At 38.8% G+C, this 104,527-nt stretch overlaps 2 protein-coding genes across 2 annotated transcripts; both read left to right on the forward strand.

The window, feature by feature from the left end:
- Positions 1 to 37,444: 37,444 nt before the first annotated feature.
- Positions 37,445 to 62,979, forward strand: LOC128742224 (alpha-tocopherol transfer protein-like). Its single transcript, XM_053838511.1, has 3 exons — positions 37,445 to 37,501; positions 61,988 to 62,292; positions 62,358 to 62,979. Exons 1-3 carry the CDS (start codon positions 37,445 to 37,447, stop codon positions 62,977 to 62,979), a joined length of 984 nt encoding a protein of 327 aa, XP_053694486.1.
- A 16,561-nt stretch (positions 62,980 to 79,540) lies between these two features.
- On the forward strand, positions 79,541 to 103,438 carry LOC128739787 (uncharacterized). The gene is made up of 4 exons (XM_053835289.1): positions 79,541 to 79,797; positions 80,934 to 81,004; positions 101,927 to 102,380; positions 103,294 to 103,438. The coding sequence occupies exons 1-4, from the start codon at positions 79,541 to 79,543 to the stop codon at positions 103,436 to 103,438; spliced, it is 927 nt and encodes a 308-aa protein (XP_053691264.1).
- The last annotated feature ends 1,089 nt before the right edge of the window (positions 103,439 to 104,527 follow it).

The following is a 104,527-nucleotide window of genomic DNA, read 5'->3' on the forward strand; positions in this document are numbered from 1 at the left end:
GGAAATTTTGATAGAACTAATTCGATTCTCTAATTATCTGGCTGTGCTTTGATAATTTCCATGAATAAAATTATGCGATAGAAATTGTTTGATTTGATCTTTTACGAAATAAAACGATTGATAACATCATGAACTGAGGCAACATAGATTTCTAGATCGCTATGGGTGCGAAATGGAGCTGCCACCTGCGAAAGTTTATTCTTTCTGTAAAGCAGAATGGAGATTTATAAAAGGGTGCAAAAGACAGACAATACTTTGCACAAATTTTACAAACGCTCCATATGGCAGTTGCATGAGAGTGCAAGAGATCGGTTTGTGCTTACATAGCGAAATGCAACTACACATTCAAAGAGACAGTCAAGCTCCCGTATATGAGGAGAATTAAATTATTTGTTTCACTAGATTGGTGAAGATTCTATGCGAAAATCGTACATTTACACATATATACAGCAATGTTTAAACAAAAACAAACGATTACGATGCTAAAATTGGCTTAATATCTTTTCTATCGTTCATATTTATTTAGCAGATGCATCAACCATGCTAATGTAGAGCTGACTGTTTGATTTTTGTGCTAGTTGCTGTACGCGACATTGTTGCCTACATACAGGCAATATCTCGATTACGCCAGATTTTATACTGCACGATAGGTTATTGCTGTCAGAGCGTATGGTTTAATAGCAATATCGTCTTGATTTCTACGTGATCAATTTCACCCGTTATTTGTAAATTTTCAATTTCACGATTACATTAAGTTTTATCTAAAATAAAACTATTTATATAAGATATAGATGATACTGTCGTGTAGCCAGCACTACAGTACTTATTTTAAAATTGAATCATCTTCCTAAATATGTTTCTATTCAAAGATATTTAAAAAATATTCGAAAAAGTGATCAATTTCACCCGAATTCACGGTATTGCGAACTATAAAATTGATATACATGCGACTTCATGTGCTTTTTTACGATCTTGTATTATCTGGGCAGCCTTCTAGCTACTGAGCCCCATATCTATTTTACAAGTGATCAATTCAGTGGTTTATTTATCAAACGCATCCAAGGAGCCGATGGCAATTATCAATAGACCGAACTACAAAACTTCAAATCTTCAGCGATGTATAGGAATGAATATCAGACGGCTAAACAACCCGCAATCCACCGGAAACTATGCACCAATACACGGTGAGGCACTAGCGTCTTCTAAAGAGTTAGTTCTATCGGCGGAGTGAAGAAGAAGTGCCGCGGAGTACAAGAAATGACTTGTTTAATGGAAAATGCTAAGAAAGGATGGAGAGAAAAACTAAAGTTTGGAATTTTTACTAAGTATTGTCTCTAGAGCACGGTGTTCAAAAGACCGTTATTAAAAAAGAATAGGCCATTCAAACTAAAAATGCCTGTTGGTTTGTTTTGCTATTCTACACCTCTGAGCAATATTTTAAAAAAATCGATCGACACATTTTTGAGTTGTGCCCTTTTAAAGTTGTAAGCGCAGATTGCACCTATATATTAAATGAAAATCTTCAATAACACTTCCAAAACGAACGAAAGCGTTGCAGGTATTGATATTTTGTAACAAATGGCCATTGACGAACATTTTGGGCTCTTTGGAGCTGTATGGGGCCAGCCAGAAATGCACCGCATTAAGTAACCCTGGAGGAAATGCCTAGTTTTCGACTCGATTCAAAACACATTATGCAACACCTCAAACCACACTAGAATTCAAAAGCTAGATCAAGAGCAACTAAATCAATTACCTTGGGCTATGTTGGTCAAATCTGGGCATGTTGCGGGACCAGAATCACAGAAATTCTAAAAACAGATCAATGGATGCCAAACCAAAGAATGTGACTTTATCCTAAAAAAAACTATACAATCCAATCTGCCAACACCGGTTAATTTGTCGAAGAATTAAAAAAAATGAATAAGGAGTAGCTCCACTACTTTAGTTAACTAAACACATTTCAATCATATTTCAAGTTCAAGTTTTATTTATTCCTACAAATGACCACTGTTGTAGTCGACAACTGCGCGCAACAGCTGTGATTTATAAGCTTTAGAAGTATATACAGTCTTATACCGATCCCAGGTCGATGCAAAATCGCTGTGTACCAATTCTGAAGCTTGCTTGTTGAGCCTGTTTTGTCACAGAACTCTTTTACGTGAAATTTCACTATATGGAATTTCGACGACTTTGGAAGGTTGAGTTCTTCCCAACATTGCACGAACTTGTACAAATCGTCTTCAAAACCAGAAGCAAGATCAAACGAAAAACATTTGGTATAAACACTCTGAAAGTGCTTCAGAACCTTCAAAGTTTAAATTGTATGTTAGTTATAAGGCAATATGCATAAAACATTTACTTACAATAAAGTAGTTCACCAAGTCTTCATTATCTGCTAGTAAATTGGCAGTGCCGATTAGACTATGGCAATGTCGGATAAAACCATAAGTTCGTTGTTGGTGACGAAAAAATGCATTAACAATGCCAAGCGTTAGAGTAGGGCGGGGCATAAGCGCGATGTTTGAAGTTGTCATCAATTTTCGCGAGATATAAAGAAGGACAACAACAAAATATATGTTATAGTGATGCAGCTACTCAATGTCTTTACATTCAACTATAAATCATCTGGAACAATAGTGTTATTGAAAATAAATTCTTCATTCTTCTGATCAAGTGCCGATTCGCATTTTTACCCCACTAGTGGGGCAGAAATGCGAATACCGCGGGGCAAAAGTGCAAAGCTCGAATCCATGAAATTAGCAGAGCAGTACCTAACAAAACCATATTATCTTCAATCTGCGGTATGTTTCGGTAAGGAATATTCTCAATTTACATCTTTCCTATTTTGCGCTGGTGTATTGCAGCCTCCGACAGATCGAAACTTTCTCAAAAGTTTGTTTTTTGTTTCATCAGCGGAAAACATTGTTTTCCTTCGACCAACATCCGTAGAGCACACCGTTTTCTGCAGATCTTCCATTTCTAGTATCTGTAATATTTTGCCAAAAGCTGTATATAATTAGCTATATATTTTGCCTCGTCCATGAATCGCACTTTTATCCCGTTAGGCGCTTGACGGGGTTTAAATTAAATTAAATTATGGAAAAGCGAAATATATTTTGTAAACTCTTTTCACCGTATTTTCAAAACTGATATGCGAGTAATGTAAAACACTGCTACAAATTTTCAACAAGTTCCTAATATCCTCCTGTTGATATCGTATTACCCGTATAACAAAACATTACATCAAAACCGCCCTAATATAACATTTGCACGTTGCTTCGTAAGCAACCAAAGTTTACGTTAGATTCAAGCTGTCAAAGTAGTCAATTTACCCGGAATCTGCACCGATAAATCATTAAATCGCGCTTTTACCCGTCCTTGCTCTATAACAAAAGTAAAAATGGAGTTTCAACCACATTTATGGTTGTTTTACGCACAAACAGAAATTTCATTTTGTTTCAAACTGATATGTATGATTGAAATGAAAATATTTATTGCTATATCGAAAACTTAATTTAACAATACTTTACTTTTAATTCAAAACTGTAATTTTCTTGATTCAAATAGAATTTCGTTTTGAAACAAAAATATTTTTAGGTTGTTATAAAAATTTCGCTTGAAACAAATTGGAATTTTTTCGCTTCGTGATAGAAACGAAACCTTTCCTCGAACAACTCCGTTGAGAATTGCGGCTATAACGCTGACAAACGAACAGCATCGCACGCAGTATCTTTCAAGTCGCAAGGACTTGCATAGTGTCGTCGTCCCGTCAGTAAATCGAACTTTTGCCCCTCTAGGCGCTTGACGGGGTTTGATTAGGTAAATTATGGAAAAGCGAAATATATTTTGTAAATTCTTCTCACCGCAATTTCAAGAGATATCTGAGTAGTGCAAAACGCTGCTACAATTTGTCAACAAGTAATATCCTTCTGTTGATATCGTATTTGCCGTACAACGAAATATTACATCAAAACCGTTCTAAAATAACATTTACCCATAACTCAGCAACTATGCTTCGTTAACAACAAATGTTTATGATAGATTTAAGCTATCAAAGTACTCATCCATCCATGCCAATGTAGTCAATTGACTCGGAATCCGCACTGATAAATCATTGAATCGCACTTTTACCCTCATCGCACTTTCACCCCTCCTTACTCTATATGTAGCGGAGGCGGTGGGAAAATATCCAAAATATAATCATCGTCACTTCCATAAATCAAAGGAGAATAGATACAGCTTGCGCATTCTCTGCGGTTCTTAGAATTTCCCCCCTTAATACAATAATCGTTAATACTACCAATTGTTCTTGGTATTCCACATTTCAAGGCAAGCTCCATGTTAGTTGTTTCACAGTACGGACACGGATGAGACGAAGAATGAGCCATTATACCCACAATTATGTTAATAATTTTTAAATCGCCAGCAACAGTGGATTTCAACTTATCAAGGTTTAGCAAATTGGTCCAGATTAACGAAATAAATTCGTATTTTTCCGGAAGGCAATTAAGCAAGAAAATCAATTGATTCAATTCAACAATGACATAAGACACCACTTACCCAATGTTTTTCGCACGCCTAAAGAATTATCCGTTTTAATTTTGAATAGATCTTTCGAGCGTATAATTGCTTGATTGTTTAAATCCGAATTAGGAGAAATTTTTTTGTAAAGCGATGGTTTTCCACGACGATTTGAAAGACGGATCTCTGTTCCACCTAAGAGTACGAAGTTCAATTTTACTAGTTAGGTTACCTATAAAATTGCCAATTCTACAATTTACCAGAGCTTTTCGTTTTTTCCGCAAGAAAACTAGAAACTTTGGGTAGCGAATTTTCCGCTTTTAAGATATTCGACAAGTTTTCTGTTCGCTGAGAAATGTTACATACATGTTTTTCCCTCGCTTGATATTCGTCAGGCAAATATTACACATACGAATTACATTATCCACTACTGCTATTTTTTCATGGGACGACCGCACACTGACTGGTCCAAACGGCGAAATATGTGATCGTGTGATATTGTGATGTGATGTGATGTGTTGTGATGCGCCAAAACGTGAAGTTTGTCGTATATAGCGTCTTTAGAAATATTTCTTGGTATAACAAGCCCGTTCTTGTGAGGGAAATCTGGGTGGTTAATTCCCTTAAAAGTGAGATACGAATTTTATTTTCTCGTACATTCGAGATACAGGTTTGGTACTTTTGGCAAAGTTGTAGTAAATATCATTGCAAACAACTTTATCAAAGACACCATACTTGTATCTCTTTATGGAAATTATCTATGAAGCGTAATTCGTGGACAAACCCTTCAAAACAGTTTTCAAACACTGGCTTATTCTGGTCAGCTTTTACGTGTTCATAGTGTTCTGGTAAGTTGTTCATCTTGTTGAAATCAACGTTTTTGTAGAACATTATTTTACGTGATTTTCTAAAGTTTCGGAGATTTTGAGCTTTTTTGATGAAAAATCATCATCATGATGATGATGATGATGATGATGATGATGATGATGATGATGATGATGATGATGATGATGATGATGATGATGATGATGATGATGATGATGATGATGATGATGATGATGATGATGATGATGATGATGATGATGATGATGATGATGATGATGATGATGATGATGATGATGATGATGATGATGATGATGATGATGATGATGATGATGATGATGATGATGATGATGATGATGATGATGATGATGATGATGATGATGATGATGATGATGATGATGATGATGATGATGATGATGATGATGATGATGATGATGATGATGATGATGATGATGATGATGATGATGATGATGATGATGATGATGATGATGATGATGATGATGATGATGATGATGATGATGATGATGATGATGATGATGATGATGATGATGATGATGATGATGATGATGATGATGATGATGATGATGATGATGATGATGATGATGATGATGATGATGATGATGATGATGATGATGATGATGATGATGATCATGATGATGATGATGATCATGATGATAATGATGATCATCATGATGATGATGATGATGATGATGATGATGATGATGATGATGATGATGATGATGACCCAGCTAGCACCAACTCGTATATCAATGTACGAAAACTATCGTAAATATCTCCTAACAAACTCAAAATCGTAACTAAAGCTGGATAAAGTGGGATCAAGTTGATTTTCTGTCGTATATATTGATAATGACTGACATACATACGATTTTCAGCACAAAGTCGTAGAGTAGTACGGAGCGACTCGCGCTTAATTGGATATTATCGTATATAAATACTTATATAGTCGTAACGCTCAAAAATATTCGTAATCACGTATATCGCCTCCAAAATAGTACGGATATGCCCATTTTGCGCATGAAATACAATTTATTTAGCATGTATATCTGTGCGTAATGCTGATTTTTACCTCTTTTATACATATGAAAATGCTAGCTGGGGAATGCAAAAAACAACTCATACCTACAAACCATTATTGTTTTCTAAAACGTCTAAAATATGTATTATGCACGCAATATTCTGTCGTGAATTGCTATCCATATTTAAAAATACTGGTTCACGGTGTTTATTGGCAATCTCATTGCCAGCATCGGACGAAGCAGTGACGATGAGTACAGCGCAGATCAATAACTTTGACACATTGGCAAGACCTGTCAAAGTTAAGCCCAATTTTTACGCTAATAATGGTGTAAGAAGATAAGGAAGAAGTTAAGAATAATGTGTAAGCAAAGAAACAGGTACTTTCCGAGATAAAGCACCTGTCCATTTTACCCCAGGGGTCCAAATCACCCCAAACGACCCTACGAATCGAGTAAGCGTTGCTTCAATGACCCCTCCAGCCTCCATGCTCCATGGCTGACATATAAGACAAAAGCCAAGTCATTATCGTCATTTATTCGCTGCTCGACTTTCGAGCTGTTCAGTTCAACTTTCTTCTTCGATTTAAGCTTGGACCCCACCTGTGGCAATCCAACTTAGATATCGTCGTTTGAAAATGTGTCGTACAAGCTTCACTTTAGGTTGTGTTTTACGCTTGCTATGTGCCGCTGCAAACAGGCGACATATGCACTCATGTGCACTGGCTAATGTGAATGAATTCTCGCGTAACTTTTCAAAAGGACCTAAGTAACAATGAGAGATTCTCTTCGTGCCTCTTCTCTTTCACCTCCCACGGTAATGCAAATGCACTTTAAAACACCAGCTTTGCATGAATCGGTTGCTAGCGTTATTATCTAGCTAAACGTGAGGAATTTTTTTGTTGGAATGCATTCATGTCATTGTAATAATCAGAAGAGAGGGACGCCAAAGAGAGTCTCTCAATGTTACTTAGGTCCTTTTGAAAAGTTACGCGAGAATTCTTGCGTCTTGACAGTTGCAGCCGCAGCTCAGGCACATGAAAGCAGACAAGAGAGAAAAGGTTTGAATGGCATGGAACAATTATAATTATCAGTGAGGACAAACGTCGCTTAATTTTTTTTTGTTTAGGTTATAGTCACTTAATCAGTTTTGAGTCATTCGTGACTTCTGCGGGGTTGGGATTTGAACCCGAGTCCTCGGCGTGAGAGGCGTGAATGCTAACCACTGACTGACTGGGACTGACCCCTGCAAAACGTCGCTTAATGTTTGTAAGCAACGGCTCATATTATTGCTAATAAGATATTATTTTGAAGATATGATTTTTCATCTTAAATTTATTTAATTGAATTGGATGCGTGTAAGAGATTTCTATTTTGGTACTGGTGATGATAGGCTAAAACGATTAAACACATTTAATACGCATTCTAAACATACACAAACTTATGATTTCATGAAAATAAACAAAAGATATTAATTTCGCTGATTTGGAAAGACAATAGGTACTAGGATTATTATGCTATTTATTTTGTTCTCAAATTACGCTGTTTTGGTTCATAGGTCAATCAAAAGTTTTTTTTAATTTATTCAACTACACGGTCGTGTCGGGAACATAACCCTTTTAAATTTTATTTACCGCATAAAAACAACGGCAGATTAGCCCCCGAGAAACACAGGCGTAGTTGAAACCTTCTTTTTTTTCTCTGCTGTTAAGTTTGCTTCACTACGACCAAATAATAGCTCAAATAGTGATTCCGCCAATTAAGACATCTTCAATTCAACCGGAAAGAAAACTCTCGAATGGATCGATATAAATAAACCTAGATAAACTAGCGTGATTATCGAGCCATGAAGGACGAGCACATGAAACGCAGTTTTAGATAGTTTGTATTGGCATCCGAAGGCAGACCGGTAAAATAAAAATCGGATAATGCATGAAGAAAGCTCTACAAACTGCATGTACATTTCGATGAAGGAAGGACTGAATGTTGGCCAGTACATGTACCATGTGCCGACTTGCTTATCATTGTTTCGTTGGCAATTATGAATGTAAGACAGACGTCTTCCACTAGTCTTTCGGGGAATGGAAAACTAATAAAACAAGACTCACATAAAAATTTCCCGATCATACAGCTTAAACTGCTGTCATTAGCACATCACTTATTATGGACAGCACACGAACAACGGGTTTGATTCGTTTTCAAAGTTATAGAAACAACGTACAGTAAGGTGACTGCCGAATCTTAACAAACGTTCAACCGTCATAAATTGCAAGAGCACTGCCTACTGATGAACTATGATGAGTAAAAATGGGCTCACCGCACCGGTGAAATTGCAGTAATTGGGCTTTCGTGCTTCTACCACTCGAACCGATGTTGAATGGTAAAATTGTATTTTGAGAAAGCTAAAATCTATAGAAGAAATCCTCATTAGTGTACAAAGTATCAATTGTCCTTAAAAAAACAGCTTACTGTATGATTTTATGTACCTAGTAATGTTGATGATCTATTGCATACTTAGCATATTTGTATAATGAGAGCATAAGGAATACATAACATTAAAAAGAGGTTCCAAATATACAACAAGCTATATAAATTTTATTCCTCTTACAAATTTCACACGGAATGGATATTTAAATTGTTACAGTATTTATACATGTTTCAAATACGATGTAGTTTACCGGTTTTACTAACTTTGCATTGATTCGCTTTATCGACTGGTAAATTCAGTATTTTGTTTTTATTATTTTATATAATTAGGTAATACCTACTATAAAACTATTATTTTATTGATTTTTAAAATTAGTTACGGCTTTTATCTCATTGCCGTTTGTAACAACCATTACCTTGAATAAATAGTTGTGCAAGGAGATGCAAGCATGATAAACATTTTCGGACTCAGCTGTGGTTATTTAGAAGCAATTTCCATGAAGGCCAGTCAATGCGACCTTGTACAACGCGAAAATTTCCGAAGCATAAAGAAAACAAGGTACCTAGTTAACAGTCAACAGTTTAAAAGCAGCAACAAACCGTAAAATGTCAAGGTGAATCTCTTTTCCGCTGATTTGTATATAACTGTTAGATGAACGATCGAGATTAATCGTTTTACAAGGTGATGAGTGAATTAAGCATTGAAGTACAAAAACTTTTCGGTTTGGAGGAAAAAATGCAGAATATTCTACCATGCTAATAATAAGTAATAATGATAAAACAAACTAAGTATTTTTGAATCATCGCTGGTATGGTCGTGATGGCATGGTTGAATCCGAAACAATTGATTAGCATCCTGCAATTAAATAAATTATCGAATACGATTTTGCAAAAAGAAAAAATCATCGTCTGCAAAAAAAATTGCACCAAATCACACATAAGATACTTTTATCATTACATAAGAAACTTACAATTTGCAGATGCACTTTCCACTCTGCCTGACGGGTCAGGCTGTTGATGGCAAACGTTGCATCATCTGCCAACAGCCCAAAAAGAGTTAGCAGCGCCGCCGCATCAGCAGTCGTTCCGCTTTCGGAACTGCTTGTCCGTCTTGCGTGAACTGGAGCGCTCGGTCAGCCGCGATGACTCAGACTGCACCGGCTACCAAACCGCGCACGCCGCTACCAACCCAACACAATCGAGATTGATTCGATTGATATAATTACCCGCCCAGGCAGGCAGGCAGGCCGAGGTGGAGCGGTGATCCGTGCTGTGCCGTTACGGTACAACGCGGTCCATGGCTCTTTGCTTTCCTACGGCGTCATAAGGATTACGCCAAGCTCACCGATTCCGTGACCTCTAAGCAGCTTTCGCTGTTGATTAACAGTATGCTTGTAAACGTTGCGAAATGTTTTCATTCAGACGGTGATTGCCTATGCTACGAAGGTTCTTATATTGGCCCCTTGCTGGTAGTAGATATTTGCTGTTGCGATAATTTGGATGATTCATCAAAACGCTTTAGAAATCTTCATTTGTATTTACATGAAAGAAACCTATCATTTCCTATACTTGTAATGGTATCAACAATGTGGGACCGACCTTGCAGGAAAATGGTAGGAAAAGTGGATGACGATGGATGAAACAGATTCACGAAATGATCAAACAGATATCTACGGTGTTACATGCATCCATACCCATCATATCATACAAATGTCTTGTTGCTATAATAATAATTTTCAAATTTCCGATTAAAGGGTTTTACGGTTGAAATTTGGTCGACTTATGTTGACGCATTTTTAATGGTGCATTTAAAAAACTGAACATTTCCCACTTTAAGATGTGGGCATGCAAAATACTGCCTCTCTTTCGAGTTTGGTATTTGCTCTTCAATTATAATTAGTGAATTCGTCGTCAGCGCCAAGAAGCTGGACGGACTTCCTGAGTATTGTGCCACTCGTGTCTATCCCCGGTCTTCTTATCACACCCTCCAAAGCGTTGTTGAACAGCAAACATGAAAGCCCATCACCCTGCCGTAACCCTCTTCGAGATTCAAAGAGACTCGAAACTGCCCCTGATACTCGAACAACACACATTACTCGATCCATCGTCGCCTTGACCAATCGTGTTAGTTTATTCGGAAATCCGTAGTAGTGCATAATCTGCCATAGCTGATCTCGATCGATCGTGTCATACGCCGATTTGAAGTCGATGAATAAATGATGCGTGGGCACGTTGTATTCGCGACATTTCTGCAACACCTGCTGAAGCGCGAAAATTTGATCTATGGTGGTTCGGGCACCCATGAATCCCGCTTGATATTGCCCCAAGAACTCCTTTGTAAATAATAACTGCCATGATAGAATAGATTGTTTATTGTTCATTTATTTATTTTTTTCTTTATCGGATCTATAGTCTAAATGAAGATTTCAAATATGAATGGGAAAAGCCGATTTGAGTTGAGATTTTACCCATTCTCAAATCGGCATAAAAACCCATTATCTTTTAGGTTAAAATAGTAACATACATAAGCACAAACTTAAATAAACATAAAACATAAATTTCACATTAAAATGCATTAGCCCTTATCCTATTCTTAAATGTACTCGTCGATATAGAAAAGTCAAATTGTTCATATGCGTCATTAGGATGGTAAATGGCTGAATAATGCGCTCCAGAACCACCGAGAGGTTCCACAGCCTCTTATTCAGCAACTCCTATCTCGACCTCCTCGTGGTATCATCCGGGATACGTTCCTTAGTGGAAATCGGACAACCGGTGGAAACTAGGGTCGTATGCGGACAAAGAAGGGGGCACTAATGCGAAAGCTGAAGTGTAAACTCTCCGCCTGCAGGACGGTTCTCTTGACTCCCAAGAACCAAAGCAGAAGGTCCAAAGCCCCTAAAGGAGATGGTTGTAATAGCTGTTATCTATGGCTATTACGTAAAAATTTGAATGGATAAACCCCTAATCCAAGGTGTGACGCGACCCGTGCCGAGGGATGAATGGTGGAGGGGGTTCTATAAATTCTCTCGCCGCAACGGAGCCTGTGGAGTACCAGGGCGCCCTCCACAGCAATTTGCCCTTGCTGCATCAAGCCGGTCACTGATGCAGTGGACGATTTCTTACCGTGCAAGCTCTCTCTGCCGAAAAACAAAGAAACGAATGAGGCGGAGAGGAGAGTAGTGGAGGAGCAGGACTTGAACGATGCGCTAGCAGAGGTTCAGTCCTGATCCTCGTCTATCCTCAACACGTCGACTCGTTGTGAGTCGACAAACGAATATGTGGCTCCAACTCTCTACTCACGGGTCGAGATTCACTCTGCCTGATCTTAGACTGTGTGCTGGAGGGTGGGCTGAAACAAAAGGAGAGCCGAACAGTTATGGCCAGTAGGATGGCTGTACAATCGCTCAAACAATCTATAAAAGAATATATAACGTCTAGTATCCACCCCTAGGTTACTCAAAAGTTGCTGAGTCTCAATAAGAGAGATCTCAGCAAGCTTACCGGTCTTGTGACAGGACATTTTCCGAGTAAATATCATTTTCGGAATCTCAGTTTCATACAAGATGATATTTAACTTCGGAACACTTGCTCTGCTATCGTGGAGCACAAATAGTACGCAGACTGCAGTATCTCAAAACGGGGAGATCTGATTGGCGTCGGCGATCAGGATACTAGGTTCATAAACCTAGTCATCCCTGATTGGCACATGTCTCGCTCCAGCTACCAGCCTGTCACTTCCTCAATAAGTGATAGGTAAGCTTGAAGCGTATAGTATAATAATATAACGGGGCATACCACAATAGTTCAAAATAATGGACGCAGTGGTAAGAGTACCCAACAGAGGAGAGAAAAGATGCGTCATTAAATAAACAGCACTTTGCAGATATAGGAAAATTGAAGTTTAACTTTGAAATTGCCATATAAAACCTTTGTGTACATATTTTATTTATAAAACAACTCGCAAATAAAAATCTAGCGATTAATAAAAAAAATGGTGATAATCGACGACATAAAAGTTGGGAGAGTACCTTGTAGGCGGCGTTCAACAGTGTGATTGCGCGGTAATTATAACAATCCAACTTGTCGCCCTTTTTGTAGATCGGACACACGATGGGCTAGCGGCATACTAGGGTATATGGATACATATTTTGCATTTTTTTTCTTTTTTGTTAACCTTACGCCCTCACTTACACACGCGTATAAGACTGCGAGCCCTCACGAGTGATCGGTGTCAGCTACTCGGATTGCAATTACGAGCGAAGGCGGCGACCGTGGCCGATAGTTGAATACACATTCGCAAAAACTTATCGCTCTGTGTGTGTGTGATACAATCCATCGCCCGCTAACCGGCAGCGCTTTTATGTAAAAAAATTACTTGCATCTTTTAGTTAGAAAGTTTGTCTACCTCAATGCAAATAATTTTAGACCTGGAGATAGAAGGTGATAGCTCTATTGTTCATCCAACGACCCATTTCTAGAATGCCTGGATATACACGCACATTCCGATGTCGCCTTCATAAACAATAAGCCCCGCATGGATACTTTTACATATCCACACTTCCAGAATAATTTTCATTATTCTGGCGCGTATTTAATTTGACAAAATCATAGTTATAATTTGAAACAAGCAGCATGCGAAGCTGATTTGAAATAGTTCTCTTCCATATATATACATATATATATATACCGTTTAAGTTCTATTTTGGAGATATTGCATTAAACACGAAATTTCATTCATTCAAATTATCCGCTTTTATAATTTTAATCAAAATACAGCCGAAGAGAACATTTCAGTTGCTCAGCTACACATTTCAAAACTCTGCTTAACAATTTTAATTTTGATGCATAACAGCATCATCTGTACCGTAGCGCCAACTACATGACAAACGAAACCCATATTCGTCAATAAACATCGAAAACAATTGGCATCTCGAATTATTTTTTATGGGGTTTCTATGACATGTCATCGGAAACTACTTTAAGTTTGAAAATATACTTATCCGTGCTTATCCTTTGTAAATCAGTGGGATTAGGAAGCCATCCCAAGTAACAATTCTAAAACCACTTTTTTTTTTTTTTTTTTTTCCATGTTGGGTATTTTTATCACTGCGACCATTTGTTTGATCTATTGTGATATATTCCCCGTTTTATTATAGCTATGTTGTCAAGATGACGCACCACTAGCAGAAGTGATTGTCATTGTTTGACTAATAGCATTTGTCCAGCCCGGTGATGCACTTCGGATGAAGTGCACTACTGCGCTGGGAGTTGTTCTCCAAATATCAGAGGGTTCTAACAGCCCTCTTTCGAAGAACCTTAATCTTTTATTGAGAATTGCCGGACATCGGCATAACAGGTGTTCCGAGTCTTCTTTTTCTATGCCGCAGAAGCGACATATATCATCATGAAGTTTTCCCATTAGCTTCAGATGATAGCGGCTCGGACAATGTCCTGTTATAAGACCAGTATAAATGCTTAGATCTTTCTTCGAAAGCTCCAGTATTTTGCGAGTAATTGAAACATTTGGAGAGATGAAACGTTTCGACTGCCTAGCATTGAAAGTGTTATTCCAATTTGATTCCACTTTCGTATATTCCCATGCTTTTAGCTCCATTTTTAAAGCAGAAGCAGATAAGCAACAGAAGGGCTCAGGTCCTACAAATTGATGAGATGATCCGAGTCTTGCTAGTGCATCAGCTCTCTCATTTCCATCAATTCCACAGTGACCTGGGACCCAGTACAAGTTGACTTGGTTACGACGAGACAATTTTTGGAGTGATTGAATACATTCCCAGACAAGTTTTGATGTGCATGTCGCCGACTTTAGAGCGTTTAGAGCTGCTTGGCTGTCGGACATGATGCATATATTTGAATGTTTATAGTTCCTGCGCAAGCACACAGTCGTACATTCTAGAATTGCTTGTATTTCAGCTTGGAATACAGTTGGCCATCTGCCCATAGAAATTGACATGTCTATTCCTGGGCCAGTGACTCCTGCTCCCACTTGATTGTCCATTTTTGAACCATCTGTATAGAAAACTGTCGAGCCTGGACGAATATCGGGACCACCATCTTCCCAGGAATCACGTCTAGGCTCAAATACACGAAATATTCGGTTGAAGTTGTATTTTTTCTCCATCCAATCTTCATTACTGGTTACAAGAGGATTTATACTAATAGTTTTTAGAATACTGAGATGACCTGTTAAGTCCCCTTCAAAAAGGTTCTTTGATCTTTTGATCCTCAGAGCACTTTTTTCAGCTTCTAATTGTATAAACTGATGCAATGGAAGTATATAGAGTAAAGCATCCAATGCCTTCGAAGGTGTACTTCTCATTGCACCTGTTATTGAGAGAGTTGCTAGCCTTTGAAGTTTTTCCAGCTTTGTTTGGGTAGTTTTCTCTTTCGTTTTTGGCCACCAGACCAACGAAGCATAGGTAATCCTGGGTCTGACAATGGCCGAATAGATCCAATAAATCATCTTCGGTTTTAGTCCCCATTGCTTACCAAACGTTCTTTTACATATCCATAGAGCATTTGTTGCTTTGTTTACTGCTTGCTCTAGATGTGTGTTCCAATTGAGTTTTCTGTCAAGAAATACTCCAAGATATTTAACAGTGTCTGAAAGTTTTAAAAGTGTTCCTTTCAATCTGATGTTATTTAATGTAAATTTTTTCCTTCTCGTAAATGGTATGATAGTAGTTTTATTGGCATTTATGCTGAGACCCTGCCTATCACACCATGATGAAATCAAATTTAATTTAATTTAACCACTTGGTTTTACTTGAATTTTATAAAGGTTTTATTGCGGTATTAAGCATTACCTCTGGGTTTATTGTGGTATTGTGCAATACCAAGAGGATACGAGTCCAAACACACTTATAGCTAGCTAATAAAGCAAATTTATTGTGGTTGCTTATATTACTACGTCAAAACTTGTTGGCTGCACCACATCTCTTATAAACTTACCATAAGTGTGGCGCAGCAACACAAAATGGCGCACCAATCAAAATTGATCTTATCGCGGTTACTTGTCAAACCGCAATAAATCTGTTAGTTTTATAGAGCTATCAAAATGGTAACACCCTAACCAAACAGTTTTTTTGCTGCTATTATGAAGAATACCAAAGTTCAACACCAAAATCATTTTTTATGCGAAGCCATATTGCCATATTCTAGTATTTTGTTTTAGCTCGCAAACAACAGTTCATCAAAGCAAAGTATTTTGCAGAAAGAAGGTCATAATCAATCGGTTTTACTGTCAGAGGAAGCAACTAAAATGATTTTGCTAGAAATTGAGATTGACTAACTGAATATTTTCAATTTGTTAAAACAACTAGTTTTCGAAAATTGCAAAATTTCAGTGGCGTGCATTAATTCAAATAATGTGCTTATGCACTTTCCAACTACTGGGATGAGATAGTCACAAACTTCCTTCTCAGAATGTGTATGAAGTACTTGAATCCTTTCTGCAGTAGAATAGAGTATATTCCATCTGTTCCAGGAGATTTGTATGGAGTGAAGCAGTTCACGGCCCACTCAATCGCTTCAGTTGTGACAAGTCTCCATGCAAAAGCCCATGAGTTCAAGCTACCTAAAACGATTTCTGGATCGTTTCGAACTTCAGCTTCCACACAGCCCGGAAAGTGACTATGAAAGAGACATTCCAGTATATCATTGTCATTCGAACAGTATTCGCCGTTCGAACTTCGAATGTTATTAACCTGATAGTCTTGCGATTTTGACAGTATTCTATTAAGTCGACTTGCCTCGCCGAAACTGGAAACGTTGCTACAGAACCTATGCCAGCTCGTGCGTGCTGAAGATCGTAGAGCCTTTGCATAGGCTTTCCGGGCCTGCTTGAAAGGCCACTCCACGCCATCACTACAACGTCTATTCCAGGCTCTCCTGCATCGTTTCTTTAGTTCCGCGAGATGAGAGTTACACCATGGTGTTCCTCTAGTCGTTTTAATAGTTTTTAGCGGGCAGGCTACTTCAAAAGCTTCCGCAATAAAAGATGTTGTGACATCTACAGCCACATCCAATTCGATCGATGACTCAATCGTCGGTTCGAATCCTTGAAATTTCGTCGCCAGTTCCTCCTCAAAGAGTTCCCAGTCGGAAAATCTCGGATTGCGAAATGTTGCAGCGTTCAAGGAACCCAAATGATCAAAATATATAAAGCAATGATCAGATATTGGTGTCTCATTTGAAACATGCCATTGTGACAACTCATAACTGATCCTGTTAGAGCAGAGTGTTATATCTAACACTTCCTCTCTACCAGCTCGTATGAAAGTTGGACAATTGCCAGTGTTGAGTATTCCAAGGTTGGTACTACTCAAATATTCCATCAAATCAGAGCCTCTCAGATTGATATCCGAGCTGCCCCAAATGATGTGATGGGCATTGGCATCACTGCCTACAATGAGCGGAAGCCCATTAGATTAGCAGTATCTCACCACATTTCTGAAATCGTCGCTGGGAGACGGTTCATCGTGTGGTAAGTATGCAGAACAGTAGGCATAGCGCCTATGGACATCATCTACGACGAGTTCTACTGTAACTGCACAAATATCTCGAGTAGTCAACTCGGGAAATTGGGCAGGACTCCTATGTTGTTCCCATAGGTAAGTAGGTAAGGCAGTAAGGACAAGATGCCCAAAGCACTCCGTTCGCGACTGGCATGTTTTCACCCCTCCAGCCATTCAGTCATTGGCACGGAGTTAGACCTTGACTTAGGGGCTCCTGATTTGCCGACTCTCACGGCAGGATCAGGTCCCGTGGCTCAATTTTTGCCCAAACGTACAATTCGGCACCAACGTCAAAGGGCATAACTGCAGATTGTGTAAACAGACCGATTGAGAGTCTCTCCCTTTGTGTGTTAAGCCAGCAGAGAAAATAACTCTCTCTCGGTGTGCCCAGACCCCGCAGCCACGCCCTCCGAAAAACCGGCGCCGAACTGCATGATTAGGTAGCTGGAAACCACACGACGAGTGTTCCACCTTCTATGTCTGCGTACGACTACCAGCCGTACCCCAGCCAGCACCTCGTGGGGGTAGAGATAGGAGTTAGAAAACAGAGGTGATATATTTGCACATATTTACTCATATGCCAGGCTGTCATACAAATCATTTTCAAATTTCCTCATAACTCGAGAATTAATTAAGCAAAAGGAACCAGATTTAGCATGTGGTGGTTTTAGAAGGCAGGAATTTTTTCTGTGGTATACTGAGACCCATCCCTCTTTTAACAAGGGGGGCTCCCATACAAATGAAACACAAATTTCCTCAGAACCCGAGAACTATTTAAGCAAATAGAACCAAATTTGGCATGTGGGAGTCTTTGGAGGCATGAATTTATTTTATGATGGTTTGAGACCCCTCTCTCCTGTGGTAGGAAGATAAGGACCCGCATACAAATAAAACAGAAATTTTTGCGCATGCAAATAAAGCAGAAATATTTTCTGCTATGTAATGTATGTAACGAAAGGATTCGTAGGGCAGCATCTGGTGAGCTCTATGGTCGCCTGTGCTCACATCACATCTTCACATCACATCACATTCACATTTTCGCTCTCCGAAAATCCTCCAGAGATGTTGAAAGTACAACATGCCCAAAAATTATATTTTCGAAGATTTCGAACGCGAATCAGCGCGAATAGCTATGACAGATAATGCACGACTACAGTTTACCGGACAAACTAACGCGGCTGATCAAAACTACCCTGGAGCGTGTGATGATCCGAGGAACGGGTATCGAAACGAGGGGAACTATCTTCAGCAAGGATAGCCTACTCCCAGCCTTCGCAAACGACCTCGAGCCTTGGGACAGCGGAGACAATCATCTTCGGAATAAAAATGGAACTGCTTACGTAAGACGTACGCGTACGTGCCGTATTTGAACGAAAGGTGTTGCGGATTATTTTTGGCGGAGTACAAACGCATCATCCACGAGTTGCAGACTCATCGTACATCTGGCAAAAGTTGGGAGACTACGGGGGGCCGGTCACGTCACAAGGATGCCGCACGACTGTGCAGTGAAATCCCACCCCACCAACCCCACCGGCACCAGGAATAGGATGCCTCAACGTGCCAGATGCCTCGACCAGGTTGAAGCCGACTTGTGTGTATCGAGACGCGTAACGAATTGGCAACGAGTAGCCCAGAACCGAGCACACTGGAGAAGAATTCTTAATACGCCAAGAAAGAATTGTAATTTCGGACGTAAAAAAATCACTTACAATGAAACGACGTAGGAAGATTCTAGTATATGAAATTCAAACGATCATAACTTCTACAAAATAGAACCTTTTTAGATGAAACCAATTGCATTCGACGGAGAATTTTTTCTAGTTTTTCTTAAATATTTTGAAATTTGCTGTAGCCAGTGGACACTGGAGATATTCCGGGTTGTCCGTGGGTATGTCAAAAACTGATTTTTTTTCATCACTTGTATCTTTTTCTGTCATAGAAATTTATTATTATTCATACTTTATCACGAAACTAGATTTAATTTCCAATCGATTGGGGAAAAGAGGATCCAACCAAGTTACGGCAATTTTCGTGAAATCAGTACTAGTAACATTTATTGCTCTGGCCATTTTAGGACAAAACGCAAATCATTTCAACATTAGCATCAAACATTAAAGTTTTATAAGCCATTTACACTGGAAGCATTTCCAGTTCCTCGGCGTGCCATGGCAACCCTGTAGCAGGTTCTAGGTACCCCGCCGGAAGTGGTCGTTTTAGGATATTTCCGAAAACATGTCAATATAGGTGTCAAACTTCAGGATTTTTAACCTTCGTTAATTTTTGAAGCTTGATATCCATATTGATATGGTTCCGCTCATGTTTTAAAATGGCCATAAAGGTAGAACATTACTGGCAACATTTCCAGAACTGATTTCATTGAAATGAAAATATCTCGGTTGTTTGACTATTGCGTGTACAGCAATCGGGGCCTGCCACAAAATACGATCATTAAGACTGTCGCAGTGGCCTTTTAACCCAATGCCTTTCTGGCATACAAAAAAAAACTGCGAATTTTGAAATATTTTAGAAAAATTAGAAAAAATTCTCCGTAGAATGCAACTAGTTTCATCTAAAAATGTCTTATTTTCTAGAAGTTAAGGCCGTTAGAAATTCGTCAAAATTGTGCCTGTCCCAATCATTTTGTCTAACCCCTGTAAGTCAGCAAGTTTGTTTTTAAGGAGACATGAACGACTAAAAATTTTGAAAAAATCATTATTGCTTATATGCATGATCGTTTTTCCGCCACTTCCCGTGATCGGATCATTACAAATTTATTATCAAAATAACCCGAGTAACAATTTGGGTTTTATTACAGTTTTATGTTGGCATTTAAGACCAAAATTGATCTTGAAGACCAGCATTAGAGTACAATAAAACCCACATTGTTGCTTGGGAAGCGAAAAAGACTGCAGAATCAAAATCTGAAATAAAAAAAATAATATCTTTTTCAAAATTTTTGGTCGTTCATGTCCCCTTAAACCTTTTGATTATTGCGATACTCGTCTTGTATATCTAGGCCAAATCGTTAATAGAGTTAGATCTGTTATTTTTATTGTAATTCACGAATTTCTGATCCAATTCAGGGTTGCTAGGACTGGGGTAAAATACCCACACATTTTTGCATTTTTTTCCAGTGAATGTGAAATGAAGATTTCGATAATCGAAGCTTAAAAATGTAGTAACTTAGCTAAACATATTCATACACCCTTCTAGAAATTAAAAAGCCTATTATTAATTTTTTAATTAAAACCATAGGATACACCGTTAGGTGGAGTAATTAAGATTTTTTATTTAATAACTATCCACTAACGAGGCAAATCGTTAATTGAATCGAATTATAATTTCCTATTTAATACCAGCGGTAATGACAAGTTTATTGTCGAATACAGTTGGGTTGCTCATTTTAAGCTATTAATTTATGACCAGACGTTCACATATGCACAGCTAGCTTCAAGTGATTCCATGTTATCTCTCATATTTGAAGCTACTGACAGTTTGTCGTTGCAATCCATTGCATGTTTCGATAAATCACTTTTCGCTTGATGAATTAATCAACGAGCTCAAACAATTTCCGGTAATGAGATAATTGGAAATGTCGAAACTCATCAGCTGCATTCGATATCCGTCCATGCACTGCAGTACAGTAAACAAGTGCCGAAAGCTGTTGTGCATTGTATTGCAGCAAATGGAACAAACTCCCAAATCAGCTTAATTAAATTTTCATGTCCCCTTCACAGTTCACTGGCTTCGGAATAAATTTCGGTTGAACAGTATAATTTGAGGGTTTACATCTACGAAATTTAGAAGATAGTCAGTCTGCGTGACCCATCGCATAAATATGATTACAGGGTTGTTAGGAAACGCGTTAGATAAAGTAGAAAATTAAATTTTGGTTCATCACATTTTCACTTTCCAACCGAAGTTTCACTGTGTTGCTAAAAATAGTGTATTCAATTATTTTTCTTTCTCAAGTATAAACTGTGCGGTTTGGTCGTTGCGAGTCTATGAATTTTAATGTCATTTGGAAAAACCAAATTGATAAATCGAATTATTTGGAAAAAACTTTTGCCAAAAACGGTAATCAAAAATGTAACGAAATTCATTTGATTTGCTGTGGTCAACAATTTTTTTCTGCTAATATTTATAATTATAGTACTGACGTTAAAGATCATTTTAGATTGTCTAATATTGAAGTTTTCAAGCGTGAAATGAAAGGATTCGACTTTTTTGCTGATATTTTTATTATTCGAAGTGCAATAGTATGGTAAAAACTTGTTGATTCCGATTTGACCACTAGACTGGAATCATTCGGTTTTGTTATTTCCCTCACAGAGCGTGGATGACTCGTATTGATGTTTCCCGAATAAAACATAATAACAAATTTATAATAGAATGGATCTTAAAAAACAAATATTTTGAAAGTCTACTAGGGCACGGGAGGGTATTTTCGGCCCATTAAGTGATTGCTTCTATTTTTCCGGCCTATGGCCTAGTTCTAGTGGTAGAACAGGTGGTTTTGACGTTCTTTACTTACAAAATAGTAGATTACTTACAGTCTTGAGAAAACAATTATAACATATTAAAATTGTATGTCGGCAAAGTATTTTTACTGGCGAAAGAAAAAGCAAATAGGCTGAATTTAGAAACCTGCTGAAAATACCCTCCCGAACCCTATCTAGGAGAAATGCGACTACAAATTTCTTGGCGACAAACTGGCTTCGCTTAGAAGTTCGAGCATTGATTTTCTGTGAGGAATAAAAAATGATTTAGCATCAAAATTACAGGCCAAATGCTGGATTGGGACTAATCAACTATCGCATCAAGTCTCAATCTCATTCGAATAATTGAGTTGTATGTTTTTAATCAGGCTCGTACCGCCGGTACTCCAATCTGCCGAATCATCTACGATTGCATCGATGCCCCAGAGTCTAGCAGTGACGCAAAACTTGCATCACGGCGAAATAGATTCCTCTTTTTCAATGCGATTCGCTCGGCATCGCGCCACCAGAGGAGGCTGCTCGCCGTGCCATAACGAACGATTCGGAATATGTACCTACTTTTGACGGCGTTATGCGAGTGCCGCGTACAGCTAACGGCGAGACGAGTCATAACACTGCCGCTGTAGGTTGATATGCTCATACGTAAACAAATCCAAGCAAAACAAGACAAAAATGGTGGAAAACGTGTTAATCATCAGATGCACAAACGCGTGGCAAAAAAACGGAGAAATTAGCAGCTGTCGAATAAGACCATAGCAATGGCATCAATCTGGCAGACCGTGGCCAATGCTCTGGCATCGTCGTAATTATCCCATTAACAGGTTGAACATCGCGAGCGGCAGTGCAGTTTCCTTTTGCAATGGAGGAAAGCCAAGAACTCACGTTATCGCTAAGTGATGCTTCAAAATTGGTTTGGCAAACGATTGGCTTAAGCCAATCGGCCGCTGGAAACACGCACGGCGAGCATTGGTTCAGACTAAACAAGCCTGCGTATCATGTTGAAGGTGTACCATGTAACGCAAGAAAATACATTCTTGGCTTGACCGCTGATCAAGCACCCAGGAAAAGGTAAAATGGTGTAAAATGGGTAATGTGAGGAATGTTTGTATCGAGTAAAAGTCATAAGTCAAGAAATACCTCAAAATTCAACGTATGAAGCATGACTTTTTTCTGTAGAGCACATTTTGCCCCTCATATCTTCGGATAGTCTTCGGCTAATTGTTTAATTTTCTATTAAACTAAATATTCTAGCGTGCCAACAATTTCCAAATACAACTCGGCAGAAGTTGTCGGCAAACGTACGATTGATTGCACGTTTTCGTTTTTACATCGCCAAGCATTGTGTCAGACTAAGACAAAAACATGCCAAATAATTTACGCTGGTTGTGTAAAAAATAAAAAGATATGTTTCAAGGATATGTCAAGGAAACGCTTCAAATTACAATCATTACGAGCTTAATCCTTCTTTTCTTTCCATGCTTGGTCAAGACTTAAATACCGTAATACCTATAACAGAATTATTTTTACAGCTGGAACTAATTAAAACAGCGCGCGTAGTTCTTTACCATATGTAATAGAGTTATGCTAATTCAACGATTAATTATTGAATTTGTTTTAAATTCACTCGATGCGATAATTTATGCAAAGAGTAAACATATGCAAATCTACCGCCTCCGTTCATTAACCTCTCTTCCAAGCCCTGTCTCACGCCTGCGGTAACCTTTATAGGGACAGGCAAGACGCCATTATGCAAAACCTTGCACGAGAACGCCTCGTACTCAGCTTCGATGGGATGGACTAGCTTATGTGGAACTCCTCTACGCCAGATGCTTTCGTGGTTCAGTCGGTCAAACGCTTTTTCGAAGTTAACGAACACCATCAGAAGAGAGTCCTGGAATTCGTTGATCTGCTCCAATGTAATGCGAAGCATCATGATATGGTCTATGCATGATAGGCTAGCACGGAATCCAGCTTGCTGTCGCCGAAGAGTAGCGTCGATCTTCTCCTGGATCCGGTTGAGGATTACCTTACAGGGTACTTTGAGAGTAATGCAACGTGATGCCACGCCAATTACCGCATTCAGTTAGGTCTCCTTTTCAGGGACTTCAGGGACTTTGTCCAATATGCCCTGCTATCAGTTTACCGGAAGAGTTGCGGTTTCCCATATATTGCTGAAAAATTGTTGCATTATCTGGGCTGGCAAAGATGGGTCAGCTTTGAGCATTTCGGCTGAAATACAGTCTATCTCTGGCACTCTATTGGATTTCATACTCTTGATGGCTGCTTCAATTTCATCCAGCGTTGGTGCCTCCGAGTTGACGCGATTTGTTCGGCGAACTGTCATCCTGGCAACACTAAGGCGGCGAAAAATGTCGTACAATAAACGGATGACACCATTGGCGGCGGCGGTTTCCCCTTGTTCGGCTATGGAGTAAGTACAGGCTCTCTTGTCCCGCACACAAGCTCGTTTAACAGCCCTCTCTAGTTGTCTAGTTGTAGATCGTTGACGGGTGGTAGCTATCTTAGCCGATCTGGTTCACGCTCGTTTATTGCCGGCTTGTGCTTCTCTCTGTTCATCGATGTTCCGTCAAGTTTGTTGAGGGTTTCGTCACTGGTTGTGATGAAGGCGTTCTTGATGCTGATCCATTACTCTTCGACGGCTCCGCCAGGTGGCAATTCCGAGATGCGGAATTGAAGTTGTTCGACAAAGGCCTTTTTCACCTCAGGATTCTCCAATCGGCGGAAGCACTAACTGTTCCAAATTATATTTTCTCATCGTTGGACACGTACGACGCGCAGACGTATCTCAGCGATAACAACATCATGATCGGATGCAGCGCTGCGTTTGTTGCGTACATCAGGAAGGCTGGTTTGTCCCATCTACAAAAAGAGCGATTGGCTTGCTTGCAGTACTTAACGCGTCATTACGCTGGTCGCTGCCTAAAGGGTGCTCTCCCAAATTTTGGTGCGTCATCTATTTCCAGTAACAAGAGAATTCGCACGGCAGTACTAGGCGTGCTTAATAGGGGTCCGTGCTATTGCGGGCATAAATTTTTACTCTCCGATAATTTCTTCAGAAATTTCAGGAGACCACGTGCCCACGTATCATATTTTTGTGAATTTTAGGACAGCATACGATGCAGTCGAGCGCGAACAGCTATGGCAGGTAACACACGAGAACAGTTTTCCGGACAAACTGACGCGGCTGATCAATGCTACCACAGTTACAGTGACTATCGATGGCAATGAACTGGAAGTGGTTGATGAGTTCGTAATTTGGGATCTCGGGTACCTCAATTCTAATCGGGTAATCGGGTGCCTCAATTCTACATGAGTAATAAAATCAATGACCTTTAGGATTTGGGTTCTATACTCGATATCGAGTAAGAGCGAAACTTTCGAAGAAGTTATGCCTAGATAAAGTAAGAGCCCCGTAATTACAGAGCAGATGCGCTAAGAATTTAAGTTCAGAATAAAAAAAGTGACACGTGTCTGTATCATCCGATATTCTTTAAATGATGAAGAGCGGGGCTATGTCCAGTTAGGTTAGGTGCCCCCTTGCGCAGCTCACTGTTTAACTGTGTAGTCTACAGCCCTGTATTTTCAATGAGATGCTTTGTTGACAGCATAATCTAGGTGGGCAGCCAAGTTAAGGTTTTTATGCATAATTATTCCGAGGAATTTGATACCATTCCTGAAGCTCTGTCTGACACCAATCAGTATAGGGGGAGTAACAGTATGTGTCCTTCGTCTAGTGAATGGTCGACTGTTTTTGTGGGGTTTATTTCAAGCCCCTCTTGTAACAACACAACACGGTGTACGTAATAATCTCGTAACCAAGCTGTGACAGCTTGTGAAGAAATGCGTCGCCCACCAGTGACCAAAGCAAGGGCGAGAGAAAACCTTGTCGACTTGCGTTTATCACCGAAATCGTGTCCGATGTATCTCCCAACGATAGCTGTGATTTCTCTGCTTGAAAGCATGACTAGAATCTAGCTCGTAATCAATTGAAAGAGTCGTGTTTTGAAAGAGAGCCGTAGAAATTGGAACGAAGGAAGTGTTATCGAAAGCGCCTTCAATATCAAGGAAAACACAAAGTGTCATCTCTTGAATGACGATTTTTCAATTAACTTCACAACGCAACGCAGTGCAGTTACCGAAGATTTAGATTTGAAAGCTTTATGCATTGTTTTATCTTTTTTATTTGCCTGAGGTACGCCTCTAGGAATCAACCTACTTTCCGCCAATTCTCCGGGATTTGTCCTAAAGTGAAACTGGCTCGAAAAATGTTGATAAGCTCGGGCATTATAACGCTGTCCATTTTCTATAAGAAAATTGGTAAAATACCATCCGGATCTGAAGATTTCATTTGTTCAAAAGAGCTAAGTGCCCATTTGATCAACAATCGGCGTGCTAACAAAACCGAGTCATTTGGCACATTATGTAACGACACATTTCAAAGTATCGAGGCCTAATTTCATAAATGTTTTCTTAACATTTTACACTCTACATTTAAATAAAAGAGGAAAGGAAACAATCAGGGCCGGCGCTAGCCAATTTATCGCTCCACGCAAATTCTCAAAATGGCGTCCCCAGAACAAACGAAAAACAACCGGCGTTGCTGTGTGCAGACATTTTTCTACCTACACACTCGAAAACGCACAGTCGCATAGCGTCTTCCTGCATAAGCACTCACGAGGCACACAACTCGTGAGCAGCAAGCTGCTCGTGAGGGCTAACGTCACACTGGGATACAGATTTTGCATTACCTTTTGTTTTCTTTTTCATTTTACGCCCTCGATTCTACACGCGGTTGGGAGTGCGAGTCATCGCGAGTGATCGGTATCAGTTGCTTAGGCTGTAATAGCGTGCGATAGCGACGACCGTGACTGTTAGCTAAATACACACTCGCAAAAGTCGTTCCAGTGCATGAATAAACAAGAGCGGGAGTCCGAAATGGAATGCTTATGCCGGCTAAGAAGAAAGAACGTGTACGCTTCGCAACACTGGTCAAAGTCAACCGCCATTTATTTTGAATAATTGTCGGGTTTCAACATTATTAGAACGATAAACCTTCAAAAACGAAAAAATCGGTTCATATTTGCTGTTACTTCAGAAAGTTCGTCCTCATACCTTACTACTTCATCGAAGATGAATCTGCTGATTGCGGATTCTGAAGAGATTCGAAAACCCCTCTCGAAAAATTTCTAAATAATTAAATATCATAAAAAAAACACCAGATATGTCAATAACTAGTTGATTTAAATCTCAAAATTTGTAAATCCCGCAAAAATAACCTTTTGCAAAGTTTTTAAAAATATTTTTTTGATATCGAAGAAGTAAGAAGCTCTGCATTTGGATACACATTGAAGTCGTTTCTACAAGGTTTTTTTTTATGCGTTTTTTCGTGAAAAATATTTACGCAGTTTTTTACGGGAATTTAGGAATACATATGATTTTGATTTCCTTTGTGTAAAAAGTAAAAAAAATTCGGTTGACCATTCTGAATTTAGTTTACTCAAGACAATTTTTTCTAAGAAGTCGCCATGCCATCCTGTCGTTCTCGAAGTCGGTTAATTCTGCAAATGATCGATTATATAAAAAGCCAAATTCGCTTACTTGTGATAAGCGCGAAAATAATACCGTGTGAGGAAACTAAATCAACTGAACTCATAATCCAGAAATGTGCAGGTAGGTTTGTTTAAAATTGACAAAAATTGCATTGAAATCTCAACAGAGCTTGAAGCAGAGGACGGACTGCATAAGATAGTTGAATGAGCAAAACAATAATTTCACAATCATCGTGGTTGTGAAATAAAAGCATAAGGCGAAAACAGACTATCGTGATAGCTACAAATTACTATAATCCTATGTTCCTCTAGAGTCCATCCTCACAACAATGAAACAAATGTCTTCAGCGAATCTGCTGCATGCCTAGATGCGCTGAACTACATAGTGCAGCGCATTGCTCGCGAGGAAGCGGTTCCACTTTCGTTCCGTAACCCACATTAGCTTACCGCATCACGAACGGCCCACACCAATTTCCAACACTTCTGTTTCCAGTCGTTTTACTATTTTTCTTTAGCATACTCCATTATTTGCGCCACACCTCTACCCAGCATCCAACGGATTTTCATCATCATTTCAATGCGGCAACCAATTTTTTCACGAACCAATAATCAATCAATGCACCGACTGAGTGGTACGAATGGAAATTAGTTTTTCAACAAAATGCAGTCTGTTGCAGGAAGGAAGTCGGAACTAGGAAGCAGAAAGAGACAGATGGCCTTCGGCGACAATTACTCTTAAGAGATTGGATGAAATGGATGACACTTTCCGTTGCACTCATGGAGAGTTGATTATCGAGTTCAGTAAAATCCATTCTTAAATTACTGATGGACGCACAAATTCTTACTGTGGTCATTCAGTGCAACCCAATGCTGACCGGGAAAATTCTCGATGCTTCGGAGAACGCGTCAGTATCTGTCTGCAAATAATTATCCATCGAAAGCCGAAAGCATGATTCGAGAGTTATTATTTTTATATATTTCGATATCTTGTCGTATGATATTAATCCATCCAGCAGACCGACGACTTTCATCGTCCCGAAACCATTTTGTGCGGTTTAAACCTGTTGTTCTCCATTAAAGTCGGGTGCAATTTGTGGTCGAAGTGCATCACGAAACAGCGCGAAGCGGAAAAATCGTTCAATCAGAGCGAACCATTTATTGCCTGTCTGTGAAAAGTAGACTGACTGTGCTGACGCGGAAAGTGGGAAGCAAAGAAGACGGTTTCCGGTCGCTGCCGCTCTGCTGGTGAAATTGAATCCGCAACCGAGGAGTGATTTTTCCATTTTTGCACTGAAGCTCAATCTGTTTGCTTGAAGTGGATTTATGGTACATTTCACTTTTTACGCCACCACTAATATGTGATTGGAATTATAATCTTCAGAGAGATTATTCTCTATTCATTTTTGCAGTTGGTTGCTGCTGGCAATCATGCAACCTGCGAAATCCGGAATAGTTCATGAGAGTTCACAAAATACTTACTCGAACACTCTGATTCCCTGGTTGAATGATTTAAGTTCAAAAACTGACCAACCAAATTAGAGCTTGGTATTTTGAACTGAACTTCTCATCCTTTGTACACGTTCATTTTTCATAGTTGGCATAGAAAGCACCAAGCACTATCAAATCTGATTGCTAAAATAATTACTCATTTATCTTTTTTACGCCATTGTTCTACCTAAAGAGCACTACAAAATCTTAAATGCTTCAACAATAAAACTTTCTCATTGATTTGTGTGTTGCAAATTATAGATACATTTTTTGAAAAAGTCCATTACAGCTATTGTAATTTGTTTAACAAAGAAAACTGCTCCATGTTTCCATAATTTATTTCAAACGTAAATTACCTGATTGCACCCGTCCGTAGTTTTAATAAAAGAACGTATTCATAAAACTTGTCCACATAACAATGTTCCATCGTAAAATCTGCCAACAATAGTAGGTAATAAACCGAAAGCCCAAAAGTCATTCATTTCATAATAACACGCTCGGCATTGTACGTTGTCAATGATACCACACCGTTATCCTACCAGCAGCAGTGAGTGCAGTGCGGTGCAGTGGCAGTGTGCACGGCTTAGCCTGTGCCAGCGGGAAAAGCGCAAACTGCAGCAAGATGTATATTTTTCTTCGCATGGCCAGCGAACAAAGAATTTCCATCACACCAGTGCCCCAACAAAGGCTGCACATAGCACACAGTACATACGTGGCTGGTAGCTCTGGTTTTGTGCGCCATGCAATTGCAATTTGTGCGTTGTTTACGTTACCGGCAAACACTCTCCAATGTGTGAAACTTCGGAAAATCAGAAGAATGTTCCGAGTATCGTTGTTTCGATTTCGGTATTGATTCAAAAAAAATCACCAGTTTCATTATGGTTTCATTCACTGGTAGAACTTTTTCCCCGCAAAATGCGAATTTTTTGAATTTTAATGTTTGTGATTTTGTGCATTTCTTTCAGGAGATTTGTCTAAACATTGGATATTCTAGGTAAAAAACAATCGTATGTTCCCTTTTTCTTTGGAATCGATGGAGACGTCATTTTCTGACAAATCAATGTAAATGCACCACGGTAACTGCAATCTAGCGAAAAACTTTTCGAATATAGCAGCTTGTGCGATAAGTTTAAGCAAAGCAAAGCCTTGCTCTCAAACGTCCTTTCTAAGACAACCCTTCTTTATCGACAGACTTCGCAGCCGGCTATTAGAAGAGTACAACACAGTTACAGGGCTAGTGCAACAGCCCTACTGACTCTATCTAGCAGCCGCTTAGCCGAGAGTCGAACATACCACGGCTGCTCTGTTCGACCTTCATCGTACCTTCATCGGGTGGTTTTGCGATAAATGTTACAGTGTCCGAATATTATCCATACAACAAAATGTAAATTAATACACATTATTAATTGCAGTGCTATCTGTATAAGAACTTAATTTTATTTGTATGTTTGGGTTTGGTTGATTTTTTTCGGTGAGGAATTCCGAATTCGGAATCATTCCTCACCGAAAAAAATCAACCAAACCCAAACATATAATGAAACGGTGATCCAAACATTCGAAATTAATTTTATTTGTTCGTTTCAAAATGGGTTAATTCAAAACATATTTCATCCCAAAGCTTCAAATGTGATCCTGACTTTCTCATTGATTTGTGTGTTGCAAATTATAGATACATTTTTTGAAAAAGTCCATTACAGCTATTGTAATTTGTTTAACAAAGAAAACTGCTCCATGTTTCCGTAATTTATTTCAAATGTAAATTACCTGATTGCACCTGTCCGTAGTTTTAATAAAAGAACGCATTCATAAAACTTGTACAATTTTATTATTTTATTTTATTATTTTTTTCAATTAATATTTTAATTTTATTTGTTCGTTTCAAAATGGGTTCATTCAAAACATATTTCCTCCCAAAGCTTCAAATGTGGTCGACTAAGTGTCAAGAAATTTCTCTCTCAAATTATCCATACAACAATGCCTCAATATAAAGCTGCTTTATTTTTATTTTCTTACGTTATGTCGAAGCTGCATTATATCAAAGTAAAAAGGAAATTTATTTGAACGAAGTTGATTGCATGTGAGACGGGACTGTTAACTTTCAAATTTTATGATGATTAAACTTGTGGTTTGAGAGATACATTAAGAAATGCAAAGCGACGAAAAGTGTGTAAAGATTTAGTTATTTGAAATTAGAGAGTCTAAATAATAGATTTAAAAAATTTAAAATTATTAATTAAAAATTTAAAATCATTTCAAAAATTATAAAACAGTAATTGTTTTTTGAAAGGCGAAGTAATACCGTAAGGGGGATTACATCATTTTCTTCCAAACGTTACGAAAACGCAACACACTTTTTTCTCGATTGTAGGACAGGCTACTGTGTTACCTGATTCATAACGAATATACGTTATATACGGGGGAGGGCCTCGTAACTCACAAACTTTGTGGTTTTTCGTTTAATTGATCATAAATTCGAATAGAGCATACAAATATCAACTATATAACAACTATATAACAACAAGAAATTACATGTTTACTCCAAAAATAAAAGCATGAGAGATTTTAGAATTTCGGAAATCGGGGTGCGTTATGAGTCAGGTAACACAGTAGGTTTAAACTATCTACTTGGATCCTAAAAAATAAAGCAAGATTGAGAAAAGGCCTAATTGACCTATATTTGCGCAAAATTTAGATGTTACATACCTACATATAACAAAATTACAGCCGTGCAAACATAACAGGTTCGGGAAGCTTCTTTCAATTCCTGAATCCAATAAAGTTTCAATGCTAATAGCACCTTACAATTTTTGAAGAGTTCTGCCAGGAGTCGATTTATTCTTGCAGCTCTATTAGTCCTCAATTATTCGATTTCTCGCTGGATCTATTCAAGATCGGAAGCCAAGACGCTTATACGTTTGTAGTCTACACCCACGTTAACTTTCGTTCTGCCTCCTTCTATTATACCGCCATCGTTTTCATCTGTCAAAGATTTGCATCCGTGTGTCGATCACCTCGCGCTCGTTTGTAGTCAGGTTTCCCTCCAATAGATTGTCATTGGGTATTTGGACGCCAGGTCGACAGAGAAGCAATGTATAGAATGGTAATCGGGCCCCATAACCTGCATACCAACACGAACGATTACTTTCGGAAATATACCCAAAAGGTCACCTGCCAACGAACATTGAACCAAATTGATGGCCGGTACTTCTCAGACATCACCATATATATAGTTCCTACGATGAGCGGATATCGACTAGTAGCATGCGCTCAAAACTATCGGCGGTAGTCTGTTTGCGACAAAGCTGTCCTTCTCGACTGAACGTTCGGCAGTTACACACCCCAATAGCTGCTGAGAACTACGCACAAATGCTGTACGAAGCTCTATCTTCATCCGAGCTCTAGACGACAGAGCGACAAGATCTGTTCTCTTCATCGCTCCCATAAAAAAAAAACATTGGGTACTCTCTTCGAAAATCCAAATGCTTCTCATCAATGCACATAGGAGTATTTGACCTAAAAAGCTGACCAAAATTCTAAATTGCTTCTTTCCAGTCGATATTCATAAAACATGATCAGAAATTTAATATCTTACAATTCTGCATACAAAGTTAAAGAATTTGTCAACTAATCCTCTGTAAAGCGCAATTCGTGTCTATCGCTTATATACATAAAAAACCGGCCATATTTGGGATTCCGTGTGGCGCCGGTGCCTTGCTCACCTCTAGGGAGCGATCTCAATGAGTTCCTCGTTCGTAACCGTCACTTCCTCCCCGACCTCTAAACCGCCGTCGCCCACGTGACTTTGGATGTTCGGTTGGGAGGCTGACCATCCTACGCTATGGTCTGAGATACTGGAACGTCGGCCGTGGGACGACTCAGCGGCCTGGGGCCAGGGCCTTGGCTCGTGGCGCGGAAAGAAGTCCTCGATGATCCGTTCCAGCATCTCTGGCGATTGCTCTGCGGGCGCCATCACGCCCTTGATCTTTGCCATTACGACCCTGTAGGTATCACCCCACGGGTTCGCATCGGCACTAGCACATAACCTTTCAAAGCAGGCTCGTTTACTAGCTTTAAGCCCACTCTTAAGCGCTGAGCGTGCAGCAACGAGTGCTACTCGACGTTCAGCCCTGCCTTCGTCCGAACGAGCTCTTTGCATAGTTCTCCTCGCACGAAAGCACGCTCCGCGGAGTTCTGCAATTTCATCTGTCCACCAGTAAGCCTCCCATACCTAGGTCGACTTTCCTAAGCATGGTGGCATCACACGCTCGTGACAGTGCCTCAACCAAATGATCAGCGTTCGGATCGGCCATACCGCGATCACCGCACTCATTTCGAATCGCTTCCACAAATACTTCGGGATTGAAGTATGATGCCTTCCATCCACGGGTGGTTGGAGTGTCGGCTCTACTCGCCGCCTGCCGCCTCGTTATCTGACGCTACCATATCGGACCGCCTGATGGTCACTGTGAGTGTAGCCATTGTCTACCCTTCAGTCTCCTATCAGACCAGGACTGTCGAATGTCACGTCGATTATAGACTCCGGTTTTACTGAAGGTACTTGTGTTGCCGACGTTGGCCAAATCTACGTTGAGCTTTGCCTCAAGCAGAATCCGACCACTATAGTTCGTGCGACGACTTCCCCACTCTATCGCCCAAGCGTTAAAGTCGCCCGCCACAACCTCCGACCTTAGACCAGTCAGCACAACTGGTACTCGGTCTACCATCCGCATAAACTGCTCGATAGACCATATCGGCGGAGCATAACAGCTGCAGTAGAACACTCCACCCACTTTGGCAACCGCAAATTCCTCGTCTGCGGTTGACTCAACCTCTTGAACCGGGAACCTACTTGTCCATATTTTTCATAAAGGCTACTTAACTATTATTTTCTTTGTTATTTGTTATTTTTTTGGATACTTCAACTGACTTAAATTGTCTGCTTGAATAAAATTTGATTTCAGACTACAGTAAATTACATCTTCTTGTCTTCTGCGCGAATAAGTGCGAAGGCACACCGAAGTCAAACAGTTTTTCGAGTTTTGAGAACATCCTGATGCATTCCTTGATCGGTTCTTTAACTCCAAACACGGTCCGATGGAACGGTATCTGCAGTAAACCAGTTGAACGTATTGCCCGCAATACCCATAAGTTAGCAGGAGAATCTATTTCGCCGTTGAAAAGTTTAACCGCGAATATGGCCTAATGCATTTCGCGCCTGTATCCGAATGTGTCAAGGTTACGTAGACGATATCTATTCGGGTAAGGTGGCAGGTTATCAGGATGTCGTCATGGGAGATGTCGTAAAGCCAGTTTAATAGATCATCGTTGCACACGTTCAAACCGTAGATTTCAAGTACGTAGATGACTGGGGAACCAAACTAAATTACAGTTTTCCAGTAGCGGACGAACTAAAGCGCAATACAACGATTTAAGGCAGTGAACATATCTAAAGTAACGTTCAATTTTAGCAATAAATCCAAGTTGCCGAGAATCCTTATAAATAATTGATTCCCGGTGTTAATATAACGTCAATTTAATGTCTAGAAAGATACCAAGGTCTTCATACTTCATCCACATTACATAGTTCATTGCCATCGATAGCGGATGGTTAGCAGTCGATAGCCGTCGAGTTGAAGCAGATTAGGCTTTCAATCCGGTGAAAGCTCATAACTTCTATAATAAGTCAATTCAGCAAACAGATTGAACAAATCTTGCAAACGGTGACAGTTGGTTTCATTACCTATCGTCGCAAACAGTTTCACGTCATCGGCGTAAACCAACTTGCAGCCGAGTTTCGGCAGAATCGCAGCATCATTAAAGAACAATGAGAGTAAAGCAAAGCAAAGACCCTAAGTTGCTACCTTGAGGACCTCCAGATTTGTTGCTAAACAGTGACGATGTACTGGATCCGAGTTTCACGCGAGTATTCCGCGAGTTTCCGGGCATCAGACAATAAATCATTTTCTGGAGTTTGTTTTCAATAGATGTAGAGATAGATGTGCGTCTACTGGAAAAACTGCCATTTTAAAAATTACTCGAAAAAGTCAAGGCGAAAATAACAAGTCTGAGTCACCATCTATTATCGAAAACAAATATCAAAAATTATCAAAAGTGAATAACATTGCTACCCGAACAATAACTAAAGCTACCCTACGTAATATTTTACAGTTAAAATTAAATACTGTTATTGCTACCAAATTGAAATGAAATTTGATATTCAACCATCCATTATAACCCTCTCAAAAGGTTTGTAATTATTTCACTGTTGTATAACTGTTACAATGAATACGAATACCAAGATGGTAAATTATGTAACAGTGAAGCTTGGATAGATTTGAAATTTGAAGTCCATATATTATTTTGCCATACTGAATTCTAAATTCAAACGTGCAAACCTTAAAAGTAACAGTAAATTTTCATATCTGGCGGTCACGCATCGACGCACCGTGCCCTGCTGAGGTGCGACCGGGTGACGGTCAACAACGCACCGCAGAAGTAGGTTTTCTAAGGCGTAGGTAAAGGTAGGTGTATGCAATATTGCAGACGCTCATGGGTTTCGCATTCTGTCATGCTACTTTGCTGTTAACTCGGGTCAGCCCATTCAGCACTACCATCCGGTGGTGGTGTATCATGCAAGAGCACTATGAGCACGGCTTACGCGTTTGCGTGCGCATACCGATTGTTGCACCCCGGTGATCAAGCCACCCAAGGAAGTTTTTCTTCATCCAAAATGCGTGCAGATTTTGTAGTGTGCAATCCAAGGAGAAAACGCAGCCTTATTTGTTATTTAGTTGTGGTTTAGTTCCACGTGTAACGACGGAAAAGCTGCCGCGCAATCGGGGAGGAAAATTATGATCGTTCGCTTTGGCATCTTATGTATTGGAGGTGCCTCACGAGATGTGCTTATGTGCTCGATGTGGTGCCTTTCCACGTCTTGAGTAGCAGGCGCTCTCGCTCTCACACGATCGGGGCCGGGCGCGATCGCGTATATAGTGGTGTGTTCTTTAAATATTACCACCAGTTCCACCATCGGCATCGTTCAGTTCAGTTTAAGTGGTCTACCAGTGCGGCGAACTATCTTCGACGATCAAATCTCAATCTCAATATCCTAAACGACAACTGCCAAGCGAACCAGTTTGGATCTTCTCCAGCATCACCCATCAGTTCTGTGATAAAGCCAAAGTCAGCCGAAAACTCGGAGCAGTTCCAAAGGGGCACAGCCTTTGTTGTAGGAAGAAGAAAAACCAAAACCAAAAAAAGTGATATTTCTGTTCCAGTTTTTTTAGAACAACCAAAAACCAAATCAAGGTACGGATTAATTTTTTGGAGTGTTTGTGTTTGAAAAATAAAAAAATGTTAGGACTGAAAGGACTTTATAGGGAAAAGTTAAATTAGTGAACAACGAAATCCATTGGATGGTGAAATCACTGATTGCAATCCCATGCAAGTGGTTATTGCACAACGACAGTACAGTGAATTACGTTGAATACTCGCAGAAGAACTATTTACCCTTTGCACGGCACGGCGGCAATCCTACGACGCTCCGCGGAACCGGTTGCCTGTGTGCTACCATAGCCAGCAGCAGCAATAAGCAGCAGCAGCAACAGCAACCAATATACCGTGTGTTACGAAAGTCACGATTTCGCAGTTTGCAGCTGCTATAACGATCAAACCTCTCTGCTAGTGCGATTCCGTGAAAGCCGTTGCCGTTAGTTTTCCATAAAGTTTCCGTTGTCGAGTCGTTGAAAAAGTTACCAAATCTAGCAAGCCCAGTTTGACGGGGCCATTCTGTTTGCAAAAGCGTGCAGTGGGAAGTGGTGATTCACAAGAATAGGGTCGTACAGTGCCATACAGTAGTGATCAGAGAGATTTTGTGGGTTCGTTGCTTTAGAGGACAGTTCTTTGAGTTGGAACCGAATCAGTTCAGTTTTCGTCTGTTTTTCTGACGATTAGTTAAATACTAAAAACGAGCATTCGATTTTGCAAGCAAGAATTTTAACGTTTTAATGATGAACTTTTTTAATTTTCGAAGTTGGTTTTTTATCACTCAGTATGTTTTAATCATACATTGAGTAAACAGTTTAAAAATTGACTGACTTCGTAAATTAGCAATTAAAGTGAAATTCTTGAATTACTTTAATTCAACTTAGTTTAATTGGCACTTCAAACAATAGAAACAGTTATTCTTTTCAACTTTTCACTAGTTACCAATAGCAGAAAACAAGCTCTACCAAAATCTCGGACTAGATAATCAAATATCGTTAACCAGTATGGAGGGAAACTTTCCGAAATGTTTTTTTCATCATTAGCAGTCAGCCACAAGAAAAGCTCACAAGCGAAGGAAAACTGTTCTGAACGTAAACACGAAGAAAAACCAAACTCAGCACGCTAAAATCAACATTACGCCCTCGCTTCATGATTTTCTCTACTTCTTTTCCTTCCCATCATCAGTGCGGTTTCTGCCGGTGGTCGCTCTGACTTCCGGGTGTTTGCTTCCTTGTTCGATCCGACGTTCGAAAAACAAAAATATAAGGTGCAGCATGGCTCCCACCATCCACAAGGAGGAGAATTTCTCCACCACAAATCTCAAGTGGAAGGTACGTGAGTTTGCGATTTTTTCGCTACTAAGCCTAGCAATTTGATGTAGCCATCTAAAATGGGGCTCTATTAACCTACTGACACATTCCAATCCCAGTTCCCTTCTCCCCCCAAGTTGCTTCCACTAAAAGGGTAATTATTGTTGTCATTAACTGCTTCATCGCATCTTGTAACGTACAGCTAACAGAACGTTCGATGTTAACCCTGCAATTCTCCTACGAATCAAACAAAAATAAGTATAACTAATTAAGTTTCTAACCTATCCCGCTTATCAAGACCGAAGCGCTCGAAAATAGTTACAACAATCGAACGCAACACTAATTTAATTCAACGTTGCGCAAATGTTTAAATAAGATAACAATCAACGTGTAACGGTGCCATTTCGAAGTCGGCAGTGGAGACTGCAACAATCGGTTGCCTCATGTGGAAAAACTTGGGTCGAATGAGTTCAGCTTATAATAAATCAGTGCAAGGCGATTCACTCAGCGACTGGTAGAGCAGCACTACATAGAGCGGAGGCAGGCAAGCGGCAATAGAAGAAAATCATTATTTTTGCAATTTCTTTCCAATTAGCAGTTTTCAGCATCGGCATCGGCAAGAGACAGCGACGAGAGACGAGAGAAAATTACAGCTAAATAGGTCGATTGAAAGTCCGTAGGGTGAGAGGTTGATTGAAATTCAATCTCAGATAATGATAGGAAAAGCGCTGCATTTGAAAACTGCAGTTTGGGTGTTCAACGGGAAAAGGAAAATTGTTTACTTGTTGCGAATTCGAATTCCAAATTGGGCTCATGTTGACTTGAACCCGAGAAAAATTAGCGGATATAACCGTAAATTTTAATGCTAGATGGTTTATAACTTGATGGCGCAGATCTATTAGTGACGTTTTAGAGAAATCCCATTTAGAGTTTGTCGAACGACGTCGGACAGACGCAAGTTAAAAGTTCGCTTGTGTCCGACGACGTCTAACCGACATTTATTACCGGGAATGAGTATGGGCATTGGGTTCTTTCCGTTTACTATTCTTTTTATTTGGCTTTCCGTCCTAAGGTGATGAAGTCGGGGGTTTCCGGCCTGATGAACAAAATTTCTCCAATTAATTCGGTTATGGGCTGCCGCTCTCCAATACCTCGGACACCGTATACTCGCCGCAAGATCTCGCTCCACCTGATTTAACCATCTTGCCCGCTTCGTTCCTGGTCGTATTGTTCCTAGCGGATCAGGCTGTACGAATATTCATAATTTAGCTCAAGTTTGTAGGAATTCTTACTACCACAAAAAATGTATTCAACCGTTCTGCAATCACTCTTCAGAACGTCAGAATTGGTAATTGAATAAAACTACAATTTTGTGAGACCGACTGAACAATGCCTAGAGAAACTATCATAAAACTTACTTATCCTGGTACGATGTGCGTTAGGATTTCACCTGTATCACAATGTTTTATCAACGTACTTGGTCCATGGCAGCCTGTCTTCAGTTTCTGGAACGCTTCCTATTCTCCAGGTATTGCTCCACGTGGTTTGCTGCGCACCATTACGCCTGGCTTTTTCCAGTTTTAACTAGCTTGTAGATACTAGGTTCGACGTAAAGTTGCAACAGTTTCAGCAAATTCATCCTCTTTCTCCAAGGCCGTTATCATACACTCCTTTAAAAATGGGTCTGTGCAGTGCCTGTAAATCCTCTTCGAGTATTACTCACGTCTCATTCCAACAGAGAATACCGATCTTATTGATATTTTGTACGTGACGCTGTAGGAGGCATGACTCTCGGTAAGAATACGTTTGTAGATATTTATGCAGCCTGTAGTTGTTATCCGACGTCACCAACTCGCCGAGATATACAAATTCATCTACCACCTCAAGCTCGTCTTCATAACCTACAATACTATTGCCTATTGCTCTTTCGTACTCGGTTACTCCTGCTTACTTGGTTAGTTACGTGGTCTTTGACACTTACTTGGTCATTGACGTATTCCCCATCAATCTAGCTTAACATGCTTCATGTTTGAGCTTAGTGCACTGCCCAGCAACCGACTGGAAATCCCTTCCGATAATGTCTACATCGTCAAAGAAATAGATTTTTGACTGAATTTGCAGAAGATTGTGACCCCCATGTAGAAGCCTACACGTTTCATAATAACTTTAGGGACTATTTTGAACAGGAGACAGGAAATACTATTTTACACCCGCCAATGGTTGTTGTTTACCAGATCCTATGCAGACAGGAACCATCTTGATAAACTCCACTGCGATGTCATGTTTACCAACTACCTAGTTGTTCTTGGGAAGCTCAATGGGAGCGCTCTATTGTTGCATCTTCGTTATCTACCCCACTGATGTAACCAATCCTCCTGATTTATTGCTAATCTGCCTCTGCGCCAATCAAGTGTTATTTATAGAGCTTCTCTTGTTTTTCGATCATTTCGCATTCATTCGATAGGATTTCTCCATCTTTACCAAGATAAGCTTCGACTCGCAGCCCAAACTCTTTGCAGTATGAGTTTCATGAGTTTCTAGTAGAATTTACCAGAAAACGTGAACTTGCTGTTTTCGTTTCTGTTTGTACTGTTCCACATTTTTGGCTCCACGTTCAGCATTCCTCGTCGAGCCAGTCATCACATCCCAATGGGGCCTTCCTCAACTGCTTCCTTGACTGCTATTTCAGCAGCCCCCAACAGGAGCTTCGGTTAACTCTACCTTAGCAAGCAGTACTACCAGAGGACAATGCAATGCAATGCAGTGATGGCTCCCGGTACCGAATATGTGTTACAAAGGAAAGTCTTTGGCCTCTTCAACTATCGAAAGGTAGTGGTCAGAGTCAACGTTCAAATAATTCTTGTCGATGGTATTTGAGAAGTGCCTTCCACATCAATTGTGGTGACTTCAGGAAAAATGGTGTACCGATAAGAGAAACTATTCTGGAAAAAAGTATTTCATATGACCATGGTTTTGTAAGTGGTCAGAGAGTCGAATGCCGTTTCCATTAGCAAGCACTGCACTTTCCAATTACCACTCTTAATTCTTCCTCCTGGTCAACCAAAGTGTTTAACTCTCCGATAACAGTTTCGACGTCATGGCTTTGGAAGTTGCCATGTTCACACTTGGCTCTAGCTGTGCGTTAAGAGCATCCCTATCGTCTTCATCATTTCTTAGTTGTGAGCTGTGCACGTTGAAACTGCTGAAGTCGAAGAAAGAGTCCTCTGGTTCTAGACTTATACATACGGCTCCCATCAGGAAACGACCAAAATTCCACCGGGAGTTAGTTACCTACCACTAAGGACCACTAAGTAGCGTTGTCAACAGGTTTTTTCGAAAATTTAGCAAACAATAATAAAAATATCTGGTAGAAAGCTACCAGTCAATTGGACATTCAGCGGCAGCTTTTGGGAAACACCTTTGGCGTTTTGCTCACGGCAGATGTAAAATTTAGCGTGAAATGCGAGTTGGTGACCTCCCCAAACCTAAAAATCGTGTGGAATTGGACCGTTGTCGGTTGGTTTATGCATCAAAGAGTTTGGAAGATCAAGCTCCTTTTCGTTGCTACAAAATTTCGTATGTTTTTGTGAGTGACCCCTCATAATGTTCTGTACTCCGTTAGAACGAACTTTTATCTATATGTATAATCACGTTTCTTCGTTTCATAATTGGTCTTGACTCTTTTAGAATATTTACGTACCTCTTATTTTATGATGATCCAGTATTTTGCTATCAGTCGCAGTTTTCGTGTATTTGTAGGATTGAAATCTTTCTGCGTGAAGCTAAATCCGACCAGAAACGTGCTATATTCTCAGAAACGAAAAAATAGTTGTCACGAAACGGGTAATCCATTTTTCCGCACAATCAAATCGCTTGCCAAACCATTAATTTCTTGGCAAACTGCTAATTTTAGCTTCCTGAAATGTTCTGGTAAATAAAAGTTATTTCTTCCGGTAACTGTCCGGTTAGCCTGGTAATCCGGAAGCCGCTGGAAGTCTGCTTTTACTTATGTATCGTCATCCATGATACAAGAGTGTGTTTCTGACAACATTCCTGTGTACAGTTTCAAACACGCGTCATTGCTCTAGCTCAATCTGCCAATTATTGCCTTTAGGTACTTTTTCAACACTGAACATAGTCCTGCTTTCCTCCATTCCAGCACGAAACTTTAGAACAGATGCCATTTTTTCGCCATTTCTCTATCGGAAAAGTTTGGCGCTTGCAATTGAAAGCACTAATCGCTTGTGATTTTTGTCATACCCAGCAGCACGGAACACTTTTTTAGTCACTTTTCTTTCGAAACTTTCTTCTATGATACGGAAAACCATCGGTTGTAACCTTTTTCCGATAGCCGGATGAGGAAAATTCGTATTACCAAGGTGCGTGTGTACACAAACTAATTCACAACTGCCAACGAAACGCACAGCGTAAACAATACACGCTAGGATTATTCCACTCAAGTTTAGAAAAAATTGAACCCAAATGACGAAGCGACAGATTCAGGCGATGCCATTTTATCGTGGATACAATTAATTAGCAGAAACTGTGATAGCAATCATGTCCGTAGAAAAACTTACAATTGAAAAATGCAATAATACAATGTATAGAAGAAAATCTTGACAGGAAGTTTTTTTTTCGAACTGTAAAGTGACACCTGAAGCAAAACGTGAGTTCAGCTCTTCTTGCACTGGCATAAAGTTAGTTTGCTTCAAAAAGTGAAATCATTTAAAAGTTTTCCAGAAAAAAATAAAAAGTTATTCAAGATTTTATTGATCTCATCAAAAGAGACTCAGTTCATTACAAGTCTAGTGACTGTAAATTAACAAAGTGAATAGTTTCGGAAATTAATTTCATTCTAAAAGTTTTTTTTCGTAGAATTTCATTGAAGTGAGATATTTTCTTTCATTTCACTACTCTTCTTTCTCATAATTGTATTAGAACAATACAGGATACAAATTCCCTGAAAACAACTTGAAACATGTTTCATTCTTCACCCAAAAAGACTGACAGGCTTTCTGTTGAATCAAATGATTCGACCTCCACGTTATATGACGTTCGTTCTATGGACCATACCCAAGGCCTCGTCTTCCACGGTTTACAGTCCCAAGCAGCAACCAGCAAAACTTTTGCCTTCTGATGCAGATCCCACCAAAGGATCAAACCGAAAACCACCAGCAGAAACACTGCAATTCCCTGCCGTCGACGACGACGACTACAACAACGGCCTCGAAGGCAGCGGCAAAGTTATGCAACTCCGTACACAGCTCAGCGAATATATTTTTCCAGTTTGCGGCGAAAATGCGATTATGTTGGCTGGCTGGCTGGCTAGTTGGATGGTTGGCGTCGAAGGCGATTGCAGCATGTCCCGCGTTGCCTGGCGTTGTTGTCATCGTGTAACAATCTTCCTTTCCAACTGCTTTCCAGCCAGTCAGTGCAGCGTAAGCGCTCGTTGCGAGCAACAGAGGAAAATGCTATGCTGCCGCCTGCCTTATGGGTACGGCGGCAAAACGACCCACGACGACACGAGCATTACGAAATTAAATCCATTTCATGGCGGTTCACAAAAAGAGTGGGTGAGAGACGGAGGCAAGGCAAGGGGTTGAAGCTAAAAAACAAAGTTTTTAATTGGAACATGTGTTTACCACAGTAGTAATAGCGAAGATAATTAAGGCTTCGTTAGGGATCGACGATTTTAATTTTCCGAATGTAAAATTTTCAAATGGCTCCAAGTTTGAAGGATTCTGCCGTACTTAAAAAAGCATTAAGTTGTAAAGTTGTGGCCTTGGGTGAGCTATTAAAATATATAGTTGTTGGGATGTTACATGCCATTACACTTCTTTGGAAAATTCATGAAAAAAGTTTAAAACAAACCGAGAGTTACTTGAATCAAACTTGTACTGGGATTATGTTACTGAATATTTATATTATTCAGAACTAAACGACACACGATCCGCTTAAAACTAACTGCGAAACATGTAGAATCAGTTTGGTCTAGATCCAAGTATAATCCTAAAGCTAAATGTTTAAGCCTCTATCTTTGCTTCCCTAAATGCTGGACTACCCTCATTCAAAGCTTCAACTCGGTTGCGGAACATAGCGTAACCATATAGCTAGTTCCGGCAAGAATATGAGCCATTGGTTGCACACCATGCCTTGTGATACCAATCTCAGTAAGGATTAAAGAGTACAGGAATAATGCGACTGTGAGAAGAAACACATTCAAACTATTTTCCTACAGCTAGACCGAAAGATAAATCAGTCAGCCGGAACTGCTGTCGGTTAGACAGCAAGACGCCAACCGGTCTTCCGATTTGTGACCACCACCGCGCACCGGTAGGCTTCCTTCGCTTCGGATTGTGTTAGCAGCCTTTTTTTATACATTCCGAGAATCGAGCTTCATTCGGCAGCTTATGATCTTTAACAGAAACCGTTTCCCTCGGTTTGGTTTGAAGGTTAGGTACCGCACATTCCGATTAGTCGTTGTGAGTTCGAGTCCATATTGAGAAGCATTCCTAATGTTTGTTGGTTCATAATTGTCCTGTAATTGGTCATTTTTGGAACAAGAAAAAGGTTGAATTACTGAGGGCGTACAGTAGCTGCCAGCTTTGCCATGTGAAAACCGAATGTGCTCGTCCATCTGAAAGAGACATGTGGGTGAAATCCTTAATAGCAAACAAGCGGTACCGAAAACGATGTTAGGTTGTTTTCATTATCCTGACGGTCCGACCAACATTCGCAGCTGCTGGCAGATTAAATTTCCTCACTCTGCCTAATATTGGGTGGTTTTATTTGTTTTTCAGCCAAGCAATCTCTCCTAACCTTAAGCAAATCTTTTTGTTGAAATTTTTAATCTTTGAGGTTCCTGGAAAGAATTAAATCATTTGATTCCATTCACAGAATCCGCCAAACAAATATGCCAAAGTAAGAATTTACTAGACATGGACTAAAATTAATTCTTATTATGTGGTAACAGTTAGCTTCAATTTATCGTTTATTGTCCGTCTTCGTACCACATTACCTCGATGAGTCATCATGAAAGCTTTCTCCAGTTGAAACTCGGTGTTCAACTTTTCCTCATTTCGCATCACTAGTGACACACTGCCATAGACAGCCGCCGCGCGAACAGCGGCGGACGTGACCAGCACGTGCCGAATTTATTTTTGGCAACTTTACCGCCGGACGGACCGACGGACAGAGTACCGCCGAAAGGCATCGCCACGTCGGTCGTCGTCGGCACAAAGAACATTAGCTTGGCCGGTCACGGATTCCACTTCAGAATACGCTTCATTAATATCCCCGACTGGCTGACAGTTAAAGTCCTAAGAAAAATCGTCATCAACTGGTGTGCTTGTTGCCTTTGGAGGCGCCGTTCCTTATCACGGTTGATGGGGCGGTGTCGAATGTTAATTTACGGGGATCAATTAATAGTAAAAGGAAACGTTACCAATAGGAGGTTTCTGCAAATATGGATGCGGTAACCGAAAAGAATGCTGCATTTTCTAGTCGTGTGTTTCGAAACACAATTCCTAAAATGGCTGCTTGTGAGTTGTCAAACCTTGAAACATTATTTCTTTTAAAAGACCAGTTCTAAAAACATCGTTGTTGAATATTCAGCCATCGGAAACTCGTTTTACGAACTGCAAATGATTCAGGTGTCTGTGCACGATGCCAAACGTCTGCAAAATGGGACGCGAAGGGTAAACACGGCACGGGATGCAGCAGCAAAATCGATGGAATCGATTCCATTAGTGGCGAAACCGAGCATTGAACGCTCGGTTGCAAATTGTTTCCCCCCGGTGCGGTGGTTCTGTGGTTTCTCCTGTGCTGGAAATTTGATTTGCTGCATGACAATTTTCACGCTGCAACTGTTCTTTGTGCATGCATGCATGCATGCATGCAGCGAGCGGCGCAAAGTTTAATGCAATGCGGTACTTGTGGCATGCACTGCAACTACGACCGTAAAGTGCAAACAAAAAGTTACATTACTGTAAAGACTTTCTTTTAGACACAGTTAGTGAGAGATTTAAATGTTTCCAATAAGTTATCATAAAAGGCCAAATCCATTCGACTGAAAACTAATTACTGGAAAATGTCAAATATTCTATTGAAGAATGGCCATTAACTACTTTTAGATTTGGACAAGCCGCACAAAAGCCATCGGGCTATCAAGTTTGAAATAGATAGTTTCTCCAACAAAACCTATGAAAATGGAAATGGATACCCAGCGAATAAGATTCCTGCAATTTCAGCTAACGGCAGTGAACATCAGCACCTGCGTAACCTTTGTCTATCATGAAATCATCAATATAGCGAACTACACAGTCGTAAATTTTTTTTTCTATGTAGCCTGATTACATAATGAGAAAAGATACTTAAGAAAGTTTGTTATGGAAAAGTACACTACGTCGTTAGGGACAATACGGAACTTCTCCACTGTCACTGTTTCCGACTGCCGTCAAATGTGAGCTGCGGAGCTACCACAGAACTTCAATGGCCAATCAAAAGTATTCGACAAGCTCATAACGGTACCTGTTGTGTTGAATAGAAACATAGAGGTTTCATAATTACAAATGGCTTTTCGAGCGGCTAGTTATGGCTGCAATAAATGCTCCGGATATTAGTTTGAGCTGCAGCTCCTTTCTAACTACACAAGACAGAAATATGCCGTTATTAGTCTGACAATAGGCAGTATGGATAAAAGGGTTTGCTTTACTTTTCCCATAAAGTTTGCACGGTGAAAGCAAAGCGAATTGTTTTGTTCGTAGGGCCTAATAACCGGGTACTGCCAGTGATGTTATTGGGTTTAAATACCCTAAAGTTACTAATTGCTTATCTACACTGCTTGAAGTCTATTTGTAAACCAACCATGCTTGGAATTGCAACGGAATTCCATCTCCATACTAAATGATTAAATTGAAAAAGCACAAAACACTGGCTTCGTTGAAGTTTCTAAGCCTTGTGAATGAAGCGATTCATGTTTCATGCAAGTTTATAGAAAGGCCAGCTTCTCGCACAATGCTTTTAGTACATTCAGGCCATTCGTGAAAAAGGTTTCATAGAAGGGCCAAGAGATCGCCATTACGGTAGCTGAAAACCGAAATTCTCACAGTTCAGGAACTACTGACTGACCAATCCACCGCCGAACGAGTTGTCTTCCTTAATAGTGTGCGACTGGAGGTCTACTCTGCGTTGATAACCTATTGTGTGTTTTTCGCTGATAATAGTGTTGGTTGCTTTTCTATCTGGCGCACCGGCCACGTATCCAATCTACTGCTCCAGCATATTTCAACATTTCGGGAGGATCAAACGATCTACACTGCGCTAATTTGTGCTGGTTCACAACTACGGAACTTAAACCGGTTACATCCATACAGTCCATAGAAAGTCCTATTCATCGCTGCAACTCGTCCTTTGACTTCTTGGCCAACATCGTTGTAACATGTAACATCCACCTCCACATCAACAACACCGCGACTTCTACATTTCCTGCAAGCTACTGTGCATATCGATAATATTGATATCATCCCCCAGACAAGTGGTCTTCGCATTGCACCCTCGATAGTAATGTTGAACAGTTTCCCCTTGCTTCGGCCCATCAGCAGTTGCGAAAACGTCGAATGTATCACTCCTAGACTACTCAAGCGTCATTCGTCCTAGTTTCTCTTTCTTAAACTGAATCATACGCCGTCTTGAAATCCATTCACAGATGATGGGCCTACAGTTTGAACTCCCGAACACACATCTAGGATCGGACGCAGAGTAAACATTTCCTCACGAAAACCTGCTCCTTTCAGAACTCGTCAACAAAGAATTCGGTGCAAATAAATTCTAGCTTTTCTAGTAAAATATAACTTTATTGTGAAACAAATGACACATTGTAATAATCACTATTTCAATGCTACTAGCTACAACTTTCTCTTACCTTCCTGGCAGAGCTCCAATAGTGGTAAAAACAGAACAAGTAATAATCGGAAGGTGCAATATCTAGGTAATAGTACAAGGGGGAACTTACCATTTGAGTATTTCCAAGCTGGTTTCAACAAGATGGGCAACGTAATGTCGAGCATTGTCATGTTGCAAAATAAAATTTTTCGTGTCTTTGCATGTTTTGTGGTCATTTTTCGCTCTGTATTCGCCTCGATCGCGTCAACACACTTCAATACTTCATGCCCTATATCGTTGTACCGTGCTCCATCTCAACATCAACACCACAGGGACTTTTATGTTTCCAGGTACCATGTACTGCGTTTTGACACAGTTGATGAGAAACCTTGCAGCTTCCCTCTTTAAAAGCCCAAACGTGTCTTCCACATCCATACTATGTGTATCGATGCTGTCTATATCATCCATCCACATGACCAACTGTTCTCCGCATGGTGCCCTCGAAAGTAATGTTGAACAGTAAGATTCAGAGAGCGTTCTCTTCTTGTTTCGAACCATCAGCATTTTCGAAAGCGTCTCGTTCTTGAACTGAATCGTACGCCGTCTTGAAATTTACTAATAAACGACTATTTTGAGTTTGTTACTGCAAAACTCATCCAGAATCGGACGCGGAGTAAACATCTCTTCTTGAAAACCTGCTCACTTTGGTATTCGCCGACAAAAGACTCCGTCTTCGGCTAGAAATGTGAATAGTAATGTCTCAATAACTGCTAAACAAAATCGTCGTAATAGTCCTTTTTGTCCTCTGGCACGGCCCAGCCAGCACCAACTCGTATATCAATGTACGAAAATTATCGTAAATATCTCTTAACAAACTCGGATTCGTAAATAAAGCCTAATAAAGTGCGCACAAGTTGATATTCTATCGTTTATAATGCTAGTAGCTGACAAACATACGATTTTCAGCACAAAGTCATATAGCTGTGTGAAGTTTGTCGCGCTTAATCGGAACTTATCGTATTGAAATGCCTATAAAAGTGTATCGCTCAAGATTATTCCTCAGTGCGTATATCGCCTCCAATATGGTACGGATAAGCGGCTTTTGCACGTCGAATACGATTTTGTTGGATACATATCAGTACGTAACTCTTATCTGCAATCTAATTATACATATGAAAATGCTGACTGGGGGTGCAATACCTGAGCAGTATATCGGATGGGAACTATCCGATTGAGTATTTCGAAATAGGTTTCAACAGAACGGCAACGTTATGCCGAGCATTGTCATGCTGTAGAATCACTTTTTTGTGCCTCTGCATGTATGGTAGTTATTTTACTCACTCGTTACTTTGCGATTCGTTACTTGGATTCGATAGCATTCCCTAGTGATGGTTTCAGCAGCTCACAATATTTATGTAACTTCGATCTAGTCCCACCAAATACCTACACAGCATAACCTTCGTAGTGTGAATAATAGGTCGAATACTTCAGAGTCTCTTCTGTTGGGTTCTGGTATGCCCCGTTTACCATTGTGGTATGCCTGCTTTATTTTTTTGGGCACGTCACTTATTACGGAAGTCATACACTGGAAGCTAGAGTGGATCACACTCGCTGCGTATCAGAGATAAATTGATTCTTAAACCAAGTTACTCTGATCGATGAAACAAACAGGATTTCTCTGGGCTCCTAAAGGAATTTTTTGAGATTCTGCAATCTGCGTCCTATTGATGCTCCGTAATTGCAGAGCAACGGTTCCCAGGGTCCGCTCTCGACATTATAAAAGCGACCAGTCATGAGCAGGGATGCCACATATAATTTTGTGTTTTTGATGAAAAATTCTGGCCATCTGTAAAGCGAGAAAAAATGTCTGTGCAAAAATCTGTCCAATGTAAAACAATGAGAGTGAAAGAGACGGAGAGTCATTTAGCTGACTATTTCCGTCTCTTTCACTCTCATGTAAAAGTTCAAAAATCTGTTTAATCTGAGTTATTGGCAAAAATCTGTATTCTATGCATACAGATTCTGTACAGGCGATTTCTTTCAAATATCTGTTAAACACAGAAAAATCTGTACATGTGGCCCTGGTCCCCTGGTCCCCTGGTCCCCTGGTCATGAGACCGATAAACGTGCTGTCTCTCTTATTGAGGCCCACGTAACCAATAAGCATCAACAAGCTCAAGACTTTGCCTCTTTGTCAGTAATCAGCAGCAAATAGCATTGTTAGCATTATAAGAAGGTTAGCCGTATATTTTGCCAAATAGTTTTTAAGTAGCATTTAAGGTTACTTAAATGCTTATTTGCTTGCATTTAAAGAGCATTGATAAAGCAGTTACCTGGGGACTTTTATTGAGACACAGGTACAATTTTTTTATTGGTTCACTGGCCAAGACTTTTTGGCTGTCCCATTGTTTCAGTCGGAGATTCCGCAAAATGACTCCAGATCATAAAGCGGTCTGCAGATGAAACAACAAGCGACAAGCGACGAGCCGTTGTTGTCACTTAAACACAGAAATTTCGAAGACTATGCATATAAATGTTAGTTAACGCAACCATCTGAAAGAATGTATTGATGATGATGTCAGTTTCCATCCAATGATGTCAATGTAGTAGTGACGTTAAAGTGATGGCACATTACAAATTAACAATTATCACCGTCGTCCGTGGAGGGCGTACTAACCCTGTCCGTAGAGATTTGTCTGTCGTAGAGTTCTGTCGCCTCAGGATTTATTTTTGAGACGACACGGCGTAAAATGCCTATTTCCTATAAAGGGCGTGTAACCTGTCGTTTGTCGCTCCATCTGTAGAGCTTAAGGAGCTTTTGAATCATTCCCAATGCATGCAATTATTTTAAAATGGCTTAGCGGGTAACACCTGATACTGAAACAAGCTATTGAGCATGGATTCAATACTGAAGCAAGCATTTGACATAATCCTTTGGGCATGCTTGGAATAGTGGCACGAAGCTAGATCCAGCCTGAAGATCGTAGGGACCTCGAGTTGCTTCAACAACCAAGAAAGCAGACGCTTCTGTAGAAACTCCTAGAGGTAGATCCACTCGTTTACAGTCCCGGTAGTCACGAACGGCGCACTTCGTTTCCCACATGAGCAGATTGCTTGCCAAATCAAGTATTTCTTGGCAAACTTTGAATATTTTTGCTTCCTTACTTCCTCCGGAACATCAAACTTGTGTTGGGCGGTGAAGAATAGGAGCCCCGGAAGCCGCCGTAAGTCCGCCTTGACCTAAGTCTCATCATCCATGGTAAGACAATGAGTTTTCGTGAGCATCTGGGTGTACAGTTACCGGGTCCATGACTTTCCCACTGTATTTTGCCGGTCGTCACGATTTGGAGGCTTCTGTGCTTTGTACGTATGCAATCCCTCCAGGTTCTTGGCTCTCTGAACGAAAGACTTGGACAGATTGAACTTTTTGGCCACATCTCAGACCATTCCTCCCATACGGATTCCGCTTAAATGCTTTCACGACACGCTTGTGATCCTAATCACTAAAAGAATATCCATTCTGACCGTCCATTCAATGCTTGGAGTTTCATAGTAACGTTTCATCACACGACTCACCGTTAACTGCACGATTCCGAATTGCTTTCCGATGTCTCGATGAGAGAGTTGAGGATTTTCCAGGTGCTTGCGCAAAATCAATTTGCGATGTTGCTTTTCGGTTGATAATATTTTTTCCAATTTTCGAAAAACTGACAGCGTTAAAAATACAGTGTAAACAATACACTCTAAACTACTTCTACCCAAATTTTCAAGAGAAAATACCTAATGAGTAATGGGACATCCTTCTCTCTGACAGGTTAGTGAACCCTCTTACCGTCAGGAGGCACTTTTTTGCCGATTAGATCTGCGCAGAGTGGCGTATCTAGAATGTATATATTCTTTAATAATCCAACCTTTTATGGTTGTGTGCGTGTAAAAGCACGCTTTATACGGTAGTTCCGCAGTGGCAAACGTAATTTTCGTATCGTAACGTATCGAAATATTTTACCTGCACATTGTTGAGCACAAAAACTGCTAAATTGTTCAGTTTTACGTACAATTTACGAGCGCTTTATTGGGTGTTAGTAAAGCATTTGAAGCATCATAAATGTGATCGAGATAAATAGCAGTTGAGACTTTCTCAAAATGACCTAACTAACAGAATGAAAAGCAGTAAAAGTTTTATTGCAACCTCTGGCTGCTCTATTTTCTGACAGTGAGCCAAATTCAACGACGTTTCTGGTAACGATGCCTTGCTTGGAATCGGAAGTGTTTTGCCATCAAATTGCTCACATACGCTTCTAGCAATAACGAGCCACCAAGAAGACTAGGAGCCATTTTCCATGGCAAGTATCACTAGCACCAGCACTTCCGAAAAATTGGAAGCTCTATGTAAATGTAGCGGTGGATAAAACTGTGTTCAAGTGTAATGTTTTTTGCACAAGTTTACAGACGTCAGTTCCACTTTCGCTCGGCAGATTGCGTTGTTTTCAATGTTTCACACAATTCAGCAGAGTACAGAATCCTCTTGATTGAATGTTTTCAATTCTAATCAGACATACAGAACCAAAGTGTATTAATTTTCAATTCGGCCAATCCTGACTATGTACCACACGCTAGTTCTAGAATCTAGATTATAGCTTCTACGTTATAGTTTTATATAGTCGTACTTCCCAGACAAACAGTTAAGTTTATTCATGCACAATATATAAACTAGAGTTTCGCACACTCGGTTGAGAAAACTACTCACAGCCATGCAACCGAAACTTCCGCCATTCTAATATAAGTCTACGTCATAGAAACTTTTGCACCTAAAATGGCATCACACTGCACACTGTTGGCACTGATATGGCAGATCATGCTCACGACATAAAAAAATAGTTTCTGGCTTGAGAATCAAGCAAAAAAATAATTGGAATAACAACGTTTTAACAGACTGTTGTTCGCCTAAGCACTAAACTGATCTGCAACAGTTTTTCACTTCTTTAATGTAGATTAAATTTCTCAACAGTAGTCTGTTGTCTATCCACGTGGATGACTAAAATTTCATTTAAAATGCTTTCAAGCTTCGTCACTGAACGATTGCTCCACTGGGTTTAATGGCAAAAAATAATCATAGAAGCATGCTAAATCTCCAAAAGCTCCAACCATACGCTGCCATCATCAACCCTAAGGCTATCAAGCATCGAAGGTCACAAACATACGGCAGTCGCTGGTTTCCGAGGAAAAACCATTTCGCAACATATGCCCACCGTTTAGAGTCGGGTTTCAAGACCAAAAAAAATCATATTCCCTGCTGGCCTTTCATCACTTGTCACCCGGGTTCGCTCCGAATAAAAAGTTTATCAAATATTCATGAAATGCTCGCCCACAAAAGCAGAAGATCCTTTTTATTTGGCTCATTTTTTCCCGGTTTGTCTTATCAGAGTCTAGCCCCGAAGGAAGTGGCTGTTGTACCTTCCCTTCTGCCGTTATTAGAAGGAAAGCACTGCAAAACGATGTGAACCGAGTTTCTTATTCATCCGTCCGGTCGGTACCTATAGGTACCTACGTTCTGGGAATTGTTGAGATATTTTCGGGACCAGCCAACAACGCAACGGTTCAAACACCACTTAACTTAATGACTGCGTGACATCGTCATAAAGAGCAGGGTGGCAGTGGGCCCGTCCCGTCTCCCAAGGCGGCGACCTTCGTCAGCTGAAGTGTAAGTGCCACAGCAAGCGCTCCAAAATTAAGTTAAACTGTCAACTGAATTTTTGGTTTAGTCACCCTGGAGGTGGCTGGTAAATTGGCGCAATTTTTGTGAAACCCACCGACGACCGGGGAAGGGGGGGTATGGGGACTGAAAATATGTAAGTCAATTTGTGCCAGTGTTATAATAAAGACGAGAAATCTTCTGATTTAGAAATGATTATGAATGTTTATAAATGCGGTTCGGGTTTTTTTTTTTGTATGAATAGATAATGATATAACTTGCATTTTGTATAACGTAATGAGAATAGTCTTCTTTTGTAATTTACTTTAATGAACGCAGTTCGCTGAATTTTTGATGCCTTTCCAAGTTGATGGTTGCTTTCTAGTAGTAAAGCTGGTAAAGCACTCGAATCTTCGTACAGCTAATAGTTTTTTTTACCCGGATGAAAATAAAATTAGATGCAGCTTTAAAAGATTTTCGTCTTGCTGAGCAGTTTCTGACATCGAGTGGCACGATTCGGTAATAATCGTAAAAAGCATCGTAAAAAGCTTACGACTTGACGCTGTTTTGCTGCAAGAAATGATGATTGCTGATTGAGCGTACGCTTGTATCCGATGTACTTAAACTAGCTTTTGAAATATATGTACACGATGTTGTTGGCTGTAATAACATTTGTGAAAGTTGCTGCTCAAAGAATCACTTACAAAACTTCTATTGTAGCTAATAAACCAAGCTCAGTTCGAGGCTTTGCCTGCATATAAAAGTAGCTTGGCAGTAGATTCATCTGATTATCATACGAATTTCAAGCTTTTATAGTTACGGACGACCTTAAAAGGATTGGGATGAGCCAATATAGCCACTTGTGCATATTCTGGGATTATGAATATCTTTTCCTTCAGTCTCGATTCCATCTGGTGGTCCAAAGGACGCATTGAAAGTCTGCTAGATCTTCTTTTGGTCTTCTGCTGGCGAATGACTGATGGATTGCTCCTTCGATGTATAACAACTAAAATGATTTTATCGGATTAATTCTTTCCACTATGTTTTAAATTGAAGATGGGAATGGACTCCCAGGTGAGCAATAAGCATTATTATCAACCTTTTATAGGAATTTTAACTGTACGTTCCAGTATATTAGCATTTTAACTGCATAGCTGTTGTCGAATTGTTCTTTTGAGTATCTTTTTTAGAGAGTTAGCAATAAAGTGGGTACGTATCTTGCCAAAGGTGTTTATATGTAGCATTTTAGTTGTCTTAAAAGCCTGTCAGGTTGCATTTAAACCGCATTAGTAATGCTTATTTGTTACCTAAGTTTTCTACTAAATAATATTTAAAGATTTCTATTCACTGTAAGAAACTGAGATAATATGACCTCTAAAATGACTTGACAAAACATCGATCGAATTCCACCATTCAAAGTTAGCGAAAACAACCACCACGTTATGCAATTTCGAACGAAACGAACTATTGTCGAAGAGAAAGCACGCCAGGTTTGGCCTACTGGCCTTCACCTGTTCGTCAATAATTGACGCTCAAGCTTACCCTACACCTCGCTGCCTTACTGCACCTTACTTCACGCTTCGCCGGTCGCTTCATCGAACACTTGCCTCAGTGATCTATAATGACTTCCAAGCAATCACGGCAGCACTCCCCATCATTAAAAAGCATCAACCACAATCGGGCCCGGTACCGGGAATGCACCGCCGCCAAACTGGCAAAAGCGCACGGCACTCACTCGGTCGGGGCTGATCCCTGGATGCTACTTTTACCGCCGCGATTTTGACGAGCCAAGCCAGCGAAGCATGATAGCCCAAATAATTGGACCATGATTGCTTTCGACGTTCGGTATCTATTTCCACGGGGTAAAAGCAGGTATTTTCGGCCCATTAAGCAGCGAGCAGACACGATCGGAGAAAATTTCCTGTAACGATTGGTTACCAACATTTCCAAGTATAAATTAACGCTACAATCAGTTTTTAAGCTCGAAAGCACCTAACTGGAGCAGAAATGCATTGTGCACGTGCACCCTAGTTTCTCTACTACTCTCGAGCTGTAATAAGCCTTTCCATTCCAACAAGTTGCCCATGCTGCCGCCAGCTTGACACCTTCTGCTTCTTTCTCCACATATCTTCTGGTGCCTACAAGTGCATGATTTCACTGCGCTCTCTGTGAAGCGCCGAGCACATGCCCGTTTGATTACCTTGCCGGTTTATGGTGGCTCGCGAGTAGCACCGATGAGGGGCAGCTAGAGATTTATTCATTATGAGAGCATCAGAATGAGTATTCTGGACATGGAACTAAAATCAACAAACGATAGCACTAGCATGACAGACGAGTGTAGTGGTAGTTATTAACTGAGTGCAGACCGTTGCGAGTAAATTAAATGTAGGGATAGTTGTAGTAGTTGCCAGTCCATATAAAAGTTTGTAATCTATGCTTTTGCTAAAAGAAAAAAAAAACAGTTTTAAATATTTTAAACTTTTTAAGCCAAAATGGGTATGGTCAATACTCATTCTTTTACTTCATTACTAGCTTTTTTAAGCCAAAATGGATGCTTCTATAATGTTGCTAACCTGAAATGAAAACGAGCTGTGGTTAATATTGTTTGAAAAATAAAGTATTTTGCAGTAATTTATTTTGATATCGTGGTGAATGACCCGTCGGTTAAAACATTTTATAATAAACTCAAAACTATTTTTATATTGGTTTGTTACGAAATAAAATTAGAACCGCTTCAAAAATACAAAATACTTTCGAATTCCTGCGTCAATCGACAAGTTGTGTCGTACAAATGGCTCTACAAGTCTTTTTAATTTCTTTTCACTGTTGCTTTTTATTCACAACAATTTGTAGAGAATGTCCATAATTTTGAGCGCGGGTATTTTGGATTACATTATATACTATATCAGTGGATTCCAACCATTTTTGGATCGTGAACCCACTGGCGGAATTCCGTATACTATTTTTCTGTGAGCTAAATATTTGACGAACTCCTAGTTTCTCCAACACCCATTTGGGAAATATTATTCTGGATGGTACGACATCGGCGAAACAAACTAACGAGTCTGGTTCTTTGTTGAAAATAGTTTTGGCTACTCTTTCATCGGGAATTCAGGCCACATGCTCAGTCCACCGCAACCTGTCACTTTGTGCACCGCACGAATCAGCTCAATTAGTTTCGTCGGGAAGCCATACTCTATCATTATCTGCCATAACTAAGTTCGTTTGACTGAACGGTACGCCGCCTTAAAGTCCACAAACAGTGCAAATGATGAGAGCGCTAATTTTACTTTCGGAACTTGTCTAGTATCTAATTCAGGATTAACAACCGATTCGTAGTGGAGCGACTCTCATAAAAGGTATTCTCCGTTGAAGTATATCGCCAACGGACTCAATGTACAGAACAAGATACGGGTGAGCATCTTCTAGGCATAACTGAGCAATGTAATGCCTCGACAGTTGAAATGAGGCAGATGAGGCTATTCAACCACTCCTTCGATATTTATTCGCTCGCTCCCCGCTTTTCGAAGTTCAACCGAGATATCATCCGTCCCAACCGCCTTACAGCGTTGTTCAGCTTGCTATTTGCCTTCTGAACCTTCTCCTGTGATGGTAGCTGCACAACTTAGCCGTCACTCACAATTCTTATCGTGTTCCTACTGATCTCCGTGTTAACCCCTCCATTCAACAGCAACTAGCAGTGCTCCTTAGCGAGAATCGCTCACAAATCCCGGATGAGGTTGAGAGCCAAGTTTTATAGAGGCAATTTCAGCGGTTTGATTTGCTAAACCCGGAAGAAAGACGTGGTCTTCTTGGGTGTATACTTCGGGTCGTTGTCCTGCTAAAATGCAAACTTCAAAGCCCGTTAGGATCAGTGAAATCTCGAAATTTTTCCACAAGATGTTAATGTAGAAATCTGCCGTCATTTTTACGTGGCTTAACGCTCTACCACAAGAAAAATGTCCCGAAACCAGCATATGCCCTCCACCATGCTTCACTGTTCCTTGGATGTCGCATCCCTGAAGACTGATCTATGCCATATACGAATGCGCTGGCTACGATTAAACAGACAACCGTTTTCCAGAACCTTAGCGCTTATCAGCATGCTCCTTAGCAAATTTAAGCCGTTTAGTCTTGTTTGCATTGCTGATAAATGGGCGCTTCCGGGTGACTTTGCTATTCAACTCCAGTGCTACGAGACTGTGACAAACAGTTCGACTGGAAACTGATGGCTAAAGGGTTTCCTGGATCACACGGACAGTTACCCTCGGGTACTTCTTAACTTTACACATGATCTTGATGTCCGTTCTCGCATCCGTTTTGCACTTTTGCACCAGGGTGATTCGATTCACACATCTGAACTGTATTTTCTGGTGATGGTAGATATGAACACAAAAAATAAGTATTTTTCGAATGCCATTATCTATAATTATTCCATTTCAAATAGAACTCAGCTTCAACTTAAGTATGATAATTTCAAATATATTAGTTTGAAAAACTGTGGGTACCTTATTCTTGTAACTCATTTAAAGCTTAAGTTCGAGTTTACATCGAGTTACATATTTGACAAAAGAATGTCTCTTCAAAAACTCTAAAAGCGTTCTTAAGACAATTTTTAAGAAAAGCTGAATCGCTAGCTTATGCTTAAGGGCGAGACCTAGTGTGTTATGCATTTCCTTTTGGAATTTCCAATTTAGCAAATTTCACAGCGGCTTCCCAGAACCCACCGTGGTGAGGAGCACGTGACGCAACAAATTTCCACCTTATTCCAATAGTTGCACTTCAGCCGAAAATTTTATTACCTTCGAATTCTTCTAGTTCCAGCACTCGGTGAACCATTTTTTATTAAAAGTGGAGGAGCGTTTGGTGAAGAAGAATAGTAGACTGGATGATATTACGAAACTTCGATGTGAGGTCAAAAATATATTGCGTAGTTCAATTACTGAGTGATTCTCTTCCCCACACTCTCTCGGTTTGCGCGCAAGTGTTTTGACAATTAAACTATTAGTACTTGACACCCTATATTCGGTAAACTTTATTCAGTGCTTAGAAGAGCATATTGTATTGGAGTGTAGTTCACAAAGACACAAAGTTTCTTAACAAAATAAGTGGAACCAACCTAACCAGATTTCACTGCAGTTTCCCGGAGCCCTCTGTAGTGAGAAGCTGTTTCCACTAGATAAACTACATAACTGGATCACTGGATAACTGGATTATGCTAGTGTGCCTGTAAAAGAATGTTTCGAAATTTTTGATGCACCACCATAATCTGTTTCTTGTCCGAAAGGTGACGTCTTCTGTTGGTCGAATGTAATTTATTATTATCAATTAACAATAAACGAATTGAGATTCGTAAAAAAGTCTTCACTTCTTTAAAATATGATAGATACAGAGTCGGTCCAGGGGGTTGGTGTGATCACAGCTACGGGCTAGTGACTTTCTAAAAATGGCAGCCAATAGTCGATTCCAGAAGCGGAAAATAGACGACCAGGAGTGACGTGTAAAGCTGGCAAATGGAGTCAAATTAGTTATTACTACGATCGAAATAAATGAAACCCTTCGCTATAAGCGTTTACCCCATTCCTTGGACTCAAATGCGGTCAGTAATATGGGAATGACATCAGCTGGAGCTCGTTTCTGAGCTGAGCTGAGTTTGCGGCTAAGAGGGGAGCAAAGAGCCCAGAAGAAGATGATGGCGTTTGATATTGTTGAAATTATTCCAATTGGGGTGCGGGTCCCTGACTAAGTCAAAGTTTTGTGGATTAATCCTTGTCAGCAAATAACCGAGTCTACTACTAAGGGTTGATGCAGCTGTCAAACTCCATACATTACCTATGTCTCACTCATTGGTTTCGATACCTATTTACTGGTACCTATTTACTGGTTGGTTCACCCTAGAAAAATCGAAGCTAAATAGAAAGCAGTTAAACACAGCCTTTTAGCTGTGATTTAAGCTGTTATTTTCGTTATCTAGTCGAGTCAGTCGCCATCTTACATTTAAACACAAATCCTACACAAAATTTTGATATTTTCACCCCCCTGGTCATCTGCCATCGCACAGTGGTCGAAAAAGGCGAAAAGTGGAACTTTTTTTCTAGTTTCTTTTACTTTCATTTTTCATTTATGGGCTTCAGCATTTTTGTTCGTATGAATATCCCTCTGAATCGAAAACTGTCAAAAGTTAGTCATCGCTTACTATAATGAAAATAAAAAAATTACTTTTTTGTCTTAGGAAATATAGACATAGTTTCTTCGGCAAAGTTGTAAATAATGTAAAAACAAGCAGCTTTGCAGAAGAAATAAAATTTCTATCTTTATCGAGTGTTGAACTTTAGGTTGAATTTTGATTAAAACTTATTTAAAGCTTGGTTTTTCGTACTTAGCTTTTCTTAGTTGTATTTTACAAGAATACAATGTTCTAGGCAAGCACTCAAAATACACGTTTTTGCAGAAGACCGCAAATCTCTTGGACCGTTTATTGCTAAGTAATCACATACTCAAGCTTAAATTTCCGTAGCTTCACGAGCCTATGGGGTAAAATGGGGCAAGAGGATTTATGAAATCAGCACTACATCTTAAAGCTTAAGTCGAGTACTATAAACTTGTATGGGTTCCGCTTGTTCCCAACCACCCAAATGAGAGTATGGCAAGCATACGTTTTATGTGTTTCGCGTTCGCTATAGGCTCGATACACGTCCATTCTTTTGTGTTAGTAGCTAAACACAAGCTTTCTTCGACAAAGTTATAGAAAATATAAAGAGAATCACCTTTTCCAAAGAAATAATATTTCTATCTCTATTGAGTGCAGAGATAAAGAGCATTTTCTTTAGAAATTCTTTAAAGATTAGTTTTTCATACTTAGCTTATGTTGGTTGCATTTTACAAGAATATACGGTTCTACGCAATTATTGAAGGACTCAAAATACACGTTTTTTCAGAACATTGCAAATCTCTAGGACCTTTCCTTACAAAGTTATCGCTTTTGGCTCGTGAAGTGAAGGAAAAATAAAGCTTAAATAAACGATAACTCCTAGACCGGTTCTAAAGATTTGCAGCCTACTGCAAAAACATGCGTTTAGAGTCCTTCAATAATCACCTAGAACCATATATTCTTGTAAAATGCAACCAACATAAGCTACGCATAAAAAACTAATTTTAAAAGAATTTCTAAAGAAAATGCTCTATAGCTCTGCACTCGATAGAGATAAAAATGTCATTTATTTAACAAAGTTGTTTGCTTTTTTATTTTCTATAACTTTGCCAAAGAAACCATGTGTCACCAATACATTTGATCACTAGTGCTGTTACAATTATGCAATAAACAGCAATTATGCAAAGTGGGTAACAGCGGTATTATGAGAGCAATGGTTGTTTATTGGTAGATTTAAAGTGTTCAATTTATAAAGGAAAACCAAGAATAACATTTAAACAAAGAGTATTCAAGCTTTGAAGCTTTGAGTTCTTTAAATCTGTTTTCCACAAAGTTGATGCCCAAGCTCTACAAAAAGTGCTGCTAAAGAATGTTTAAGGGCGTCTTTACGAGCACATTCAATTCATTCAAAACATTCAATGGGCTTCCAGCATATTTACGATACCGAATATATCAGATAGCATTCAGAAATAGCTCAGCTCTATCATTTAATTCATGATTTAGGGTCGACTAAAATAGTACAGATCGTTCAATCAGGTTTAGAGTTTTAATAGTGTAAGCAATTAAGATTCCAAATTATGCTTAATTAATATAACGTTAAAACTGTTAAATAGTCACGACTTGTGATTGAAATTTACTTTATCTACTTTTGCACGGAAAATTACTTTAAATATTTTAAGTACACAAATTATCCCCCCGTTAAAAAAACAATTGTGGACTATAATTTCAGTTTTATTTCATCTCTGAAAATGGCAATGCAAATTTCAAATAAGATTGTCATTCACTCTTACTTCTCTTTTATTTTCCACGTTTTGTACGAACGAATTAGTAAATATTGGAACAAGCAGACATTATATACACAAGCGTCAACAAAAAACAAGAAAGATGATTAGTTTGATGATTGCAAATAAAACCAGATTATCTTTTGAGTTGATGATTTGTTTGAGGTAACTACATGAGGTTTGTCAAGTTTTTTTTATTATCACACGATTATTATGATTTGCGAAATATCTGCCTGTTTTCAACCGTGCTCAATTGGGCAGCAATAATCATTTGACTTGCAGTTTTGATTTCTCTCAGTAGAAAACCTTGAATAAAATATTTCAAACTTCTCCTAATCATTGCATTTAACTAACAAAACTTAAAATAGAAGTAGATAGTACTCTGCTTAAGTCAAGATATAAAAACAATAAACAACTCTAATACAAACCAAACAAATTCAAAATCACTGTCTTGCCATTCAGTCAAGGATAGGCACTTCTTGGTGGTGAAGATCGTTACTTTTTTGTCGGCGGCATCTCTTCTCTATAACGGTTGAAATTACCCCTCTGTCCCAGACAGGGTAGAAATCACTGACGAGGACAACGTTCATTCGGTACGGTCGCAATTGGTGGTGGAAACACACTCACACCAGACAGGCTGATTTCGACACACCGCGCCGTACTCCTCCGTGTGGTGATGCCACCACAAAAGCGAGAAGTGCTGTTTCGAAATGTTTCATTGAATCAAGTAACACTGAACCCCGCGACTAGTGCTCCTAGGCTTTCAATTCGCGCCAGCCAGCAAAGTGGAAATTTGCTCACGCTGGCGGTTCGAACCGTTAAGTTAAACCACGCCGCCGTAGCATTCGAACGGTTTACGATTTCAACGGAGTGCGTCCAGTAGATCATTAGTAGCATTTGTGCGGTGATGGTATTATTAATTACTCACATCAACCTCATAACCTTGCTGTAGAATTGCAAACTTATCGTCACGCAATTGTGGTTTTCCCCATTTTTCGCAGATGACTCTCGTCCAGCCATCCGGAGAGCTGAGCGCCAAGATCAAGGAGGAGTTGCGCGAACCAGCAAACCCCGCCGACATTGAACGGGACATCGGAATCATCCGCCAATGGCTTGACATGCAGCCCCATCTGCCAAAGGACATGGATGATGCCCGTCTCCGCACCTTCCTGCGTGGCTGCAAGTTCAGCATCGAACGCGTCAAGCAGAAGTTGGACATGTACTACACCATGCGCAATGCCGTCCCGGAATTCTTCACCAATCGTGACGTCAACCGGCCAGAAATGGCGGAGATTTTGAACGTTATGTAAGTAGTTCACGAATCGTGACTAGTTTCAATAGAACTAAACACAGTTTTCCTTTCTATTACAGCCACATGCCCCCACTACCAGGACTAACCCCAGCCGGATGTCGTGTGGTCATGCTGCGCGGAACTGATAAGGACATCAGCACGCCGAACGTCATCGAATCAATGAAGCTCACGTTGATGATTGGTGATGTTCGATTGGCCGAAGAATCTGTTGGTGTTGCCGGAGACGTTTACATCATGGACGCCAGCGTGGCCTCTCCGACTCACTTTGCCAAATTTACTCCCACACTGGTCAAGAAGTTCCTTATCTGTGTTCAGGAGGCCTATCCAGTTAAACTGAAGGAAGTTCACGTGATTAATGTTTCCCCGATCGTCGACACCATCGTCAACTTTGTTAAACCATTCCTGAAGGAAAAGATTCGTGAACGTATCCACATCCACAGCAGCATGGACGATTTGTACAAGTTCGTCCCGAAGGCAATGCTGCCAACCGAATACGGCGGTGATGCCGGATCGATCAAAGACCTGAACGAACAGTGGCGCTCTAAGTTGGGAGAATACACCGGCTGGTTCAAGGAACAGGAGGCTAGCAAGGCCAACGAATCACTGCGCCCGGGTGCCCCGAAGACCGCCGATGAGTTGTTCGGCATGGACGGTACCTTCAAGCAACTGACCATCGACTAAATGCAGTCATGCTGTCCATTATGTTCATCCACCGAACACCGCATGTTCCCATTCCCAAAAATCCCATTCAATCCCCCAAAAAAATCAGTCAAATAACCATTATTAGCAAATATCCAAATAATCAATCTCATCTATCAACGTTCTTCCATTCTTCATTTTCACAAATAGCCGAATTACTCAACATATAAAAGAACACTAGAAATTTCCGATAGTTAGAATCAAAATTCTCGTCATTTATTGTTAGGGACCTGTCATTCAGAGTAGTTAGTTCAGAATAGTGAGCATCATTTCCTTCCATTTAGTCTGGACGCGATATCTTACGGTAGATTTCAGAACTCTAGATTTCAATTTCACCCCGGGAGCGTATAGCATATATATCCCATTGTGGTCGCGGATAACAACTGAATATAGCTCATAGTGCTTATTTTGACCTGTTTATTTGTTGTGTAGTGTGCCCAGTTCAGCTGCTTTTTATCGATCAACATCGCAAGCATCCCGTATCATCATCCGACGGCATCCAGGACATTTGGCAAATTATCACCAAAACTTCTAGTTCGTTATTCAGAATTGAGATTTTTAGGAACTAATTCATTGTATGCAGTGAAGGAAAAATCACTAAGAGCAGTCAGGTTTTGTTGTAATATTTTTTGTTCGTTTTATATTTTGAACGTATTTGCTATTAAAGACTTTCTTGTTTAAAAGGAACTGAAAATCTAATGCTATTATTTGTCGAGAGTTCACGAAAGAAATTGCCCTTATAAAAATAAACCGTATTTCACTCCCAATGAACTGCAAAGGAAATAGGGTAAAGAACTAGTTTTAAGCAGTCTAAGCGGGTCACTGATTGCTTTACCTTATTACAAGCGATGGGTTGACTAAGTGGGGGATATCAGCATACCAATCTTCTTGCTATCTTTAGTTCTTCAAGCTGTTACCATTGGAAGACACTATTGTTGAGTTAAACTTTTGATTTTTCGCTTTAAAAGTTGGAGCGAGCGGTGGAACTAATTTTGAACACACCGAACCCATTTTCACCCGCAAGGTGCTATTTTAAGCAATCCTGAAATCTGAATTTTTTTACGTCCCGTTAAAAAATCCCTCGAACTTTTCCCCCTATTCAGTAAGTTCGCGTTCCTATCCGCGACCTACTAATCGGCATCTGATGCGTAATCGGCATAGCGTATCGGCATAGATGCGTAAAATGCCATCTGTCTAAATTGTTTATCGGGGCATACACTCATCGCACCGTTCGGCAAACGGTATTCGTCGTCTTTTTTATTCTCTGGTGTTCTTATGGGAAACTGCGAGTTTGACGTCTCACTCGCTGTTCATAAGGATGGTGGGAGAACAAAAGACGTAAACTTATAGCAGTACAAACGATCCGAGTACTAACGATCAGAAGAGTGTTGTCAAAGCAAATAACATTGAAACACATCGTTGCTTTATTAAATCACTGAGAAAATCTTCGAAAATTATTGAAAAAGCTGTCTTTTGTGTTGTTTTTAATAAAGAAAAATTAATTATGAACATACATTTCTCTTGAAAGTATTGAACCACGTTTTCACCATAGGAAGTTTCAGTTAATTTCAAACTTAAAATTCTTATTTCCAGAACCGAAACAGTGTCTTGGCAACACGATAGTTCATCAGTTGTGCTGCAGCTGCTGCTAGTGGTGAACAGGTTCCGTCAATTCAGAATTTGTTTTCAGTTTTGTTAGAAAATAATAAAACTTTTGGCTAGTGACAAAGCCTTAGATAATAGAAAAAAAGAGACTGAATAATATGGTATGTGACAATTGAGTGCTTGACTTTCAGAGTGGTTGTAATCAGTGCTGAAAATTTGATGAATTCGTTAGTAGCGAGGTGGCGATTGCTGAAGAGCAGCTGAAAAATGTACGTTTTTGGACAACAATTTTTAATTCATCATATTTCTTGTCGGAAACCCAGTAAATTGTGTTTGTGTGAATCAAATGTATGGTTAAGTGATTTGTGAAGATGATCCTATCAAAAGATTTTGAAAGTATGAATAAAAAAGTGCATTTTCGGATCATTTATATTCAACTGATTAAAATAGGTAACACTGCTTAACTCGTTCCTTACCCTATATTTAAAAATCCAAGATCATCTGAGGTAACTAGCAACTCGTTTAAATTTTAACTTGGTATAAGTTTCGAAATGTATAGGCAATTCAAGTCCATGTGCAATTAGCAAAACTTGCAAATAACACGGAAATGCTTTACGCGTGCAGCGTCCCACTCTGAGCATAACTAGTTAATGCCTAAATCTAGTCTACCCGTGTGTTCATTCTTGCCAAACCGTAACGGTTCATAACAGGTAGGGTGCCTCGTTATATTGTGTGCCACTCGTAATAAACATTGACAACTCGAATAGATGATATTTTCCAAATTTTACGTTTTCTATTTAGAAATTAAATTTGCCTTTTTGCACCATTTTATCTCTACATAGAATTTACACACTACCTTTGTCAGATATGGGCCCAATTGGGCTTAAAAATCACTTTTATAAAGCACGTATTCATTTTTATCATTGCACTTAACTTTACTTATTGCGACATTTGCCCCTATTTAGACTACCCCGATTTACACGATTATCACAGTCGAATCACGCACACGATTTCGCTAAAAAAAAATGAAGTGAAAAGAAGAGGAAGAAGGAAAAAGAAGTCAAACTCATCAGTAGATCAAACTCAAAGCCACTCTAGTGTCATATTAACAATGCAAAATGCGGTACGTTGCATTAAATGATTATCACAGTAGTCTAAACAGTCATAAAAGGGGCAATATCTAGGTATAAAATTTTCGGTAAATACATTCAACTTAGGGTTGTCAAGTGGCCGGTTTTTGGCCGGCCCGACCGGTTTTTCACTTGCAAAGCCGGTGGCCGGTCAATGCGGCAAAAAGGCCGGTTTTCCGACGCATGAAGCCGGATTTGTACTTTTTGCCTAGTCTGTTAAATTTTCTGATAAATTTATTAGCAATCCTGAACACTGGATCATTGAAGATAGCTAGTTTTGCAGTGATAATACGTTGCTTCGGGCGGTAATATACATTAAATTGTCCACTAGCGCCAGAAGCAAATAGTTGTCACTCAAAAACTAGCTATTTTCAATAATTAAGAGTTAATCGACTCTCGCTTTTTTTTACACATTACAGGCAAATTCTCTAATATGCTGCCATCAACCCCCCGCAGTTTTTGAAGGCAGGACCGAGCGGCCGGTTTTTGTAATTTTCAGACTTGGGAACCCTAATTAAACTTGTCCTTCCATTTTGTCCGAATGCACCTTCTTTATTCAACCATCTGCTGATTTTCGAGAAGATGGAGCAGTGTACATCTATTTCATGTTCAAATATCAATTTTATACAACTCATCTTTACAGTCCATTTTGGAGCAAACCATAGTTTACAAGATTCGATTTTTCGAAATAAATACCGTTAATTTGGACGAAATTGATCAGTCGGATGAAATTGATCACCGCGAACCAACGAGCAAAAAACTCATTCTACATTTACACTGTTTCATAAAGCTGAATATGCACCCATTCATATAAAGATTAAGTTAAAGATCAAAGTCACTTGGATTTCAACAAGATTGATCTTGTACATGGCTTGGTTTGTTAAAATTTACTATTTTGACCGAATCGCAATTTTCAACATGTCTGATAAAACTCCTTTCCGTTAGCACAAATTTCTGTGTTCTTTCTGTGAAGCAGAATAGAGATTTATAAAAGAGTGCAAGAGACAGATGATACTTCGCACAAATTTTACAAACGCTCCATATGGCAGCTGCATGGGAGTGCAAGAAATCGGTTTGTGCTTACATAGCCAAATGCAACTACAGTATCCCCCCGCTAATCCGACACCCAATAATCCGACGACTCGATAGTCCGGATCTCACTAATCCGGAAAATTCCGAATTAAAACGTATTGTACTTGACTTCTTTCAATCGAACACTACCTTCGTTTGGCGTCTCCGTTAAAGTCAGAATGGCACTCTTTCTAACTAAATGGAAATGGTACATGGTGCTGCTTCTAACTAGGTTCACTTTTGCCATGGCTATAAGGGGCCATCCAGATACCACGTGGACAGAAAAATACCAATTTTCAACCCCCCCGTCCCCCTCCGTGGACAAGCGTGGACATTGGCTCAACCCCCACCCCCCTCCCCTGTGTGTCCACGTGGACATTTTTTTTGCTTATGTCAAATTTAACAAAACTGAAATGCATTCTGCTAAATTTTATTTTCAACTTGATTTATGCAGTATTTATTGAAAAAGCTTACGTGAATGGAAGCTCCAGTCTCCGACACAAGGCATACGGATTTTCAGTCGTTGAGGAAATCTGAGTTTTTCCATTGATTTTCCGTCAATTTTCCGCAGCGTATTATAATCCGTATGTAAGGTGTTAGAACCTTAATTCTTGTGATCTTGTCTACTGCAAATTATTATCGACTACAATAAAGTCCGTTTCAACTTGACTTTCGCTTGACGATTCATCTCTGTCCAGAGTATCTTTGTCTAACCAAAGCACCTTAGTTTGGCCGTCTACTTCAATACAACACAAGACCTTTCCGATGCGATGTGAATCATAAAATTTTCTGCAGGCGAATCCTTTTGGAAATACGTTGCCCATGGATGCCCTTGCATTTGATTTTGAGGCAAACTACAATCCACATTTGGTGCAAGCGCGACCTTAATGATAAATGAGTCACGTGACTGGTGAATATTCGTGGATTCTTCTGTTACCTTTATCATTTTCAAAAGAGGGCAAGGATTGTAAAACAATAATAACATCTTTATTACTGCATTACATCAAATGTCAGGTTCGGCAGGTTCAACAGCTATGTGTACTAACGCAGGCTTAATCTTTTCGATAAGATTTATACCAGATGTGTGTCTTTGTAATGATCGGTTCATGTGTTTAGGTCAACATATGCCTCAGAAGATAAATCTTTATTTGAGCTCAAAAACAATCACTGATCAATGGTTAATGCTAATACATATGTAGAATCAATTCAACATTGCTGTTTCTAATTTCTATTTTTTGTAAGAAAAAAAACTTGTCCACGTGGACATTTTCCATACCCCCTCTCCCCTTCCGTGGACAAGCGTGGACATTTTCATACCCCCCACCCCCCTCTAAGCTGTCCACGTGGTATATGGATGGCCCCTAATATTTTCATTGCTATTCTTAATAGACTGATGTGCTTGCGCTTATTTCGACACTAACTAAGAATTTTAAAGTATTTTGTTGACGAAATTGAGTATTACCGAGTATAAAACATAGTTATTGCGTACTTACGACAAATATTTTCAAAAATTTCCGGAGTTGTTTACGTATGGATGTAAACAAAACCACATTTCAAACTCACGCTGACGTCAGTTTGACTGTCGGATTATCGAGTCAAAATTCGCTAATCCGGCTATAAATTTGTCGGATTAGCGGGGCGGTACTGTACACATTTAAAGAGACAGTCAAGCTCCCGTATACGAGGAGAATTAAATCATCAGTTTCACTAGATAGGTGAAGATTTTATGCGTAAATCGTACATTTACACATATATACAGCTATGTTTAAACAAAAAATGCGATTACGATGCTAAAATTTGATTAATATCCTTTGTATCGTTCATATCTATTCAGCAGACGCATCAACCATGCTAATTAGGGCCGACTACCTCATTTTTCTACTAGTTGCTATACGCGACATTGTTGCCTACATGCAGGATGTTATGTTACCTATATCGACTACGCCAGATTTTATAATGCGCGCTAGTTTCAATATAGTCTTGATTTCTACGTGATCAATTTCACCCGTGATTTATGATTTTTCAATGTCACGATTACATTCAGTTGTATCTAAATTAAAACTATTGATGTAAGATGTACATGACACCGTCGTGTAGCCAACACTACAGTACTTATTTTAAAATGAAATCATCTTCTTATATATGTTTCTATGATAAGATATTTAAGAAATACTCGAAAAAGTGATCTATTTCACCCGAATTTACGGTACACCCTTTTAAAAAGTGATGGTTGAGTCAAAATGGTGTCCATATCTGAAAAAGGTGCATGTGTTCTCCGATCAAAAACGTACGTAAAGCTTAGTGTAAATAATTCAAATTTTGTCGTTAACCAATTTCGCGTAGAACTGCTCAAATTAAAAAATTGCAGAAATGTGTTTTGCTCCAGCTACAGAAAACCGTAAAAATCTCAGCGGAATTTGAACATACGACCATCCTGTTTTCAGCAATGTTGTTCGTCATAAAATTTTCCATTCATATAGCATTTATATAACTACGCCGCTCTGAGATACTATTTGATACTTTATTTTGACGTTTATTTAAGAGAAACTTCACAAATGTACTTCCCAAATGACCGAGGTACGACTCTGATCTAAAAAGCCAGTCATTGTATATACGAATCCCAACTGGGAGAGGCTGTTGGAGTCAATAGAATCGTAGGCACTAACCCCGTAATAGTCCTGTGCTCTACTAACTGGCTGCAAAGTCTGCCGAATAAAAACAGAAGTTAGTTAATAGTTTCGAAAACAGAATGTGGCACCTAGGCTTTGCTTTACATTTTGTGATGTATACGATATTAGTATATTCAGCGATGTTATAAAATGTAGTAAATGCAAACGGTTTATTCGCAAAGCCTCTTCCTTCAATGTTTACGAACACATGGATTGCCAATGTTCGACATATGTATTCTACTGACGAATTCTCCAACCTCCGCTGGACGCAACAGTGATTGAAACACTGTTGATACACACATATTTGAAGAAATTTAAAACTGCATTATTAAAATACAACGCATTTATCGCAATATTGACATTGTTATCCGAAAATGTGCTGTGTTTTATCGAGCTCCTTTTTATGATCACATATCACATCACATCGCTTTTATGATCGTGTTTATTGCGTTAATAAAATAAATTCAACCAAATGTAAACAATGAAAGAATCATAACTGTGCCGCTGCATAAATGCATTATTCCACCAACCAGCGACCGAATAACTTTCTTTTTTACGTCGCTCGTTTGCGAGGATATGTAATTACATACAGTAAACATGCAATAAACATGAACACAAAACTTTCTCATATTTTATATCTATTTAAACTGCTCATTAATGGTAAAAAGAAGCATTGAATAATAACTATAATTTACATTTTTTTTCAATTTTTGATTCCATTTTTGTGTCATTAACGATATTTTAATCAACTACGACACCGAGAAATTTATAAGCTATGCAATGAACAAAAGAGATTAAGTAGGATACGGCAGGGTATTTTCAGTCTATCAAGCGATTGCTTCTATTTCTTCAGCCTAAGCCCAGTTCTAGTGGAAGAACAGGTTGTTTTGATGTCTTTTGATAACAAAAATAGCGAATTATTTATATTTTTTGAGAAAATAGTTACAATATATTTAAAGTTGTATTTCGGTGAAGTATTTATTTAGCGAAAGAAAAGGAAATACCTAGGCTGAATTTAGAAGTATGTATGTGTATGTATGTATGGAGTTAGCCACCATCACCTCAAGGGTTTCCCATTGTATGCAAGTAGAATTACTGCAGAATCGAATTTTTCTACCTAGCAACTTTCATGTCATTGCTGTTCGTGAAGGACCAAAAGGAGTTGGGTGGATCTATAAGTAATGTCGCTTATATGATTCCTCGGGAATATAAGACACTCCTTCCAGCATAGACCTCCGGTTTCTAGATGCATAACTTCGCCGTTCAAACTTATCTTGCGTGATGATTTGTGTGCTAGAAGGGCGCGTCAAAATCCTTTGCGACCTTATATGACTTAGACTGGTTACCACATCCCTCATCCAGTCTTCGATTCATTCGATACCCTGGTGGAACAATCTCACCAGCAGTCCTTCGAATGGAATAGAGTTGCATCATTTGAGTTTACATGAGTGCTTCCATTATAAATTTAATTTTTCTTCTGGTATCCATGAGTATTATTTAAACTTTCTTCGGCCCGAGTTTTCACTGTACAGTAGGAGGTGCTTGCTCCATGAGCTAAAACGAAACAGATAATTAAAATAACTCATGTTAAGCTTACCTACAAACAAGGTCGTGTGGCTCGGCCGTCATCCAAACCCGCAGTTTTGAGATCAGGCAGTCGGGAACCACCCATCATCGAACCTCCTAGCTTGGCTACTCAATAGATCATTACCGGGTAAGGCCACGTGGAGGCGCTAGGTGGGGGCTTGGGATGGCTGGAGCTATGTTGGACGCTTCCTCATTTGCCTTCCCCATTTCATACCCAATACCTGAGCTGAATTTAGAAGTAGGCTGAAAATGTTCTCCAGTATCCTACTCCTACGTTGAGCGCCATAAAGTATTTAATATATTATTTTTCTTAACAATAGATTGATAGCTCAGAATCTCGCGTTGTAAAAATCATCAAACTTTTTTTGTCTAACTAAAAATCCACACTCTGTCATTGGTCGGAATAAGTAGTGCCGATTTGCCGTAGCGATAATGATGTTTTCATATCACAAGCCGCACAGTTATATACAACCGTGATAAACACCCTTATTCTGTATTTCGAACGGGTTTATGTTTCGTTCGAAACTGACATTTCGTTCGAAAAAACAGCGCACAGAGGAGTAACTAGGGCAAAAAGCTGGCCAAAATTATTTTCTTACGTATTAAGTAATATTTCGCTCGAATATGAAATGAAACGTAAAAATAGTTAATTTTGTAACAAACTGGTGCCATTACAAGTCATTTCAATTCACTTAATAGTGCAAATTATGCTTTTCTTCTATTCACTATTCACTATTTAGCCTTCTCCAAAACCTACAAATGCATGAGTAAATCAATGAGTATCTTGTTTGTCTCTGATTCATATAAAAAAATGACATTGGTTAATACCAAATTGTTGATACTGGAGTAGACTGATTCTTCGACACTAAATCAACGCAGATGTCTTCTCTGTGATATATAACTTCTGTTATGCAATTTATCAAATAACAATCGCGCCACACATACTATTACATACTTTACCGTCACCCAACTAACATTTTTCCTACTATTTTTGTCAGCGAATTTTGTTGAATGGGAATGTAGATTCAAATAGTGACATATTTGGAGAACAGACCTCATAATCCCTAGACATGTAGTATTGCTAGTGTGCCCATTGTATTGAAGGTGAATTATCTTGCACAGAAGATAGTACGCAACTAGATGCGAATGGTCGATATTTCCTTCAAAACAATGTGAAACATACAATTTTCAAAAGGGCCGCAAATGCCAGTCCGGACGTTTCCGGATGAGCTTTAGGTACCGATTTGCTCAGAATACCACAAAGATTCATTCCTTCATAGAATGTATGACCAGATTCTGCAAGATTAGATAACTTTTTTACCGTTGAAAAAGCACAAAATTGCAAAAAAATAGTTGTTTGACATAACTATTTAAAACAAGTCATATTTTCAAAATTTTGAATTTTCTTCCTACAAACCAGTTAGAATTACTTATGATGAACCTATGTTTTGATAAATATCCTTTGTTAATCTTTTTGTTTACTTCTGATGGAGTCCGTTTCCTGATGCTTGATGATTTTTCAAAAAAATGTTTCAAATATTGTCAATGTTTGTACACCTGCCAAAACTTACAGGTATGTTTCCATGTGTTTTGACTAAGAGTACTTTATGCAGCATCTATTTAAGCATACAAAAATATATATATTATATTAGGAGACCGAAAAAAATGTTTTTCTTATTTTGGCCAGCTTTTTGCCCTAGTTACTCTTCTGTGCAGCGGCTCGAACGAAAGATCTTCATATGAAAAAACAACTCGAACGAAATATTTGCCTAGTCGATCGACATATTTCAACTCGTTCGAAATACAGAATATGGGTGAAAATTTACACTCATTCCATTTTGTACTACCAATACTAGTAGCTAATGTTGAAGAAAGTTCGTTTTACACGTGCATTTAATGGTTCTAGTTACATTTTTATTTTATTTTTAGAAAAACAAATTGCCAAAGCCCCCTCATCCCAACTGGTCGAAGATTCATTACGACCATCAGACTTATACTAATTTGATATCTGTGCTTGGGAAGTACGCTAGAACAAGTGATAAAGTCCTCCCGTCCTAACAAAATTTCTTAGGATCGCGATAAACCTAGTCCAATTTGATGTCCTGAAAGTGGAAAGTTATAAAAAAGTGAGTAACCAACCCTATCTGTCTCCCGATTCTATCCGTATACTGAATGATTTTATTCAAAACTGATGTCTTAAATGAAAAAGAGGTTGACGCAATATTCATGCATATGCATGTGACGTGATGCAGCAGTTTTCAAAGTGAGGAAGAATTAGCGACTGTCGGAATCGAAAATACAGTCAACCAAAAAAGTATTCGGACAGCAGCGCATAAATTTTTCTTTTAGTAATTTTGCGCAGTATTTTGCAAAGAATGGTAACACATATTTCTTAAAACAATGTTTAACTAAAGCATATTTAGATGCACATCAAAAATTCGGGGAAAAGCTTTCCGTTTTGAAGATAGAGTACATATAATTTGAATTGCCTACAAATGCAGCCAAAAAAGTATTCGGACAGTTAACTATTAGTTGAAATAAATGTCCTTTCTCGCTCAACTACCACCTTGTAGGGCCATTTACATTCTTGACGACCTGTTTTAATCTGTTTAGGATAAAATTAATAATTTTTCAAATATCCCTCTGTGAATTGCTGACCATTTATTTGCAAGAACTCGGTTTAAGTCATTTTGATAAGAAATCAAATGATTTCTCATTATAGAAATGAAATTATCTAAAAAGATGTTCAAAAGGGTTCAAATCTAGACTGAATGCTGATGTTTCGATAGCGCTAGGACAACTGTATGGTGCCTACCGCTTACAATTATCGACAGTATGTTTAGATTCAACATCGCGGTACAATATGTATGTACCACAGAATTACAATTTTGCTTTAATTTCACCTAAAATTGTTCAGATAATTGAGTTTACACTTAGTTCTATCTAAAAATATATATCTTTGCTACCTCGGAGCTTTCCATGCACCCCAGCAAGGTACGACAGCACCAACCCTTATGCAAGAACAACTAAAAGAGAAGGATTACAAGAGGAAAATCACTCGTCGGCAAGTAAACAAGCAATGCGGTTAGTGTCATACCTTGTTGGGATGCATGGAAAGCTCCGAGGTAGCAAAGATATATATTTTTGGATAGAACTAAGTGTACGCTCAATTATCTGAACAATTTTAGGTGAAATTAAAGCAAAATCGTAATTGTGTGGTACATATATATTGTACCGGGATGTTGAATCTAAACATACTGTCGATAATTGTAAGCGGTAGGCACCATACAATTGTCCTAGCGCTATCGAAACATCAGCATTCAGTCTAGATTTGAACCCTTTTGAACATCTTTTTAGATAATTTCATTTCTAAAATGAGCAATCATTTGATTTCTTATCAAAATGATTTAAACCGAGTTCTTGCAAAAAAATGGTCAGCAATTCACAGAGGGATATTTGAAAAATTGTTAATTTTATTCCAAACAGATTAAAACAGGTCATCAAGAATGTAAATGGTCCTACAAGGTGGTGGTTGAGCGAGAAAGGACATTTATTTCAACTAATAGTTAACTGTCCGAATACTTTTTTGGCTGCATTTTTAGGCAATTCAAATTATATGTACTCTATCTTCAAAATGGAAAGCTTTTCCCCGAATTTTTGTTGTGCATCTAAATATGCTTTAGTTAAACATTGTTTTAAAAAATATGTGTTACCATTCTTTGCAAAAATACTGCGCAAAATTACTAAAAGAAAAATTTATGCGCTGCTGTCCGAATACTTTTTTGGTTGACTGTAGGTCTTGGGCGTTTAATTTGTTGCTTTACAGTGCAATTGTTTACATACTTTCGATTGTATTGCTGTCAAGTGTGGAATAATTGATAAACACACTGTATCTCTAATTACAAGGAAATTGACTATTTTCAAGGAAATTGACGAATGTGAACCAGTAATAAATGGTAACCCAAACTATTTGTTTACTTTTTCCGTTCAACCGTAAGTTGTGGTGACCCACTATCGGAAGCGCCGGTGACACTGCCTGACTGTCCCCCCCCCCCCTCCCCCTGCAGAAACCACTTCTATTTAGGTGCATGCATTTTCCTAGGTTCAGTGGCTAGCAGGGATTATCCCTTAGTTAAGCCCGAACAAGCCGCAGTGAGCAAGGACAGCTTGTACCCAACGTTTGTGCAGATTGAAGGCCGTAAATATTTTCGGCCGAATATGGCGTTTGGGCATTCGTGTTTTGGCCTTTTGTGATTCGGCCATTGGTGATTCCGCCATTAGATATCAAAAGTAACGATTTGGGTTTTATTACACTCTTATGATAGCATTTAAGACAAAGATTGGTCATGAAAACCGCCATAAAAGTACAATAAACTCGCATTGTTGCTTGGGATATTATGCCATTTGGTATTTCGGCCATTTGTGTTTCGGTCATTCGTAGGTAATCCGATAAAACTGATATACAGAGCACGGGAATTTAGGAATTGAAACTTGCCTTCTTGTATCAAATTTATAAGAATGTTTAAGAGCATTCATTACAATACAAATAATTAAAAATTTCGATTCGATTTCGTAGTCCTACGTGAGCCCCTCGTTCGTGCCCCTAGGCACAAACTTTCACACTTTTTGCCTTTCTACTATATAAATATATAGTATAAAGGTATAGAAATCACTTGGAAAACCGGAAATGGAAAGAAGGTCCTGCGGGCCGAATGTCATATACCATTCGACTCAGTTTCGAAAACTGAGCATTTTCTGTGTGTGTGTATGTATGTGTGTGTGTGTGTGTGTGTGTGTGTATGTGTGTGTGTGTGTGTGTATGTGACGCTTTTAATCTCACTCACTTTTCTCGGAGATGGCTGGACCGATTTTAATGTTCTTAGTGTCAAATGAAAGGTCTAGGTGTCCCATTGGTCGCTATTGAATTTCATACTGATCGGACTTTTAGTTCAAAAGTTATGTATAAAAATATGAAAAATATGGGACTTCATTATCTCATAGGTCCCTTAACCGATTTGAACAAAATTGATTGCATATGAAAGAGGAGCCTTGCAAACCCTTAACTTCCAAATTTCATGACGATTGGGCTTGTAGTTTGAAAGTTACATAAAGAAATGTGAAAAAATAGTATTTAAAACATATTTTTGTAACATATAAGCATTAATTCAATGAAAAACATCACACATTTTATTATTATTTGAAAATTACTACTAAGATCTATCAAACGAAACCGAGTTATTTAAAATCGGACAGTTCATTCAAAAGTTATTTAAACTTTCACACTTAAGCACCGTATATTAAACCGTTAAAACGTGTGAATTCAAAACAAATGTTGATTGTATTCAATGTGTGTGATGTATGTGTGTATGTATGTATGTATGTATGTATGTATGTATGTATGTATGTATGTATGTATGTATGTATGTATGTATGTATGTATGTATGTATGTATGTATGTATGTATGTATGTATGTATGTATGTATGTATGTATGTATGTATGTATGTATGTATGTATGTATGTATGTATGTATGTATGTATGTATGTATGTATGTATGTATGTATGTATGTATGTATGTATGTATGTATGTATGTATGTATGTATGTATGTATGTATGTATGTATGTATGTATGTATGTATGTATGTATGTATGTATGTATGTATGTATGTATGTATGTATGTATGTATGTATGTATGTATGTATGTATGTATGTATGTATGTATGTATGTATGTATGTATGTATGTATGTATGTATGTATGTATGTATGTATGTATGTATGTATGTATGTATGTATGTATGTATGTATGTATGTATGTATGTATGTATGTATGTATGTATGTATGTATGTATGTATGTATGTATGTATGTATGTATGTATGTATGTATGTATGTATGTATGTATGTATGTATGTATGTATGTATGTATGTATGTATGTATGTATGTATGTATGTATGTATGTATGTATGTATGTATGTATGTATGTATGTATGTATGTATGTATGTATGTATGTATGTATGTATGTATGTATGTATGTATGTATGTATGTATGTATGTATGTATGTATGTATGTATGTATGTATGTATGTATGTATGTATGTATGTATGTATGTATGTATGTATGTATGTATGTATGTATGTATGTATGTATGTATGTATGTATGTATGTATGTATGTATGTATGTATGTATGTATGTATGTATGTATGTATGTATGTATGTATGTATGTATGTATGTATGTATGTATGTATGTATGTATGTATGTATGTATGTGATCCCAAGCAACAATGTGAGTTTGATTGTACTCTTCTGGTGGTTTTCATGACCAATTTTGGTCTTGAATGTCATCATAAGAGTGTAATAAAACTCAAATAGTTACTTGGGATGACAATTTGCAATTTTTTAAATTTGCATTGAAATTCAAGAAAAGATGTTTCTCACTTTTCTGAATCAATTGTCTGAAATTTTTGAAGCCTCTTAGTGGAATACGAAATTTGAAATTAAAGAAAAGAAAAAACTTTTACCGACTAAATCCCACTATTTAATATTTATTCGCAACAGATACGTATACGCTTTGAAATAAGACGCTGTTGAAGCCTGCACGTCGTAGGCGAACTACGTATCTGTTGCAAATAAATATTAAATAATGGGATTCAATCAAAAAGCTTTTTCTTTTCTTTGATTTCAGATTTCAATTGTCATTTTGTTTACTTGCTGTTACTCACAATTGTACACGAAAAGCAAACAGCGAAGAAAAGCAGTTAATTTAAGCATGAAGGTATAGTGGTGTATAGGATTAAAAATGAGTTGATTTTTCCAAATAAATTTATACAAATTTCAAACAAATTTTGCGCATCAATAGATGCTCTTTTCAATCAATAGATACTAGAGCTTAGAAATGTTATATGAAAAATAGGAAGTAAACGTTGCACGGTAGTAATTTTGTAAGATTTGTTTTCGTTAATGACATTTTAAAGGACAGATGTCTTATGTCATGTATCATGTTTCAACAAATAAATCAAAAATGACAAGCACTGAAAATCATATCGATCATATTTCCCATTCTCAAGCATGTTTAAGGCGCAGCTTTTGCAACCCTCTTGTTTTCCTAACCCTCCAACATTGTAAAAACGATGCGATCAAGCTAATGACTATCTTTTCATGAAAGTACATTCAAAAAAAGCATAAGTTTTGATTTTCATGCAAAAATAATTATCTGAAGGAGCGCCAGCTAAGAAAAAGTTCAATTTCTCTTTTTCATATCTAATGCTCTATTCAGTTATTTTTTCTAATTCAGATATACTGCAAAATTGAAGCCAAGCAAACTAATAGTAAAATTTTGAGATTAATCATTTTGTTGTTGATATTCTTTGTCTTCAAAGGCGAAGTATAATAATAATTTTTCTGAACTCTTGTTTTTCAAAGATGCTAACTTTTGAACACATGGTATTAATTAATTATCAAAAAATCTGTTCTGAACACATATTTCATATTGTCAATTCAAAACAAGTTTCCTATGTGGCTCTGAAGCCCGAAAGTTTAGGCCGACCGATTATAAAACTAAATAAGGTGTTACAAGTATTTACGCACACAAGGAAAGAAAATTTAATTATTCTACGCAATACGTTGTGAATTTTACTGGCAAATAAGGATTTTGAGGAATACGGAACGGATATTTAAAAATATAGTCAAGTTAATTATACATAGATGTTCCTGAGAAATTAAATGATGATTATTGTGACAGTAGAAAGGCCAGGTCACGCCGCTAGGTGGATTAATTGGGGTTTTTCATATTACTCTCGTTTGGTATTGCCTTAATTATTTTGAAACTTCTGGCGCAAATTTTTTTTATAAGTAACTTGTAAACTTTATACTTTTACTCAGCCTTAGTTGGGTATTTTAATGGAATGTAAGGTTTTTGTTATTTCTGGAACCCCTTTGATAATTACTTTATTTGCAACAATCAGAAATGCCGATGCCTGAATTATCATCAATTCAACTGGTTTCTTCTTCTGGTGCATTGAGTATACGAAAAACAGCTGGAACATCAAAGAGAATGCTTGGGGTTATTCGTAGAAAAAAATATTTTGCTTTGGGAATTCATAAACAGATGAAAGTACGAAGAAAACAAATTATTAATTATCACAAGCATATCAAATATTTGGCCATCATTGAAACCTATATAAGACATACCAGGGCGCAGAAACGGCTCGAGAGAGTAGTTTATTTAGCAATCGAAAATGGGATCCAAGCTTCGACTACGTTATTTATTTATCATTTTAGCTAGCGGATTTTTTGCAATCAGTGCAACGTCATGCGGAAGCTCTAATTCGACAACCTGCTCGGCAGTCGATGGAATAAATTTCAGACAGAAACGTTGGCTATCATTTCTACCGAACGGAGGCTTGGTTAAGGTAGTTTTTTCGTTTGTGGGACCAGTCCGATTTCATCATCGTGTAAAGCGTAGTGTCAACCTAGCCATGAACCTGCAAGCTAACTATCCTATTCCGGCGAAGCTGATTTATCCTACTCCGGAGAGTATCTACAAAACCCGGCAACTGGGCGATGGTAATATGATCGATCACAGCCGAACAGATTTGTATCGTATATTTGAAAAAATGATCGGAGCCTGGAACCGCAACAGTCGAGCTTGTATGCTGAGAACCATTTGCGAAGTTGCCGACACGCCCCTTAAGCATAACGGGCTATTGGGAGAGCTTATCGATATTGTCTTCACGTAAGTACGAACGGTGGTTATCATTCACTTTAAAAAATTGACACGTGAAAAACCATGTAAACTTCTGTACAGCAACTTACATGAACTTCGTGTACTAGTTAATGGGAAAGTTGATAAAATTTACCGGGATCGCACGTAAACTGGATAGTATGAATGCGAGTTACCAATAATTCACGTGAATGTTACATGAAAACTGTGATGGGTGAGAATTACCTACGTTTTCACGTAAACTTGACGTGCCGATTTTTTTGAGTGTTACAGAAGTTGGAATATCATGCATACCGTGATTTATGTGTGTCTGAATCTTTAATGTATATTAAGGACAATGTCGTGCGCGATACTGCGGTGTATAATATTTAACAGACATAACTGTTTCAAAAAATCCTACGAATAGTAACGTATTCACGTTTTTGGTGCAAAATAGCACCATCTATGATCGACATTACCAAAATATTTAGTTATTTAGTCACAACAGGAGTATCCATTGGTTAAGCAAGTGTTTTGCAAATGGCTTTCTTCTCCTTTCACTCAAAAGCGACAAATTAACAAATACGAAAACATGACTGTTACAGTGAGCAAAGCGTGCAACTGTGAGTGTTCTGTCTGTTTGGCTGTGATTTTATTTTATCAGCGACTCCACGTGAGATAGGTAAATGATAAATATTTGAACCTTTCTGATTTAGAGGAAACTTTACCTACTTGTTAATAGAAGGAAACATGCACCTTCCACTTATATTTTGATTCAAGACTCATTTTTAAAAAGACAATATTTATTTTTATGGGTGTAAGGTTTGAATAATCTCGAAAACTATCTATTGCTCAAAAGTTATATCTAAGGCTGAATTGTAGCTATTTGATTTCAAAATATACGCTAAAAAAATTAACAAATTTGTAACAAATAGTCTTATGAAAGTTATTATGAGATGAAGCATGTTTCATGAACGGACTTCGTAGAACGACGGTTTTCAAAGGTTTTTTCAAACTAGAGACATTTCAGATATTATAAGAATTTTTATTACTGATAAAAATTCTTTGTGATTTACAATAAAAATGGTCATAGTAGTTATTTTTTTTAACTACAGTCGTTTTCGAGAAGAAAAGTTAGATTCATTTTGATTATTTTATGTTCTTTTCAGCCCTTCGGAGAATGACCCGATGGATGAAGAATTCAAGACTGCCGCGAAATACGGAAAGAATGGAGTCGATTGTACTCGGTTGTATCCTAAATGCCCTTCCGGGCACGGGATCCTGGAGAAAATTTCGACTGTAATAAAAATATAATTGTTAATGTATTGTTCTTAACTTACTAATTATTCATAAATATCCGAAAACAATCATCTCAGTTAATGTAAAATTATGATTTTTTAGAGTTTACCAAGGGTGCCCAAAGAATTTTTCGTTAGTGGCAATTTCGGTCAATCTGAAAGAACATAACATAGAAAGCCTCTTTTAGGCAATGTTTTGAAACTGGACCATTTCTCGTACAAGAAAATTTCTCACTGACTGCTCTGTCCCAGTTTGCGTATGTGCGTCAGTTGTTCGTTGCAATCAAAATAAACAGCGACCCATTCCGAGCCGAAAATGTGTCTCAATTTAAATTACTCGTAAAATAATTTTGACTAGTTGGGTCGTTTGGGTTTCAGTGGACAAATAGAATACCGGTAACGTTAATGAGTTCATGCCCTGCTACTAAATATTTGAGTTTAATTCGATAATTAAGGTACCTTTTACGCTAGTAGAGAATGGCAGAGGTCAGTCCCGACGTAGTGGTTAGCATTCACGCCTCTCACGCCGAGGACCCAGGTTCAAATCCCAATCCCGCAGAAGTCACGAATGACCCAAGCTGTTAAAGTAACTATAATCTAACAAAACAAAAAAAGAGAATGGGGTTTTCTAATTTTCAGTACCAGCGTCTGTTTTACACTTAAAATAAGTTTCACGTCGAAATCATAGGAAAAGTTATGTGAATATTTTCCATCCAGCTTTTCCTGTACTATTTACGTGATTTTCAGGTAGTTCGTACGCATACTAATGCGCTAACGTGAAAATCAGATAGATATTATTATTTTTTCCAATAACAATCAGCTGAAAATCACGTAAATCCCTGTAGAGAAATTTACGTGATTTTTCACGTGAAAAGGACGTGTGGATTATTTTGAGTGTACAGTGTTGGTAACAAGCAGGGGGCTGATATGACGTCATATTTTCGGTGCTCTCATGAAAAAGGCGGCAAACGCAAAACGAATTTACCTAACCATTTTCACAGTTTCACATATTTCGAATCAATTGCCTGCCTGGCATTGGCTATGTGATGCTAAAACTTTGGCTAAAATCAAACTAAAACTAACAAAATTCAACAATTCACACATCCGACTCAGTTGTCAGCTTGAGCCCATCTATGAAGTTGTCAGCTTGGGCCTGCTCTATGTTGGCTACATTTTTTTGTATAAGTTGGTATAGCAAATGTAATTCCCTTGGTAACAAGTAGCGAGTGTGTTTGTGACGCCTTCAATGACCCGCAGCACACAACTTTTCTTTATCACGATTCAAAAAACCACGCTCGCTGGTTCGATGTTACGTCAATATTTGACAGCTGCTGCGTACTGCGATATACGGTTGCGTACTGATAAAATTTCATACGCTTACTGAAATACGCTGAATTACGTTCGTTTCGAAACAAAATTAAATGATTTTTTAACTCTCTAGGTGAAACAAACAAGTCTTCTTTCTGCATATGCGATAGTATTAAAGCGAGAGTCGCGTCTGTTTGTCATTTGTTTGCCTTGTTTGTCTGTTGCCACAAAACTCTCTAATATGATCAAGTTAGGTGCTTCGTGAACTATGCCAGTGAAATTGAATTTCGTCATCAGGAGAAAACTGAATTTCAGTTGAAATGAAAGCTAATAACAGCTGCTATAAAGAAAGATTAGACCAGTAGCATCACGAAAAACTAGCAACAGACGGTTCAAATTTTTGTTTGTAAATCTCATTATCATCAAATTCAATGATCAAAATGACTGATTTCACCAGAAATAGACGTTTCATATTAAGAGATAATGAATGTGGTATATATTTACACCTTTCCAACATTCCACCCAGGGGGTATGCGGACCCCTTTTTTTATCGGATATCTATGCGTAAATATTGCCAATAATTCAAAGTAACAACTAAGATATAATAGCCACAACTATACTGATGTCGATTTATAACTTTTTATTGGCAGACCTAGCCATTACAATATGCACTCAGTAATTTAGCTTTCCCGTAATTAGACCCTTTTTCCACTATAAAGATTAACTTAATCGATTGAATCATATCGCTGAGAAAATCAATGATACCGTCTGCGAAAAATACGTTATCTATACCTATAAAGAAGGATTTCTGTCTGTCTGTCTGTCTGTCTGTCTGTCTGTCTGTCTGTCTGTCTGTCTGTCTGTCTGTCTGTCTGTCTGTCTGTCTGTCTGTCTGTCTGTCTGTCTGTCTGTCTGTCTGTCTGTCTGTCTGTCTGTCTGTCTGTCTGTCTGTCTGTCTGTCTGTCTGTCTGTCTGTCTGTCTGTCTGTCTGTCTGTCTGTCTGTCTGTCTGTCTGTCTGTCTGTCTGTCTGTCTGTCTGTCTGTCTGTCTGTCTGTCTGTCTGTCTGTCTGTCTGTCTGTCTGTCTGTCTGTCTGTCTGTCTGTCTGTCTGTCTGTCTGTCTGTCTGTCTGTCTGTCTGTCTGTCTGTCTGTCTGTCTGTCTGTCTGTCTGTCTGTCTGTCTGTCTGTCTGTCTGTCTGTCTGTCTGTCTGTCTGTCTGTCTGTCTGTCTGTCTGTCTGTCTGTCTGTCTGTCTGTCTGTCTGTCTGTCTGTCTGTCTGTCTGTCTGTCTGTCTGTCTGTCTGTCTGTCTGTCTGTCTGTCTGTCTGTCTGTCTGTCTGTCTGTCTGTCTGTCTGTCTGTCTGTCTGTCTGTCTGTCTGTCTGTCTGTCTGTCTGTCTGTCTGTCTGTCTGTCTGTCTGTCTGTCTGTCTGTCTGTCTGTCTGTCTGTCTGTCTGTCTGTCTGTCTGTCTGTCTGTCTGTCTGTCTGTCTGTCTGTCTGTCTGTCTGTCTGTCTGTCTGTCTGTCTGTCTGTCTGTCTGTCTGTCTGTCTGTCTGTCTGTCTGTCTGTCTGTCTGTCTGTCTGTCTGTCTGTCTGTCTGTCTGTCTGTCTGTCTGTCTGTCTGTCTGTCTGTCTGTCTGTCTGTCTGTCTGTCTGTCTGTCTGTCTGTCTGTCTGTCTGTCTGTCTGTCTGTCTGTCTGTCTGTCTGTCTGTCTGTCTGTCTGTCTGTCTGTCTGTCTGTCTGTCTGTCTGTCTGTCTGTCTGTCTGTCTGTCTGTCTGTCTGTCTGTCTGTCTGTCTGTCTGTCTGTCTGTCTGTCTGTCTGTCTGTCTGTCTGTCTGTCTGTCTGTCTGTCTGTCTGTCTGTCTGTCTGTCTGTCTGTCTGTCTGTCTGTCTGTCTGTCTGTCTGTCTGTCTGTCTGTCTGTCTGTCTGTCTGTCTGTCTGTCTGTCTGTCTGTCTGTCTGTCTGTCTGTCTGTCTGTCTGTCTGTCTGTCTGTCTGTCTGTCTGTCTGTCTGTCTGTCTGTCTGTCTGTCTGTCTGTCTGTCTGTCTGTCTGTCTGTCTGTCTGTCTGTCTGTCTGTCTGTCTGTCTGTCTGTCTGTCTGTCTGTCTGTCTGTCTGTCTGTCTGTCTGTCTGTCTGTCTGTCTGTCTGTCTGTCTGTCTGTCTGTCTGTCTGTCTGTCTGTCTGTCTGTCTGTCTGTCTGTCTGTCTGTCTGTCTGTCTGTCTGTCTGTCTGTCTGTCTGTCTGTCTGTCTGTCTGTCTGTCTGTCTGTCTGTCTGTCTGTCTGTCTGTCTGTCTGTCTGTCTGTCTGTCTGTCTGTCTGTCTGTCTGTCTGTCTGTCTGTCTGTCTGTCTGTCTGTCTGTCTGTCTGTCTGTCTGTCTGTCTGTCTGTCTGTCTGTCTGTCTGTCTGTCTGTCTGTCTGTCTGTCTGTCTGTCTGTCTGTCTGTCTGTCTGTCTGTCTGTCTGTCTGTCTGTCTGTCTGTCTGTCTGTCTGTCTGTCTGTCTGTCTGTCTGTCTGTCTGTCTGTCTGTCTGTCTGTCTGTCTGTCTGTCTGTCTGTCTGTCTGTCTGTCTGTCTGTCTGTCTGTCTGTCTGTCTGTCTGTCTGTCTGTCTGTCTGTCTGTCTGTCTGTCTGTCTGTCTGTCTGTCTGTCTGTCTGTCTGTCTGTCTGTCTGTCTGTCTGTCTGTCTGTCTGTCTGTCTGTCTGTCTGTCTGTCTGTCTGTCTGTCTGTCTGTCTGTCTGTCTGTCTGTCTGTCTGTCTGTCTGTCTGTCTGTCTGTCTGTCTGTCTGTCTGTCTGTCTGTCTGTCTGTCTGTCTGTCTGTCTGTCTGTCTGTCTGTCTGTCTGTCTGTCTGTCTGTCTGTCTGTCTGTCTGTCTGTCTGTCTGTCTGTCTGTCTGTCTGTCTGTCTGTCTGTCTGTCTGTCTGTCTGTCTGTCTGTCTGTCTGTCTGTCTGTCTGTCTGTCTGTCTGTCTGTCTGTCTGTCTGTCTGTCTGTCTGTCTGTCTGTCTGTCTGTCTGTCTGTCTGTCTGTCTGTCTGTCTGTCTGTCTGTCTGTCTGTCTGTCTGTCTGTCTGTCTGTCTGTCTGTCTGTCTGTCTGTCTGTCTGTCTGTCTGTCTGTCTGTCTGTCTGTCTGTCTGTCTGTCTGTCTGTCTGTCTGTCTGTCTGTCTGTCTGTCTGTCTGTCTGTCTGTCTGTCTGTCTGTCTGTCTGTCTGTCTGTCTGTCTGTCTGTCTGTCTGTCTGTCTGTCTGTCTGTCTGTCTGTCTGTCTGTCTGTCTGTCTGTCTGTCTGTCTGTCTGTCTGTCTGTCTGTCTGTCTGTCTGTCTGTCTGTCTGTCTGTCTGTCTGTCTGTCTGTCTGTCTGTCTGTCTGTCTGTCTGTCTGTCTGTCTGTCTGTCTGTCTGTCTGTCTGTCTGTCTGTCTGTCTGTCTGTCTGTCTGTCTGTCTGTCTGTCTGTCTGTCTGTCTGTCTGTCTGTCTGTCTGTCTGTCTGTCTGTCTGTCTGTCTGTCTGTCTGTCTGTCTGTCTGTCTGTCTGTCTGTCTGTCTGTCTGTCTGTCTGTCTGTCTGTCTGTCTGTCTGTCTGTCTGTCTGTCTGTCTGTCTGTCTGTCTGTCTGTCTGTCTGTCTGTCTGTCTGTCTGTCTGTCTGTCTGTCTGTCTGTCTGTCTGTCTGTCTGTCTGTCTGTCTGTCTGTCTGTCTGTCTGTCTGTCTGTCTGTCTGTCTGTCTGTCTGTCTGTCTGTCTGTCTGTCTGTCTGTCTGTCTGTCTGTCTGTCTGTCTGTCTGTCTGTCTGTCTGTCTGTCTGTCTGTCTGTCTGTCTGTCTGTCTGTCTGTCTGTCTGTCTGTCTGTCTGTCTGTCTGTCTGTCTGTCTGTCTGTCTGTCTGTCTGTCTGTCTGTCTGTCTGTCTGTCTGTCTGTCTGTCTGTCTGTCTGTCTGTCTGTCTGTCTGTCTGTCTGTCTGTCTGTCTGTCTGTCTGTCTGTCTGTCTGTCTGTCTGTCTGTCTGTCTGTCTGTCTGTCTGTCTGTCTGTCTGTCTGTCTGTCTGTCTGTCTGTCTGTCTGTCTGTCTGTCTGTCTGTCTGTCTGTCTGTCTGTCTGTCTGTCTGTCTGTCTGTCTGTCTGTCTGTCTGTCTGTCTGTCTGTCTGTCTGTCTGTCTGTCTGTCTGTCTGTCTGTCTGTCTGTCTGTCTGTCTGTCTGTCTGTCTGTCTGTCTGTCTGTCTGTCTGTCTGTCTGTCTGTCTGTCTGTCTGTCTGTCTGTCTGTCTGTCTGTCTGTCTGTCTGTCTGTCTGTCTGTCTGTCTGTCTGTCTGTCTGTCTGTCTGTCTGTCTGTCTGTCTGTCTGTCTGTCTGTCTGTCTGTCTGTCTGTCTGTCTGTCTGTCTGTCTGTCTGTCTGTCTGTCTGTCTGTCTGTCTGTCTGTCTGTCTGTCTGTCTGTCTGTCTGTCTGTCTGTCTGTCTGTCTGTCTGTCTGTCTGTCTGTCTGTCTGTCTGTCTGTCTGTCTGTCTGTCTGTCTGTCTGTCTGTCTGTCTGTCTGTCTGTCTGTCTGTCTGTCTGTCTGTCTGTCTGTCTGTCTGTCTGTCTGTCTGTCTGTCTGTCTGTCTGTCTGTCTGTCTGTCTGTCTGTCTGTCTGTCTGTCTGTCTGTCTGTCTGTCTGTCTGTCTGTCTGTCTGTCTGTCTGTCTGTCTGTCTGTCTGTCTGTCTGTCTGTCTGTCTGTCTGTCTGTCTGTCTGTCTGTCTGTCTGTCTGTCTGTCTGTCTGTCTGTCTGTCTGTCTGTCTGTCTGTCTGTCTGTCTGTCTGTCTGTCTGTCTGTCTGTCTGTCTGTCTGTCTGTCTGTCTGTCTGTCTGTCTGTCTGTCTGTCTGTCTGTCTGTCTGTCTGTCTGTCTGTCTGTCTGTCTGTCTGTCTGTCTGTCTGTCTGTCTGTCTGTCTGTCTGTCTGTCTGTCTGTCTGTCTGTCTGTCTGTCTGTCTGTCTGTCTGTCTGTCTGTCTGTCTGTCTGTCTGTCTGTCTGTCTGTCTGTCTGTCTGTCTGTCTGTCTGTCTGTCTGTCTGTCTGTCTGTCTGTCTGTCTGTCTGTCTGTCTGTCTGTCTGTCTGTCTGTCTGTCTGTCTGTCTGTCTGTCTGTCTGTCTGTCTGTCTGTCTGTCTGTCTGTCTGTCTGTCTGTCTGTCTGTCTGTCTGTCTGTCTGTCTGTCTGTCTGTCTGTCTGTCTGTCTGTCTGTCTGTCTGTCTGTCTGTCTGTCTGTCTGTCTGTCTGTCTGTCTGTCTGTCTGTCTGTCTGTCTGTCTGTCTGTCTGTCTGTCTGTCTGTCTGTCTGTCTGTCTGTCTGTCTGTCTGTCTGTCTGTCTGTCTGTCTGTCTGTCTGTCTGTCTGTCTGTCTGTCTGTCTGTCTGTCTGTCTGTCTGTCTGTCTGTCTGTCTGTCTGTCTGTCTGTCTGTCTGTCTGTCTGTCTGTCTGTCTGTCTGTCTGTCTGTCTGTCTGTCTGTCTGTCTGTCTGTCTGTCTGTCTGTCTGTCTGTCTGTCTGTCTGTCTGTCTGTCTGTCTGTCTGTCTGTCTGTCTGTCTGTCTGTCTGTCTGTCTGTCTGTCTGTCTGTCTGTCTGTCTGTCTGTCTGTCTGTCTGTCTGTCTGTCTGTCTGTCTGTCTGTCTGTCTGTCTGTCTGTCTGTCTGTCTGTCTGTCTGTCTGTCTGTCTGTCTGTCTGTCTGTCTGTCTGTCTGTCTGTCTGTCTGTCTGTCTGTCTGTCTGTCTGTCTGTCTGTCTGTCTGTCTGTCTGTCTGTCTGTCTGTCTGTCTGTCTGTCTGTCTGTCTGTCTGTCTGTCTGTCTGTCTGTCTGTCTGTCTGTCTGTCTGTCTGTCTGTCTGTCTGTCTGTCTGTCTGTCTGTCTGTCTGTCTGTCTGTCTGTCTGTCTGTCTGTCTGTCTGTCTGTCTGTCTGTCTGTCTGTCTGTCTGTCTGTCTGTCTGTCTGTCTGTCTGTCTGTCTGTCTGTCTGTCTGTCTGTCTGTCTGTCTGTCTGTCTGTCTGTCTGTCTGTCTGTCTGTCTGTCTGTCTGTCTGTCTGTCTGTCTGTCTGTCTGTCTGTCTGTCTGTCTGTCTGTCTGTCTGTCTGTCTGTCTGTCTGTCTGTCTGTCTGTCTGTCTGTCTGTCTGTCTGTCTGTCTGTCTGTCTGTCTGTCTGTCTGTCTGTCTGTCTGTCTGTCTGTCTGTCTGTCTGTCTGTCTGTCTGTCTGTCTGTCTGTCTGTCTGTCTGTCTGTCTGTCTGTCTGTCTGTCTGTCTGTCTGTCTGTCTGTCTGTCTGTCTGTCTGTCTGTCTGTCTGTCCGTATGTTCCTTATAGAATCGAAAACTACTGAACCAATCGGCATGAAAATATGCATGTAGAGGTTTTTTGGGGCCAGGAAAGGTTTTAGTGATGGTTAGAAACCCCTCCCCCCACTACGAGGGGGGGCTCCCATACAAATGAAACACAAATTTCTGCATAACTCGACAACTAATCAAGCAAATAGAACAAAATTTGGCATGTGGCTGTTTTCGGTGACAAGAATTTATTCTATGGTAAATTGAGACCCCTCCCCTCTTTATAAGGGGAATTATAACTCCTCTCCTCTTTAAAAGGGGGGGCTTCCATACAAATTTCCTCATAACTCGAGAACTAATCAAGCAAATGGAACCAAATTTGGCAAGTGGAGGTTTTCGAGGGCAAGAATATTTTCTATAGTGAATTAGGACCCATCCCCACTTTAAGAGGGGGGGCTCCTGTTCCAAAGAAACACAATTTTCCTCATAACTCGAGAAGTAATTAAGCAAATGGAACCAAATTTGGCATGTGGATGTTTTTGGAGACAAAATTTTTTTCTATGATGAATTGGGACCCGTCCCCACTTTAGGAAGGGGGGCTCCTATACAAATGAAATGCAAATTTCCTCATAACTCGAGAATTAATCAAGCAAATGGAACCAAATTTGGCATGTGAAAGTTTTCTAGGGCACGAATATTTTCTATGGTGAATTAGGACCCCTCCCCACTTTAAGAGGGGGGGCTCCTATACAAACGAAATACAAATTTCCTCATAACTCGAGAACTAATCAAGCAAATGAAACCAAATTTGACACGTGGGTGTTTTTGGAGACAAATTTTTTTTCTATGATGAACTGGGACCCCTCCTCACTTTAGGAGGAGGGGCTCCTATACAAATGAAATACAAATTTCCTCATAACTCGAGAGCTAATCAAGCAAATGAAACTAAATTTGGCATGTGAAAGTTTTCGAGGGCAAGAATATTTTCTATGGTGAATTAGGACCCCTCCCAACTTTAAGAGGGGGGGCTCCTATACAAACGAAATACAAATTTCCTCATAACTCGAGAACTAATCAAGCAAATGGAACCATATTTGGCATGTGGGTGTTTTTGGAGGCAACCATTTTTTTCTATGATGAATTGGGACCCCTACCCACTTTAGGAGGGGGGGCTCCTATACAAATAAAATTCAAATTTCCTCATAACTCGAGAACTAATCAAGCAAATGGAACCAAATTTATCGTGTGGGTGTTTTTGTAGGCAAGAATATTTTCTATGGTATATTTTCTATGGATTTCCCCACTTTAAGAGGGGGTGGGCTCTTATACAAACGAAAAACAAATTTCCTCATAACTCGAGAACTAATCAACCAAATGGAATCAAATTTGACATGTGAGTGGTTTTGGACGCAAGATTTTGACGTAGGACTACGTCTTACAGCAAGTTTTGTGATAGGGTGTCATTCCAAAAAATCGAAAAATGCGAGCGTCACGAAAAATGAAAGGTTTTGAGCGCTAATACCTCAGCGGTTTTCCGATCGATTTTCAATATTCTTACACCAATCGATCAGAAAATCTTCTAAGAATTGACCCAAATGAAGAAAAGTATGGATTCTTGATGTTGAACTATTGAAAAATTGAAAATAATGAACCTATGTTTTACCAGAATTCTTGCTTCGTGATTGGTTGGAAGTTTTTTTGCGATGATCTAAACCTATACCAATTTGATATCTGTGCTTGGGAAGTAAGCCAAAATAAGTGACAAAGTTTCCTCATTTCAACAAGATTTCTTAACACCGCGGTTAAACCTAGACCATTTTGATGTCCTTGCTCGGGAAGTACGCCAGAAAGAGTGACAAAGCCCCCTCGTGCCAACAGATTTCTTACGAACGCGATTAAACCTAGCCCAATTTGATGTCTGTGTTAGGGAAGTGTGCCAGAAAAAATGACTCAAGTTTGTTGTCCCAACAGATCACAAATTCTTTACTGCGAGATGATTAAACCTAGGCGAATTTGATATCTGTGTTGGAAAAATGTGCTACAGCTGTAGTGTTCGGTTATAATACGACTCTGTATGAATACGCATGCTTGCCGTTTCATTAGAAGTGTAGTGAAAAGATGTGCTGTTGTTAAAATAGGATTGAATTGGTAAAATCCTTTCAACGTGGGGAACCATGGATAATAAAAACAATCTTTAATTTCAGTAAGGTAGCAGGAAAGCAATAGTTTGTGTTCTTGATTTTGTTAAAATTTTTTGAGAATTGAACGTGTGCAATGTTACTACTTTGATAAATGTTACATACAACGCATGTAGTATTTATATATGTTGCATATAGCATGTATACATGAAGAATCGAATGATTACAAGCATGAATACATGCTACTATCACTACAAAGAGACTTACGTAGTCCTGCGTCACCTATATATGCGGTCGTGTCTTGTACACAACCCCTCTGATTTTTTTTTTCTATGGTGAATTGAGACCCCTCTCTTCTTTAGAAAGCGAGTTATGGCTCATCTCCCCTTTAAGAGGGTGGGCTTCCATACAAATGAAATGCAAATTTCCTCTTATCTCGAGAACTAATCAATCAAATGGAACCAAATTTGGCATGTGGGAGTTTTAGATGGCAGAAATTTTTTCTATGGTGAATTACGACCCCTTCCTCTTTTAAGAGGGGAGCTCCCATACAAATGAAATTCAAATTTCCTTATAACTTGAGAACTAATCAAGCAAATGGAACCAAATTTGGCATGTGGGAGATTTTGGAGTCTTGAATTCATTTTACGATAGTTAGAGACCTCTCACCCCTGTGGTAGGGGGATATGGACTCTCATACAAATAAAACAGAAATTTTTGCGAAACTCAAAAACTAATCGAACTCGAGAAATTCGAGACTCTTCCATAAAACATTAGTCAATACAAAGAGGCGAACCAGCCGCAGGCTGAAAACCTCTCTAATATAGAATTAAAAAAAAAAAAAAATTAGTCAATACAAGACCACAAAAACTATCTATAGTAACACTAGACCATTCAGGACGAGACGGTCGCGAGTGTTGCCGGTGACCCGCCGTCGGAAGCGCCGCCCACTGGGGGGCTTGCAAAATTCGAGATTGTGACAAAGATCATCCGAGATTCATGATTTATGTACAACACAGGTTAATTTGTGGCAATACGAAGTTTGTCGGGTCAGCTAGTATTATATACATAAACAAAATATACGTAGTTTTCTTGAAAAGTCAAACTGAGCCCCAAAATTAGTGAGACTTACCGCCTTGATACCTCTTTCAAGCGGTAGCATGTCCTAAAGTACAGCGTACAGACACTGATTAACAGACATTTCCCTTTGAAGTCATCATTTTGATGTCAACTTTAACTCCTATACACCGCGTAGTGAGTTCAGATTTAACTAATTTAAACATTGAACTTCATGGAAGTATTTTTTTATTTTTGAAAATAATAGTTATTTTTGGGGTTTGTAGTAAACAAAATAATTTCAAGTGCAGGTAAAATCAGTAAATCGTTAGTGCGACATCGGTGGCATTAATATCCACTTGACCAAGTTTATTGTTAACATTTTTTGCATGTCGAAGATATATGCAATGAATGGTATATCTGTTAGCCTAGAGTAGGTAGGGTATAAGAAAATAGAAATATCAATTAACATGCGCTTCTCAAAGCTCCATCTCCATCGTCAAATCAATATGGGTCAATTTAGACACACAGAAGTGGATCAAAAAGTAATTAATTTGAACTTCTAAAATGGGATCTGAATCGCCTGTGTTGTTATTTGTTAATTAATTCAATTATCGGTTTGGTTGGAATCGATGAGCTGAAATGCGAACAGTTCAAATTTGACGACCTGATCGACAATGTAGGAAGTACATTTTCAACGGGATCTCAAAAGAGATAGATTCATTGTTTATTTCAAGTCGTCTTCCAATAGCGAAAATTCCTCGAGGACAATACAATCGACGAAGTGGTCATGATGAGAACTGTTTTTGGATGTCATAGATTCATAATTTTAAAATCACGGGCGAATAGAAGAAAAAAATATGAATATCTATATGTAAGTAACAATGTCACATTTTTACTATGAAAAAGTGAAAAAATCTGGTAAATAAATTTACTATTTAATTCTATTCTCAGTTAAAAAACCATACACTGGCGTAATACTATTGCTGCTAGATATTTTTCTGGTGCTCATGTGGACTGTAAATAGTAAAGAAAAAGCTGTACTTCTAATATTCAACGTCAATGAAAGATCATGATTTGTTCGAAGGATCATTCGAACAACCAAAGATTTAAGTCAAAGGTTTACTCCATTTTTTTACATATGCATTAATGAATGCTATTTGTAGGTTCCTCAATATTCAGCAGTATCTCAATTCCAAAAGTGGCCAAAGCACGTGAATATTAAAAGGATGTGGAATTGAATAAAGTTGATTTCAGATAATCGCCGCCACCGCAATGTTTGTTCGATTTAATCGACGTTTTTCGGTGAAATAAGTATGAAGATTTGATTAAAGGAATCTACAAGCTACGTGAAAGGACTATCAGTAAATACTAAGGTAAATAAATATATTTTAGTATAGACAATTTTTTTACACGATTTCTCGAGCGGTTTTTCGACAATTGCCCCAACAACAATATACATACTTTGATTTAAAACTACTTTTAAAGCATCTCACAGTGGTCACAAGTTTGAAAAAACGAGGACATTTGCAAGTAGGTAAAAAATGCGTAATTTTTCAAGGGTGGTGTCTTTGGAGAAGTTTAATAATAAAATATAGCGCATCTTTTTGCACTATTAGGGTGACCTTGAACTCCCCTATTAGGGTGATTCGAACTTTTGTTTTTTTTAATTAAGTCCAAAAAAAAAATTTTTTTCTTCAAAAAGTTGCAGAACATACTAAAATAAGCAATTTTTCTGAACACATTAACTATCTATCTCTTACCGGTTGCGAAATATAATGATGTCTTAAAAAGGAGCGCCTTAAAATCAATTAGGGTAGACGCACCATTAGTGGTGGTAGTACCAGTAGTGGTGAAAACTTGAATTATTCCTTTATTTTTGCAGATTTTGGTACAAGTTTGATAAGTATCGAACCCCCAGTAACAGTATTATTTGATAAATATCAAACTTGTACCAAAATCTGCAAAAATAATGGAATAATTCGAGTTGCCACCACTACTGGTACTACCACCACTAATAGTGCATTTACCCTATGCTCAATAACTTTACACACGATTTTTCTACTGCTTTCAAGTGTTATACAAAGTTATTCAGTATGCTAAAATACATATTTTCACTGAAGACTGTTTGTCGGTAGGACGCGACATATTTAATAAGTTATAAAATAAATGAAAAAAAAATTGCAATACTCAAAAAAAAAATTTCAATTTCGGGCAGATTCGCATAAACCAGACAACCATTAGGTGAAAGTACTATATTTTATCTATAAAAAAAATTATTTCCATCAGGAGATCTTCAAAGGAATCTCAGAAAAATCAATTGAAAAATGTCGAGTCCATTTCGAGTTCAGTAACAACAGCCTTGTTCGCTATTTTTCCAATGGCTTCATCTGAATTCAACATAAAGTGCTGATAAAACTAATAGGGTATGTTGCTACATCGTCGTAATTGCCTATTCCCGTCCTATCCAACACAAATTATTAAAGATATCAGCATTTTTATGACACACAATGCAAAACTAGTTATTCCCTAATATTTTAGTTAGGCCATTACAAATATTTAAAAAAGTTTTTGTCCCACCGGTGTTGGTCCACTGAAGGGGGGAGGTGTCAAAAAAACAAAGAGAAGTTTTTAATCGAGCACAAAAAATATGGATTTTAGGCATTTTTACTTAAAGTTTAAACGCGAAAACCAAATCTATTCTATACTACGTTGTTAATTTCCATGCAAAAATCTACGAAAAATAGACAAAAACGAAAGAAAAAATTTTTGGCCGATTTTCGGAAATTTCACTGTTTGAATTCTCATTTCTATTTCGTGCTAGAAGAGTTAACTCAACTCGTTCACTCATTTTTCGAGTTTTTCAGGCTATAGAGCCCACAGACGATTGATTTTATAAAAAAAAAGTTTTTTGACAAAAAACTTTAAATATGATTTGCAATACCCTAATATGCCTAATAGCCTAATAGTCGCTTTTCAGTGATTTCAAAGTTCACGGATCGGAAGGTAAGTGTGTTTTAGTCAAATCAGAACAAGAACTTTTGGAGTATTCATTAAATCCATCCAACAAATGATGAAAATTAGAATGGCTTTACTTATTACGACGGGAATTAGAAAAAAAACCCTATCTTTGCACCAGAAAAAGAAGCTTTTTCCAAGATCGCATTTTAAGATTGAATGAAATAATCGTTGGTGATTTATTACAATGAAATAGGTCACATTTATTGTTTTGTGAATTTACTAATTGTTAAGATAAAGGAGTAGCTCAAATTATCAGACAGATTTTTCTTTAATTTTCGTTTAAAAGATTCACTATTTTCAATTTTCGCCAGGTTTTGGCTTCCATTTTGGAAGGTTAGTTATAAAAATGTTTCCATTTTCAAGAATATATGGTTTTAAGACAGTTTTGTGGCAGCATTATTAAGCTAAATCTATCTTGCAAAGAAATAACATAAAACTTTACGAAAACTATAATCAAGTTTTAAGGAAACTGTAAAACTTCGTTTTTAAGCGGGAATCAAATATTGTTGTTGTTATAATTACTTTATTAGAAAGGCTTTACAAACAAAATGAACAAAAACTGCAGGGTAGGGCAATCAAGGAAATTTATAGAATAAAGCAGAAACAGGTTAAATTTAAGCAGTTTTCAAGGGAGCCACGATTGATATGAGAAATAACTCTGTTCTTCGCTTGATCTCAATCACCCTTTTCATAAACTACTTATAGAGATAACCAAAAATATTAAGAAAGGTTGTGCTGTATACACGACCGTGCTGTAGGTTAACGTAGGATTACGTTAGGCAAGTTTGTATTTTAAAAACCGCAAATATTGAAGAAAGCTTCGTTATTAACTTTTCTTGAAAATTTGGTGACCTAGGACTATTTGATTTTAATGTAAAAGTATTCAATTCGTAAACATGAGTAATTTTTTTTATTTTAAAAGTCCATATTTTTCGAAATACGATTTTTCAAACATAATTCCTATGAAAATAAATAAGTGATTCTTGAGTCAAAACGATGCCTTTATCTGTGGAGGATTCGTAAAACGTAAAACGCCTATCTCTTTTAGTTTCGTTGCAATTTCATTTTAAACGTATCGTATTAGGTGTAGAATTAGTATCTGAAAACTTCATGAATTCATACATCAAGCATAGCACACAATATCACCGCGTGCGATGAACGCAGTCTGACATGTTTGAAAAACAATAACAATGTTTTTCATAAATTGAGGGTTCGCCTTCACTTTTGCTTGCATAATCTTGCAAAATTCAAGGCGTTTAGGTTTACTCGCTGGCAGCAGCTCTTGAACCTGTAGTGTGAAAAGGATGCATTTTTACCCGGTTCAGCACGTTCTACAATTCCAAGATAACAAGGAATTGTGCCGCAATTTTCCGAGTGCCGTGTAACTGTTTGCCATATGCGTCTAACCGTGTCCGTCGCACGCGTTGATCTAGTGTGCTATGCGTAATGTATAAGTTCGAGCAGTTTTCAGATACTAATTCAACACCCAAAACCACACATTTAAAATGAAATTGCAACGAAACTAAAAGAGATGGACGTTTTGCCTTTCTACTATATAAAAAATATAGTATAAAGGTATAGAAATCACTCGGAAAACTGAAAATGGAAAGAAGGTCCTGCGGGCCGAATGTCATATACCATTCGACTCAGTTTCGAAAACTGAGCATTTTCTGTGTGTGTGTATGTATGTGTGTGTGTGTGTGCGTGTGTGTGCGTGTGTGTGCGTGTGTGTGCGTGTGTGTGTGTGTGTGTGTGTGTGTGTGTGTGTGTGTGTGTGTGTGTGTGTGTGTGTGTGTGTGTGTGTGTGTGTGTGTGTGTGTGTGTGTGTGTGTGTGTGTGTGTGTGTGTGTGTGTGTGTGTGCGTGTGTGTGTGTGTGTGTGCGTGTGTGTGTGTGTGTGTGTGTGTGTGTGTGTGTGTGTGTGTATGTGTGTATATGTAACGCTTTTAATCTCACTCACTTTTCTCAGAGATGGCTGGACCAATTTTGATGGCCTTAGTGTCAAATGAAAGGTCTAGTTATCCCATAGGTCGCCTATTGAATTTCATATTGATCGGAATCGGATCGGGTTCAAAAGTTATATATAAAAATACGAAAAATATGAGACTTCATTTTCTCATAGGTCCCTTAACCGATTTGAAAAAAATTAATTGCATATGAAAGGGCAGCCTTTCAAACCCTTAACTTCCAAATTTCGTGATGATTAGGCATGTGGTTTAAAAGTTACATAAAAGAATGTGGAAAAAAAGTATTTAAAACATAGTTTTGTAACATATAATTATTAATTCAATAAGATATATCCTACAATTTATTATTATTTGAAAATTACTGTTGAGATCTATCAAACGAAAACAACTTATTGAAAATCGGACGATCCATTCAAAAGTTATTCAAACTTTAATACTTAAGCACCGTATATTAAACGTGTAAAATCAAAATATATCAATCAAATGTCGATTATATTCAATGTATGTATGATGTATGAGTGTATGTATGCATGTATGCGTGTATGTATGTATGTATATGTGTGCATGTGTGTATATATCAATTTATGTATGTGTATGTGTTTACGATTTGCAGATACGTATTTCGCCTACGACTTGCAGGCTTCGAAAATAGGCACTGAATCAATAGATACTAGAGCTTAGAAATTTTATATGAAAAATAGATAGAAACGGTTGCTAGTAATTTTGTACGATATATTTTCGTTAGTGACACTTTAAAAGACAGATGTCTTATGTCATGTATCATGTTTTAATGAATAAATCGAAAATGACAAGCACTAGTAATCATATCGATCATATTTTCCATTCTCAAGCATGATTATTGCGCTTCTTTTGCACTATTTTTTGATCTCATATAATTTTCTAAACCCTCAAACGGGCTACATCGTAAAAACGATACGACCAAGCTAATGACTATTTTTTCGTGAAAGTGCATTCAAAAGAAGCTCAGGTTTTGATTTCCATGCAAAAATAATTATCTGAAGGAGCGCCAACTAAGAAAAAGTTCAATTTCTCTTTTTCGTTTTTCATATCTAATGCTCTTGGTTATTTCTTCAAATTCTGAAAAATTTCAAAATTGAAGTCAAGTAAACTCATAATAAAATTTTAAGGCCAATAATTTGGTTCTAGACATCCTTTTCCTACAAAAGTTGAAAGGAATTATTCTCGTAGTAATTTTTTTCGTAATTTTTCTGAATTCTTGTTTTTGAAAGATGCTTACTCTTGAACGCATGGTATTAAAATCAAGAAATCTATTATGAACACACTTCTCAAATTGTAAATTCAAAACAAGCTTCGTATGTGGTTCCTACGCCCAAAAATTAAGGCCGTCTGTAAACCCGTTAGAAGGTTAATTTCTATAAATCAATTCAATAAATCACGTAAATATTATAAAACTAAATATGGTGTTGATAAAGTAAATTAAATTATGCTTACAAATATTTATGCACTCTAGGAAGGAAAATGTAATTATTGCACGCAGTATGTTCTTGTGAATTTTACTGGTAAATAAGGATTTTGAGGAATAAGGAACGGAAAATATAATCTAGTTTATTATAAATGTTCCTGAGAAATTAAGAAATAATTATTGTGGCAGTAGAAAGGCTAGGTCACACCGCTAGGTGGATTAATCCTGTTTTTACATCAAAGAACGAATTGTAGAACGGTACTAGAACTTTAAACTGGTAAATGGCTTCTATAAGTTTTATCACACATTTTCAGGAAAAAATCGATAAAAATGTCTTAAAAAAACACTTATTTTAATGCTTTTTCCTTCTAAAAATTTACTATATTTCATAAACTAGGAGGTTTAAAAACAATTTTACTACAAAATTTTCCCAGTTTTCGAACGAAAATAACAGAATTGAGCTAGCTAGCATAGTTTTTATACCAGAGCTAATTTAAGGTAAAACGGTAAATTTTTTATGAGTTTTAACAAATAATGGCAGTGTAAAATAACATTTCATTATTTTTTTTCACAAATTTAATGCACTTTCAACGAAACGAAAATAATTCATTCATATTTACCTATCGATTACGTTCTAAACTCTTAAGAAATACCTTGCAATGTCATAAAATAAATAAGACAGAGCCTCATTTTTTTGTCGTTAAAAAATAAATAAAAATTATATAAAGTAATTACCTTCGTACTTACGTAAGCTAGTACTAGACTTTAGACTTTAAATTTTAGATACGTATCCATCACTATTTCAGATTTTGTTAATTTCATGTTCTACAGAAAACTGATAAACTTTTTGCTTGAAGAAACTTTCCAGAATAGAATAATACTAGCTTTGCCGGCTGTTAGATCGGACCGGTGACACTAAGAAAACGGATTCCGCCCATTTGGGAGAATTATCATCCAATGACTATCCTACAGCTGTTCGTTTTTATTTGCTGTCTCATGTTTTGTCCAAATTTCAACTGAACACGCTAACTGAAATGATAAACAAACTATCAAAATCAACCGCTCATTTTTGTTTTAAAAACTGTCACATAGATTTCGGAGATGGTTTAACCCTTTGAATCCTTAAATTTGTTTCTTATATTCTAATTCATTACCGAATTATATTTAAAAAATCCACTTTGTAATATTTCTTTTGGGATATTTCAAATGCTTTTCGAGTGATGTCAATATTGACACAGAGAGCTCTTTCATAAACAGTTTACGAAAAATAATAATAAAACAAAAATAATATTCACAGCAAGATAAACAGTTAAGGAGATGAAAAAAAATTTTGTTTTGTTTTAACCCAAAGGGTTATTCAGCAAAGTTAAAAAATTGTCAAAGACCTAATATGCCACTGTTGTTTGCTTCCGTTTTAACACCGTTTAATTTTCTCCAGGTGTCGATATTTAATTGATTCGGTATTGTACACATCGTCACCTACTTGACTATCTAGAGAAGAAAAGTTTTGAACTCTCGAGATTGTGCCAAATCTACTATTATATTTTATTAATGCCTCATAAACATGCTACTATTCACACTCATAATTACCTGATGGATGTCCAATTGGATGACAGTTGTCAATAATTATTACGAAAATTTAAAAATCGATGCAAGCCAGAAATGTTACAGAATGTACAATATTACGAATTATCAAACTTCGACCTGCTAATATAAATTGATTGATCATTTAATTATTTCTAGTGATCATATTAGCATTACTTATAAGTTACTGAAAAAAAATTATTTTAATAGTTATCGCTAAAAGGATAGTTTCATGTTGACGATATTGTAGTATAGTAGTAGTTAAAACATGATTGCCTCTCCATTGATTTTGATATAAGAATCGCCAGAATATTCGGTGAATATTCATCCATTCTATAGGTTATCCATTTCTTAATTGACACGAGACGAGATACTATACCCACTACGTACAATAGTAGGTCCCATTTTTTTAAATCCCTGACATACAACTGGAAAATAAAGTCCTCTTTTGCCACCGACTTTGCGAACTATTTGCCGAAAATTGGGAGAAGCAGAAACATATCCACACATCTAAAAGGGTTGGTAATGCGTCCCAATACAGAGACTGTAGATTACAGGGGCATCAAGGCACTCAAAAACCGCTAAATTTTGAATCAAAGTGGAGAGTTACCTTTATTTATAATGGTACTCTCCGCTTTGATTTAAAATTTAGCGGTTTTGGAGTGCCTTGTCGTTTCTCGCCTTTGTAATCTATAGTCTCTTTAGTGTCTCATAACGCTGGAAAGTGTCAATTAAAAATGTCATTTAGCCCCTACTCTCTTGTCAAGGCCAAGGCCTGTTTGAATCCATATTCGATGAAGGAGAATCTAGAGATTTCGGAGTTACAGGTGGGGCAAAATACATACATTGATTTTTATATATCTAGATATAAACAACAGATGCACGAATGTCGTAAATATAAACAAAATGGATGAGAGCAACTAGTTCTATCTTAAATCAGCGATTCAACAGAAAAAAGTGCTACCTAAAAACTACTCCGATCTTGTTCAAACTCGCCGTACTGGATCCTTTTTGAAAAAAATTGGACTCATACTTTTTAATTCGGTCCCTAGAATGGCTTTTTTCAGACTTTTTTTTACGAGTAAGAAATTCTGCTAAGCATATGAAAAGATACGGTACTAGTAGACAACTCAGGGTGTGGGGTTGGGTATCCAGGCCACCCTAATGGGGCGTGAGGATCCTGACCCACTAAAACCCTACTGGAGTCTCCTGCCTCAATCCTCCCTAGCACCACCTTATCGGTATTACTTCAGGGAGGGGCTATTGTGCTTAACGCACCCTCTCAGATAACTACTGGACTATGGTAGTTAGGCTGTTTATTCGCGTTGCTCGGCTCTCCAGCGGTTTTGTAGCTCAAGTACAATCTGGGTAGCAGCCGCATTGACCGCTCCCCAGACGTCCGAGCTGGAACACATCCTTTGGACTAAGTTATCCGGAGTAGTGTCCTGTCCGCTCACTGCCATCATGTTGCTTCTTGCGCCCGCAATTTTTCAGACTTTGGGTGGTCCCAAAACGCAATTTTTACTTCCCTTCCGAACTTTGTACAAACATAGCTTTTGAATCACTGGACCGATTTTAAGCATTATGGATGCCGCAAATGAAAAGTATTTTAATAGAAGAAGAGAGTTGACGAATAGATCAAAATTGAAATTGCTGAAATACTAAAAAACATTTAATATTTTAATATTTTTTTCAAAAATTTTTTTAGAGTTCCGTTTCAATTGAATAAATTTGAAAAATATTAAAATAAGATACTTAAGAAAAACGCAGTATTCCTAAAATGTACTGTGTGAAACTTTATTACGTCAGGTTAAACTTTTGCTTTGCATCCTTTCCAAGTTAAAGCGTTAGGGCGATTTGTCCACTATATTTTTCAATGAAATCTAGAGTGGAAGAAAGCATGAGGGAAACTAACTACTAATTATCACAAACATCTCAAATGTTAAACCATCTCAAAAACCTATATAAGACAGTTCTAAATACAGAGGCAGCCCAAAAGAGCAATTAATATAGACAATGGAACCCAGACTACGATATTTTCGTTGTTTGTTTGTCATTCTAGTTTGCGTTACCGTCGGAATCAGTGCAACGACTTGTGGCATCTCAAATTCAACAACTTGCACAACAGTGGAGGCTCTAAATTCAAGACAGAAACGGTGGCTGTCGTTTCTGCCGAACGGAGGCCTGGTAAAAGTAGTATTTTCGTTTGTGGCACCGGTCAAATTCTACCATCGCTTGAAGCGTAGTATCAACGCGGCAATTAATCTTCAAGCCAATTACCCAATTCCAGCGAGGATAATCTATCCTACTCCAGGGAGTATCTACAAAAACCGGCAACTGACTGATGGTAATATAGTCGACAATAGTCGAACCGATCTGTACCGCATTATTGAAAAAATGATCGGAGCCTGGGGCAGAAACAGCCGGGAATGTTTGCTGAGAACCATTTGCGAAGTGGCCGATACGCCACTAAAACATAACGGGCTGGTTGGAGAGCTTATCGACATTGTTTTCACGTAAGTATGAGCCGTGGTAAATTACACACTGGAGAGCAAGTGGTGTCATAGATTGTCTAGCCTTCAGTTTAAATTCTTCTGGTCGAGAGACAGAAACTCAATCTGCAAAATGAAGAAAATCGCTCATGATTTCAGGATTTTAAATTATTTTTATTAAAAAAACAGCATGAATAATAATGATATCATAAATTTCCAGCGGTATAATAGGTACCATTTCATCGCTTTTAAAACTTTAAGATTGGGTGATTCATAAAATCGGAGGACGATTTCTTTTGTGTGATAATCAACACATGTTGTTTGACAGTTGTTAATGTTGTACTAACTCTATTACCATAGAATTCACAAAATATGCACTTCTCAAATACTTTGCATATAAAACATTTCCTAGAAAAAATTCGTAACACAAAAAACATTTTTCGCACATAGATACACGTATTTTGATTGTTACTTCTTCATTGTCTTATTTAGTGTTTCGGTTAAAACGATAGTAGTACAATGAAATGGCAAAATCTTTCCATTACTCATTCATTACATTTACATCGGCAATCAAATTAAAATTAGAAACAACAAAGTGACACCAATAATTTGAAACAAATAACCTACTTTCAAATTTTCTTCAAAAGCAGTTTTTATGTTCAAATAAAAATTCTGCTAATGAAACTATTCCCACTTCAATCTTCACTCTGTCTAATAGAAAGCCATTAATATATTTACGTGAACAAAGCTAATATAGTGAGCATGAAAATTGCTTGTGAAATCCCAAGAATTAACGCATGAAACATGAGGAAGCTTTTCTCCAATAATGTATAGATAAGCATATCGCGGAATGTAGATCAAGAACATGACATTTACGGTGTTTTATATATACCTAATAGTATAAAATAGTTGACCTTGCTTTTTATATTTATTGCAGCCCTTCGGAGAGTGATCAGATGGACGAAGAATTCAAAACTGCTTCCAAATACGGAAAGCATGGAGTCGATTGTACTCGACTATATCCAAAGTGCCCTTCAGGACATGGAATACTCGAAAAAATTTCTGCTGTAATAAATATATGATTGTGATATAACTATTAATCTGCACATTATTTTCTTACTACTGAAAGAAATTACATACCATTGCAAGTTTTATTGAGTAGTCTTTTGAAATACACTCAAGGCTTTTTTACACCGGGGATACGTGGCGCAAAACCGTTTAAAAAAACCACTTTAATTCGAAAAATCTAGAAATACCTTTCCAAAGATGTATAACACTCAAAATTAAAACAACGAAATCGAAAATAAAGTTAGTCTTCTATTTTATTACACAAGGCCAATCGAGTCTTTACAACTTTTCCTTAGACACCATTAATCTTGACTCACAGATAAACAGACATAAAAAATTGACAAAAATTATCGTCACATACATTTTGCATGAACACTAGTACCATCTATGATCGACATTCCCTTATAGCAAATTATAACCGGAGTATCCTTCGAACTAGCAAGTATACCCCTCTTTCCGTTGTAAAGCGCTATAATTAAGGCACAAATCTTCCACATGATTGTGAGGAACGTGCTGCTCGAGCCAAAGATGCTGATTATAGCTGGGTAAGTTCCGTGTATCCGTCTATCTGAGATGACGTAAAGCAAAGCGGATGCATTTTTGCTGAATAGCCTCGACACGTTGAATTCCGTTCTGACAATAAGGAGACCAGACACCAGACACACATTCCAGTACAGGTCGCACAACTGATCAATAGAGAGTTTTCAAGCAGTAGATATCCTTCAACTTTTTCGAGAAACGATTAATGATAGACTTTACTTTCAGGCTAGCTTAGGCAGACTGCCCGTAGACGTAGTTGCACTCCGTGATTGGCCGAACCAGCAAGATTGCACAAAGAACCAAATGAATAGTGCTTGAGAGTAGCATTACATTCGCATTATGCAACTCCTTCTGATTCAATACTTTGAAAATTGACCAATAACGACGTTGGGTACGGCCAAGAGTTGCTAGAGACCGCGGGTGCCGCCGTGTAGGAGTTGAATAGTTCTGATACAGAATATCCAAATATCAGGACATATCTCGCGCAATACACCATTTCAAAAGCGTCACGTTGCGCTACCGTCGCGATAAACAGTATAAACAGTTCGGTGCATCATCGTATC

The sequence above is a fragment of the Sabethes cyaneus genome, chromosome 3, assembly GCF_943734655.1.
Source record: "Sabethes cyaneus chromosome 3, idSabCyanKW18_F2, whole genome shotgun sequence".
NCBI classification, from domain to species: Eukaryota; Metazoa; Arthropoda; class Insecta; order Diptera; family Culicidae; genus Sabethes; species Sabethes cyaneus.

Coding starts and splice junctions, on each gene's coding strand:
- LOC128742224 (XM_053838511.1), top strand. CDS start 37,445: ATGGCTCCCACCATCCACAAGGAGGAGAATTTCTCCACCACAAATCTC. Junction 37,502..61,987: donor CCACAAATCTCAAGTGGAAG/GTACGTGAGTTT, acceptor CATTTTTCGCAG/ATGACTCTCGTCCAGCCATC. Junction 62,293..62,357: donor GCGGAGATTTTGAACGTTAT/GTAAGTAGTTCA, acceptor TTTCTATTACAG/CCACATGCCCCCACTACCAG.
- LOC128739787 (XM_053835289.1), top strand. CDS start 79,541: ATGAACCTGCAAGCTAACTATCCTATTCCGGCGAAGCTGATTTATCCT. Junction 81,005..101,926: donor CGGAAAGAATGGAGTCGATT/GTACTCGGTTGT, acceptor TTGTCATTCTAG/TTTGCGTTACCGTCGGAATC. Junction 102,381..103,293: donor CTTATCGACATTGTTTTCAC/GTAAGTATGAGC, acceptor TATTTATTGCAG/CCCTTCGGAGAGTGATCAGA.